This window comes from Protopterus annectens, chromosome 2.part0 (genome assembly GCF_019279795.1).
Source record: "Protopterus annectens isolate FY-2018-M chromosome 2.part0, PAN1.0, whole genome shotgun sequence".
Lineage (NCBI taxonomy): Eukaryota > Metazoa > Chordata > Ceratodontiformes > Protopteridae > Protopterus > Protopterus annectens.
In genome coordinates this window covers 999,632,742-999,776,920 of record NC_056728.1, presented here as the reverse complement: position 1 = coordinate 999,776,920, position 144,179 = coordinate 999,632,742, and positions in this window count along the sequence as shown.

Here is a 144,179-nt window from a genome sequence, read left to right as displayed (position 1 = left end):
GTTTTAACAATGGAAATGTCTAAGTAGTTAATACACTCCTTATTCCACACATAGGTAAACTTCAAAAACCCCGTGGTGGTACCAAGATAGTTAACAAATTCATTTGCACTAGTTTCATCTCCCCTCCACAAGATGAGTAGATCATCTAAAAACCTGTTGTACATCACAATCCTCCACTGGAATTTAGATGGAAAAACAAATGCCCTTTCCCATGTCAACAAAACCAAATTGGCAAACACTGGGGCACATTTCACCCCCATGGCAACACCTGAACATTGTTGGTAAACCTCACCCTCAGACTTCATAAAATTGTTTTTGAGAACAATTTCCATGAGGTCATAAATCAAATTGAGCTTCCCTTTGTCAACGCACTTACTTGCATTCAAACTATCATAAAACATTTCCAAGCCCGGTCCCTGTGGAATCACTGAAAAAAGATTCACTACATCAATGGTCAAAAAACCATAAGAATTAACATCATCCTTTACTCCCCTTAACCTTTCCAAACAATGACAAGAGTCTCTAAGAATATGAGAGACATCATTGAGAGCAGGTTTAGAGTAATAGTCAACAAAACTGGCAATCGGCTCAGTTTTGGACCCCCTAGCCGCCACAATTGGTCTAAATTTCAACTTGTCGGTCCCTTTATGAACCTTGGGGATACCAAATATACTTGGCATTGTAGGAAACTTTACAGTGAGATAGTCGTCAAGCTTCACAAATAGTCCCCTGATATAGTGCGTCCAAAAGAAATAAATCTATCTTCTGGTAAGCCCTGTTAACTTCATTCACTGAGACCCTTGTGTAAGTACTGTCATCCTCAAGAATCTCCATCATACTTGAGATGTAATCAATCGTATACATAAGTACCATTCCCCCCCCTTGTCATGCTTCATACACCTGATATGCCTAGAGGATTGCAGTTCCTTAAGAACTACCCTTTCATCCTCAGATAGGTTGTCAGGAATAACACTTTTGTTCAACAAATTCTCCTAAGATCATTTTCCAACAATTTCTCAAGAAACACAATTTCTTGGTTTGATGGCGGAATAAAGGTGCTCTTTCTATGCAACCCAACAGGAGTTTCATTGTTACCATCTTCTTTGTGTTCGTGATTAACAGCAAAATACACTTGTAAATTTAACCTCCTAGTGTATAACCTCAAGGCAATTAAAACCTGAGCAATGTCCAATCTGAAATTAGGAACAAAGTTAATGCCCTTACTAAATAGATCAAAGTACGTATCACGTAACTCAAGGTCAGTGTAGTTATATATAAAATCCCCCCGCATCTGTGTAATGTTACATTTCAACAAAACCTCACATTGCGAGCCACATTGAACTAAGGAGCTGTTTCCCTGAAACTTGAAATCAAGGGTACTATCTCCCCCAGCACTTTCCATTTTACCATCAAATAGTTCCTCACTGTTAACCACAGAATACAAAGTAGAAAACACATTGTCATTCCCTAAACAAATATTGTCACATAATTCTGTGTCACCCAAAACAACATGCTGGGTGCACGCTACCACATTCAAGCAAGTGCTAGTATTGCAGTTGTTGTTAAACAGAAAAAATGACTCCTCAACCTGAGACACATTTACACCGTTAAAATCAACGTCATTAAAAACATCAAACTGATCAACACTCCCAGCAGTGACAATCAACTATCTCACTATTACAATAATTGTAATATACAACTATCTCACTATTCTGTTCTCCCTGTGCATCAGACCATATGAGCATGTCCCTGCACTGATGGTGTGGATGACAGGGATGCGGCACAGGCATCATCATATGCACAGGGTGATAATGTTTGCCAGGGGCCTAGGCTGCACCAGTGGATGACATCATATGTGTGGGTTAGGGCCTGTAATCTACTTGGACATGTGTGGTTATTATGCATGAGGGTGTTGGTGCCCTACAGATGTTTCTGGTGTGTGCGTGTATGTGTGCACACAGTTCTGCCATGTATCTGGCCTACACAGGGGTATTGTTGACAGCTCCAGATTGTACAGACCAGGATGTACAGCTCGCTGTGTCCATCCACGGCCACGTGACCTGTGCCTGCCAGGGGTTGCATGGGCACTACCAGACAGAGGTACAGAATGGGTACTGTCTGATGACACATATCCACTGGAACCGTGTCCCCACTGGGACCGTCCAGGGCCATGTCCACATGGCCTGCTGTGTCCTGGTGTGGACAGCGCAGCACCAGCTGCACTGCTGCTGCTACCGGCACTATGGGAGCGGGCATGTGAGGTAGCTCATTCGCGTAGACCTGCACCAGGTGGTGTAGCTGGCCTACGTCCACGTGGCTTATGCTTCACTCCTACCAGATGTTCCAGCACAGCCAGCTCACATTCACGGATTGGCATGCCATGGTCAAGGATTCCAACCATGTCACCCAATCGCCTGTCCAAAACATCAGCAATCTGCTGTTGAGCATTTGCCAATGCTTGGATGTTTTCGTTTAAAGAACAGATAGCAGCCCTCTGAAGCCTCTGCCCTCCTCTGTTCTGCCATTCAGCATGTGCCTGTGCCACCATTACAGTCTGAAATGTGTCTGGTGACACCAGCTGCTGTGCTCTGTCGTACAGATGCATGTCGGCCAGGGGTCCTCCTACGAGCAGCACTGGCCATATGCTTGTGTGGCGCATCTGCGGTCAGTTCACTGACACCATGGTGTGATGACACACCTTCCGTTGCCACCACACATTCCTGTTCCAAGCTAACACACGGTAACTGTCCTTCCTCTTTGGCCACTGGTGATGGGGTATGTGTTGGCATGAGAACTGTGTGCGGGGAAGAGGGGGATATAGGTGGGATGGCAACCAAAGGCACAGATTTAGCCCCTGACAACCCTGCCTGTACCTCAAGCATATGTTCATCACTGCTAGAGTCTGTGGGGACACTAACATCAGATGGACCGCAGGAGGGCAATGCACCTACATCACCTGTGAAGGCAAACAAAGACTCTACATTACAATAGAGACACACACACACACACACACACACACAGACACACACAGACAACCATGCATGTGATATGACAGAAGGCATGCAGCATGCATGTGATACAGCAGACGGCATGCAGCTCAGACATTAACAGTGTTAGATTACATCCCTGGGTTGCACACAACAGCAAGCATGTGTCATAGCAGAAGCCATGCATATCACACAATCATGTTAGTAAGCAAGCATCCCTGTGATACACCATGTGGACCAGCACAGGTTAACAGTACACATGGCCGATGTGAGGCATATGTCCTTGACATTAACATGTAATATGACATGTAATCTGCTGATGTGTGCAGTGACATGCATACATGATTGACACAATGGTGTCCTGACATATGTACAGCTGTGTAATGGTGTCACATTGCAGTGTTGTCTGTATGCCCCACAGATAGAATGCACTTTTAGCAGATGTGTATGACCATTGAGGGTGGTATGAGGCATCTATATTGCTATACAGTGTGAAGTACAGACACAGCGCCATGCAATGGCGCTGTGTCTGTATTTCACACTGTATAGCAGATGTGTATGACCATTGAGGGTGGTATGAGGCGTCTATATTGCTATACAGTGTGAAGTACAGACACAGCGCCATTGCATGGAATCATGAGGTGTCTCTATTGCTATACAGTGTGGAATACACATACAGTGCATAGCCATGATTGCATGCATACACAATACAGACATACTGTGGATTGTGACCCACGTCGCTGAGGTGTATACACACTAAACCATGCTGTGTCATGTGTGACAGGTCACCGGACAACATACCGATGACACCCCTGCACAACTGCTAACATGTCTTAGCTGCCTGTCAACCATGTCCACACATGGCAGACTGCTCAATACACCATGTTCCACATACATTTATGTACCACACACACAAGGTGCATGGCTGACAGTGATGTCCTACAGCAGCAAGGGAAATGTATGGTATCTCTGGCCAGATGTGGTGTCTGTGTATGTATGTGGAAGCTGTACAGTTGACTACTTTCATGCTGTGACACAGTCATGATGTGCAACACATTGTATGTGGTCAAATTAAGTGACACCTCCACAAGCTGTGCACAGGCTGTTAGGATGTCCAGTGTTCCACATCTACTATACAACCATTCAACAAAGGCTATAGTTGGACTATGTGTAGACAATGTGCAACAGGGTGTACACACATACACATCACATCTACTGTGTGTTACTACATGTCTCTGGCCAACCTCCTTGGCCATCTGTGAACATGTGTTGGCCAGATGTGTGTGATAGCCGTCTATGTCACATGTCTGTGTTGTCCCATATGACATACACCCATAGATGTCAGATACTCCAGTGTCCACAGGGTTATACAGACAAAGAGTTGTATGTTTGGTATGTGGGGTATGTTTTATGGGATAGTGTGACAATGTTGCAGCCGGACCACTACATGTCTGGGACATGTCAGCTGGCACATCACAATGTCTGCATTCATTGCAGGGGCACATTCCACAATGGTGGATCATGTGGGCTGCCCATATACCAGCTCACTGTGTAGTACTGTTTGCGTACCCCACATGTGTTGTTCTGATGTATAGTACATATTCCTACATTGAACAATGCCTCCACCATTGTATGGACAGCTGTCCACACATCTAGCAATGACAGTTACTGTGGGTTCATATTGTTGTTTCATTTGGCTTTTATATATTGCACATGGGTAGCCAGTGTGATTAATGAAAGCTGCGACCTGTATATCGTGACTGGACCATACATTATGTGTACATGTGTTAACTGGCCACATGGCGAATAGATCTGTGCATTCACATGCCTGATACTTATAACTGTCTCACCTGCAACGGACTGCTGTCTCTGCGGCACACCAGAGGTACCTGTATAGGGGTGACACAGCAGTTAGATCATTATCCATGACTGTATGACAGCTACAGGGTGCACTTTGCATGTTAACACATTCGCCAGTACAATAGCATATACTATGGAGTATGCACATGTGTGCATACACAGGGTAGCATACTATAGTATGCGGCATGTGTGTAAACATACCTTGCATATGATGTTACATTACATAGTGTACAGTAACACATGCGACTAAATGGGATATAATATTTATATGTGCAGTAGTGACTTACCAGGCAACTCCAGGCTCTGTGGTTGAGAGACACCCACCTCCACGATGGCAGCTAGAGTTTGTGGATGCTGTTCTGATGGGGTCTCCATCCTGGCCAGTAGCTCCTCAGTAACTGTGAGTAGGGGCTGGGTTGGTGGCCCTCCACCTGTTCCACCTTGTTCCCTGGCGATTGCATTGGCACACTGTTTTGCATGTCGGATCAGGTCCATGCAGTGTCTGCACACCTGCTGGCAGGTGTGGTTATGGCCACCCACATCATTGACCCTCCTGCAAAGTTCCTGCCACAGGTTGTCACATTGCTGGGCATGCTGTGGCACATGACTGAACAGTACCTCATAGTTATCATGGAGGTATGGTATGAGGGCATCATCCTCCAAGCGGCTATATGCCGGCAGTCGTGATCGAGGCATTATCTGTAAGACATAATGATGGAGACATGTCACAGCATCTCAGAGATGCACAGAGATACAGATGCACATTCATGTGTATTACATTTAGTACTTATGAACAGTTGTCTTTGCAAATCATCATGACACTCACACAACTGACATGTTTGTTTCACACACATGTAACACCCGATGGGGATTGGATATTATCACCATATACGTGTGTCACCTCAATACATTGCTCATACTCCATGTGAATGCTGTCATGATGTGGGCATGTTTGTTTGCCTGTACTGGTGTTCCTAGCTATCAGCACATGTCTAGATGTGTGCACATTAATGCTGTTGACCTTGATGCTGTGTATATGTCACATATCATCACATACACTGCCTTCACGGACATGGGCAGTGACAATGCAGACATGCACACTGAAACCTTTACAAGCATGTGTTTTGCCAAATACATCTACACGGCACTGTACAACAGTTCAACATCCTGCCACATATCGCCGGTGTTGCACATGTGATACACATGAGACAATGGCTAGCCGGATGGTATTCACAGGGATGGTTATCAACTATAGCATGTACGGCCAAGATCATGTAGTAGTGTGTATGCCCTGGGCCATGTATGGGCATAGGATGTCAGGTTTACTAGCTGTATCCGACAGCCATGTTCCCGGCGACAGGTGAATCAGTGCCACATTACTGATCCAGACAGTCACTGATACATCTACCATGCGGTCATCGCACCATGTATGACAGAGATGACATGTGCAGCTTTGCTGGACAGGGTTGCATGGTATGGCAGGTGTATGTCACATGTATGGCACAGGGAGCTGTCCAGCATGTGGTGACCCTTGTACTAGGATGGTGGCTGTCCATGACGTATGTCATTCAGATCAGGATATGTATGTGTAGCATGTCCAACATCACAGTGTTGCACATGTCTTTATGCAGGGTAGGCAGCATGCTGCATAGTGGAGATGAGGATTGTGAAGGCTGGTGATGCCCATCCAAGCATGGCCAATACCCCTTAAAGGTGATATATGATCCAATATTGGTCACGTGGTGCTGAGTATGACTGCCCAATGATCTTCATGCTCATGGATGGCACCCTGTCATGACGTAGTTTGCCTCTTATGGCTACCTAATAGGCCTGGTGATGTCACTAGCTCAGGGAGGTAAACTGCACAGCACTGTCCCTTACACACAGTGTCCATAATGTTGACCACTGCCGAGGTGGTAGTTAATGGGTACAGGGTTATTAACATAGCAGTGACAATGCAATAAGCAGCTGTCAGATTGTGCACATATGTCACGCACCTCACCCACAAAGCCCATGCTGTATGTTGTCCACAACACTGAGTCAGCTATTGCTCCTAGGTCATGGCCATTCACATTTTCACATATGCTGATGCCACCCATTTGTCTGTGTGGTATGGGCTACAATGATAGGGGAGTACAACACATTAACCCTGTTTTACTGTAGCTGCCACTGGTGTGCTATGCACATGTCACTCAGACACCTTTTGTAGTGTTGCTTCTGTGAACAGGCCACTGGTAGAACAGTCCTGTGACATACAATGGTGCATGTAGTATACTGAGTGTAGGTGGAACACAGTATGGGTGATGATGTCCTCTGACCTGTCACAGGTATGCTATGCAGTGTGTATTCATTGGTACTGTCATCTACATCTGTACTGCTAACAACATCTATGTTGATTAAGGTTCATAGGCTTTCAGACCATACTCAGCAGGGTAGTAGTGCTGTGCCTCCCAATATGAGTGGTGTCTCCACTTTGTGGGTTGTGATAACTGTTAGTGTGATCCATTCCGTATTTACGCAGACTGTCATGAACCTATGTTTTACATGGCAGTGTATGTGTAGAGCCAACTGTTTTGCCATATGTGTATTATACGACCAGGGATTTGGACGGGTCACACGCAGCCGGAGTGTACCTTGTACCATCATAGTTATGGTTACAGGAGCTCTGTCATGTTCATGGATATGTGATTGTGTACCTATTGGGGGGGGGGCAGTGAGTTTAAATTATCCAACATCCTATATGTATTGCTTATTCATGCTCAGCACTTGTTCAGAACATGTACACACTTCATGAGCTACTAATTACTTTATCACTCAATCCTACTCATTTCCTACAGGTAAACACTGTTTGTCCTTACATTTCCAGCATGCTTACAGTACAACAGCTGTTGCACACACTTACCTCACATATATCTTGTGAGTAATTTTTGACTAGACAGGCATGTCCAAATGTCAATTACCAGTGTTATTGCCTGTCTAAATGATGAATGTGGGCAACATGTGGCAATATACCAATCGGCTGATGTACACAGTCAATGCTCACCTCCTAACATACGACACTACAGCCTGTGGGAGATGCACATATGTAGCCATGCTGGAGGTAATGCTCTCTCCAACCCAGACTTACCCTGACAATCATGTGGGGATGTTAAACATTTGCAGCACACCCCACTCATCACATAGTCTCAGTAGATCTCCACCACCACAGGCCACACATAGTAAGAGTACAACATTTGTGGAGCCTCACCATACTACTCTATGTAGGCAACAGAGGCAGCCCCCATTACCAAACACAACACCAATTGCTTATAGCCCACAGACTCATGTGTGCCTGTCAACTACAGCCAATAGGGTGTTATAACATACCCAACACACTAGTCATAGGTGACTCTGTAGGCGGTCACACTGATGTCCCACTCAGCAGGCCACACAAGGTGATAGTCACTGTCATCTGGCTGTCAGGTAACAGGATCCACAACATGACCTATGCACTCAGGTCACTCCTCAACAGGTACAATATGACTGTCATTCTCCACGTTAGTGTGAATGCCCTGAGATGTAACTTCCTAGACTACATGTACAGGGACATGCAATAGCTCTCTGATCTTGTAGCTCAGGCAGGTATCACCCTAGCCCTGAGAAGCATTCTGCATTAGTCCAGACTGATGACACAGTAGAACAACAGAATTATTCATGTCAACAGTTGCTTATGCTTCTGGTGTCATTCCAAGGGTATCCAGTATCTGCTTTGACTGACATGGTCGACAAACCACAATGCTTTGCCACAGATGGCCTGCAACTGTCGGCACTGGGATTGTGGGTAACATCTCAGGCTCTTTCTGCTCCTATACTGCCTGTTTTAGACACATTTCAGACACATATTCGCCACCAGAACAGGTACAGGCAAGCAAAACCTGAGGGTATTGTTACTCAATGCTTGACATCTTCATCTCAAACACACTCACCCAAGGAACTCCTTATAATGGACCACTTTGATGTCTCTGCGGTGACTGTGACCTGCTTCTAGACTCTGGAGAGCACCACTGTAATAACACAGACCACACCTTTCAGTCATGTAACCAGGACCGGAACACCCACGGCGGAGGTGTGTCCATATTTCACAGGGATGTACACACCTCCATGCTGGTTGCTTAGCACGATGCATTGGAGGCAATCCAAGTGCAACTAACTGTGGCCAGAACTGCTATACAAATTGTAGCTTGCTACGGATTCCACACCATACCCCACGGTTAACAGGCCTCATTTCTTGGTGTACTGGAAAGTAGGGTTCAAACAGGAGCCACTGATGTGACATTGACACTACCCCACACCTAACTGTGATACCTACTCATGTACCGACACATTAGGCCAACACTTTCATGGGTTAATACACTCCATTTGGCTGGATCAACCTATACACACCGCCACCAAGGCCAACAATATTGTAGACCTGGACATTACCAACATGTGTGACTGGTGTTACACACCTGGGGTATCCCCTCGTTGGTCATTTCCAAACATATGCTAATCACCCTTGTTATCCACATCCCGGCACCACACCCTTCACAGAAAACACAGTACAATATTTCTACAAAGCCAACTTCACGCTTTGTATGACAGAAGTAGTAAATGCCATGACACCCATGCAGATGGACAATATAGTTACAAACACAAAAACATTCCCAACTGCACTTCATTAGCATTTACACGACTGCATGGATCATGCTATCCCAAACAGAGCCATGATAGTACCCACCACATAATGGACACCCCTCTGGGGGTCCACCGCCATGGACATACTGCACGACAGAAGGAGACAGTTGCAAAGTAGGGTACACTCCCATGGGTGGGGTAGCTCCCTAGTCAGCCTCAGTAGGATTCTGGGATCACTTTTTACATCCTCCAACACTAGCTGCATAAACATTACTGTGACACATTCAAAGGACTACCACTAAGTGTTATGGAGGTATGTCACTACTCTCGATGGCAATACCCACACCTGCTCTGACATACAACGGTTATGCAGAAACATTACAGAACCGACTGATATTGGCAACAACCTGGCAGCTAACTTTACACCCCTCTCACACCCTAAAGGGCCCACATCTATACAGGATCAGTGCAGAGTCCCTGTGGTCACAACTACGCCGTTCAGATCTGCTCTCTCTAAAGCCTGGAACACACACTCCATGTGACCATCCAACATCCCAGGCTGTGATTTACACAAACCTCAGAATGACATGGCTCCCCACTTGGGCACCAGATTCACTAATAGCCTTGTATCATGCATTGTGGACCCTGAATGGCGCACAGCAACAGTTATCACACTCCACAGAGGTAGCGCCACAATGGACCAGAGGAACTATTGCCCTATACGCCTGACTAGACTGTTCTGCAAGGCTATTGAGAACATCATCATGGGAGTCATTCACAGAGACATTGTTGGCCTCCAAACCTTTGATACCACCCAGGTTGGAGTTGTTAGGGCCACACCATGTCCTGTGAGACAGTTACCAAAGTAGTAGATGATGGTAAGGGGGTCCACACAGCCTACCTTGCCCTCTCATTGCCTTTCAACACCGTTCACCATTCTGGTATTGTCAATATACACATCCACCTGCACAGCGACCCATACATCTTGAGATGTTATGCAAAGTGGCTCATGGACAGGACACATGCGGTGAGGGTAGTATACCACAGTTCCTACTGTACATCAGTTACACTTGGCATACCCCAGTCCTCGGTCATAGGGACCCTCATGTTCGTTATATGCTTCCCTGAGGTACAGTCTACCATAGAAAGACTTTCCATGAATAGGTTTCCAGATGACTGCAAACTTGGACCCATGATTGATTCACTAGCTAATATACACACCCTCCATACGGATATCACTGTGACGGATACCTGGTGTCGGTAACATGGCCTCAAGCAGCATGGCAAATGGTGCATAGACATCCCCTTTGGATTACAACAATCACCCTGTGACTATCACATAGGTGGTAGTCCCCTACATACATAAGACATTATAAGGGATCTTAGTACACAATTAGATAGCACCCACTCCTTTGATAACCATATTGCCAAGGGGGCGTGGATATCCTTCTACATGGCCACCCTAATCTGTAATGGTTTGTATTGGGAACAAAGGCTGCCATTGTACCTCTATACTCCTGACTTATGAAACACATTCAGGGGTACAACACCCCCTTTTGGGGTGTACCTTACGGGACAGCAATGGCTTTAAATACCACAACGTTAATGCACCAACAGTATTACTCACCTCCAAAGGATGACGTATACAGCACAACTACTGAAACCCCACCTGTAGTGATTTGCATTCTGCATACTCAGAGGTGACCTCTGCTGAACATACAAGGCCCATGTCCACACCAATATTGATGGATATGCTCCACATAAGCAACATAAGCAAAAGCCACTGAGAGCAACATGCTCTGGGATATGCGCTGGAGGGATACATTCCTGAAACAGACACTTACCATGCTGGAACATGAGTCCTATGTACATCAGGGCAGGATCCTCACTAGCACTCTTATTGAGATGCCTCAGAGGTGCCACCAGTGACAACACTGTATTAGGGCTTACAAATGGACTTGGCCTGACAGCATAGTACCTAATGAAGCTATTACATGTCCTTTGTACATGGATAATTGAGTAGCTCTTCCATTTCAATTAGCTATCATGCTGTTACACTGTCTGGTGACTACAAGACATATGTATCCTGTTACTGTGTATTGTACAGTCCAATAAACATACCTTATGTTTGCATAATATACCAGTCATGCTATGTAAAATATTTGAGTTATCTACCTACAATACTGTACTTTTCACATATTTGAAACCATATCCCATAATGCAAAGCATAATTGCACAGCAGGACCACCTTAGGCATGCAATTCACATTATATGCCCAGACATATGCCTACTGTTACAGTATATCAACATAAAATATCACCTGTTATGGCACGTACTTGTTGGACAAACCCTACCACCAACAGCGGCTGGAGTGGAATTGCTATGTTTAAAGCCCTTATGTATCATACCTTGTGGTGTCTGAGGTGTTTACCTTGTGGCCCACAGCAGTACACACAATTTCTACAAGTGTTACTATGCTCAACAAGACATCACTACATAATACCTTTTCCCACTGTCTGCATTGCGTACACTTTCATTAATACAGAACAGGCACTACACACACTAACATACTGCATGTTCTACATACCTTCTTAGCGGTCCGAGTATACGAAAATATCTGTGTTACTCCTTTCCTCTTTAAACAATTCAATGGTATGAGCATACGGTTTGAATGTATGGCAAGCCATCATTTTATACATGGATACCTGTAACATGTGGTATCCTGCCAACAATTGGTGTTCCAGAGTAGATTATTACATGCACATCAGCTGTGCAGCTACTCCATTGGCCAATTACATGGCAGCAGTGGTGTATAATTGAATACTCCACTTGGGCATTGTCCTTTTGCCCTATCTTCGAGGGAGATGGTCTGGATGTATTGTATTGTGATGAATTGCAACAGCTATTTGGAGAGACACAGATACTTTGAATTCATGTCCCCCGTGGATTGTGTGTGACGGCTAGAGTAAATAGTTCTACATGTAAGTGTAGCTGTTATCTCAACCGTCTGATACGAGACTATTGCAAACAAAACCTGTAACATTGGTGTCTGTTCCATTGTACAACAGCAACGATTTCACATGGCGCCATTACAAGTGTGTCTCTCACAAGGTATGTTAACACTTCTCCAGATGTCATTGAGTGAGTGGATGTTTGTGATGTTATTACAGTCTGTATTGCAATTGTTTCGGTGTGGGGGAGATGTAGGTGGGTGTACATAGCAGATAAAGGTTTGTGGGGACTGCATTTTTACATATTCCATATGTGTGTGGGAGCCCCTTCCCTAATTGAAGACCTGTCATTTAGTAGACTAATACTATGGTTATTGCAGGCTTATTCATTAAACCATTGTTAATTGGTTCCTATATAGCATGCAGGTGAGGTTGATCCTTCAATCCCTCCAAAATACATCGATATGTACTGAACTGTTGCTACATTAAAGCTGTCTCGTGTATTTCTCTCACAAATATTTGCACTCATTGCAGTTGTGTTGGTGACTCCAACTCTTTGGCTTGGGTTGCCACCTTTTCAATTGGCCATTATGTAGCACCTACCATGGTCTCCGGGTGGTGACTTGATATGTATGTGCATGCAGTCTATTGCACCCAGTACCTCTGGGTAGTGTGCCACATGGTGGAAGAGATGCATATTGCTGGCCAACTCCTCCTGAGTTCGGGGGAAGTATATATGCTCACTGGCATGTGGTAACCCTGGATGCTGATGCCTGTGAGATCCCCATGATATCTCCAGTTGGCCTTTGAAAGGTAACTGTGGCTAGTATACTCAGGCTTACACATACCTTCGTGTCCACTGGGATGGGTTCCCCTCTGTTGTTTCTGGCTTTCAGGCATAGCCGGCACAGCTCAACTATTTGCTGTATGATGTCCCTGTCCACCCTGTAATGCTCTACTATCTCCAGATCATGTAGCCTCTGGTAGGTTACCCTTGGTCTGAACACTCTTCTCCTCCTCCGGGGCCTGAGGTGGTTGTCAGCATCGTCCTCCGCAACACCTTCAGTCTCCAACACATGCTGATGAACCACAGCTATGGCAGCTCCCAACACATACATTGTAAAAGTTCCCCATCTGTTTACACCGATGGTGCAGTGTTTGGGAATACACAAGTGTGTGTGAGGTGCCTTCACACTTTATACTATTGTGCTTTGAACACTGATGATGTCATAGGGTGTGTATGTACATTCGGAGCTGCAGGGTATCTTGTGTTTTACCACAGATACTGCTATTGTGCTGCCTTTGGTGTTAAATTACATTTAGCTGCCATGGATTACCTCTTGCCCTTGCCTCCATTTTTCTTAATGATTCCCCTCCCATTGTCTGGCATGCATCCAGCAGCTTACTTTCTTGTGTTGTACTTTCCCGAACCAGGATTGTCTTGCAAAATGTGTTCTATTGCCAATCTACTGCAGGTTTGTTTTGCTCGGCGGTTACAGTTCTCTTTTCTTTGCAATCCGACACCTCCCCTATACTGTTCTGCAGGTTGCTGCTAGCAGCCTTGTTAGCTGGCGTCAATTGCCCACTGTGAGTTAATAGGTGTTAATTGCTCAGTTGTACTCCAATTACCCTACTGTAGCATTTCCTTATTGTCTTTCCCTAAACTTCCTTTTTGGGCTGTGGTGCGCGGCACGTGAGTCTGCTTACCGGGTTTTGGGCACGTTTTCATCCACGTACACATGCGCTTTCGGGCACCATGTGTGCTCTCAGCTGAGCAAAACTATACCTACATTCACTCCCCTGTCCTGCGGCTTTGCTTAGCAATGGGCAGCCCCGGATTTGCATTGTTCCAATGTGCTTACAGCTGCAGTGGCACACCCCACTGCTGATGTCATGTATTCCTCCAGACTACTCCTCGGTGTTGTAGCGCTGCACCGTATTGTACATCCTTAGGCTGGCAGGACGTTTGCGATTCACTATTACTTGCCTCATTTGCATGGCATTGACTACTAATTCATAGTTACCATGCCGAACACTGTCACAGGCCCATAGCAACCCTTACAGCTTGTTGTGGTGTAGCATGCATACCATTGACTATTATGGTGAAATCATGATTTGTGTTACATTGCTATTTTATGACATTTGTATATATTTTCCTTGTGTTCCCATTTGCGCACACATGCCCTACGGTTGTACTTTGCGTTACTGTGGCCATGACATTAAATGTTATTTTGTATGTGTTGTGCATCTTTTCTGATGGCATTGGCTGTATATTTAGCGATTGGCATATGTTAATTTTGTAATACACGAGTCTGGTCTGCTTCTAAGGCTCCAATGTTCTGTTTGTCTACATGTAAACCGTATTTTTTTTGGTTTACATTTCTGTAGGCTTACACTACACCTACGCCACTTCATGAATCGCTATGTACCTTCATTTGCATGCTGCAGTACTGCACATGGGGTGATTTGCATACCTACACCAGGAGCTGCGCAGATCTGGCATACGCTGAGAGTGCACGTGGAATTGGATCGTACCTGAATCACTCGGCGGCCATATTTGGCGTTATACCACCTACGCTACGCCTGTGCCTGGCGCAAGCTTCATGAATCCCAGGGAGAATCTTTGTTACACATTAAGCTAAAACTGAAAATGAAAAAAAAGTCATAAAAGATTACTGAGAATGTACAAAAAGCTTAAGACATTTTAAACTGATCCGTTCCCTACAAAACCAAATGCCCCCCATCAGGTCATCAGGTCACATGACTTAACATGACCTAGCATGCTGCTACTTCTATTCAGACACCTTTACTCTCTGTTTACAACTCGGTTGATAGCATATATGTATGTAGAAATACTTAATTTACTCTTCTGTATGCTTTTGTATATGCACTTTATCTACAGGGTAAGCATACTTTTATTTCACTAAGTTCAAGACTGTATTGTACTTTTAGCTTTATCATGCCTTTGCACTATTTCATATTGTGCTTATGTAAGATGATTTTTGCTACGTCAGTGCAACTTGGCTGGTCCTGAACCTGTTCAGTTTTGGTTAGTGCCCTATCCAGAAAAACAGATATAAAATAAGTAAACAAGCAAGCAAACAAATAACTAACTAAATAAATAAGCACTTTTTGTGCAGCACTTCAGTTAGATATACCAAATTCCTAGTTACATATAGCCAGACATATTTCAGCATACCTAAAAGATGGACAAATTATAATAATCTGTATAATTATGGCATGTACTGAAAGCCAATTTATGATGTTATTGCTTCTCTGTCAGCTGATCCCACTGGATTGCCCATATATTCCTATAACACATTTAAAGATTTAGTTGCACCATAGCTATTACATTATGTCCATCTATTTATAGCTAAGGACTGGGAATCAAACAATTATTTTATCACAGCCAGGTTAGTATTCCTCATAAAAATGGTAAGAATAAGATACCAGTAGATAAAGACCTATACCATTACTTCATGCAGATTACAAAATCAAATCATGCACAATAAATTAGCATTTTTGTGAAAAGTATTCTTTTTTGCAACAGTATCATGGTCAAACTAATTTTTTTTTACTACAGAATGGTTTTGTTCTTTGCAGAACAATAAATATGATTAATCAGATTTTGCAAGCCATTAACATTAGATATCCAAAAAGATTATATTTTTAAATTCAAAGAGCAGCTATTGGTATTTAAGAAGCTTTAAATCTCATTAACAGAGTTTATGATCAAGTTGTCTGGAATTGCCATATTTTAAAAAACTGGATGTTCGATGTTGTTTATTTCATAAAACTTATTATACTCCATATAAATAGTTTAAAAGTAGATATTTTATAAATTAGTGGTATTTGACATGATTATACCTTTCAACTGCACTTTTATTATGGCTTTGGAACCCCCTTTAGGGAAAATAAATAGAAATGCAGAATACAATGAATAACGCAAACATATTATAAATATCACCTTACATTTGACCTCCATGGCTCACAAAAACAGCAAAGTAGTAAATATTTATCTTTATGCAATCTCTTCCAACTTGTCTCCTCCCCTACTCAAAGCAATACCCTGAATAATAATAATAATAATAATAATAATAATAATAATAATAATAATAATAATAATAATAATAAGCTATTCCTAATCTTTTACAGCACAGGACTACAGACTTATAACTATAACATATAAAAAGTTCATATCATAAACCTTTTGACCATGTAAATAAGTAGGTCCTCCTCAATGAATTCCAAAATGACATAATATATAATGTCTATGACAGAGTGTATACACGTAAAGAAAACACTTGTCTTGTTTTGCAGTTTTCTTTAATCTTAAATGTCTTAAATCTTTATTTCTAAATTTCTTAAATCTTAAGAAGGCCTATCCAGACTTAAACCCTGCTCCAATGAACTTGATAACATTCCCTCCTCCTTCCTAAAGTCTGCTGCTGATGGTATAGCACCCCCAGTTAGTGTCCTTATCAATAGATCCATAAAGGAATCCTATGTCCCTTAACTCTGGCATTCTGCTTTTATTCTTCCTCTGCACAAGGGAGACAAAAAAAAAATAACCTCAAACTTCCACCGCATTGCTCTTCTCTCACCAATCTCCAAAATCCTAGAAAAATGCGTCCACCTCCAACTTATGCCTTTTCTGACCCAAAACCAACTTTGTATCCCTACCCAACATGGCTTCCACCCAGGGCATAGCACTATAACTGCACTACTCTCCTTCTTAGAAACTGTCAATCGAGCCTGAGATTCCGGACACTTAGTATCTACAGTTCTCCTAAATCTCTAAGGCATTCAATACATTTTCCCGTAAGCACCTTCTCTATCATCTCTCAAACCTAAATCTATCCCAAAACACTTTATCCTGATTCTCAAGTTACCTGTCAGATAGAGCTCAGGCTGTGAAATGGAAGAAAGCCACCTCTCCTTTCTTACCCACCCCAACCTGCGTACCACAGGGGTCCATACTCAGACCTATACTATTTAATATCTTTATCAATAATTTTCACTCTGCTATTCCTGACACCAGTCATTCTATATGCAGACGACTCAACTTTAGTGTGCTCTGCCTCTAATCTCCCTGTACTGCTAACTAAAACCCAAACTTCCTTCTTAACTACTGAGACCTGGATGCACCAAAATCACCTCTCTCTCAATGCAAACAAATCTAAAATACTACTATTCCCACCCTCAAAACCTTTCTCATATGACAAAATTTCCTTTCAAGTCCTTAGCCAAACCAACTCTCCTATCGAAGTGGTTCCCTTCGCCAAACTTCTCGGCATTACTATAGATGAACACCTCAAGTATGATATCTACATTCAACAAAATATAAAGAAAACCCACCAAAAGTTAGGAATGCTATACAGGAACAATCGCTTCCTCTCCAACTCTACTTGGCATACCCTGGCCACTACTTACCTTCTTCCTTCCCTATTGTACGGAGCCCCTCTCCTAACTAACCTGACCTCTTCCATCACATATAAACTTGAAAACCGCTATAACAAAATCTCCAAATTTGCCATCAAAGTCAAACATTCCACCAATCACTGTCTTGCCTTCCAATCTCTGAATTGGCTAGAACTCACAAATTACCTAGACTACCACCAACTTACCACTGGACACAGACTCGTATTTCACCCAACAAAATGTCCTGCTCTAACAAACATCCTTCCCCCTATACCCCTAAGAGAACTCTCAGATCTGAACATCAAAACTTAATTACTATCCACAAACCTAAACGACCTACTGGTCAATTTCTCCTTTCTTTCTCCCTAGGCAAGAAATGGAATTAATTCCCTTCCGCACTAAGGGCAACACCAAACACAGATAATTTCAAAACCCAGTTATTCACATACCTGTCCTCCAAATGGAAATGTATCTGCTTTCACACTACCTAATTCTGTTTAAGTAAATGCCCCTGGGAGGATTTCCTCCTGTGTTCCTAAGCTGTCTATAACTCCCATACCTATTTCCCAAATGATTTCAACTATGTAAATACTGTAAATAGCTTCTTACTTTAAATGAATAAATGTATGCAAACAGTTTCTTACTTTAAATGAATGAATGCATGTCTAAATGAATCTGTACTGTATAATCCATATGATCTGTCACAATGAGCTAAGTTGCTCATGCTTTGTATTGAATTCATATATTTGTAACTTGTTCTTTTAACTCTAACTTTTCTAGATTTGCATCTTTACTGTATTCTGTGTTATGTAGCTCTTCTCCCCAGGCCTCCACTGAAAATGGGCTCTCTGGGCCCAGTGGACTTCCCCAGTAATCAAACTGGAAATAAATAAATAAAGAAATAAATGAGCCTTCAACAGTACTAACCTTAACATAATAATCAGTGAGACAGAAAATATTGGTTTCTCCCCTGTACTCTGTCATGGTTCTCCAGCTATATCTTCCTTATGATCTTTGCTACCCCCTATTCAAACCATAATTCTGAATCAGACATTTTCATGTCTGGTGTTTTACAGGGTTCAGTGCTTAGCACTATTTGATTTATCTATTTTCATTTATCTATTTATTTGGGATATGACCTCCAGTATCTCCCCTCTTCAATTGTCCAACATTTTGATGACATTGTTTTACATGATGCTGGTCTTACCACTGATATCCTGCAAAACAACCTTCAAAATAACCACACCCTCCTCTGCAGCTGGCATGCTTATAACCAAATTACTTTGAATGTCTTAATAATTGCAGTTGCATTGTATGGTCCTATTTAAAAGTTGCTAAGTTTCAACTAGCTCTGATATTCCACACCCTGCAGCAACTTAATCCTTCAAGTCAGTAAATATAAATACTTCAGTCTGATTTTAGGTGCTTCCTTTTCCCAAAATGCTGCTCACTAGTTCAACACCTGCTACTCCATCTCTTACCATTTCATTTGGCCTGCACAAACTGCTGTCACCAAGAATGTTCTTATCCCAGTCTGGAATATGCTATCCCTATGATTCCCCTTGGCTCTCTCCAAAGTCTTCCTTATTCCAAACTAGTGTTAGTGCTGTTCTTCACTTTGTCCATCTGTCACCAGAACATAAGTGCCACCACGTTACTCTCCAAAAGGTAAAGTAGGTCCCACTTGTTGCTGTGGTTACATTATATTTCTTCTATCCTCACTCAGCTTTAAATTACTACATAGCAGAGGCTGACTTATATTGAGACGCATACAACCCTTTGTGACTTCTGCAGTAGGCATTTTTTACTAAAGTATCTCTGCTAACTACAATCAATTATTTATTTTATTTATTTATTTTTATTTTACATTTGTTTACCGGGAAAATATGACTGGACTAGAAAAGGCCCTTTTCAGCAAAGGCCTGGGGAGAAAAGCTCCATACAAAGAAAAAAGTTAAAAACACAATTTAAAAACAACAAAAGTTTAAAGTTGAAAACAATTTAGAAACAACAATTTAAAGTTAAAAGTGAAATTACACCTGAAATATTATAACAAAAGAGTGAAATCCAAAACAGGCACTTCAGAAAGACTTCCCACATGAACCACATTAAAAACACACTTTAATGAACAAAACTCTACCACATACATTAACGGTTTCACTGCATTTTCATCTACAGTTTTAGACTTCCTCAGATCTGTAGACTGCAGACAAAAATACGGTGAAAACGTTAATGCATTTATGTGGTAGAGGTTTGTTTAATGAAGTATGTTTTTAACCAGGTTCATGTGGGAAGTCTTTCTGAAGTGCTCATTTTGGATTTTACTAGTTTATTACGTTTGGGCACTGTTTTTCCTTGTTTTTTTTTTTTGGATTATTATAACAAAAAGAATTTTTACAACTCAGCTGTTTTAACCAAGGAAAATTTACATTATATTCAAAATAAAAGCATATGTATACAGTGATTAAGAATAAAGATCAAGATGTAGATTGTTAAGCAGTAATAGTAGTAGTCTGGATTGGCAGTATAGTAATTATCTACAAAATTCAAGAAATTCAATATCGTATATTACCACAAAAACTTTATGAACATCACAGAAAATGTATTCCTGCTTTATTAGAAAAGGTTGATGACAACTCTACTTCCCTTGACTTGACCTTCCACTTTCAACCAATAAAATGCTCATATTAAAGGAATGCGATTTTTGCATATCTGTAAATATGTGTATACATACTTCTCTTGTATGTAACAAACTGTGTATAACTAAAATGCTTATTTCCAAGAATAGCAGCCTTATTCTTATTTTATTGCATATTTTATTGAATTTATAGAATAAATAAAAATGAAAGCAATGCACATAATATAACATGAAAAATATAATCTTGAAAGTTATAATTAAAAAAAACTAAACATTCTATAACTTATTCACATGACAAATAGCACACATAAATTAAAAAGCGAGAAGTATAACTTCTAATATAACAGAACATAGTTAGCTGTAAATAAGAAATTACCCTGGTTAGTATCTAACAGTCTGCATCATAAGTGACTTCCACAGCCAGCTGTCCCATTTGTCTCCCAACAGTGGGGTGTGGATCAGTCAGGAAGGGACATCGGGTTGGTTTGAGGTTTTCTCCTTTTTTTCAGTTCCCCCCATCCCTAACACATATGCATGGTGAGAGGTAAAGGCTTGGGTGAACAGCAAATTATGTCCCCTCACTTCTGGAAAAGGCGTTCCCTCTAGCATCCCTTCGTGATTGCCACCAGGACGTTAGCACCGCTCAGTGGACCCCCCCCTTTCCCTCCTTCTGACAATAAGCAGGTTCAATCCCTTCACTCCACCCCTCCCTCTCCTCACCGGGCTCCTCCACTGCAGGAACCACTATTCAAACCACAGTCACCTAGGACACAGTCAGGAATTTGTCCCTTGTGCCACAGAGTCAGGCTGACAGCCACAGCTCTTTATAGCATCATGACATTATTTGGAGCTGGCTTCCTTAATCAAACAACTTACTTATTAACAATACACATGTGAAAAGTGGAGGAGGTAAGGAACACAATGACACTAAGATTGTTTGCATATGACACATTACAACAAACAGACCACTCACAGTTTCTCAGTTATAATGTGAAATGTCCCATATGGAAACACTGTTACTGTCCATGTATAATGCACTAAACTGAGGATACTGTTGTTTGTTTAGCATTATGAAAAATATGCAATATTCTCAATTTTCATTAACACTGCTACATCCATACCAACCTACTGTGTTATATTTACTAAAACCTTAGATGATGCTGATGTAAGCCAGCACTGACATATGGACCTTAAATTGAACAGCTTGAGAGATATCAAGTGCTTTTTATACTATTAATAATATATGTATTATTTTCTGTACTTCTGTTAAAAAAACAGACAAACAAAACATAAAGGAACGTCTTACCATTATATAAAAGTTAAGTTTGGCTGAACAAATGTGCTGCTGATACTGTATATGTCAACAGTATGGTTTCCAGGATACGAAAGGTTGTTTGTGAAATGTTACAGAAAAATATCCCCACTTTTCTTTTCTATTTTTTTGTTTTTGCACTATGCTGTATTAATGTAAATATGTTGAATATGTTGACTGTTATCACTGTAAAGAACCAGTTTTACTGAAAAACATGGTCATTTCTACTTTTTAAATAGAATTTATTGATCACAAGTTATTTATATTGGTTTACCTTTTGTTTTTAAACTTGATATAAAAATACTCAGGAAATAAAGTAAATATGGTGCTAGAGGTGTGGCATTCCAGAGCTACTGAGTGTGAATAAGTTAAAAGAGCTCTATTTTATTTCACATGTTAACATATGTGACACATTGGGCACTGTCTGCCTGACCAGAAACAAAAGCTCACTGCTGAAGGACCACTGCCACGAGAAAAGTCATTCCCCACGATTCAATAAAATATGTGTAGACTCCATGTATACCCTACATGGAATGTACCCATGTACATGGCCACAGTTCCCCCTTGGTAGCCCCCATGCATATTAATCATGGAGCGCTGCTGAGGAATAGCATAGTGACAGCGATATTGAATCCGTGTAGGCAGAAGTGTTGAGGCTGGTCAGATGTTATGTACATGGAGAAGCTCCCTGTAATGTTCCCTGCTGCAGTTGAGATGTGATATGAATTAATAGTTTGTGTTTTAAATGTCTAATTTTTGTTGAATAATTTTTCTTTTTTATTTAATGTCCATTTGTGTGGTGCAGAGCACAGCAATGCCAAGCGGTACTTACACATAGACAGCTGACACCTGCCAGACATCTAAAAATAGACGCCGGGTGTAATTAATTATTTATTTCTGCTTTTGTTTAAGCCTGTTTGCATGGCACGCCATAGTAGCTTAGTAGCATATGTGAAGGTACACTAGTTTGTATACCACCCAAGTAGCTAAATGGGTAGAGTGACTGCCTAAAGCTTCGTAGGTCCTGGATTCGAGTCTCTGGCAGACATACCATTTGTTTAATGTAATCTAAAATTTAGTTTAATTTAAAAACATAAATTTTACATTTGGAAGAGCTGTGCGATGCTAAGCACCACTTAAGCATGATTAATGGCCACTTCTGTTTGCATATGGCTAAGCTTCGCTAAAAACCTGAGTTTTCAAGATGCTCGGCTCCGCTTAGCTGGTTTGTGTGATGCTAAGCACTGCAGCACTTTTCTGAATCTTCCTGAATGATATTTTACGGGTGGGAAAACAGTCTATATTAAGGGCAATAGGCGGAAATACTGCAGAATTCGTTGGAGTCTATCTAACTGACAGTATGCCAGGTGGTGCTGGAGAGGGTGCATGCTTTTGGGGGCAGAGATAGTGTGTGCAGGAGTCCAGCATTTTTGTTGGGCTCCTGATATGCAATTATGAACCTAGGCTGCTGTAGGGTCATTACCAGGGCTCAGAATGTATGGCAGAGGCCTGGGATTAGGTGGCCAGGGATCCTTACCAGTGCTACTGGTATCCCCCACACTAGTGAGCAGTGTCATCACCACTATGATGACCTGAAGTGTAGCAAGAGGGGAACTTTGAACACCTGGGTCCAAGAGACAAGGGATAGGCATGCCCCAGACATATGTAAGTATTTTTTCCAGTATTTTACTAAAATGCAAGCGAATCTGTGCAAACCTGCTATGCATAATGGTGTGCTTCTCTCCCAACAGTTGCAGCTGTGAGGGCTCGCAACATCCAGTCCCATGCTGGGTGCCTGGCCAGGTTGCGCCATGAGTGTGGTAAGTACAGATATATTATGCTAACTGTAGTGCAATAAACAATAAAGAATAAAAACTGTACTGCAATAAAGAATAAACAATACAAACTGTAGTGCATCAAATGGGCAATTAGAAGTATAGTGCAATAAGTGAACAATAACAACTGTATTGCTGTAAACACTAAACAATACCAATAATCGTAATCAAAAAAGTGTACAGCAGAATTGTGGTGTCATAACATAATTGCACTAGAGCTCTATGCATTGTATGTGTATGGTAAGGTTGCTGCAGTCAAGTGTAAAACTGTAATAACTGTAGAATGCAAAAGTAACAGCTTAAATAATATATTGCTAAACCCATACTGTGGTTCAAGGCTGTCTCCAGGTCAGTTTCCATCACATAACTATCTTTTCCTCCCACTCCAAGAACAAAAGGTATATGGGTGAGGTAGCCCACTTTATGGGCAGATATTGTGTGTAGACTTCACAGATAATAAACGGCAGTGCCAATAAAGTGTTAAGCACCATTGCTTTTTCCTAAGTACATCTCTCTTAATATTTGCATTATGGCTGTATTCATTGCATGTCTGTTTGAATGTCACTGCAGTAAGTGTAAAACTATGATAGCTGTAGAATGCAAAACTAATGGCCTGAATAATGTATTGCTCACCTCATACTACTGTTCAAAGCTGTCTCCAGGCCAATATCAGTCATATAACTCTCTTTTCTTTCCACTCCAGGAACAAAAGGCATATGAGTGAGGTAGCCCACTTTATGGGCAGATATTGTGTGTACACTCCACAGATAATAAACAGCAGGACCATTAAACTGTTAAGCAGCATTGTGTTTTCCTAAGTAAATCTGTCTTAATATTTGCATTAGGGCTGTATTCATTTCATGTCTGTTCTAAGTTGCTGCAGTCAGTTGTTACATTATTTGCAGATGTCCTCTGTCTTCACAGCTTTTGGGTTCTACTCCCATGCCTGCCAGCTAAGGCATGGCGACTGTCTAGTCTACTTAATGCACACAAACATATTTCTCAACTGTCATGATTTTTTGTAATTTAATTACAACTGCGTAATCTGTCTGTTCCATGATTGCCACGTAAATGATTACCTGGAATGCAATATATTTTTAAATTCGTTTACAGAACACCTTGGTAGTTATGTAAGTCCCCATTATGTGAAACTGTTCTGTGTAGTTGTGTACCTGCATTTGTTACTACTTGGTCCATACTGTCCCATGCTAACAGTTTGAGAGGTGTGTACATGCTACATAAGCTATAGAAGAATTGTAGTCACTGTGCTCACAAATGACAGTGCACACCTGTAGAAGTATGTAGTAGTACACTGTGTAGTAATATTACCTGCCAAGTAACTAATGGCATGTTTCTCTCTCTCCCCACCCCTTATCTTCTTTAATGTGTTATTATGATTTAATATTAACATATTTTGCTAAACTAACAGTTTATTGGCCTTATGGTTTAATTCATACTGGCTTGCTGTTAACATACTTACTGTTATGTTACTTAATGTTGTCTTACACATAATACACCATAATATGTATTTGGATTAATCAATATTGTGTTCCATTGTGTTAATACTAACATTGGTTTGGTTATTACTAACTTTAACTTATTGTTATAACTACTTTACTACAGCGCATCAAGGTCGCCGGTTCCTCGTGATCCACCTACTTTGCCTCCACCGGCCATGGTACCAGTTCCGGGCATATCTGAACCCAGCCTGGTGGTGCCCCCTCTGCTGCCCCTGCATTACCTGTGGCGTCGGGTAGCACCACCCCATGGAATGGGGATGGGTCCCCCTCGGAGAATGGTGGTTGGAGGCAGAGTTGTCACCCCGTGATGAACTGCCTGGTTTGGTGCACAGGATCGTCTACCATGTGGTTGGACAATGCCTGCATCAGATGGAGAGCATGCTGGCCATCCTGGTGAGGCAGGCTCACTCTAAAGCCCAGGCTCCACCACTACCACCCTTGGGGCAGTGATGGAGCAGTGCCAACAGTCCCATAGGGTGGGGATGTGCGTCACGCTGCTACCTTGTGAAGGCACATTGGACTGAGATTCCACAACACCCTCCACATTCAAGGTGTTTACCCCCCCCTTGTGTCACACACCTCCCCTGCCTGCTGTCTTGTATGTCTGCAAAGCTTCCTCACCTACCCAACTTACCTATGTCCCTTCCCCAACATTCCACTCTCACCTTAAAAAAAAAAAAAAAAAAAATATATATATATATATATATATATATATATATCAATCATCTGATACATAGCTCTCCATTTCACACACGTGTCCACTGGACACACATAATTTGGTCCAATTGGCTTCATAGGTTATGTTTATAGGTCAATGTTAGGCTAACTGCCCTTATGGGCCATTTTAAGCCCAGCCAATTATCCCATGTGAGAATCAAACCCTGCACCTTGTGTCTGCAAGGTAAACACCTTAACCATTATGCCATCCTCTCACCACTTAAGAACACAACTATGATGTCCTCACTTCTCTCTATGGAGATTAGAGACCAAAGTCATCTACAAATTCTGTCAAAGTGCACAGTTGTTGCTGTACAAGAAATGGATAACTATGGTTCTTTTCTACACCCTTCCTGCGCATACCTACCTGCCTTTCACTATATTTTTCCCCCTGCTTGCACCCAATTTCACCACTTTCCTATCTCCCCATTTTTCTTTTCTTTATATATTTTTAGTACAACAATGCCCAATGTGGTAAGCTCAGCTAAAATGGAGCTATATTGATATATGTGTTTTAAATAACAAACATGTACAAAATAAACATCTCTTCCTTATTTTGAACCCAAGACCATTACACCTGAGCACCACTGCATTAACCTGGCATGCCACACAGCTGTTAAGTAAAACAGGTGGTTTAAGCAAAACATAGTAATTGCAAGTTACACTCATTAAGCGTGTTTAAGCAGAGCTGTGCATTGCACTGCGTCACACAAACTTGCTTAAAGATAAATGGAAAACTTGGGAGTCTGGTGCAAGGGTACTCCATTAGAAAGCCAAACACAGAATAATGGATGTAAGTGAGGTCTGTAATAGCAGGTAAATGTCCCCTTTTATCAGCAACATTTACAAATACACCTGCTAAGGCATTAGTGGCAATATACATGTACAAATGGGACCCTGGTGCAGAAATACATCCATATAAAGCCATGCACATAATGATGGCTGTAAAAAAAAGTACATCATAGCCTGTATGCATGTACTTATATCTTGCAAATATACCTGCTGCAACAGTGATTCAGTACTCAGTCTGTTAAATGCCTTGCAAGCAGTACATTTTGGCACACATAGTCCTGGGTTCAAATCCAGTGGTGTCTAGCATTTAAATTACATTATTGTGAAGTCAGCAATTAATGACTAACTCATGTACTCTTTATCCACACAATGCATTTCAAATGAAATGTCCACTTGTCACTGATGGAAGTCACAGGCCTGCAGATAGGAACACACTTTACATATCCCTATAGCAAAACTGTAAGTGCATAAAGTGTCATACCATGCAATAATATGCATTCACAAAGAATTTTAACTCAGGTAATGCAAATAAGGCCCACTACTATCAAAATGCACTATGCAATCCTTTCGGACTCACAGTGCAGATTAGCAGAGCTGCACAACTAACAAAAACATATGAAAACCCTGCTTTCAACAAGAACTGCCAGCATACATATTCCAAATGAGTACCAGAGTGTAACACATGACCTGACAGTTGCCCAAATGGTGGACATAATGTTATATTTATCCCCCATGTTGCTCAAGGACACAACAAACATGTAGCCTGGTACTCTGTTAATGATACCATTGCCTAATATACGTACCTTAAACACATGTCTTAATTGAAGTGGAATAGGTTCATAGGTTCATAGATTAGTACTAAGCTAACTGCCCTTGTGAGCCATTTTAAGCCTAGCCAATGATCCCTTGTGAGACTCAAACCCTGCACCTTGTGTTTGTAAGACAAACACCTTAACCATTAAGCCACCCTCCCAACCCCCATCACTCTGGCTCTGCCTCTACTACAAGGCTGACACAGCTCCCACAGTTACTATTACAGCTTGTTGTCCTCCAAAGTGTTCACACTCTCTGCCTATCCCTATTAGCTGCAGCCTGTAGCACACACATCTCTGTGTAGCAGTAGCTGCTACAGACCTACCATCTTTGATGACATAGTCTTTTCACCCCAGTAACGTCCAACACAACATATCAGAAAGGACTTTTAATCTACATGAAGGCCTTATATCTTGTACACTGGTTGTATATTACTGGCTGATGATAGTGAAAATCAGCTGTGTTGGCTGTGATTAGCATTTCAGAACCACAGATTGGTTAAGAGGCAATCACCTGCTAATGAGAAGCAAGTTAAAAGTCAGATATGCTGGCTATGGGGAACCATTCTGTATGAGACTTTCTGCACATAAAACACATGTTTGCAAAAACTTAAATATCACCACATATCAACAGGGGAATTGTGCACTACAGCAGGTATGTAACCTTTTTGTTTACAACAGGATGCAGATGTGTGAATATACTTACAGGGGATAGGGATTACAGCATCAAGCCTTTCGTAGAACTGTAATATTGATGTCATTGATCTCCATATTTGTTAAACCTACAGGGAACATACAATACAGCAAGGGTGGAATGCTTTTTGTCAATGTGGCACACTGGTCTCATGGGGCTGCCCTTTGTAGTGGTTGTAATAGCACACTGCTATTTGTTTGGCACTGTTGTTTTGACAAATTATCGGGGGGGGGGGTAACCCCTAAGGGGTCTACTTCATAACACTGAAATTTCATAATGTTGAATTTCATAACATTGAGACCAAAATATCTAAATCTCAAAACACTGAAAACCTAAAACATTGAAAACTCAGAACATTGAAAGTGTGCTTCATAGCATTGAAAACTACAATGCATATGTAAATAACATTCTCTCTACCTACACCACCACCTAACTAACACACTTTCTACTATGTTTCTGCAGGGGGGCAAGCCCCCTGCACCCCCCATGTGGGGGGGCTCTGCCCCTCCCACACACACACACCCATAAATTAAATATACCAACTCCAAAATTGCACTACAGTGGAAAAAGGTAATTAACTTTTTTCCATTGTAGTGTGATTGTAGTTGAAAGCGTGTGTTAGTGAGGTAATCAGTTGGCCTTTGCATGTGTTATGCTGTCTGTTCCAGGGTTGGTGGTATGCCAATAGTGAACTGACAAGAAAGGGATTAGTAGCACTGCTGTAGCACCACAATAAAATGTACAAAGTCCATTGACATAGATGTCAAGTCTTGCTGTAACAATCAGCCCACTGGTCTGAGCTATCATAGGTGACAATTTCACAGCTAGTCATGCATCCTGCTCTTCAACAAATTACTGGTGGATATCTGCATGACATGGCTGTGAGGCCTACTGTAGCAGACCAGCCACCTGTGGTCAATGTGTGCCCACCTGCCACATGTCCTAGGCAAGTTATACTGTACAGTTATGCACCTGAAACAAGTCTGTGTTCCCACATCATGTCACAAAACAACCAGTGTGCTGTCTAGTTGCTTGACAGCCATTGTATGCTTGAGAGGCCAACATAATGTCAGCAAAGTCAAACAAGTCCTATATGCATGCACGGGCATCCACATCTTCACTACAAGGTGTGCCTACAAACACTGTATATCAGGCTGTCAACCCCAAGGGTGTGGCAGCATGACTCTACCTTTGCAGGACCTGCTGCTGAGATGTTGGGAGTGTCCCCACCCATGTACTATTATGACAAACAAACACAATGTGTAACAAATGTGACTGCGTTTCAAACCTTGTTGTCATGGTGTCTCTAACAGCAGTTATTACATAGGGCAGTCAGCATTATGCCAATATGCACAGCTCATATCCTGCACCACCTACACCCACATCACACACATCTGCATGTGTGCAGCTCCTAACAAGACACATTGACAGAGACCTCAGAAAATCCTGCCTCTGGAGTGCAGACATAATATTGCATGCACCACTCTCTCACCGGTCAAACACCCAAGGCAAAACACAAAATCACACCTCTTAGTCAGAGGTAGTTACATTGTGGGACACATTCATGTCTGTGTCAAGTGGCTACATATGGGACAGATCACAGACAGCTGTCTGTGGGTTGACACAATAGGCCTTACCACACACTGCCGCAAATGAAGGGATATCAGTTAACATAATGTTGGCATCATAGTCCCTTGCAGGTGTGTACAACTAGGGACATATATCACCAGCCTGTATGCAGACACATGACTGTGTTTGTACAGTCTGTGGCTCTCACGGGTATATGCATACCTTCTAGCTACAGTTGACCCCCACCTGGGATGATAGCGCCATACAAATGGAAACTGATGGAAGTCAATAACTGCCTTAGCGTGTGGTGTCATTATCAGGGGATCTACCACATGTCTGCCTGGGATGCCTTCCTCAACAGACATCAATGCTTCACCAGTGATGGTGTTCATCTCTCACTGCTGATTTGGAGTAATGGTTACAGACACTGACATCCCCACAATGCATCTTAGATGCACTGTTCAAGGAAAAGCTGGCGATGAGAACACCAACTTTATACAACATCATGGTATGCTGCTACACGGTGTGTATAGCAACACTGAACCCCACTCTGTGGAATATGTCCCCACCCTGGATTATGCCAATGTGTGCAATCAAGGACAACTGTTCCAAGGCCATGGACAGCACCAGAGCCATACCAGACTACATGTCTGTCCACATCTTCACACCTTACAGTGACAGTGTTCAAGGTAACGCAGGATGCAGGTGGTATATACATACTCAATAAAGATAGATACACATCCAGATTTTGCAAAACACTCTGATTTCCTGGAGACAATGCAGGTGCCATTCAGTACTGGAAGGGCACATAATCAACCAATAGCCGACTACAGGAGCGGCTCCATGAATCCAGACACCCACTGTGAGTATTTGTATGTAAGTGTGTCTATCAAGATATATCATTACACCATGGTGTGGGTGGCATTATGTGACCACCAGCTATGTTGCTTAGTCATGCTGCAGTTCACTTGCCCAAAGGTTAGTCTATGTCCTTAACTACAATGCCCTGGAGCAGTGCTGTGACATCCCCTCAAGGGGAACCAACATATTGCATCATCCGTTTACCAATATGGGTGACCACTGCAACCCCTCAATGTGAGGTCTTTCCTGGTGGGATCTGACCACAGATCAGTGTCATTAAAACTATCAGCACTAACCCCCCCTTTGCAGACAATACAGGCATATTTCAACAAAGCCATTTATTACCTCCTGTGGGATGGTTTATATAGCTTGACTGCAGCTTCACCCCTCTGATGGGACAGCAAGTATGCAGAGCTCTACACCCATGCATTATGCCAGCAGCATTACAACTGCATGAACTCTGCTGTATCTGACAGGAACACATGCTCTTCATGGCACAGCAAACCTGCCAGGTGGACAACTGCCATTATCTGGCTGTACAATAAGAGTTGGACATTGCTGTGTGACAGTTGGGGTGAGGTACCTCCCCCCCCCAGATGAAGGCACAACCTCCTCAGCTACAACAACCACACAGTGTTGTGATGTTGTGTAGACACAATAAGTGACAAAATTAGCTACCCACACAAAGCAGAACCACAATGCACAGTGTATTTACATGTGTAACCCCAAAGGACAGGCCCAGATTGTCAGTGAACTCATACATAATGATGCCACATCGAATGGGTCTGTACCCATAGCTAACCTGTAGTCTCACATGTTCTGTGTCAACTTCTCTCCCCTGTCCACACCACGTGACACATGACATTCCTACAACCCTTCCAATAACTTCCATATTTACAACCTGCTCTGTAGATGTCTGACAGGGGGATCATGACTGTTAAATGTGGTGGACATTTCTGAGGCAGTCACCAAGGACCTGCGTATACAACCCCCTGGACTCAGCTGAGCTGTCTGACTATATCCCCCACTCAGGCATCATTTACAAAGCACCCACTTAGGCATCCATGGTACTATCATTATAGGGGCCACTTAGTGGCCCATTGATGGCACATACACTCAACATAGGGACATCTGCCTCCAAAAGGTGATCTGTAAGCAGCAGCATTCAACAGGCTCAGTCCTGGGTCCTGTACGGATGGAATCCATTTAACCATCATACAAGTGAATACTGACCGTCTGTGGCTAACAATGTTGGCTGATGTGAAAACATGGAGTCTGTGAGTTATGTCAATATCCTACAAGGGGGTACTGATGAACAAATGCCTGTTGACATAGTAATGGCCATAAACTCCATGCAAACATATATGTAGTATCATTTCCATCACTAACACCTATGTACCTGGTAAGTAGCACATCAGTTGCAACATGTGATGTACATATCCGGGGTGAAAGAACTGGGCACGCAGACCTGGCCACACAGGTTTACATCTAATGTGCCTGAGATCACCATGTGTCCCCAGTGGTATGATGGGAATCATGTGTCATAGCTGAGGGAACAATCACCTGTAACTGACATACTCATAACCTCCATGTACTCTTCCCTCAGCATGCCAATATCTGAGTGCAATTGCCATTTGGTAATGGACCATCCAAGCAGTATTGACATTTGCACACAACAGTATGGTCCCTCACAAGGGAATTTCATGTCTTCAGCATGTGTTCAATGGGGATAGTCTGAAATACATGTCATTGTAACCTGTGACTTATAGCCTACTCGGAGGTGATCTCTGCCTTGCGTATGGGGCAATGTGTGACTGTGCTTAATTGTAAATGCTGCATATCTGTAGGTGGCATAGTACATGGATTAATCACACTAAGGACATATGATGTTAATAATACATGCTGGTGGGAGAGATTTGTCTAGCAGACTTTAACCCACCTTTGAAACAGAACCCTGGCTAATGGCAAGCTGAGCACCTCAGTGCACCTCAGCACATGTCATCTGTATGACTGGCTGGGTAACCATCATTTCACCACAGGGCTTCTGCCTGTGTCCCTCTTGGACTGGGGCAATATGTGCTGATCATGTACATAAGGGTATACAGTTGTCTACAATTGTGATGGCTGTATGGCCATTACACTAGTGAAGTTCAAACATCCTATGGTTCCATAATCCAATGTAAATTGCTCTAACAGCCAAACACACAAACATGGCTACACTGAGGATAGCACCACTTCCAAGCACATGCCATCTGTATGATTGGCCGGGCAACCATCATTTCACCACAGGGCTTCCACCTGTGTCCCTCTTGGACTTGTGCAATATGTGCTGATTGTGTACATAAAGGTATACAGTTGTCTGCGATTGTGATGGCTATATGGCCATTATACTAGTGAAGTTCAAACATCCTATTGTTCCATAAGCTGATGTAAATTGCTCTAACAGCTAAACACACAAACATAGCTACACTGAGGATAGCACCACTTCCAATTACTGCTTACAGAACATGGCACACACATACTGCAAGTTGGCAGTATGTAGACTAGAACACTTAGCTATGTAATGGTACACACTATAGATCACAGTAAATGATGCATGCAACACACCTCATGTCTGACAGTACTATTGGTTTCGGACATATTATGCTTGATGATATTAGCAGGCCTAACTGTGGTCAGACATTTGGAGGGCCACATCATCTGCTACAAATAAAATTCTGCAAAATCCTACCTCTTTCTAAGTTACTGAGGTATATATGCCATGTGGACATACACACATGCACCAAGTGGCCTGGATTGAGATTAGAACCCCTACCTATCTAGTCTTACACACTATAGATCACAGTACTTATCACATGAGCCACAGCTTAAGTTGGATGCTACAATGGCAGCTGGTAGTCTTAAAGTAGATGACTTTATCAGGCCTTGTAGAAGAGGACACTCTGGAAGCCAGCAGCAACTTACAGGGCCAAAAACTGCATAACCATTGTAGTTTGATAGCCAATGAGGGTTTCTTAGTTGTTTGGCAGGGGGATAGATACACACCAAGTGGTGTACAGTGAGATTAGAACCCATACCTATCTAGTCTTGCACACTATAGATCACAGTACTTATCACATGTACCATGGCTGATGCATGTTTTATATGTGATTGAAGGGAAACTACTTGTGGATTACACAAACCAGGCTTGTGCTGAACAGAATTTGTGGCCTGCAAAGTGATATTGCTTTGTACTATTATCTGCATTTAGTATCCTAGCAGTGAGATAACTGTTATTATCCTAGCTATGTGTCTACAGTTACCAGTATGGTCATATGTGGTTGTTTGCACTTAGATGGACAAGCTTATGGGCAGGAACAATGTGCCCTGTCCATGTCTGCATAGACAACATTATACATTACACCACCTGCTCACCTGTTGCTGTCTATGTGGTGACATCCAGCAGGCACAGGTGTCTGAAGGTGAGTACATTATGTATTGTTGAGCCCTTACTTTGGATCCTTTGAGCAACATTATAGATGTGTGATAGAGCAGCTTTACTCAACAGTGTTAGGGTATGCAGAACAATGCAGACATCCACATATACATTTCTGTATATAACAGGGATGTATATGTACATGACCAAAATTCCATCATAACAGCAACAAACAAATGTAATCTGAGGATCATGTCACTGAATGCTAGAAGTCTAAAGCTCAAGATGCACTCACTTGTAGCTCTCCTCAAAATGGAGAATGTTGACATCTGTGCTGTAATGGAGACCTGGTTTAAAGAGGCAGAAATCACCCCTGTGCTCCCAGGCTACAACTCATTCCATACCTTTTGGCTCCAGAATACATCCAGAAGCTCCAAAGGCAGTGTTGTCTCCATATTCTTAAAGGATACACACACCTCTAGACTGGTAGCCCAGCATAATGTATCCAAGATACTTCAGGTACAACTAACACTGGGAAAGACAGTGATAAAAGTTATAGCTTGCAACAGAACCCCAAACATGTCCCTAGACTCTCACTCCAAGTTCCTAAGCACCCTGGAGTCTATCAAGGTCTAACCCAATGCTCTCATACTGGGTGATTTCAACTACCCTTCCATCAACTGGGAGAACTATTCAAATACCAATGTACAGACCCAACCCTTTCTGGAATTTATCAATTCCAGTGCCCTGGTCCAGCTCATTCTGACCCCCACTAGAGGAAGCAACATCCTCAACCTGGTTATCACCAACATGGGAGACCACTGCTCCACACTTATAGTCAATTCCTCCCTGGTTAACTCCAACCACAAACTGATCACCATGAAAATCTCCATCTCACCTACAACCCCTGCTAAGGTGGCCACCTTGAAAAACTTCTCTAAAGCTTACTTTGGGCTCCTAAAAACAGAGGTGGCTAACTTCTCAGCACCCATGCAAATGTAAAATAACTGCACGACTGCAGAATAATACACCAATGCACTGTACGAGCATGTACACAAATACATAAACCTTGCCATACAAAGTAGAACTAAGATGCTTTCCTCCAAAAAAAAGGAAGCCAATCTGGTGTTCCCCAGCCATCAATAAACTCTACAACAGGAGGAAGAAACTGTTGCATAAAAAAATAAAGTCACAAGACTGGAAAACCTTCCTTATCAGTCTCAACAAAAAGCTGAGATCCCTTATCAAATCCTCTAAAGCCAGCTATGAAGGCAGAATTGCGGCTGACACAAAAAACAACCACATAGCCTTCTATAGCTATATCAAAAACCTCCAAGACAATACCCAGATTTGCATTGAGTTATTGCACAATGGCACCTCCTATACTGAGCCAACTGATATAGCCAACATACTGGCCAACAGATTCAGTGACTCCCCCCCAAGGGCCCTATCACAATACAGAAGAAAGCATGGTACCCACCATTTCAGCCGCACAGGTAAAAGCTGCATTGTCCAAAGCCAAGAATACAGCATCCATGGGACCTGATAATATCCATGGCTGCATCCTACATGAGCTACAAAATTAACTGGTACCACATCTGCATGCCCTCTTCAATCACAGCCTTACCATAGGCTATGTCCCTAACAAATGGCACACTGCTATAGTCATCCCGCTCCATAAAGGGGGAGCAACTACAGACCCTGGTAACTATCGCTCCATTAGCCTGATGAGCCTGGTATGCAAAGCTATGGAGCGCATCATCATGGACCTGCTTAACAAAGATATAGGCAATCTCCAAACTCCTGACCCCATACAGTTTTGCTTTGTCAAGGGGAGATCCTGCCTGCTGAATGTGGTTGACTTCTTCGAGGCAGTCACCAAGGCTGTGGATGAGGGTAAGGCAGTGCATACAGCCTAGCTCAACCTGGCCAAGGCCTTTGATACCATTCCCCACTCAAGTATCATTGATATACTCAGCAAACTAGGCATCACTCCTTACATCACTAGGTGGGTTGCAAATTGGCTCACAGACAGGACCCACAGAGTGAAAGCTGTGGATTTCAAGTCAGACTGTCAACCAGTCATGAGTGGAGTCCCACAGGGCTCGGTCCTGGGACCTCTCCTGTTTGGCATCTACTTCTCAGAAGTCCAGGCCAACACAGAAGGACTCTGGCTGACCAAGTTCCCTGATGACTGCAAGCTATGAGTCATTATCAACTCCCCAATTGATGCAGACATCCTACAAAAGGGCCTCTCTGTGAGCAATGACTGGTGTCGGAACCATGGCCTAAAGCTTAATGCCAAAAAATGTGTTATCATCCCCTTTGGAAAAAACGAATTTCCCACAAATTACCACATTAATGGGAGCCTACTGAACACTGAAGAGGCTATACAAGATCTGGGCACCCAGGTCAACAGTCACCTCATCTTTGACCACTTCATCGCCACTGTGGACAGAAAGTCCTTCTATGTGACACACCTTATAACCAAAGGTTTCACATCCAGGAAGAAAGAGGTTATCATCCCTCTCTACTCATCCCTCATTAGACCAATCATCAAATATAATGCCCCATTTGGCATGTACCTGACCAGACACCTACAACAGCTGGAGAGGCCACAAAAGTACCTCACAAAAAAGATCCTAGGCCTTAAACACATCCTACATGGACAGACAAAAGAAACTTCAGCTGTTCTCATTCTCTTATTGTCTACTTAGAGGTGACCTCTGCTTAACTTACAAAGCCATGTCCGACCCAGCCCTACCTTTAAATGCTACACCTAAAGAAATCCCAATCCCCCCCTGCCACACACAATAGAGATCACAACCTCATTACCACAATTAACAGAACATGCTGGAGGGACAGGTTAATTTCCCAAAGACTGCCCATACTCTGGAATAAGCTTCCCATTCATGTCAAGCAGAGCACCTTGCTGGCCCTATTCAAGAGAAATCTTGGTGAGTTGATGGGTAACCAAGTTCACCCCAGGGATTACTCCAGTTGCCCTACTGGATAGGGGCACTGTGAACTAACATCAGGTGGTGTGGTGCCTGGGCAATTTTTTTGGGCTAGGCTTGTAAAGGCTTCAGGGCCATTAGCCTAGTACACACCTGTGAACCTATGAAATGTAGCTGTGTGTGTATGATATGTATATGTGTTATGTAGCTATATGGGGCTATGTAAATATAGACATATGTATACATAGGTCATTTTGATAAAGGGGTAACATGACTGCGCTCAGTTTAACTACATGTATGGGCATGTCCAGTGGTACTGTCAGTACTTATAAAGTGACTCCAAAACACAACTACCTGCACTCTAGTCTGGGATTTTATGTGTTACAGACACTGACATCTGTCCTTGTTTCTGCAGTACTGCACTTCACTCAAAATGTCCATGGCATTATCCAGCTGTCTGATGTAATTAATATGTGACAGAGGTTCATAATTTTACACCACATACAGACTGACAGTCTGTGACAACACCAACATAATAATACATCACATACAAAAGACATGGATACTTCCAGATTTGAATCATCAATGGCATCACCCATGCTAACTTCACTAGTCCACTGAGCCACACAAGCTGCCAGCCAGAGTAGTCATTCGTCATACAATCAACAGCATATATATACACATTGTTATTTTTATGTTAAGTGAGACAGACAATGTGTGATCAATCTCTATGTTAGTGTCCTGAGTTTGGCTGGACTGCTGATATACCATTGATGACCTACTGTTAAAGCAGTTATATGGGAAAACTGCTGTGTTGAGTGTGGGGGAACAATAACACATGTTCTGCTGGGATACACAGTAGTCCAACTATCATGTGACTCCCCCCCACCCCACCCCACTGTTTAACATCTCCCTTTACTGATGTAGTGCATATTCTGACCATGAAGCCTAGTGAATATTAAGGGACACAACAGTGGACTGGGTAACTGTAGCCCAATGTGGATGCTACTTGTGTGTAAATAACCCACTATATTTCCATACATAAATGCAGCAGATCCATACATACAATACCATATTATAATAATCCTTACAAGTAGTGTGTAAGTTAGGGACTTACCTTGCAAATGCAGCAGTTGACAGAACTGCAGTTCAGGGCTGACTCTGCCTGATGCAAGCAGCACACAGCCAATACATGGATAGGTACAGGTTGTGTTGGTTGGCTGGCATTAATTTTACTATATGTATGTCAGTAGGTGCAAGGTGTCAGTTCCTAAAGCCCTAGGCTGTCAATGAATGTGATATGTGCTGTCTCTTAGCCAAAGCCAGGGTCTACTGGGCACGCCTATGTCTGCCTACAGGGACATCATCAGGGGGTTCCTCCTCCGATTCCTCCTGTGACTGTGCCTGTGGTGACCTAGGCACTGGTGGGGTGCTGTGTATCTCTTCCCTTTGCTGATCCTGCTGCAACTGTTTCCACAGGATCATATTGTGTAGCATAGCACATACTGTGAACATATCTGCACATTTGGCTGGACAGTACTGCAGGGCTCCAGCAGATATACCGAGGCACTGGAACAGTGACTTCAGAAGCTGAAACACACACTCTGTGATGTTCATAGTTTGCGCATGTGCCTTGTTATGGCATTCTTCCATGGGTGGGCATGCATTTCTGATGGGTGTCATCATCCACGGTTCCAGGGCGTAGCCAGCATCCCCCAGTAAATGGCCGAGTGAGATGTCCCCCCTAGCAAACATGTGATGTGTGCCAGATATGGGAGTTGTGATAACTGCCAGGGCTGCCAGCACACACATTCTTGATAATCCCCTGGGCATTGTGCATGACTTGGCAGTTGATGGAGTGGTACCCCTTGTGGTTGACATAGATTCTACTCTCCTCACCAGGTGGTGCATTGATGTGTACATGAGTGCAATTTATGGCACCCAGTACTTCAGGGTACTGTGCTACATGGTAGAAGTGTTGCATATTGCTGGCCCTCACCTCAGTGGTGAGGGGAAAAGAAATATGCTCACTGGCATGTGGTAGCATGGCATCCAGGAACTGGTGGCGTACCCTGGATGCTGATACATGCGAGACTCCCATTATGCCCCCAGTTAGTCTTTGGAAAGTAACTGTAGCTAGTATCCTAAGGGCTACACATACCTTTGTTTCCACTGGGATGGACTCCCCTCTGTTGGCTCTGGGTCAGAGTTGAGGGCGGCAGAGCTCAGTGAGTTCTTGTAGTATGTTCCTATCCATCGTGTAGCACTCTACAATCTCCAGCTCATGTAGCTCCTAGAAGGTTACCCTGGGCCTGAACACTCTTCTCCTTCTCAGTCTGGGCCTATTGTCAGTGGCAGCAACAGCAGCACTGACTTCAGCATCTAGCACATACAGATGTAGCAGACCTGCATCAGGCCATAGCATTCTCTCAGTTAAAATTTCCAAGTCTGTACTCCAATGGTCTAGAGTACTGGGGAAAAAATCAGAATGTAGGGTGTATGCATACTTTATAGAGCTCTGCTGTAAGTGCAGAATGTGTGATTGGCTAACTATGATGCATATCACATGCCTACAATATAATTAACATAATTTATTTGACCTATCTTAGCTTCAACAAGGGTCAAAACTAATTAAAGAAAATTTTTTTCAGACATGCTCAGTGCGGTGGTGTGCCAAGCAAACGTGCACAGAAGGTAAACAAAGCTTAATGTGGACATAATTACTCCTTTCTGCTATTCAGTAACTCCACCTCATTTGCATAGGTATCCATGCTCACAGCCTGGAAACTACAAGCTTCATAGCCCAACCACGTTAGCAACAGCAGCAATGCATCATTGTAGGGACTCCACGCACAGCCCTGTAATACATTTCTGTCACATAATATTAACATAACTAGAGTATTAAAAAAATAAATTTAACTTATTTCCTTTAATTTTTCTGACACACAGGATAATAGTTTTGCTCACATGTGTATGTAGTATGACATTTCTGTCCATATATTTCCATTTTTACAACCCATTTTACCTATCTACACTTCTGTACATGGTATTTTTCCTTCTACACTACACACACCAACATGGTGTCTAAACAGATGCCGATCTGCTTGCTGGATCACTCTACCTACCGCATTTGCATGACATTCACCAGCTTATGAGGTGATTTGCATGCCATGGGAGTTTCTGTGTTACAGCATGTGTCCGCATCACTCAGCAGCACTTACTGAAAATGTTCACGCCTGTGTAAGCAGCGAGGCGCAATGCCTACATGAAAAAAAACATCTAGGCTTTATTAAATTCCCCCCATTGTAGAGTGGCACAAGTTTCTATGCTTTGATCTGTATGATATTGGGGCAGTAATCATAAATGAGGGGTGGTCTTCTCCCAGGACACCTAAAGTTGTATACCTTGTTTGCAGACATGTGGAAAAAAAGTCCTGCACTTTAAATAAAAAAATATTTTTTTGTTTTTAGAAGGAAACACCACAAAAATGCAACCCTAAACAGAATAGCAAAGGAAAAAGATGTGAGGTAATAATCAGTTCTCTGCTGAATCATGGTGTCAATTAATAGTTGCAAAAGTCAGCAGGATGGAGTACATAGTACACTGACTATGTTAAGGCTATATATTCCTTGTGAAGAATTGTGGGGAAAAACATATATTGCACCGTGTACATTTATGAGGGCCCGTACAAAGGAATATGAACTTAGCTGTAGTCCTGTTTAAGATACCCCCCCCCCCCCCGTTTTCCACTTTCATGCTGTGTGACTAAGTCACTAAACTAGTACTTTAATGTCAGCCGGTAAAGAGGCACCTGTGCCTTGTGGGCTTACCTGGGTAATAAACAAATCTCCCTGCTCCAGTTTTTTTTAATTTAATGTTGCACATTTCTTATTAGATTTTTTTCTTGTAACCTTTGTGTTTTGTTGGAAATAAACATTTTTGTGAAAAAAAATGAAATCTGAGAGAAAACATGCAATGCATAGTTACCAAAATGGGGTAGGGAAATTATGGGCTGTGACAGCAGAAGAGAACTGGAATGCCAGTCATAAAGATAAGAAGAGAAAACTATAACAAGAGGATAGAACTTAGATATACCACATTGTTTATATGTAAGTAGGTAGGTGGGTTTCAGGAAAGGACACAGAGTATTTGGGGTAGGACAGGAGACATATGGAAGGTGAATGATTCATTACAGACTTGTGGAAATACGTCTTCCTGTAGAGGGCCATGGCATGTGTTACTTGAGGAAGTAGTACAATTTGGGATGTAGCAGGAACCAATCCATGTGTGTATATAACTACTCTAGATTTACAATGCTGACTTTTTATCTCAGAAATTGTTTCTTTAAATGCAATGTTTGCTTTCTGTACTTAATGTAGCAAAACTTTGTGTCATTTTTCTTTCAGAAATTATATGTTTCAATTCAGTGTTTTTGCTAGTACTTTTGTACTTTCTGTAACAAAAGCTTTTTTTAATTTTGTTTATAATTTTTGTTTGTTTTTGGAGCTTTTCTCCCCAGGGCTCAATTGAAAATAGTTTCTTCTTGGCCCAGTGAACTATCCTGGTAAACCAAATGCAAGCAAATAAATAAATAAATGAATAAAAGGATGGGGCAATAAGAGACATAGTTTTGCTGGACATAGTTCTAATAAGGGAAGGGCAGTTGTGCAGGAATTAGCTGCAACACTTGGATGAACACTTGCGAGTCTTCTGTTGACATTATTGCATATTGCAGAGCTGCATTCATATATTACATTAAAATCATAGATATGATTTTAAAAGGTCATTTTAGAAGAGTACCTGTTTCATTATCAGGAATTAACCCGCCACATGCTGTTTATTACACCAGTAATTCTATTTTTATTTTAAATGTTTCTACCCATGTAGAAAGACAAAATTATTTTCCAAGAAATTTGTCAATATCCAGAACTCTCATTTACAGCAAAACTGACAATCATTCAAACACTTTTAAGTACATGTTGGACTATATACTGTATATGGATTAGATAAAATGGGTTATATGTTACATGTTGGTGAACTGGACCACAACTGCTCTGTCATCATCTGATTATAAAGAAATAATACAAAACAAGATCACTGCATGAGTGTACATAAATACACACAGAAGTTAGCTCAATAACATCAAAGTCAGCATACATGGAAGATAAATCATAACACCTACTTAGTCAGAATGTAAACAGACAGATACTGGGGGAGGGCAACAGATCACAGAGACAGAGCAGTAAATAGTTCAAGTGATCCAGTGAAAAATGGCACTTATCATCCTTCAAGAGAAGAATGTTATTAATTAGTAAACTTGGCTGAGGCTGGCAGATCATGCAAAACATTGAAGGACTTTTATTGTCTGCCTGTATGATGAAGGGATGGATGGATGGAGGGAGATATAGATGGATGGATAGATTGCAGTTGTAGCTCTGAGCAGTTGCAGGTTCTTGTATGCAGACTGATTAGCTACCACAGTCTCAGTTGGATGTCAGTGCCACAGTGTCTCGTGCACATACCCCAACAGCGAGAATAGGTTTCTGTGTACTTTGGCTGCTTCACAAACAGTTTATCTGACACCAATACTTCTAGATGAATTCTGATTAGTCAACAGTAGCAGGCATATAGCTGTAGGCTATCAGGGAAGCATCACATTATTGTAATGACAACTAATCATTACTCAGTTATTTTCTATTAGTTTTATTATGCTGACCATTTATAGACTGGTTGACCAGAAGCCGACAAAGTACATTTTGAAGCAAAGATGCAAAACTAAAGAGGCTGCTCTGTGGCAGCATTTTTATCTTTATATTTAATGCAAGACTGTGGACAGAGAATTGGACAGCTGTTGCTGAAAAGGTGCAAAAAATATTTTACTGGGTGTATCTTTATGGTGAACATAATGAAAAAAAATAGAGATGGCAAGTTGTCTATGGTACATTCTGTCTTTGATGGGGGCGAGATGGCTTTACAGGTTTATTTTTTATCCATACGATAATAGTTAAAATGGGTGAGCCCAAGTGAATTGACTGCCACAGAATTCTAATTCCTTGCATGCTTGTTCAGTTTTTATAGGTTGAGTCTGGGGTTTAGGCAATGAGAGAATATTTATCCTGTAGTTGCTTATATAGTAGAAGTGATTGAGTAAGGCCAGCATCCTGAGAGCTTTGTGTTAATAACTGATCTCTTAAGCTACACTTCTGAGGTCTGCTGCTTCCCAAATACCTTAGAAACAGGCATATATTTTAATTATTTTCTTTCCTCATAGTCAGTCATCAGCTCTGTGTTACTTCTCTGAAGGCCATTTTATTGAAAAGTGAGTTCTCTGTAAACATACTGATCAACTTCCTTTTCAGAGAGGCCTGTTCTTCTGTGACATAAAGGCCTGCATACCTACCATACCTGGCAAATCACGCAACTAAATTTTCAAGTCAGCTAGTTATGTAATCGGCAGACATGTCACACCTGCAAGCATAACCTTTTATACAGCTGCACCCCCCCAAGATTTAGTATAATTAATTCTGAAGTCACTGCACTGTGCAGAAAGGGAAAAACCCCAAACCCCAACATTTTTCATAGTTATCTATAACCTTTTTCACTTACTGATCCAGAACGATGTACATATTTTAATTATTTCCGGAAATTACTAGATTCTCCGGCATCCGTATGTTTTTCAATGCATCGTATCTGAGTAATGAACTAATTTAAAAGTGAACACTTATTTAACCCTCCACACAGCCAACGAAATAGCACAGCTGAGTAGGCGAGTCAGATTATCTCAAGAAGACAAGCAATCTGTTTTTTTGTAGGTGAACATTGACAATGTACCATGGTAAGTCAGTCTTCATTTTCCTGTGGCCACAGAAGTCCAACAAGAACATTCAAACAGCTAAGCATATACATTCAAACCACCAATTATATCTATTCGAACAACCAAGCATATCCATTCAAACAGCCAAGCATATCCATTCAAACCACCAAGCATATTAATTCAAACAACCAAACGTATCCATTCAAACAGCCAAACATATCCATTCAAACAAATAACCAAGCATATCCTCTGTTAGGGATTCCAGAAAAAGGATTTCTGCACAAGGACAGTATAGCTGTGGTCTTCTGTGAACATCAGATGGGCAATGTTATTGTAACATTGCCTCTACCTAAACCATGTAGTTAGTTATGGTAGTTTTATGAGCAGCCTAGATCATATTTGTATAGTCAGTATAAATATGCCACAGTGTCCTTCTTATTATGTTAATATCAGTTTATTTCCTGTAGAATATGTTGCTACCAGTAATAAAAGACATATTGATTTTTTGCACAATGGCTTCTATTAAACTATAACAGAGACAGTCCTTTTGGTGAGTGGTCTATAACTCCATAGTATTCTAATCAACATATATACATAACTTATGTTAAGTGTAATTCCTAGCATCTATATTTTCTGTGAGGCTTACCATTCACATGGATTGCTTCGAAGTTGTGTCTTATCTCACCCAAAGTCCAAACCTTGTTAATTGCCCTTAATCAAAATAATATCTAGGTTTTTATATATTGTGCAAAATCTTTAATTGGACTACAAAAACAAGACTGATTCTAATTTATAATTAACTTTGCTTAAAAGCAATGTGATTTAAGCTTGGCAAATGCCTATATTATTCAAGACGATGTCATTATTTGTAAATGTTTACTGCCTGAGGAGGGATGTTAAACATCTGCCATAACAAGACTTTTAATGTTTTATGTGATCTCTACTTGGACTTGTCTCCTTAAAGTTTAAAATGATTGGTACATTCTGTGATTAGTTAAATGTAGCACATTTGTCTTGAGTTAATATGAGACCTGAAATGGCTAAAGGGGATTACAATTATACTTTCAGTATCCAGTGTTTGTTAAAATGGTTGTTACAAAATTATAAATACTGAGTTATAATTTGCAATTTCCTTTTTGAAAGAAGTAGTAGGAATTTTGGAAAATTACTTATTAAGGGATTTTTTTCCAGCTGAAAAACTAGCTTTTTATTATTACATTTGTTAATTTCTCTCTCAGTTCCTTCACAGTTTTGCTTCTCCAGAACAGAAGTAGAATCATGAATCTGGAAATCAATGACTGAAATGAGCAACTGCAACGGTACACATGGACATTTAAGGGATTATTCAGTACAAAGGCCTACTAATGCATATATGCAGCTCAGTGAGACCCAGGGACTGTGATAGGTACGGAAAGCCACAATTCAATTTTCTTTTGCATATTCCCCCCCCAGTGCCTGATGACCATCGGCCCTCCCATGACCCGATTGGGTCTTTTTTTTTTTCTAGCGGGCAAGAACAGTAATGGTATTTAACTTATCTCTGTTCCCCAGTGCCCTGCTTGACAGACTGATATGCACAGGATCGCAAAACACTGTCCCTATGACTTATCTGCACTCTCATGCATAAATCATATGAATGAGCAGACAGCTTGGTGCATGGACATGTCAAAGCCCTTACCATTGCATGCTGCAACATCCACCTCTGTCAGTCATGCAGTGGGTTGGGGTAACAACTCCCTCCCTCTCTTAATCATACTCAGGACGTCGTCAACCATTCAGTCCCACTGTCTTCATTAGGCTGCAGTGCCAGTGTCAAAAGTCATTGCTGAGTTGTCTCACAGATTTAACTTTCTCTGTCATAGATCCAGCTAGAAATCCACAGTATTTCATACAATTACCAAGGTGCACTCGACTGGTTATGCAAATAGTGAAATATGTTATGCGGAGCATCCCAATACATTCATACTTCTTAGCCTCCAAGCATTAAAAATCATAACACTGACTTTGAAAATCACAGCAGAGGGTCACTACATAGAAGGTTTTTACATACTATAACCTATATAGTTAGTGGTAGGGAGTCTTTGTAGAAGTTTAATTTATTTATTTAATATAGTATGCGCCCATAAAGAGGTCTGAGTTCATGAAGAACATGAGTAAATCTATGAGGAGTGAGGCTAAATTTGAGGGCCAAAATCATAAGAGTACGCATAAATCACAGCAGTTGAAAGGCATGATTGTAATCCTTAACTATCTTTAATGACTGCATGATTAGATGTACTGATAGAAAATTATGTAAAGAAATCCTGATGCAATGACATGTCAGTGTGCAGACTGGTCTGCTGCTGTCAGGAATCATCTGTACAGTCTAACTCTTTTCCTACTCCAGCACCCAACACCTTTTATAGTAATAATCAAAGACTCCATCACTAGTCCTGTTTATTTGAAAATTTAGCCCAGTTCGTACAGTGTCAGTTCTAGAACCCAGCTCCATTCTTTTGCAAATAATGCCCTCCTTTCTACATATTTTTGAGTATTTTACTGGATCGTACTTAGTTATTTAAGTTAACGATTTCACAACTAATCTAGTGGCACCTGCCAGTCCACTTAGCCATACATTAGTAACCTTCTTCCATCCTGCTTATACCCCACAGCTTTCTTCACATTTCAGTGGTCAGCAGCTAAGCAAATTCATCTGTAGCATACATTTTAGTTTTTACATTTCTACTGCTAGAAACCTCTTCAGTATTAGCAGAACAGAACTTATGTGTCATGAAATACTACAGGGAGTAAACACAATGCCTGATGTTGGTTGGGACTGAATGCCCTATGCTGATCACCTCAAGGCCATGTTTCTTTACTCAGCATCATACAGACTTCTGAGAATTGATCTTTGCCTGGTGTACAAGGCCTCCCTGGAGTGCAAAGAAATATGCTGAGAATAAAATTAGAACAGTACAATAACAAGAAACTACTAAAAAACAAAAAAGTACCGAAACTAACACCGCTGAAGGTAAAACAAGGAACTTTAATGTACACAAAAGAGAGTAAGTGCTTTCACAGAGTGCTCTCACTGCTTCATCAGACTGTTCTCAACTAGTAACAAAAGCACTTAAACAGCATAAGTTAATCAGTCAATTAAGACACTAATCAAAGCAAGAATTATCTAAAAGGAAAAAAGTCACAACTAGAACCCTGAAACAGTCCCTGGACCCTATTTTGATGAACCTTTTGCACATCAGCAAATTAAACAGCATCAAAACTACTGTTTTAAAAGACCTAGATTTTGCCTGAGATGTAAATAGGACATGTTGAATTATCTGATATGTTTCTCATGGAATTCCAGTTCTCTGGAATGGGCTTCCCATCATCATCATCATCTTCTTTCGGCTGTTCCCGTTAGGGGTCACCACACCAGATCACCTGTTTCCATTTCTTCCTGTCCTCTGCATCTTGCTCTGTCACACCAACCACCTGCATGTCCTCTCTCACCACATCCATAAACCTTATCTTAGGCCTTCCTCTTTTCCTGTTACCTGGTAGCTTCATCCTTAGCATCTTTTTCCCAATATACTCAGCATCCCTCCACAGTACATGTCCAAACCAATGTAATCGTGCCTCTCTGGCTTTGTCTCCAAACCTTCCAACCTGGGCTGACCCTCTAATATACTTATTCCTAATCCTGTCCACCCTCGTCACACCCAGTGAAATCTTAACATCTTTAATTCTGCCACATCCAGCTCAAACTCCTGCCTTTTTGTCAATGCCACGGTCTCCAACCCATATAACATAGCTGGTCTCACTACCCTCTTGTAGACCTTCCCTTATACTCTTACAGGTACTCGTCTGTCACAAGTCACTCCTGACACTCTTCTCCACCCACTCCATCCTGCCTGTACTCTCTTCTTCACCTCTCTTCCACACTCACTGTTACTCTGAACTATTGACCCCAAGTATTTAAACTCATCCACCTTCGCCACCTCTACTCCTTGAATCCTCACCATTCCTCTATCCTCCCTCTCATTCACACACATATATTCTGTCTTAGTCCTGCTGACCTTCATTCCTCTTCTCTCTAGAGCATATCTCCGTCTCTCCAGGGTCTCCTCCACCTGTTCCCTACTCTCACTACAGATCACAATGTCATCTGCAAACATCATAGTCCATGGGGACTCCTGTCTGATCTCGTCTGTCAACCTGTCCATCACCATTGCAAATAAGAAAGGGCTCAGAGCTGATCCTTGATGTAACCCCACCTCCACCTTAAACGCATCCGTCACTCCCACCGCAGACCTCACCTCTGTCACACTACCCTTGTACATATCCTGTACCACTCTTACATACTTCTCTGACACTCCTGACTTCCTCATACAATACCACAACTCCTCTCTTGGCACCCTGTCATATGCTTTCTCTAAGTCTACAAAAACACAATACAACTCCTTCTGACATTCTCTGTACTTCTCCATCAACACTCTCAGAGCAAAGATCGCATCTGTAGTGCTCTTTCCTGGCATGAAACCATACTGCTGATCACTAATCATCACCTCCCTTCTTAACCTTGCTTCCACTACTCTTTCCCATAACTTCATGCTGTGACTGATCAATTTTATCCCTCTGTAGTTACTACAGCTCTGCACATCACCCTTGGGCTTCCCATACATGTGAAAAAGAGTTACTTTCTAACCCTATTTAAGAGTAACTTGGACCAATGGATGGTCTGGCACCCATGTCTCTGATGAACAAAGGCAGTCAATAAATCACCCCTATATAAATCAAATGTGTGGGTTACATTTGGGTTGCATGGCTAGGCTTATAAGGGCAAGAGGTTATTGGCCTAGTAAACAACTATGAACCTGTAATAAATAGCCTACTAAAATTACAAGCTGATCAGAGTTCTTCGGATTACCTTGCAATACTCACTTTTTTATGCTACTAGTTAAAACTCTTTTAAATCTATCTACAAAAGTAGGATTTTTTTTCTGTACATGTTAAATTTGCCACTTACTGGTGGCAGAGAAAGGAGGTTTACAGAACTTCAGGCAAGGTACATTGATATTTAATAATCATACGATTGGTCTGTTCAATCAGCATACACATTTTTGAATATTCAATTACTTTCCTGTTCAAGTGGGAAAGGGCAGAATTGGGCAGAATTTTTTTAAATTACTTAAAAAGTTAATAGATGGAGTGTTTTTTTTTTCATGCACAAGCATTTCCTTCATGAAAGGAAGCATCATACCTGTCTGACCTTATCAAGTAACTAACAATCTACTCTGAAGAAATAAGTGCAACTGGTCTGGTCATACTTATTTTTGTTTGCATATGCTGGATTTACAATGGATACACTGATTTGGCCATCCAATCAGCATGCATGTTTTTGAATACAAATAAGCTTTTATTGTATAATAACTTTTATAGCCCATCCTTGTGCTACAACACATTTTCTTCATAAACTGAGTGGAAGAGGCTTAGTAAAACAAATAGGTTTTTCATTTGAAGGACTAAAGTAAACCGAACCTCCTGAAAATAAAATAATATACATTTCTTTGTTTTATTAAAAGTATTAAACCATGACTACATAGTAGTAAAAGCCACATTATAGTATTAACCATGTTATACACTCATGGACTGAATCCATTTAACTATTTAGTCTGTATTGACTGTTATACACTCAAGGACTGAATCCATTTAACTATTTAGTCTGTATTAACTATGTTATACACTCATGGACTGAATCCATTTAACTATTTAGTCTTTGGTTTTCTGGTTAAATCAAACTCACAATTATGGGTAACATTAACAAGAACAGAACATGTCAGAGTTTTAAATCTGCAGAAATACATGTCATCTTTCATTAATATTCACCACGGTGTTCATCTGCTTCTATAGCTTATTCATCAGTTGAATTCATAATCTTTTGACAAGACATCACAATCTGTTGTTTGCTGTTAGTGACTACGTTATTAGAAGTTCTTCAAAAAAGTCAGCTGAACTCATCTTGAACCAAGATTTTATTTTGATGAACACATCAGTAATATGTAATAAGAAAGAGTTATATATACTTCCATAGTTTCATCGATATTCCAAGGCTATTGAGTATTATAATCATCTACATATTGCCAGTACCCCCTCTCTCTTTTCCCAGCTGCAACGTCCTTCTCCAGGAGGGTCATACCAGTCAATCCCAGAATAAAAGTGTAAAAACCAATCCAGTCATCTTGGTCATATTTAAAGGATAATAGTAATTTGCACTGCTTAACATGCAATAAATGTTTACTCTAGAGGTTAAGGAAGTGATGGGTTTTAAACCTGTCCCACCATCATGTTTTATTAATCTTTTGGTGAAGATATAGTTTTCTGCTTCTAGAACTGGTGGAGTCATTGGACTTATGGAGATACAGTACAATCAGGTCTCTAATGACATGGCAAGTGAGACAGAGATCTCACATCAAAAGTCTATAAGACACTGAATAAAGGGATACAGCTTCCAGGCTCTTCTGATAGCTCAGGGACTTTAGAACTGTGATCTTCTTGATTAAGAACCTTTGGGGTCTTCCTAATTGTTTGAAATGTTTAATTGAGATGCATCCTGAAGGGGGCACCATACTAAATAACTGGTCTGATCAATGCTTTATACTTTGGCAAATAGCTGCATATTTCCTGACTACCATTGCCATGTGATCGTCAAAAGAGAGAATTATAGATCCAAGCTTCTATGTCCCTGACTATATTTTCATTTTGTAGGAGTATGCATGATGAGGGGAAGGGAGTGGCTTTCTATCTAAAGTTATGATACTAGCTTTTAGCACTAAGGTTTTGCCTATTTTTTTCTTATACTAAGAGTTTACTAGCAAGAGTTCATTCAAAGGGCTTGGGTGTTGGAGCATGACTTAAAAATAACCCTCAGTTTACAGTCATATTCAGCCTTTGTTAAACCAGAGGTCTTGGCTCTCTGCTTGGATATCTAAGGTGTAAAGGTAAAAAAGGAGAGGTCTCAGCCCCATGCTCTGAGGAACATTGCTGATCACGTTTATATTTTCTGATGAGGTCTTTCAACTTGCACTGTTTGAGTCCTGTATTTCAGCCAGTTTGCTATTCATCTTATCACATATGGGTCAGTTTTTAAAGCACTTAGCTTCTGTATGATGTCAGCATGGGAAATGGAGTTAGAGGCACTGGCCAGGTCAAGATATGTTGCATGTAAAACATAGTCACTTTCTACAGCTGCCAAAACCTTTCAGAAAAGTTTCCAAGATTCGGTATACAGGGTCTACCCTCACAAAGCCAAAAGAATTGGAGGGTCAAGTCTAGCAATATTCTAAACCTACTGGGGCATAGCGATGAAGCTTTCCAGAAGGTGTAAGCTACTTCATAAAGGTTTTTATAACTTTTAATTATTGCTTCTGAGATGTTGCATATGAGCATAATCACTGAATCCCCTAAATATGATACAGTTTGCAGCAGGTTTTTGCAGGTAAACCCTTATAGATATGTATGCTTTACTTCTCATATCCAAGTATCAGTATTTAACCACTTGAAAAACAGTATTTCTTTCTTCCACAAAGAAAATATTAATTATATGGATAAACCTGACCTTTTATTGGCAGTACGTAAGAGTTCTTTGCTATGGTACCTGCTGTTTTGCTGGAAAAAAAGGCTATTTTCAGGTGGAGAACATGTGCTTTCCCTACCTAACAAATTAAAAAGAAAAGTATAATCCATCTAGGCACACAAGAATAATTTCTCTAGGAGTATCATACTCACATGCTTTAATCTGTTGGCGATTACAGAGACTGACAACTATGGCAACATCCCTAGACCAAAGAAATCAACAAACAACCTGTTTCTTTGTCTGTTCTAGCAGAAATAAAATTTTAAATCCATTTCTCAGTAGATTAATAACCCATCTTGTAGAAGTAGACACTTAAGGTCTACTTTGCTGAGCTGAAGGCTGTGAATTAGTTCCTTGTTGGAACTCTCCATACCTTCTTCTTGGTGCAAAATGGACAAACAGAGTGTCCTAAGGGAAAAAGGACATGGAGAAAGAATGTGTGGTGAGCAGGTAAAGTAAGGAAATTTTTCCATCAGGAGGTTTACTTCTAGGTAAAGTGCATGGCTGAAATGCCAAGGGGTAAGGAGAATTCTGAAAAGTACACTATAGATAGCAACAAAGTGAGTAAGGAAGGTAACCCGGAGAGCAAGGTTAGTGAGGAATACAGGAATAGGTGAAGGCTGAAGGGAGAAGCTGTAAGAAGAGATGGCAGGAAGAGAGTACACAGAATGCTGCTGTTGAAAGAAAAGACAACCAGGCATGACTACATCAAGGATACAATTCATGGCAGTGAAAAGGTGGCCTTCAGTGAACAAACCCATTTTTGCAGGCTAGTACATAGAGAAATTGACTCTAGCAGTCTCATTAAAAGTGCATAGTCATCACAAACAAAGTAACAACATTTTAATAAATTTGTGCAGAAAGAGGTTTTAGTGCTAAAAGCAGCATAAATGAACTTTCTACCAGCTGTCACCCTCCCCATGCTAATAAACATTTGCTGCGTTAGTTGAGTGCTGTCCTTCTTTGCTGTCCAGAGAACATCAAATTGTGTACATAGCAAGCAGCACTGTGTCCCAGCTGCCATCTTAACTCCTGAATTTAACCTGGTGAGTGGAGATGGTCTCTGCAGGATCTGAGTGTGGTGGGAATCCTGTGTGGTGCAGCACGGAGACTAAGATCCTTCTGCACCTGTTCTAACTGCACTTCTGGGATTATCTGCTGAAAGACAACTATCGAACTGTCCTATATAAGGCTTGTCAGTATAGTGATCTGAAGAGGAGCCATCCAGACCGACTCTTAATAGGAAGAAGAGGTCAGAGAGACACAGTCATCTTAACACACCAAGATTTATTTATTTTTTGATGAGTTGTTTTGCACAGTAAGACTAAAAGTAAAGATACATACTCTTTCTGCTGTCTTGAATGAGCTGTGCTCATTAATGTATTTTTTATTGTTATTGTTGTGTATGTTTTCCACCATAGGACGAAAGTTCACAAAACAGACTTGCCTACCAGAGGAGGCAAACCAGACTTTCCAGGCAGCACCTAAGTTTATTGTACTGTTGCCAAAACTGCATCTGTGGACAGACTGCTTAATACAGCACTGACAAGCTTAGCTTTCCATTTTAAGACCTATCCATACCATATTCTTTGGTGCTTGTAAAACTGCTATTTCTTTAATACAAATAGATTTGCACATACATTTTAAATAAACATAATACATGTTGCATATGTGCTGCTGTCTGTGACTTTGTCAGGTATTGTTGCCATGCGTTTCACAAAAATGTACTGCAGCCGTGTACCACTGAAGTGACATATGTCATTTTATCTTTGCAGTACAACAACATTAAGTAACTGAGAACTGCCGATAAGTATTGCTAGATTTATGCATGTTATTTTGGGAGGAAATCGGAAGAAGCTGAAAATTGAGAAAGAAGAGAAATTAGTAGAACAGGTGACCAATCTCAAGTATCTAGGAGGGGTGGTTGAGGAGAAGGGAAATCTAAATGAGGAGGTCAAAGCTAGACTGGGGGGGTGCATCCAATTGTCACAGAGAGTGGCAGAGGTAGTGCGTGCCAGAAGAATACCAAAAAACTGAATAGTAATGTGTACAAAGCAGTGGAGTGGCCAGTACTGCTGTATAGTACAGACACCTGGACAGTGAAGGCAGAGCAGTTGATGAAACAGTTGAGGAAGGTAGAGGTGATGGAGGTGAACTGCCTGAGATGGGTGGTAGGATGTATACTGTGGGACTGACAAAGAAACAAGCACATCAGACCAGAAGCTTGTGTAGCTCCAATTACAGAGAAGGTCAAAGACAACAGATTACAGAGGTTTTGGCACATATGTGGAAAAGCAGAAGACAATCTGGTGAAGATAATTTGGTATAGAAAAGAAGAAAGCAGGAGGTAATGAAGGTATCCAGCAAAGAGATGGATGGATTGTGTGACAGATGACCTGCAACAGTCAGGCACGACTGTCGAAGATGGTAGGAGAGTGGCACTGAATAGAGAAAGATAGCGGTACTTGATGGAACACCCTGACCTCATATAGAATAATGGGAAAAAGGGGTCGATGATGAGGGTGAGGATTTGTGCCACTGTCCTAGCTCATGCCACACATCTGTGTATTTGCCATACTATCATACCATGCATGCCAACTCCACATATGTTTACATCAGTGATTGTTTTATTTGGGCAGTTTGATTATTTCTTCCTTGTTCACTTTCCATCTCATGCACACTGATTTCCATCATTAGTGTGCCACTGTCCCATACACTAGTGACAATGACACTGCCATTCATACCCTCTGTTCCTAGTCTTATCATAGGTGTTCCCTAACTATTGATATAAACATTGCTTTGCTGAACTGCTTTTTTTCCTTCCAGTGACTATCTTAACATGTAGCACATCATACCGACCATTGCTGGTTGTCTCTTGTTCTCTTTCTCTGTCATTCTCTTCTATTAATTATGTTACTTTGCTGTTTTGTTTCATTCCATTTATTTTCCTACAGGATTAGCCACGGATTTGGAGTGGTATGATAGCAGCCCACATGTACTAGATCGATCACTGCTGCAACTACTGGGTTCACAGCAGTCCCTGGGCCAGCCTGTCTGCAAGGTGATGAAGATCATCTTGAGGAAGGTGACCTGGAGGACTCACTAGTAGCCTCTGGTGCTGATTTGCTAAAGGGTGGCATAGTTTCACACGTGGAAGTGACACTGCGGGGGTCTCCTGGGTCACTTGCAGGATTTGTGGCAACTGCACAGGACTGGTGGACCAGATCCTATCTGAAGCCTGGTTAATCTAACATTGTGGTTAAACTGGAAATGTTGTTGGAAGCATTTGAGATTTTGACATAGCAGTAACATTTTTCAAACACAGAGGTTATACCATTACGTTTTTGGAAGGAAACAAAACTAATATAATATTTAAAGAAGAACCTGGCCTGTGACTGAAAATGGTCCAATGGGATCAGTGCTCTACGCCAGTTAACAAATTCTATAAACTCATCCATCCATCAACAACCCTTTCTTCCTATTTTTGTGCATGGGATTGGGGTGTCACTTAACAGTGACAATCATCTAGAGACAAGGGTCACACCACTGGGTGACGAGCCCAGGCACATAAATTGTATAAAAACATAATGCTACTTAAAACTGGATAAGGACAGTAACTCAGTTACATCAGTGGCATCTCTAGTAGTCAGTTCAACTTGAACATAGTTTTACTGTTTACTTTACAATACATTGTGGGCAACAAAGCCAAGCATGTCATTTTATCAAAGCACTGGTATATTAATTTACGGGGTGCAAAAGTTCAAAAGACCACAGTTAATATTCACAGATTGGATTGGAGAGAACAAGATATTTCATATAAACTTTTAAATAAAAATGGCAATAACAAAAGAAATGGGCACAAGTGTTTGTAGGAAATGAATTCACACGTTTGCTCACTGGAAACTGACTTCTAAACTAAATACATTATATATATATGCAGTAATTAAGGTAAAATATCATACTCTCAATTGTGACAATAAGAAAGCCGAGCACATAGCTAAATGTATATGTAATGCGTTCTGCACAAGCAAAATACTGATGTGCTTTCAAACTCAGAGCAATGAGCATTCATATAGCATTAATAGTGCAAAGATAATGGTGAAACAAACTGCACACAATAAGACACCGAACACAACTTATGCAAAGCCAAGAATGTAAGTGTGCTGTATGTGAATCCATCTTAATATTTTCATTTCTGGGAATTATTATTATATAAGATTTGTGTCATAACAATGGGGAAGCCTCGTACAGCAGCTATGTCAAGTGTCATTGACATATCATGAAACATAATTTATTTATAACTATGAGCTTCTTGCAGACATTTTTATCTTTTATCATTTTATAGATGATATTTTTATTTTACTTACAGGTAAACTTTTGTAGTAAATACTAAAAAAGGAGCACCAAGGTTGCGAGCCCACAGTAATATTTAATGAATATAAAATAATAAAACAATATTGTTAAGCGCTTTCATCAACAAGTATGACGTCTTCAAAACAAAGAAATGTTCAAAAATCAAGTTTAAATACACCATATCAATCAGTCATTGGTTCTAGTCCAACCAATACTGGCAGCAAGAAATCTCTGCTCCTTGGTGCTCCTTTTTTATTATTTAGTTTTATTCAGAGCACTATTTGCACTACTTATTTGGATTTTGTTTTATTTTGTGGTGCTTGTTGCTATGGGGTCCCCAGAATCATTTAGTCTTTCTCCCATTCTGGATTCTTGTCAATCGGACATCATATCTTTGAAAAAAGATGTGGCAGAACTAAAGGGAGAATTGACTAGGCTTATTGAATTGTTCACCAGCCTAGACAAAAATATTTGGATTGTATTTTAATTTCGGATGGCCATAAAAGGGGTGATGGTATTACTGATGATAATACAGTTGTAGCTGATATTCACACATCACCTTGCCGCTTTAAGAAAGTGGGTGACGTCATTGCAGCGGCACAAATTCACAATGGAGATGTAGGAAGGCATTCTCCATACAACTCTAACAGCTATGGCGAAGTGGGAGATGTGCAGGAACTTTCTCGCTCTAAAAACTGCTTTAGAAGTAACTGTGTGGTTCAATTTGAAGGCAACATTGAACCAGCTTCTGCCGAGCATTTCCACATGAAGAAACCAAGTCATAATAAAGTTACACCAACAGGCACTGTTAATGCTAACTTGAATGGTAAACTTATTAAAAGTACTGTATCAAACACAAGAGACAAGTTTATTGAGGGAAAAGAACAAGCAAAATTAAATACAAACAAGTGTTTATCTTGTGCCTCTAAAGAAAATACAACACCAAAGAATAAAAATGGACATTTTGGTAATTTATTTCAAAAGCATTTTACTTTTTCTGTTTCTAGCTCTAAACGAAGTAATGGAGCCCTGTTTAACAGGGAAACTGGACAGCGTCAAAATTAATCATTGAGAGATATGATTTATAATTTTGAGAAAAAACTATTTAAGTTTAAAATGTGCCAGATGGAAATATGCTATCTAAATGAATGTATAAAAAAACAACTGATCCCACAGGAATTGAGAGTGTTTAAATTCCCTTATGGAATTTATTATGATACTGATACCATCAAAGCATTTACTGACATGTTTAACAAGTGGGGGCTAGAATTATTAGTTAAAACAGTCTCTATTTATGAGACAATGGAAGAAAGGCTTTGTGATGAAGTAAATGTGTTACATGATATTATCATTACTGATTTATTATTCACGCAGTACGAGAAATTGTATTCTAAGATTATTAACAGGGTGGATCAGAAATGTGACAATATTTTTAAAAAGAAAGTGAAGAAATTAGATAGAGACAGTAGGCAGTATAGACAACACAAGGTGTATCCTACAGATAAATTATTCTTTCATGATGGACAACCAGGCCTTACTACGCATGTAACAATGGAAAAGGTTGACAAAACTATTCCTACTTCCAATTTTAACTTTGAATTAGAAAGTGACAATTATAGGGAGGAATATGCAGATTATTCAGTTCATTTTCAGGATTTTCCACTTCCAAGAAGCTCAGAGAGAATAGCAAACTGCAGACAAGGGATATACAAAACCTACAGCAAGGTAACACAGCAGTACAATGGCCACCCCAGGTGGTAGGTTTTACAGATTCTATACAGGATAAAAATAATATTCTATACACATTAGATGGTTTTAATATATATAATTATTCTGAAGTTTCTATCACAAAAGAATTTTTTTCTTTATTTTCTAAAGGGTTTAAATTTGTTCCAACTAGAATACCTGACATAGCTACAGTGATGGTTGACTTACAGTTATATCTGAGAAAATTCAATTTAAATATTATGTTCTCTGATAAAACCAACAGAGCTGAATTTAAAGATATTCCCTAGAAGAGTAGCATATTTAATCCTCCTTTACACCCACTTGTTACTGCTTATGAAAAGCTGGTTAAGGAAGATTTATACAAAACATGGGGAGAGAAGAAGAGATTATTTCCCAATCTAAATTTTGAAGAAAGGAACCTTTTAAAGACCTTAAAAGAAGATAAGAGAACATGAATTATGACACCTGATAAAGGTGGTGGGGTAATACTATATAATTCAGAGGATTATACAAATGCTATGCAAAACATTTAATTCAATGTAGACAATTATTCTTTATGTTCCAAAAATGAAATACATCTCATATCATAGACTAGACAGTTATTATTATGAATACTTAATGGACCAGAGAATATCGAAAGATGATTATGATTTTCTTTTGATTAAGCACCCTAAAATCCCGGTCCTTTTTGGAATACCTAAAATACATAAGAACCTTGAAAATCCACCTTTTAGGCCTAGTGTAGCAGCTGCAGGTTCTAAAACACATAATTTAGTAGTGTATGTTGATACAAAATTAAAACATATTGTGAATAAATTCCCTCATCTATTAAAGGATTCTTGGGATTTTTTAGGACATATTAAGAAGGATTTATGGGCTCCTGATTGCTTTTTTCTAACTATAGATGTTCAGGACCTTTTTTCATGTATTCCTAAAACAGAAGGTTTGTCCTTGTTCGAGGAGATGCTTTTTACTTATTCATCTTTGATTGCAGATGAAGTCCTGCTTATATGTGAACTTATGAGTCTTATATTAGAAAATAATTATATACATTTTGAAGGGGAATATTTTCAACAGCTTAGAGGGGTTGTCATGGGAGCTGCCTGCACTCCCTTGTATGCAAATTTGGTTCTCCTGGGTTGGGAAATCAAACATGTTTTTCAAAGTGAATTATTTTTATCCAACGTTATATATTACGGTAGATTTTTGGATGATATCTTTATCTTGTGGAATGGAGGTTCTGAGCAGATACCTAAGTTTATCCAGTATTTGAATAAAACTACAGAATATCTGAAATTTACTTTTCACTTTGATAAACAAGAGATTAACTATTTGGACACTAAAATAATCAAAGCTCAGGATGGATATATTTCCAAAATCTACCGTAAAAACACTTTTTGTAATAGCTATTTGCATTACAATAGTCATCACCCAATTTATCAGAAAAAAAGTATTATTAAGGGCCAAGCGATAAGAATAGGCGGGATGGCATCTATGAAGAATGATGTGATAACAGAGTTCCAACACTTAAGGGATATGTTTTTAGAGAGAGGCTATCCTGGACATTTTATTGACCCTATACTTATTGATGTTCTAAAAAAAATGGGATGATATTTACAAGCCTTTATTAGGTACTGGTGGAGATTGTACCAACAATATAGTAAATGATAAGAAAGACCAGTACCAACCTAATTTCCAACAGGCTTGTGTAATACAATATAGTCCTTTGTATTCACAGATCAAGGGAATATTGATAAAGAACTGGAATATTTTTAAAACCAATAGTAAGATATTTCAAATTTTGGGTGATAAACCTATATTTTCCACCAAAGTAGGACCTAATATAAAATCACTATTGGAGAGGGGCAATGCCTCCAAGAACATGCAGGAGAACAGGGGTGGAACTAAGCCTTGTGGTAGGTGCTCCTACTGTTCCTATGTATTGCAAGATAGCTCTATTGTCATTGACATTCAAAATAAAAGTTGTGGGTTCTTAAAAAGTGACAACTGCTGCTCTAGCAGATTGGTATACATAGTTAGGTGTGGCACCTGTACTTCGTTTTATGTAGGGAAGACAGAGAGAATGTTTAAGACCAGGATATATGAACATCTTTATAATATCAAAAATAAGAAGGATACTAATGCCTTATACAGGCATAGCATATCATGTACTAACTTCTCATGTTTTAAGTTTGCCATTCTCGAATTTGTAACTGTTGAGGTGAGAGGTGGAGATTGGCAAAATGTGCTACACAAAAAGGAGCTTTTTGGGCAGTTAAGATTAGCCGCTGATTATCCACCAGGTTTAAATGAGCATATTACAATAATGCCTATTCTCAAGGAAAAGGCAGATTTAGTTTAACAACATTAATATTGTTGCAGCAATTTTAAAAGTATAAATAATTACACAGTGATATACACATCTCTTATGTTATGAGTTGGTTAATGTAATTTATTGTATTATATTATAATTTTGTGGTCAATGGGACTTTTGAACTCAATGCTTTAACTTTAACCGTGTTAAAAATGTTTTAGTTTCAAATATTTATATATTCATGAGCAGAGATTTCTTGCTGCCAGTATTGGTTGGACTAGAACCAATGACTGATTGATATGGTGTATTTAAACTTGATTTTTGAACATTTCTTTGTTCTGAAGAAGTCATACTTGTTGATGAAAGCGCTTAACAATATTGTTTTATTATTTTATATTCATTAAATATTACTGTGGGCTCGCAACCTTGGTGCTCCTTTTTTATTATTTAGTTTTATTCAGAGCACTATTTGGACTACTTATTTGGATAAAATTTTGTAGTAACATAACTCCAGTGCTTGCATGAATATAACTTCTAATAATTTACATTTTACATGCCAGGTTAATTACACCAATATTAACTTCTTGGATGTGGCAATTGTATTTTTTTTTTTACATCAAGGCAGAACTGAGCCTGATGGCTCCTCTGTATCCACCAAGCCAGTCCCAACACTCCATGGTCATGGGGCCCAGGGACCCCTAGACAGATGACAGCCCTCCCAGCCCTGTCATTCTTGCCCAGGATTTCCCAATGAGCTCACTGTTTCCGGCCAGAGCTGGACAGTAGGGAGCAGACTAGCTATGCTGCTTCAGTGGGGTGGCCTACCCTCTCAACTGGTGTTGCGCCACCTTTCCTGCAACAGCTCTTCCCTGCTCCACGATAACTGCCTTCCAAGAAGAAGTATGCCTTTACACTCTGAATTTCCATCAGCTCACAGGGTGAATGCAAATGGTGGCATGGGTGCAGCAAACTCAAGTTCCACAAGGTACAAATATAGTGCTCCTCCTGCCAGGCGTCACCCAGGTGCTGTTTTTTTTCTTGATATGTAATATGGCATACCTCTCAACTGTACAGATTTTTGCAGAATGTCCAGAATTTCTGGTTCATATTTTTGGTCTGTTCCTCATAAAATTTGTGGTTTTCTGGCAAATCACTGAGATGATCTGAGGACTGAAGTAACTAAATATTGACATACATTTGAGTTTCAGACTTCAAATTCTTCAGAAAATATATGTTAGAACAAACCCTATTACTCTAGCAACTTTCTAAGTTTATAAGAGCAATATTTAAAATATGTCCCTATTTTTGGGCTTTTGTCCCCCTGTTTTTGTTGGGCTTTGTCCAGATTTCTTGCACTAAGAGGTTTCAAGGTATGAATATGGTTGAGACCATATGAAATGTCAAAGTTTGAGAATTGACATCTTTTCCCCACTGTAGTGCAATCTCGGAGTTGGTATATATATATATATATATATATATATATATATATATATATATATATATATATATAAAATGCAGGAGGAGTGAGGGGTGGGGGCTTGTCTCCTGCAAAAGCAGAAATTGTTCTTGTTTTCCATTGTTCAACTTCACAGAAAGTTCATCATATAGTGACTTTCTGTTAAGTCTGTCTTCTGAAGTAGATACATACATATATATATATATATATATATATATATATAAAAAATGGGTATAACTATATATATATGTATATATATATATATATATATATATATATATATATATATATGTACATACATACACACAAATATATATATATATATATATATATATATATATATATACATATACATGTGTGTGAGCATATATACAGACATACATATGTGTATGTATATTTGTGTGTGTATGTATATATATATATATATATATATATAGGTTTCCTTCAGCAGCTCAACATACTGAAATCTTGAATTTCAGTATTTCGAGCACAAGAAGCCGAATCCACAGAAAAGCAAAAGTTCAGAAGCGCGCAATTCAAAACCTCGAATAACAGAAGTTTTGAATTTTGCGCTTCTAAACTTCCGCTGTGGTCATGTCTTCAGGTAAGTATGTGTGTTAAGGGGTTTGGGTAGGGGCTGTGGTGTGTGTCAGTGTGTTTTGTTGCTGTTATGTGTGTGTGTGCGAGGAGAATGTAGCTTGTGTGGTGGTGTTTTGTGTGTGTTTGTATGTAGTGCGACCTCGGAGTGAGAATATTTAAGTGGGGGGGTGCAGGGGGGCACCTTTAATGAGAAGTACTACCTGCAGACCTCTGACGTAGCTATGGGCACTTCATGTTCCAACAGCTACACCAACCTGGTCATGTCAAGTTGGGAGGATGATGTGATGTACAACTCTGATTATTATAGATCATATGTGCCCTTCTATAGATGATTAGTAGATGACCTGTTTTTGTTGTGGAGAGGTGCTTTATTACAACAACACCGATTTGTTGAAGGTTTGAATACAAGCAGCAGCTTTTTGAAATTTACATTCAAATACTCAGAGGTGAAAATAGAGTTCTTGGATATTTTGTTAGTTAAGAATGCAAATAATAGCATTGTGACTAAACTTTGCAGAAAGGAATGCTATAGACCTACATATGTACATCGTAATAGTATGCACCCTGGTCATGGTTTTTGTAATGTCTTGAAAGGACAGAATCTGAGGATAAGTCGCCTACACAGTAATGACCAACATTTTGAAGTAGGACTAGATCAGATATATGCTGACTTTACCTCTAGAGGGTACCATGATGATGAGTTACAGTATGCACAACAAAACACTAGAAAGTGTAGGCTAACCAGAGGGAAGCCGTATTTTTCTCAACTTCTAACATCACAACCTGTGGACAACAAGGCTAAGGATTTAGTTCCATTTTTTCAGCCTTGCATTCTCACATGATGAAAAGAACATTAGGGAGATTATACTTAGACACTGGCCCATTTTAGGAACCAACACAGAGATTTCCAGGGTGGTGGGTGATAGATCTAGATTTGGTTACAAAAATAAAAAATATATACGGCAAAAATTGTGTTTTCCCAATGCAATTCTGTAAAGAAGACTGAGAATGTAGCACCACATACTGCCAAGTGTAATAGTTGCTGTTTTTGCAACTATATTGATGTATCAGGGAGATATATACATCCTATGATGTCTTTTACACATTTTCCAGTGGCAGACTGCAACACTAAAGATTTAGTTTACTTAGCACATTGTATAACCTGCAAAAGCATCTCTGTTGGCAAGACTAACAGATGTTTCAGGAAGAGGATATGAGATCATTTCTGTTGCACACGGAGGGGTCTGAATTACAGTGCAGTAGCGAAGCATGTGAACACATTTGGTGATGGACATGATTTCAGATTTTTAGTGTTAGAAGTGTTAAACCTTGATGTTAGAATGGGTGATTTGGTTAATAAAACGTACCAAGCAGAGATTAAGTGGATCTTAAGGCTAGGGGCCCATTGTTCCCCTGGCCTAAATGAACATGTCTCAATACACCCTGCACTGAGAGCTAGACCTCTAAATAACAGATAACCTCTTTCTGTCTAGTCTTTGGTATCTTAGACTAAATTATCTGTTGTGTTTAGCTATAAATTTGCTGCATTTGAGTGTTAACTATAATGTACAGTGAATTTTATTCTGATGTGAGTCTATACATTATTTAGTTATCATAGATTAAGCTATACACATTGTTTCCATTGTTATTTGAAGAATATTTCGTCTCTAGAAACATGACAGATATATACATATACACAGAGATAGTCTTTAGTCATTTCATTCATAGTTTTACATTATACACATGTTTTTAATATTACAATTATTTTTAACACTATAGACATTACAGCTTTTACATATATTAAGTTTTATATGTTTTGCATATGTTTGGTGTGCACACATATGCACTTGCGTTTTTAACTTGTTTTTATCTTGGCTTAAAGCATATTATTTCCAGGTTGACTTTAAGATGTTGTTGTTGCTCCTTCGGGTTTTCCCAGTTAGGGGTCACCGCAGTGGAACTCCGGTCCGCTAATGATTGACAGTAGATTTTCACGGTGCCGAGGTACAGCTCGAAGCCCAACCTTCAACGAAGGCACGCCCATTCATGCATGTCTTTTGAACGCCACTCAACCACGGGGAGGACATGCAGACTCCACACAGAAGGCGCTCCAGCCGAGTATCGAACGGGAGAACCTCTTGCTGTGAGGTGACAACGCTATCGCTGCACTACCGCGGCTAGGTTGACTTTAAGAAATGCTGGTGATTAATTATTAGTTCTAAGTACCTAGCAACCTGAAAATGCCTCTTTCATTGATTGGATGCACTATTGAATTTGAACTATAAGCAGCTAGTGTTTTACTCTGCTTTTTAATCTGAAGAAGCTATATGCGAAAGTGCTCATCTGTGTTTTATTCTTTACATTAAACTATGATTTGGATCTACCTCTGCTGTGTACCACTGGTTTACTTCTTGACTTTGTTTTTACACACCAGTGGTTCTTTTTTCCCCAACATTATTTGCTTTTGGATTTATACAATTTGTTAACTGAGGTAGTATATTGATCCCACTGGATTAATTTTAGTCTCAACACAGAATGTGAAAACACATCAAGTGGAAAATTTCTGTGTAATTTATACAGCAAAAGAGCACATTAAAAACAAAGGTATAATTAATCTTAGGGGTTGCCACAGTGGAAGAAGAGGCAGAGGAGGGAATGCATAGTTTGAGAGCTGTGTCCAGGGGAAGGACAGAGCATCCACTTTCCAAGCTTTGTTGTGATGATCCCTGGTGCAAAATGTTGGAAGAAGGTGATTGGTTGGAGATGAGAAGAGATCCACCTGCCGAGTGCCCCAACGCTGAATGATGCGATAGAAGATGAGAATCAGGAACTCTATAATACCTGTCAGGCTTTCTGGGAGCAGGAGGAACAGAATTAGGAGTCAAAGAATTCTCCATGAAAACATCATCAACAGCTTCCAAAACTGGAGGTATAGCCAAAGGCTTATGCAGTGGCAAATCCAAGAATTCCCTAATCTGTTTCTTAGACTAAGGGTAGTCCTGACTTTCCCATTTGAAATGCTCCCTAAGAGTATTCAGAGTATCTCCAAAAGAAAAATCTTTTGGAGGGGAGGCAGAAGGGATGGAGTCTTCTGCAACAGAATCCTCAAAACCAGAAAAACGTGGAGCGTTTCCCTCTTCATCAGCAGAGTTGCTGGAAACCTCAGAGTCTGAAGCAGAGAAAGCTTCTGGAGACAATTCCCTAATCCTTTTAGAAGGAGGTGGCTGAGAGCCTTTGATAAGGGTCAAGAGATCACTAGCCATTTTAACCATCTGAGCCTGAGGCATTTGAGGGGAGGCCGACTCCTGCTTAGGAGTAGATTTTTGGCTGGATGACCTGCTAGAAAGCTGGAGGGACGCGAGAGGCCTAGCCACCGTAGAAGTCTGAATTAAGGTTGCCGGTCTGGATCTGGTCTCCGGTTGGAGAAAAGAGGCCTCAGAAGCTGGCACCTGCTTAGCAGCTCTGGATCCATCAGAGACGGTGACTGGCAGAGGGTCAGAAGACGAAGTGGAAGCCTGCGGTATGGAGGGATTAGAAAAGGTCTCCACAGATGCCTGCTGCTAAACATCAGCAGACTGCAGGGGCAAAGAAAGCACCTCACTGACTATCGCTGGGCCGAGAACCAACTTAACAGGGACGTCAGTGGCCAATTTGACCCTAAGCCTGTGGTGGTCCTTATCCTTGCGCTTCTTAGGAACATCTGAAGTCGGAAGACCAGAAGACGCCATACCGACGAACTTAGGCAAAACTCCAAATTGCTTGAACAAGATCCTAACTCTATGGTGTATGGTACACAGGTTGAAAAAAGCACAGAGGACACAATTAGGGACGTCGTGCTCAAGGCCAAAACAAGTAATACAATAGGAGTGAAAATCACAGTGCGGAATCTGTTTTCCACAGGCAAGACAGTTATTAACTTTCTCTGACATTCGTTAAAGCAATAAAAGAGAGTCCCCAAATGGGTACTGGTCTAAGGATGTCTTCAACTAATCAGTCAGAATACAAAAAGAAGGTACTCGGCCACCCGGTACTCATGCAAAATGCTTCTGCTTTGGGCTCCGTGGCAAAAAAGACTGAGGAAATGGTGTCGGCTGCCTTATTTTGCACCTGATGTCCTGACATCAGGCCTAAACAGAAGGCAGCTGAAGTCATGTACCAAGGACTTTGGTATTCTGGCCGACTGTGGGCTACCGGGAGCCGGATAACCCATTTTGTAAGGACTGCAACAGTGAAACATGATGAACATCTAGCTATGTACTATGTGGATTTTAAGGATCTGTTAAGTAGTTGGTAACTCACTAGATAGGTCCATGACAAGTCGAAGTTTACTGGATTTTTTATAATAAGAAGTGAGTGATTAGCTATACCAATTTTTTTAATCCATGAATATAATGCTTGTGTTGAGTGCTTTGTTAATTTTACTTACAGTAGACTATGGTCGATAGTCCTGCCTGTTTTGAAGAAATGGCCACAATTACTAGCCAAACTAGGAGTTGGGAATATACATTTATTTTCAAATACATTGGCAAATTTTGAGGAAACAGGTCTCTGGTGCTTTGATTTTGCAGACAAGAGAGATAAGAACCATTTTTTATTCTTTAGGAAAAAATGCATTAGGTTAAAAACTGGCTATTTATATGACATATGGGAGGGGCTATGTGTATACAAAGTTGCAACAATGAGTTATGTAAGCTATCTTACCCTAGATTTGTGTGGTGGGATATGGTTGTGAGGCACTTGATTACTTTATAGTAACTGCTCTAAAATAGAAGGGGGAACACAGGGGGATCTAGAAATTGTAACAGGCTGTGAGTTAAAGATTGCTGGGGGTGAAGTGCTAATATGAATTAAGTAGGATGCAAAGACTGATGCTACATGTATAGGATCATACACTGGGTCAAGTGTATCTTGGAGGGTGCCTGCCTTTTGCTCTTCTAATATTTACCTACCTGTTAGCAAGGTTATGTCCTACTCAAATCCCATGCCTTATGTTGTAAAGCTTGTTTGTTTGCACAGTATGATTTTTTAGGGAACAGGATGAATTAACAATTACCTATTAGTCAAATATTGCTAAGTTGAAACTGAAAAAAAAATAGCTGTTGTTTTGGCAAAAATGTTTAACTGATGATTATTAACCTTTTCTACAAGGTTAGTAACCACAGACATAGAAATAATAAGTAGCTGGTGCAAAGAGCAAAGCTTCTTGCATGTGGTATTTTGGTGGTTTTGCCTCATGTTAATTTCACTATGTAATGGCACTAAAACGATGTGGCAGTCAGTCTGAACCAAATGGAGTTTGACTAGTCAGTCATTGTTAAGACAACTTATATCTAGTGGTCAATTGTTTAAATGCTTTGATACACATTTCCTAAGCAAAATAAAATTGCTATGATTTTTGGGAAGACAGATTCTTTCACAAAGACTATGATTATCTATCTGTTCCATACACTAGTTTGTCTGGTGTTAGCCATTGCTTAGACCTGTCCTATACCTTCTTTAAGGACTAGAAAGAAAGCATAAGCGATAACATAATATTATTTAGTATTTAAAGTACTATATTAGAGTCAAATTTTAAAACGGGGTCAGTTTAGTATGACTAGAAAGTGACTCCCTGCCCATATCTTTTTTTCCATACATATCTAGCCTTCATTCTCATTTGATCCCATTAAATAACCAACTTAATTCCCTTCTCCACCCCATCTTCTTATTTTCCACTCAGGCTTTCCCTTGCTGCAAACAAATGTTTCTGCTGCAGAACCCTATAAGTAAAGTGTACTCTATCTCTACCTTTCTGCCTTCCTTCAAGAGCTTCTTCCCAATCCTAATCCTTCCTCTCATTCATGTTATGACACCAAACATACAGGCACAGAGATTCCTGGATTTTGTAAACACAAATTCCCTGGACCAGACTGTCAATATACCAACCAGGGGTGCAACAATACTGGATCTGTTCTTCACTAATAAGAGTGCTGAACACCCCCTAGTCTAATGTCTTCTCTGGTAAGTTTAGACCACAGAATAGTCTTTCGTGAAGTAAAAATAAAACCTGGAACCTCAGCAAAACCTGGAATACTCAGGGATTACTTTAAGGCTAACTTCCTACTATTAAGTGATAACCTGGCAAAATTTCAAGCCCCCATAAAACATGAGAACACTGCTATCCATGCAGAACTATTCACAGAAACCCTATACAAGCATGTTAGTAGCTGTACAGAGGCAGCTGTACCCACCTGGAAGAAGTACAGAACTAACTAAAAAAAACAAAAAAACAAGCGGCCCTGGTAGAATCACATCATCAATTGGCTGTATAACAAAAGGAAGATAATGATGGCAAATATTAGGAGGTGCAGCACCTAGCAGGATAAAAGCAACCTCATCAAAATAAACAAACAACTCCAAGGACAAATAAAATCTACCAACGCCAAATTTGAGGTATATTTGGCCTCCCAGGCCAAGAACAACCACAAGGCATTCTTTAGCAACCTCAAAGGCAATGCACAATTGTGTGCAAAGCTCATTGTAAATGGAGCCAATTATACTGAGTCAGAAAATATAGCAAACCTACTGGAGCCATGGAGTAAAATTAAGTGCCAAGAAATGTATAATAGTATCCTTCAGGAAGTCATCCACCCATGGTAACTATCATACTGATAACACACCCCTAAGAGCTGACCCAATAGTCAGAGGCTTCAGGAGACATACAGACAGTAATCTAGCCTTTGACCATCATGTGTCTACAGTAAAGAAGAAATCATTCTGTGTTGTGTAACTTTTAAACAAAGGTATGACATCTAGGTCCAGGGAAGTCATTGTTCCACTGTATTAGATATTCATCAGACCTATCATAGAGTACAATACCCCCTTAACCTAATCATGTGTATTTAATAATTGGAACATACATAGGGGTTCCGCACTGAAAGAATACAGAGCTTAAATAGCATGTCCTATGCAGACCACCTCAAGGCCCTATCCCTGTATTCTGTCTCCTACAGGCTCTGGAGGGGAGATCGATATCTGACATACAAGCACTGTCAGAACTCACTCTGATGGACCTCCTGCATATCCGCAAAACAAAAAGCACCAGAATTACCTGTTCTAAAGACTTAACCTTACCTGTGATATAAATAGGACTTGCTGGAGGGATAGGTATGTATCTCAGAGACTGCCCCTTCTCTGGAGCAGACTCCCCATCCATGTGAATCAAAGTTCCTCCTAACCAAATTCAAGTGTAACTTGGACAACTGGATGGGGAACAGGAAATTCATCCCTAGCCTGGTACCTATGTCTCTAATGAACACAGCCTGTTCATCTCCCAGGCCCCTGTTTGTAAATGTTTCACCTCCCAAAGCCCTGCTTACACTTATCAAGGGTACAAACACTTGTCAGAGATTTGGGATGCATGGCTAGGCTTAAAATGGAACTTGTGATTGTTATCCTTGTTAACACCTGTGAATCTATGAACCTGTAAAATAACACACAAGAGACAATATGAGGTCTAAACTTTATGATTTCCATATTGCAAACTGAATTTTCTGGAACTTATATGTACCACATGATATGCTAATTACTCTAGCAAGTACATAAGCATTTAAAGGTACATAGTCCATTATAACACTCTGCACTCATGAGTATCTCTTTGCTTTTGAAGTTTTTTTTTTATCCCCAGGTTTTGATGGAAACACTTTCATAAAATACAATGTCTTGGGCAACTTCATTATTTTAACAGCATTTATTCTTCCTCTTGATGTCTTTGCATCCTTCTCCCATCTTTCCACAGGTGTTTTTTCCACCTCCATTTTCCTATATTTTTCTACATTATCCCCTCATGTTCCATATGTATCTATCCTAAATATTTTTTCACTACCTTGACAGCCTCATCGCCCATTCCTCACCCTCATTAAATGTGTTTAATTCATATTACACATTAACAATGCCTCTCCTTTCTCTTACGGGTCAGCAGTAGAAATTTGTTTGGGTTCTATCTTCGTGAATAAACAAATACATTTCCTCTAGATTCTTATTTCTCAAATTCCCCTATGTCATTTTAAAGTGTGTGTGTGTGTGTGTGTGTGTGTGTGTGTGTGTGTGTGTGTGTGTGTGTGTGTGTGTGTGTGTGTGTGTGTGTGTGTGTGTGTGTGTGTGTGTGTGTGTGTTTGTGTGTGTGTGTGATAGAGAGAGAGGAGACTGCTGTGCTCTGTTTGGGGATTTTCTATATCCACTATTGGGGAATTGTACAGTTGTTATACATAAGTGAGAAGGTGTAGTGATAAAGCCCCCTACATGTGGGCAGAGAAAGATTTGGCCTCCTGCAAAAACAATGCTTTTGAGTAGCTCAGATGTCTTTCAGGAGGATGTGCTCAATTAGTTGTAACTGAACATTTCTTTTTCATTTATCTGTGTCTCATTTAATCACAGGGGAAACTTTTTCTTCAAACCTCTTAAATTACCTCACCTCTCCATTTAACCCTTCCTGATTTTCTACTAAAAACACATAGTCATTTGAAAAAAAATGAAGTGTGTAGAAATCTCACTTTTTTCTTCTTAACTTGCAAACATTCCTACTGTAACTTCTATCACCACTGAAAATGATCTTGATGGTGATAGACAGCCCTGCTTCATGTTTCACCACAGTTTTACTTCACTCAATTTACTCAATTAACATTCACCTCCGGCCTTAAGCCCTTTAGGAACCGCTATACCAACCACTTTATTTTTCACATTTCCCTAGCTCTGCTATAACTATACCAGAAAATCACACTGTAAAATATAAAAAGTCTTCTTAATAATACAAACACCCTTTCACCTCCTTTAACCCCTTCTTTTCCATTTCTCTTGCTCAGGCAGGTTCAGTAGCTGCCAGTTAATCACAAACCCTCTCGCTTCCATGAACACTATGGGCAGGATTCACAAAGCCTCCATATAAGAGTTAGCAAGTGTTACACGGAGGCTGCAGTTAAACGGGGTGATGTCAGCATGCCATGCATATTCATGAGGGCATGCTGAATCACACCCTAGGCTAACACAGTCCATGTAGCAATGTAGGGGGTGTGTCCGCATGGCGAGTCCTGCAAAGGGACACGCCCCCAGAAGAATCACAGTCCCGAAAGGAAACTCCCACGAGTGAGTCTGTGGAAATGTCAAGAAACACAACAGCACACATGCCCCCACAGATTATTAACCCAACTGAAATGTAAAACGTAAAAATGAACAGTTTAATTTTTTTTTATAATTTAAAAAATGTTTGCCCGTAATTGCGCTCATTTGAGCGGGTGTGCCCTTCGCTCAGCCACAGTTAGCAGTCATTGAAAAAGCATATAAGATCTAAATATGCAAAATAAGCCAAGTAGCAATAGTGTAGCAGTAGAGACGTCGGCCAAAGAGGAGGTAGGCACGGTTCGAGCCCCAACAACATCATTTTTTATTTTTAGTGAAATAAGCACGAAACAATCCCCTGACATATATGTATATATATATATATATATATATATATATATATATATATATATATATATATAATTATAATTTAAGTAAAATGTAATGAAATGGGCCATGTTTTTATGAAGAAATCTGACACAATAAAAAAAAAATATTTGAGAATTGCCCATAGCTGAGCAGTGCTCTAACAAGCTGAATATGTTTGCCCGTAGGTGACCAGTGGTTTAACAGGTGTAATATGAGTGCCCGGAGTTGAGCAGCGCTTTAACACACTGAAACTGTGTGCCCATAGTTGCGCAACATTTCTCACAGCGTAATATGCGTGCTCATAGCCAAATAATGCGTTAACCAGCATAACCCGTTTGCGCGGAGCTGCGCAGTGCACCAACCGGCTTACCGGTGGGCAACGTTGAGCAACCTGTATCAAAGTTGCCTTTAAACAGACACACCGCCTAGCCTGTCTAGACAGTAGTAAAATAATAAAAAAAAAGCAATGCCCAGGCTCGAACCCAGGATACCGTGCATCATAGTCAAAGTACTGAACCACTAAGCCATGACAGCTGTACTGAAAAATGCAGTATTAGCATATATATAGGAATGAATGGAAATAGAAGCATGACAAAGCAGGTTTTGTGAAGCTGATACAATTCCAAAATGGCCAATCACAGATAAGTGTGGGAAAAATGGCATATATAAGCCCCATAGGCGGGAATACACAGCATAACTGATTGTGGAACCTATTTGCAGTCAGGATGGCAGGTGTAGGAGAGGGTAGTCACCTCCAAGCACAGAGGTGGGGTGTTGAGGAGTCCAAATACATGGTTTGGTTCCTAGTCCACGATCATGAGGCTCAACTCATGCAGGGCCAGGTTCTGTGGGATGCGTATAAGGCAGAGGCATGGAACCAGTTGGCACATGATCTCACCAGTGCCACAGGCATACCAAGGACTGGTGAACAGGTCCGTCACCACCATGCGGATCTGAAGAGACGAAAGCAGGACCAACTGAACTGTTGGATCCAGGAGGCCCGGCAAATGCCCAACGTCCCACTACTGAGTAAGTATCCATGTAATTATGTATGTAAGGAATTATCCTAGCTGATATTATGGAGATGTATGTTCCAATATTACTTCATTTATATTACAGCTGCAGGTGTGTGTTCTGCGAATCGGCGAGCCTATGGTGATAGTCTGGAGCGGTTACGCCACCAGGCAGGTTAGTAATTATATTTCTGTAATTGTTATACAATATAATTGAGACAGCTTGTAAAAGAGTTCAGTGTAGTTACATATTAATACAGTTCAAATAACACTAGAAGAAAGATTCTGCTAGTACTGTATGAATAGATAAGTGATGCAGCCTGTAATCCAGAAATAAAAATTAAACAAGTCTGAAATAGTGATTTCCCACCTGTATTGTAATATCAGATAACCTGCTGCAGCCTGAAAATCAGTGGTAAACAAGCTAAAGACAATAGACATGTGTGAAATACATCCCCTTTGAAAATCTGCCATATGAAACAAGTGTGTCTGTTGGAAAGTATTGTTGTAATCAAGTATGACATGTTAATAATGCCTAGAATAAAGTACCATCTTGAACTGTAAAAATAAAACAAGTGAGAGTGTGAGAGTGTGAGAAAGAGGTATGAATCGACCAAGAAAGCTGTTATAACTTCTGAATAAAGTATACTGCAGTCAGTACATAATGAAATGAATGAGACAGCCACAACCAAACAGTGAAATGTTTGAAATAAAGTACTGAAGCTGGAATGTGTCTGTCCCACAATTTGGATATGTTGCTGTACCCTTGCAATATGGAGATAGTATGGTTGTATGAAATAATGAACATCCACAGTTGTCTAGAGCCATATAAATGAAATGTAGCAGGATGCTGTACCTGAACATAGCCAGATGTGAACGTGTATGAATAAAAATGCAATGTATATTAATGTAGCAGTAACAGTCCCATCACCAACATTCCTAAGGTTACATATAGGAAACTGTACTAAGACCTGTAGGGTATATATATCTGCAGCTACTAGAGATGTACAGCATATGTATAGGTAGTTGAAGTTGTTAATGAAATATTTCTTCACCCTACCCTATATTCACAAATAATACCATTCCACAACAAACTGGGTATGTGTATTCACAATTAATTCCTATAGACATTTGTCCTGTTGGTTCAAACATATTTGCACGCATGTTGCTGCATGTGCCCTGTTCACATATCCAAACCTGATGGCCTGTTGCCATCAATCAACCCTGCATGCTGTTGGATTGTGTACTGTTGTTCAAAATATGCATGTGTTATGCTTGCTGTTCAGTGTTTGGAATTCATGGGTGTTTGGTTAATGGGACTACTGATGCATGCTGTTACAACTAATTTTGAATGGTATTGTTTGTTACTAACCCAAAATGTCATAAAATATTTGTAAACATAGGACAACAGGGAAGGCGGGTTCCAGCGGACCCACCTCTCCCACCTCAGCTGGCGAGTGCACCTGGCACTAGTGCCCAGGCCGGAACATCCTCTGGTGGCCCTGTGCCACCTTCGGGTGGAAGCACTGCAGGGGATGGGGCTCATCCACCCTCTGCAAGCGTGGCCGGAGGAGACCATCCACTCACCCTCCAAAGTGTCCAGTCTGTGGTGCGTAGCGAGATCAGGCATTCTGTGCTTGAACCCCTATGCCAGCTTGAGGCTCAGGTGGTGCAACTCATGGGTGTGCCTGCTGCCCATCCTACACAACCCCCCAGCACAGCCCCGTCTTGGGCTGTGAAGGCACAGTGGCAACTGACAATGGGTGGGGATCTCAGTTCCACTGTTGCCATTTGTGGGCTCATGGGCTCGCGATATCCAAACATCCATCCTCGTCAATTGTGTTTCCCCCCCATATGTGTCATACTCTGCCCCTGTATGCATCTTGTTTGTCTTGTCTGTTAACCTCCCCGACCTACCTCCCCAAATATACCTACTTCCTGTACCTCACATTTCACTCTCACCTGAAAAAAAATAAAAAAAGGGCACTTTGTTCCCGCAAAAAAATTACGCCCCATACATAGCTGCCCATTTTGCAGACATGTTTGCTGGACATGTAAACTGGTAATTACAATTGGCTGTACAACATATTTTGTTGTCCTCACCCCTCTCTCAGGGGTGGAAGGTTTCAAATTTTACGCCAAATTACAGACATATGCACAGCTGTTGCTGATAAAGAAATGGGCAGCTATGGGCCTTTCCTATATCCTTCCTGCAAATCCCGAGCTTGTTTTCCTACTGTCCTACCCTCTTTGTGCCCCCTTTTTCACCACTTTCCTATCTCCCCATTTTCTTTTCTTTCAAAGAAATTAGCAGGGGTGTGCACGAGAGTAAGCACTTTTAAACAGTAGTAAGCGGGTGTGCGCTTGTGTGTGCTTAGCTAAGCATGTGTGTGCAAAGCTAAGCGACAGTGCGCATGGGTGAGCTCCACGCAAACCAGCGCTAACCCGCTTACAACTGCTTAAAAGTGCCTTAGTCACTCTGAATGACAAGGCCTGTAGTCTGCTCAGCAGCAAAATAAAATTCCTCTGCCAGTCTCGAACCCAGGACCTTGGAAACACTAGTCTGCATGACTTACCACTAAGCCATGACTGATATACAAGAACTTTGTGCTGAAAGCAATATATCATGAAATAGTAGGACTGAATGTAACAGGAATATAGGAAGGCTATTACACAAAGCTTTTCTTGTATCTTTACTGGCAATTTTTGTGGATTTGTATAACATTAGTGTGAGAAGCTAGTAGGTAATAATGTGACAGTAGCATCTTGCAAACCACACACACACACTATCAGAGCAGGATAAACACTGCCATATTTGAACAGGTAAGAGGCCAGACCTCAAATGTGACTGATTTACAGGGAAGTCCCTGATTTGTAAACAAATGTTAACTGTGCCCCACTGACTCCCTGTGAAATGTACTAACAGTAGGCAGAAAGGTGTTTTATCTCACGTAATGGTAACTGTCAATTACTGAAAGTATGCACTACTTGCATGTCAGAAATGGTGTAGTAATACATATGCTCAAAATACCCCACAGTCACAACTGCAGAATATCTGAAATATATCACGGCTGTATCCCACTGATATGAACCATTCCCTGAGGCTGATAAAAGATACACCTGAGAGTATCTGAGGCCTGCAAGTGTCACAAACTCACAGGCATATCATTCTGTCTGCTGTCACACACTCTGTGAATAGCTGTAGAATTGCTTCCACAAGCACACCCTCATGTAGGAGTACAACCCAGAAATATCAAAGGATGTAGCCAGCTAATAAAATAAGGACAGTATAGCAGTTTACAAGCGCTGCATGTGCCTGCTATCCATAACTGTTAGTACAAAGTACAAGGCCCCACTACTGCTCAGCAGCAAAATAAAATACCCTTGTAGGTGTCAAGCACCACACCTTGGCCAGACCAGACTGCATGCAGTACCACCAAACCACAACAAACATATAAGGAATTGCTGCTGAAAGAAATATAGCAAGCATTACAAGGAGTGAATGTAAATGGAAAATAGGAAAGCCATAGCAACACATTCCAGTAAAGACACCTAGCAGGCATTCAAGGAGTGAATGTAAAGGCCAAATAGTGAAGCCATAGCAACAAATTGCAAGAGCCACTGCTGTATACCAGTTACTCCACAAGTCCCACAGGAAAGCACATACTCCCATTTAAACAGTATTAGTATTATTAGGTGTCAGTTAACATACACACTGAGAAGAATAAACTGGAGGAAGCAATAGTCAGGTGTCAGTACAACATGAATTTCAGTGCCTACAACACAGCCTGAAATATGAGAGACATACCAACCTTTACACTCACACAACAGTGTCCACAGCATACCAGCATGGTCCCCACCTTGAAAATCTGAAAAGGGCTATGCCTACCTAACCTAACATTTTATAGCACTGTCCTGAAATCACAGTGTGAACTGCAATTACCACACAGCAGGCTGCATGCAATTAGTAAATGCTGGCTAACAATTGGTGCAGAGGCCATCACATGCACACATGCATATACCTACAAAAGCAGCCTGTACTCCCAGTCCACACATGCAATACTTTCATTGCAACATCTGGAGAGAGAGACAGAGAGAGAGAAAAAAAAAACAGAAAAACAGAAAAAGAGACACAGAGACAGCCACCGAAAATAAAACAATACAAAACAGCAAGCTAACCAGCAGCAAGCCATCACAAACAGCAGTGACAAACAAAGGTAATGTAAACTAATAATCTAATAGTCTATATACTGTGAACCCTCCATATGTGTTAGTAGTCTGTATCTATATATATATGAAAATGTGCATAGGGCAGGAGACATACTGCAACTGTTAGTGAAGGCTGGATATACATATGTATGTGAAGGGTGCTATGTGCACATATCAATGTAGGTTGTAGTGCAAGGTACAATGTAGGTTGTACAGTAATGGATGTTTAGCAGTATGTTAGTGTGTGTATTTGTATGTGTAAATAAAAAGATATATATATATATATATATATATATATATATATATATATATTATATGTATATGTAGGTATATTTATATATGTATCTATATATAATATGCATATATGTATACATAGATAGATAGGGATGTAGAAATAGATAGACATATATAGATAGACAGATAGAATATGTATATACATATATATGTAATAGACACATACATATATAGATATATATAGATACATACACATATACAGACAGATATGAATGTCTACAGATATGTATGTATATGAATATCTCTCTCTCTCTCTCTATATATATATATATATATATATATATATGTATATATATATACTGAGAGAGGCACATGTGTGCAGATGTATTGCAACAGGTGCCTGGTGACAAAGGCATGGACTGAACACCAGTGTGGATACTGAAGTACCATACCCCATTCCAAAACACTTACACCACTAATCACCACATATGTGGTTGCCTGCCTACTACTGGATGTGTCAGGAGGGAACATGGGAAACAAGTGTACAATAGCCTCCCCTGTGATATTCACAGTGGCACACCAGTCTTTTAATACCTGTACATGGTACGTGTCTGCAGAAATGGTGTGTCAGCTAGTGAAATGTAGGTCACTGTACCCCTCTACACCTCACAATGTCCTACACGGTATGTACCTCCCATGACAACTACAGAAAGGGAGAAGGACACAGTCATACCTAACAAACAGTGATAATGCCCTCAAACACATTACCTATGCAGAGTGACTGACAAAACCACAGATAGAGTGCCCCCTCAAACTACCTACAAAGAGGTTACCACTGCTGGATATACATAGTTAAGTTACACCCATAACAGTTGTCCAACAACCATGGTAACACCTCACAACATCCCCAGCCTAAATTACCTATGTCTGTCATCCTTGGCACCACAGTAAAGAACACATGGTGGAGGTACAGGTTCCTACCCACAAATAAGCCATACCCTGGAGTAAACCACCCAGCATTAAGAAGCAAGGCTCTCCATTAGTAGATGTCAGACATACCCCTGTTGAATGTTATGCAAATAGGTAATATGCCATATGAGTCACCCTGTGTAACTGTTTGACAGGACCAAGTAGAATCACATTACATGTGTCCCAAGGGGCAGGGTAGCATAAAAGTATGCTGCTGTAGGCCCAGGGCCAATAGCATACTACCTGCCTATGACACAATGCACACACACATGTACTCATTGCAATACCAACTATGTGAGGTGGACTGAGTGTGCCAATGACTGTGTGTAAGGTCTATAATGGTGTGATTGCTCAGCATGACTTTGTGTCTGTTATGGTAGTGTGTGTCCTTGGTTTGAGTCCAGAGAAAGATGTGTCAGGTATTGGGATACAAACATACTACATTGCCATATGTTGTGCTGTGGTTCCCTGTATGTGACTGTGGCGCAGGTATGGTTATGGCAACAAGGACTACAATGCATTACCAGTGAAATTTGTACTGTGCATTGCATGCATTGCATGGGTTGACAATGTTCCCCATACATTACCTTGATATAAACCCCCAGTGTGAGGCTGTGCATTGGACCTCAAACAGTGTGCCGACTGCTGGAGTATACTTGTTTGGTGTATGGAGTGTGCCAGGCACTGTCACACAGTTGTTGGCTGAGCACTGATATGTGGTCATTTACATGTGTATCCCCCAATAGACAGACAGATGCTATATATGGCAGTTCAGTGATATCACTACAGTAGAGTATTATGTGTGCCATATCACTTGCTCACATATTTTTCTTTTCCTTCCAGGGCAATGGTGCACCAGTGCAACCCCGCATACTCTGCTGCAGAGGAAGAGGAGATACACCAGAGCCTGGTGCGGGATTTTGCCACACTCTTTTCCCGCACCAGCCAGAACCAGCAGGAGAGGGCTGCACTGTGACAAGACCTTGTCCGTCAGGTACATGACATAGGCATGCATAACCGGACATATGAGCAGGTATGCCATCACTGCAGTGATTTAATTAGAAATGTCCGTCAGCGTGCGTCTGATATCCACAGGCAACAGCTTGCCAGAGGTGGTGGTGTGGCTATATACCCCCCCCTCACCAGACTGGAGGGGCTCCTCCTAAGTGTTGTGGCTCCAGCCCAACAACAACAACATCTGCACACATGTGTAATGATGGAGGCTGGAGCCACCCAGCATGAGGACTTGGAGCATGCAGGTAACATGCCATATCTATAGTTGACTGTTCTCTACACTGGTAGTTTATGCATGTGTGAGGTGTGTACTGTGTTTGTAGCTGTTATCCTGGTAATTATTGTGCAAGAGTGATATTCTCAATATCGGCAGTAGACCTGTGAAAGCCAACTGTTGTACTACTGAACTGTATCATACTCACAGTATCAATGGCACAGTTGTGCCCACTGACAATAAATGTCTTATTTGTGCAGGTCCCTCTGGTGTAACAGCAAGGCAGCCAATCCATGCTGGTGAGTGTGTAATAACAATCCTTTAATACTAATGATAATTATAGTAATAATACCCTCAAATGGTATTGCTATGTGTTTGATTGCAGGTGTGTTTGTGTCTGTGTGTTTGTATCTCATGTACTGAGGAGTGTGCATGTGTGCATGTGCCCATGTGTGCATGTGTGCATGTGCCCATGTGTGCATGTGTGCATGTGCCCATGTGTGCATGTGCCCATGTGTGCATGTGCGCATGTGCCCATGTGTGCATGTGCCCATGTGTGCATGTGTGCATGTGCCCATGTGTGCATGTGTACATGTGTCCATGTGTGCATGTGCCCATGTGTGCATGTGTGCATGTGCCCGTGTGCATCTGTGGTAACATTGTGTACACATTGTAAACTGTGTTTCCTGTCTTCCTCTCACAGGTTCTGGTGTTGCTCTGGTGGTGTGCAGCAGGGAACCTGAATCCGCTGCTGGGGATAGTGATAATGATGATACCTGTGTAATGGCACTGGGAGGTGTGCCAGGGTCCGTTGTTGGTCAGCCAATCGACAGTACACAGCTGTCAACCCCATCAATGCACACAGTCATCCTGCCAATACATCCATTGTCACCAATATCCCTAGATGATGGACAGCATACAGTGGGCATTGACCAGGGTAATGTGGTATCAGTGGCACATGCATCCCCTCACAGCAGCCATGGCCAGAGTCCTGACATGGTACCACACAGGCAGATGTCCAGGGGTTCTCGTGGGAGCATCCGTGGTCGTACTTCCCCTGTCAGACGTGCCCACAAGAGGTCTTTCAAACTCAGCTATGTTCCAGGCTGTTGTAATGCAGGCACAGTCACGTATGGAATGGTACACCAGACAGGGTCTGAGGGAGCTAAGAGCACATCGCACTGCTATGAATGACACTATGCATGTCATTGCGGCTGCCATCCGTAATTTCACCGAGGTCATTGACAGACGTTGGGGGGACACATTAGATCTGTTCCACAACTACATGTCCATGAGCCAGGGCAACGCAGGACAGTTGAGGCGTCAACGTGGACATATGCCAGCAACAGCAGCAGCTGGCAGTCATCGCGGACAACAACAAACCCGTGGCTGCTCCCATAGTGCCAGTACCAGCCCCAGCAATGCTGGGTCTGTGCTGTCATCAGACCACCCTAGGAGACCACGTGCACATGGCTCTGGACAGTCCCAGCAGGGACATGTCTCCAGTCATCAACCAACTGCTTCTGATGACAGTACCCAGTCTGGCTTAGTACCTGATACTGTCCGTATCACCCCTGCCAGGCACAGGTACCGTGTCCGTGGCCAGAGACAGTGATCTGTATGACCTGGCAGGTACAGTCAGTGGCTGTCCACAAACACACGTATATGGCAGCCATGAGGTGGAACTGTGTGCATGCATACACACATGCATAATGCTAACACCTAGGGCTAACACATACACGCACACACCGCATCAACATTGCCCCATCTTGTACGGTTGTCCCTCACTAACACACACACACATACATGTCGATTGGTTGTATCAGTGGCAGACTCAGGCATACCAAGTACACACCCTGTGCATATGATGAAACTGTGACACCTCCTGCAATCTGTAACATCGATGCAGGAACCGGTTAACATGGTACTGATGCACAGGTTGACTACATAGAAGTGTAGTAATATTATCATGTTGTCAACTGTACAGTGTAATGATATCATTGTGGGTATATCCCAACATACCTGATGCATTAACAGTATAATTGTCATTGTATTATTTGGTACACCCCTATTAATTACCATAGTGTAATGTCTGCACATCTTTGCATTCTGGTGGTAAGGCTGTAAACAGAAGGCCACCTACATAGGTAGCACAGGGGATAAGAAAATGGAAGTAATGATACTCAATGATGGACATGTAAACCGCAAGATGCATGCAGTACAACCTCTACTCTGCATGGAGAATGTTGATATCTGTGCAGTAATAGACAACAGGTTCAAGACTCCCAAGAGCACCCTAACACTACCAGGTTACACCTCATACCATGCTTGACAGCCCCAAAACACACAACTAATTATGACAGGAGGTGAGTCTCATTAAATGTCAGGGATACTGTGGTGGCAGGACAGGTAGCATACATCCTACTAAGTTGGGAACTGCTGATTGAGGGCTCAGTGTCTGTTATTCTAAATGTGTATTAGTTCTGGTTTAAGTACTTGGGCTTCAGGCCAGTTATTTTACATTATGAAGGTTCATGGTCTGCACTCTTGTGGGAGGAGAGGCTGGACTCTGCCCATCTGAGCTGGAAATTTCTGGCTAAAGGCTTATATTGCCTGCATATTTGAACTGTTTCTTACTGAAATTGGTACACCTTGTTTGCTGTAGCATAGACTAGATCCAGGCCTGCTGAATGTAGCTTTGTTTGTATGCTTGTTTGCTTGTTATTTCCCTGAAACACTAATTCCACCTGAAACGCAGCTTTACAGCACCTCTGTGGATCCCTAGTGACATCTGCATTGCTTACTGAACGTATTTCCTTGTTTCACTTGACAGAAAGTTACTGTTTGTCATTTTTGCAATTAAGTTACCTGTAACACATTGCATTTGAGTTACCTGGCACTTGCTCACTAAAACATTTATATATGCCAGAACTAACAAATTAAAAGCACTACACCCTCACAAACTCAACTTAAGTACCTTATTCCCCATTGGTCCTTTTTGTTGTTAATTATAAAGGAATTCCTAATACTATTCTAGCATGTCCAAAGGTCAGTTGTCAATCTCCTCTCCGGTCCAGCTGGTGAATCTGGGAATCTAGAGGCAATGTTACAACTGCCTCATGTACACAGACAACACTCTCCTCCCCCCAACAAATTCCAACACATGTGAGAGATGCAACCATATAGCCAAATTGCAGGCTAAGCTCTCTCAACTCAGTACTGGCGAAACCTGTCAGGAGGAGAAGGAAACCACAGTCACTACAATTCCAGTCTCACATAGACCTACCACAACAGCAATCCAAACACATAAACACACGAATACATACTCGGAGTCTCTAAATAAAATTCTGCCTAAGCAGCAGACACCTCCAAAGCAGACACACAAGTAACTGCTACCCCAGAACAGAACACGTGCAACACATAGCTCACAAAGCCAGTGTGCTAAACAGTCACAGCCCGTAAGGCTAAACAACACACCTGATACACTTGTAATAGGTGCCTCTATCATCAGGTACACTGACGTCCCGCTCACCAGGCTGAACAAGGAGAAGGTCACGGTGAGATGCCTGTCAGACGCTATGATCCGCACATAACACAAGCACACAGATCACTCCAAGGCATGTACAAATATGACTCAGTCAGTGTCCATGCCAGTGTGAATGACCTGAGACATACCTCCCTGGACTACATGATAAGAGACATAGAGGAGCTCTCTGAGCATGTGGCCCAGACTGGTATGACCCTGACCTTGAGTAGCATCTTACCCTCACCAAGAATGATGCCACAATATGTAGACAAGATGATCAATTTCAACAATTGGCTTAAGTTTCGGTGTCATTCAAAGGGGATCCAATGCCTGTCAGCCTGGGATGACATGCTTGACAAGCCACGATGCTTTGCTAGGGACGGCTTGCACCTGTCACCCATGGGCTTTTGGATATTGGCAAAGGCTCTTGCTACCCCCATAGTGCCTTTTTTAGGCAAGGCTCAAAAGACAAAACCACCTCCATAGGTATCACAAGGGATAGGAAACTAATAGTAATGCTACTCAATGCCAGCAGTGTAAACCTCAAGATGCATGCACTGGAAACTGTCCTTAGCATGGAGAACATCAATATCTGTGCAGTAACAGAATCCTGGTTCAAGGCTCCCAAAAGCACCCCAGCACTGCCAGGTTATACCTCATACCATGCTTGTCGGCCCCAAAACTTGCACTGAAACAGAACAGGAGGGGGAGTATCAATATTCATCAAAGATACACACACCTCCAGGTTGGTGGCACAGCATGAAGCATCAGAGACTATCCATGTGCAACTAACAGTGGGTAAAACTGCCTTCCAGTTCATAGCCTGGCACACACCACCCTCCCAAACCCAGGAACCCCACTTTGCCTTCCTGAGAACACTGGAAATATGAAGGTCTCTCCAAACACCATTATATTGGTGGACTGCAACTACCCAAACATAGACTGGGAGCATTACTCTAGCTCCAACACCCTAGCTCAAAGGTTCCTAGCATTTATACACTCAATGCTATGGAACAACTTGTTACCACTCCCACAAGAGGGGGAAACATACAGGACCTGTTCATCACCAACATGGGGACTATATGCTCCAGACCAGAAGTGTACCCCTCACTGGTAAGATCAGACCATATACTAATCTGACTGGATATTCACATTCCCAACCCCACCCCCTGCCCACAAAACCACAGTGTAAAACTTCTCTACAGCAAATTCCACACCCCTCAAAACTGAGGTGGAATCCTTCAAAGCCCCCGGGCCTGTGGAAAATACAGCCCAAACCACAGAATCCTTTATAAATGCATTCTATGAACACCTTCAGGAATGCATGGATCATGCAATCCCAAATAAATACATGACCCAATCCTACAAAGGCAGATGTCCTGTCTGGTGGACCACAGCCATAAGCAAACTATACAATAGAAGGAGGAAGCTACTACATGATAGAGAAAAACCCCAAAAAGGGGAGGCATCTCTGTTCAGTGTTAGCAAAATACTACAGGCACTCATAAAATCGTCTAAGGACAGCTTTGAGAGATGAAATGCACAGGACAATAAGGATAATCACAAGGCTTTCTTCAGTTATGTTAGGAACCTGGGTGGGAATTCCCAGATATGCTCAGAATTAGTCCAAAATGACAAAAGACTACACCAAACCCACAGACATTGCCAACATCCTAGCTGACAGGTTCAGCACAAACTTCTCCCCCCCCTCCCCACCAGAAGGGCAAATATCTATCCCAGCAGAGTGCTGCCCCCCTGACATCTCAGATGCTCAGGTTAAGAGCCACCCTCTCCAAAGCAAATAACACAGCATCAATGGGACCAGACGGTGTCCCGGGCTGCATCCTACATGAACTCCAAGATGAGCTAAACCCAAACATAAAACTACTGTTCAATCTCAGTCTTACCACAGGTTATGTACCCAAAGAGAGGCGTACAGCAACAGTGGTCCCTCTCCACAAAGGTGGTGCTGCAATGGATCCTGGAAACTATCACCCCATAAGCCTGACTAGCTTGGTCTGCAAAGCTATGGAAAGGATCATCATGGACCTCATTCATAAAGATATTATGGACCTACAGACACTGGATCCTACCCAGTGTGACTTTAAGGGCAGATCCTGCCTCTTACACCTGGTTGATTTATTTGAAACAGTCACCAAGGCCATTGACAAGGGGAAGGTGGTCCACACAGCCTACCTGGACCTCGCAAAAGCCTGCGATACAATACTCCACTTGGGCATTATAGATAAGCACACCAGCTTAAATATACACCCCTATGTCACTAGATAGGTTGCAAACTGGCTCAAGGACAGAACCCACATGGTTAGAATTGCTGGAGCCATGTCAGACTCCAAACCAGTTACAAGTGGTGTCCCACAAGGCTCAGTCCTGGGACCTCTCCTGTTCGGTATATATGTCTCGGAGGTACATGCTGACATGGAAAGACTGTGGCTGACCAAGTTCGCGGATAACCGCAAACTGGGCACTATAATTGACTCTCCAGCCAACACAACCATCCTCCAAAAGGGCTTCATAGAAACAGACAACTGGTGTCAGAGCCATGGCCACAAGCTAAATGCCACAATGTGTATAGTCATCCCCTTTAGCAAAAACAAAGTGGCCACAAATGACCACATAGGTGGTAATCCATTACATACAGAAGAAGTAATTAGGGACATGGGGACCGAAGTTGATAGCAATCTCTCATTTGATGACCACGTGGCCAAAGTGGTTAGAAAAACATTTTATATAGCCCACCTAATCATGACAGGATTCACATCTAGATCAGGGGAGGTCATTGTGCCTCTTTACTCATCCCTCATCAGGACCATAATTGAGTTCAATGCCCCTTTTGGGATTTAACTTATCAGACACCTGCAGCAACTGGAAAGACCACAAAAGTACCTCACCAAGAGGATCAAAGGGCTCAAACAGATGCCATATGCTGCTCAGTTAACATAACTCCATACTCAGTGTCATACGGCCTGCTCAGAGGCGATCTGTCCCAGACGTATAATGCCATGTCCAACACGGAAGTAATGGACATGCTGCACCTCAGAAAATCAAACTCCCATCGAGCTTTGCGCTCGAGAGACTTGAACCTCAGCACTGACATCAATAGGACATCCTGGAGGGACAGATTCTTAACCCAGAGGCTACCTTCACTCTGGAATAAAATCCCAGTCCAGGTTAGGCAGAGTCCCTCATTGACTCTCTTCAAGAGGAATCATGATGAGTGGATGGGGGATTGTAGGTGTACCCTGGGTATCACTTCTGTGTCAGTGTTAGACAGAGGCACAGTATACTAACCTCAGAAAAGGGCATAGCAACATTAATCTAAAATGGGTGGCAAAAGCCAAACACACTCTGGCTTGGCTTATAAATGCCCTAGGGCAGATAGCCTAGTATGAACCTATGAACCTATATCCACACCCCCAGGTTGTTGCCACAGTGTGACGCATCACAAACTATCCACATGCAACTAACAGCGGGTTAAACTGACTTCCAGTTCATAGCCTGCTACGGACCACCCTCCTAAACCCAGGTAACCCACTTGGCCTACTTAAGAATACATGAATATCTGCAGGTGTCTCCAAACAACAATATATTGGGAAACTTATTTACCTACACATAGACTGGGAGCATTACTGTAGCTCCAACACCCTAGGTGTAAGGTTCTTAGAATCCATACACTCAATTGCTATGGAACAACTTGTTGCCACTCCCACAAGAGGGGAGAACATGCTGCACCTGTTCATCACCAACATGTGGACTATATGCTCCAGACCAGAAGTGTATCCCTCGCTGGTAAGATGACACCATAGACTACTCTCACTGTACATTCACATACCAAATGCAGCCCCTGCACAGAAAACCACAGTCATAAAGTTGTGTAATGCAAATTCCATGTATTCACATGAGGCAGGCTTCAGACATGGGAACTATTTAAGGTCACAGGTACATATGTCTATGTGGCACACACATACCTCATGCGTGCATTGACATTACTGATATAATCTATGTCATACAATATTAAGAGCAACACCCAACACACATGGACAAACTGTGTGACAAAAACACACATGGCATTTGTAGGATTCAAACCCCTATTGAACAATGTTATGACACTTGAGAGAGACACATTAGCAGAGTGTGCTATTTGCATTACTGGAAGGTTTCTCTTCTCCTGCTGTACTTATAGGGTGCTGACATCATCAGTGTTTAGAAAGAGGAATGTGCATCATGTAGTGTGTTCTTCTAGTTGCAAAAAGGGACATTTCTTTTACACACACTAACCCCTCTCATCCAAACACACTGAGCATTTGCAGGATTCAAACCCCTACCTAACTATGCTATGACACTTGAGAGAAATGCAGCAGCAGAGCACGCTATTTACATTATTGAGAAGGTTTCCTTCTCCTGCTGTACTTATAGGGTGCTGACATCATCAGTGTTTAGAAAGAGGAATGTGCATCATGTAGTGTGTTCTAGTTGCCAAAAGGGACATTTCTTTCACACAGAATTGCACCCACACTAGTCCCTCTCACACAAACACTGAGCATTTGCAGGATCCAAACCCCTACCTAACTATGTTATAACACTTGAAAAAGATGCATTAGTAGAGCGCACTATTTGCATTACCGGGAGGTTTGCCTTCTCCTGCTGTACTTATAGGGTGCTGACATCATCAGTGTTTAGAAAGAGGAATGTGCATCATGTAGTGTGTTCTTCTAATTGCCAAAAGGGACATTTCTTTCACACAGAATTGAATACACACTAACCCCCCTCACCCAAATACACACTCAGCATTTGCAGGATTCAAACCCCTACCTAACTATATTATGACACTTGCGAGAGAAGTATTAGCGGAGCGCTATTCAAATTACCTGATCTCTGTTTTTCTCCTGCAGTATTTATAGGGTGCTGACATAATTATTTATATAGAAGTATGTACATCTATTACTATCTGTCAGTTAGGGGGATAGCATATATATGCATTAACAGCCACCTACTTCAGGGTCAGATATGCACATCAGCACTGCCAGGTTATGTTTTATACCATGCTTTGTGACCACAGGACCTGTAACACACAACACAACCAGTTCAGACCACCCCTCCCATATCCAGGACACACACTTTGCTTCCCTGGGAACAGTGTAGGATATGAAGGTGTTTACATACACCATTACAGTGGTTAACGTCAGGTACAGGTATATTGTGTGCGGGAACTACTCAGGCCTCAATAACATCACCCTACAGCCACTACAATTTGTGAATCCATGTGCTATGGCAGGACCACTCACCACAACCACAAGGGGGAATACATATTGGACCTGACCATCTGCAACATGGGGACTCTATGTTCCACACCAGAGGTAGACCACCATTGTTAATATCTGACCATACCCAACTTTCCCTGGACATCCATATCCCATCCCCACCCCCAGGCAAGGAAGTCACTGCAAACAAAGCATTTATCAAAAGCAGACTTTGCACTTGTGAAGACTGGGGTGGAAGACTTCAAAGGACCCATGCTGGGGGATTATACAGGCCACTCTGCATAATCCTTGACAATTGCATTCTATGAGCATCTGGAAGGTTTGCATTGATCATGCTATCCCAAATAAACACATGACTCCTCCACAACAGGAGACCTGTCTGGTGTACACCAGCCATATATAAGCTGTACAACAGAAGGAGGGAGCTAATACATTACAGAGCAATATCCCTCAGAGGGAGGATGTCTCTGAACAGTATTGGCATGACACTTCAATCCCTCAAACTCATCACATCAAAGTGTTGACAGTGAAATTGTCCAGACATTGCAGATAAGGCTCCCCTCAGTCTGTAATTGATGCCCAATTACTGTTATAAGTCCTTGCCAACCCTCTTCCAGCAAACACCAGCCACATGGATGTGACATTGCAAATTCAACCCCTGGGATCTCCACTGTGTCCCTGCTTGATGGAGGCACAGCACACTAGCCTTAAATGGTGCCTTCTGTTACCTGCGTTACAGAGGCACAGTAGCCTACTGTACTGGGGAGGCAGATGCCAAGCACACTCTGGCTAAGCTTGTATTTCCTAGGGCAAACAGCCTAGTATTGACCTCTACACCCATATGTTTAATTTTCAGATGCACAATATTTGTTGCTGATGAACTGTTTGCAGGTCTTTATTGCCATAGCTTTCCCTGTTTCTATGAACAACTTGTGTATCTGTGGAAGATGTTTGAATATGAGAGGGATCCACTATTTAACTTATGTCTCTGTAGTCATTTAACTGTGTGCACTGGGCAGATTGCTGTATTGTGGTTGGTTCCTGGATTAACACATACAAATACTAGATATGTGTGGCCAACTGCTAAACTGAGACATGGCCTAAGTGTGTGAGCATGCCCAATTCAGGCTTTCAATGGCTTGTTGCCTGACATATGTCTCATAAAAGTGTGCAAGCATGCCCAGTGTGAACTTTCCATATGTTGAAATCTGCAGTCCACCACATTTGTGGTTGTGTGTGAACTTCAACAATATTTCACATTTACAGTTGTGTGTTGGGAGCCATGTTAGGTACTTACTGCCCAACTGCTTTGTGTCTGAACCCAACAGGAATTTTACTGTGCCAGCAGGGTTTCCATGGGATAGTTTGCATACAGTTGTCAACATCCTTTCATACTGACCAAACACTGTAATATCGTATAGTGTACTGGTTCAGTACTTTCACTGTGGTGGACAGTATCCTGGGTTTCAGTCCTATCACTGCTTTACATATTCATAGTGAGCACACCAGACTGGTTAAGGGCCAGTTGTGCACGTATGACCATGTTGCATTTTGTTAGGATATGGACTACTTAAACCAGGCTTGTCCAACATTGGTAATGTATTCCACAACTTGGGTGGACATTGACAAACACTAGCGATGTGCCCTAGGCCATTTCTACTGCTAGACAGAGTGTGTTTGTCCTTCAACACACATTGTAACTGGATTTTGACATGACATATTTCAAGGTTAGTATACTGTGCCTCTGTCTACCCATGACATAATGATACCCAGGGTAAACCTACCATCTCCCATCCACTCATCAAGATTCCTGTTGAGGAGAGTCAATGAGGGACTCTCTGGCTAACCTGTACTGGGAGTTTACTCAAGAGTGGAGGGAGCTTCTGGGTTATGGATCAATCACTACAGCATGTCCTATGTATGTCAGTGCTGGGGTTCAGGTCTCTCATGTGCATAGCTCACTGGCATTCAGATTGTACAAGGTGCAGCATGTTCATTGATTCCAGCTTGGACATGGCTTTATACATCAGGCACAGATTGCCTTTGGGCAGGCAGTATGGCACTGTGTGGAGCTGCAGTTTGTTTAATCAGGCAACATATGGCATCTGTTCGAGCTCTTTGATCCTCTTGGTGAGGTAATTTTGAGGTCTTTCCAGTTGCTGGAGGTGTCTGCTGAGGTACATCCCACAGGGGCCATTGTACTCAATTGTGAGGCTGATGAAGGATGACTGAAGAGGCACAATGACCTCCCCTGAGTTAGATCTGACTACCTTCATGATTAGGTGGGTATATGGTATGTTTCTGTAACCACTACAGCCACATGGTTGTCAAATGCAAGATATCTATCAAATTGTGTCCCCAGGTCTCTTATTGCTTCTAAAGTACTTAATGGGTTAACACCTATGTGGTAATTGGTGGGCACTTACTGTTTATCCACAGGGGATGACTATACACTTTTCTGCAATTAGCTTGATGACATGGCTCTGGCACCAGTTGTCTGTTTCTATGTGTCCCTTTTGTAGGATGCTTGTGTCAGCTGGAGGGTCAGATATGGTGCCCAGTTTGTAGTCCTCTGCAAACTTGTTCAGACACAGTCCTTCCATGTTGGCCTGTACCTATGGAAAATATATACCAAACAAGGGAGGTCCCAGGACTGAGCCTTGTGGGATGCCAGTTGTAGCTGGTTTGTAGTCTGACATGGCTGCAGCATTTCTGATCATGTCAGTTGTGTCCTTGGGCTGGTTTGCAACCCATCTACTGACATAGGGGTTTATATTTAAGCTGGTGAGCTTATCTATAATGAATACGTGGGGTATTGTATGGAAGGCTTTTGCAAGGTCCTGATAGGCTGTGTGGACCACATTCCCCTCATCAGTGGCCTTGATGACTGTTTCAAATGAGTCAAACATGTTTAAGGGGCAGGATCTGCCCTTAAGAAAGCCACGCTGGGTAGGGTCCAGTGTCTGTAGGTCCCCAATATCTTTATTTCTGAGGTCCATGATGATCCTTTCCATAGCTTTGCAGACCAAGCTTGTCAGATTCTGGGGTGATAGTTTGCAGTATCCATTCAGGCACCACCTTTGTGGAGAGGGACCACTGTTGCTGTATACTGCTCTTTGGGTACATATCTTGTGGTAAGGCTGAAATTGAGCATTCCATTCTTCTTGGTGTTCATGTTGGACACAGCCCAGGACACCATCTCGTACCATTGATGCTGTGTGTTTTGCTTTGAAGATGCTGGCTGTTACCTCAGCATCTGCAATGTCAGGGGGCCAGCACTCTGCTGGAATAGATACTTGGTATTTTGGGGGGGGGGAGTTTGCACTGAACCTGTCAGGTTGGATGTTGGCAATGTGTGTAGGTTTGGTGTATTGTTTGTTATATTTGGTAATTCAGAGCATATCTGTGAATTCCCAACAAGGTTCCTGCCATCAGTTCAGAAAGCCTTGTGATTATCCTTAGTGTCTTGTACAATTTGTATCTTCATAGGTTCATAGGCTGATACTAGGCTATCTGCCCTAGGGAATTTATAAGCCTAGCCAGAGTGTGTGTGGCTTTCACCACCCCTTGCTATGTGAATATTATGCCCATTTAGGGTTTACTTTACTGTGCCTCTGTGTAGACATGACACAGTGAAGACCCCCAGTGTAAATCTATGATCTCCCATCCACTTGGCAAGATTCCTGTTGAAGAGAGTCAGTGAGGGGCTCTGCCTAACATGGAGTGGGATTCTGTTCCAGAGGTTAGGGAGCCTCTGGGTTATGCATCTGTCCCTCCAGCACATCCTATTTATTTATGTGTTGAGGTTGACATCTCTCACTCTCGCGGCTCTGATGGATTTGAATTTTCTGAGGTGGAGCATGTCCATCAATTCTGTATTGGACATGGCCTTGTACATCAGGCATACATCGCCTCTGAGTATGCAGTATGTGACTGCATACAGCTGGGGTGTCGTCAGCCAGGCAGCATACGACAAATGTTTGAGACCCTTTATCCTCTTGCTGAGGTACTTTTGAGGTCTTTCTAACTGCTGCAGGTGTCGGGTAAGGTACATCCCAAATGGGGCATTGTACTTAATTATGGGCCTGATAAGAGAAGAGTATAGGGGCACAATGACCTCTCTTGATGTAGATGTGAATCCTTTCATAATAAGGTGGCCAATATAGAAGGTCTTCCTAGCCATGTTGGCAATGTGAGTGTCACATGAGAGGTTACTGTCCACTTGTGTCCCTAGGTCCCTGATTACTTCTTCCATACGTAATGGATTACCACCTATGTGGTAATTTGTGAGTACCTTGTTTGGTATTTGGAGAGACAGTCATACTCTCCAGTGTCTTCAGGAAGGCTGAGTGGGGTTCCTGGGTTTGAGAGGGTGGTCTGTAGCATGCTACAAACTGTACAGCAGTTTTGCCTATGGTTAGTTGCACATGGATGGTCCCTGATGCTTCGTGCATTGTCAGTAACTTGGACGTGTGGGTATCTTTGCTCAATATGGATACTCCCCCTCCTTTTGTGGTTTGGTCCAGGTTTTGGGGCCGAAAAGCATGATATGAAGTATAACCTGGTAGTGCTGAGGTGCTCTCAGGAGCCTTGATGCAGGTTTCCATCACTGCACAGACATCAATATTCTCCATACTGGCGAGGGCCTCGAGAGCGTGCATCTTGAGGTTTAGACTTCTGGCATTGAGCAGCATTACCCTTATGTTTTTTCCACTTATGTTTTCTAGGGAGGTGGGTTTGTCTTTTCAGCCTTGCCTACAAAAGGCACTATGGAGGTGGCAAGAGCCTTAGCCAATATCCAGATGCCCAGGGGTGACAGGTGCAAGCCATCCCTGGAAAAGCAGCGTGACTTGTGAAGCATGACATCCCAAGCAGACAGACATTGGATCCACTTGGAATGACACCAGTAATTGAACCAATTGTTAAAGCTGATCATTCTGTGTTTGTACTGTGGCATCATTCTTGGTGAGGGTAGGATGCTGCTCAGGGTCAGAGTCATACTGGCCTGGCCTACATAATCGGAGAGCTCCTCTATGTCTCTTTTCATGTAGTCCAGGGAGGTACGTCTCATGTCATTCACACCAGCATGGACAATGACTGAGTCATATTTGTACTTGCTTTGGAGTGACCTGCATGCTTGTGTTATGTGGTGGATTGTAGCAGCCTACAGGCAGCTTACTGTACCCTTTTCCTTGTTCAGTCTGGTGGGCGGGACATCAGTGTAACTGACTATGGAGTCACCTATTACAAGTGTATCAGGCATGTTGTTTGTCCTTACGGGCTGTGACTGTTTGGCACACCGACTTTGTGTACTATGTGTTGCATGTGCTATGTTTGGGGGAAGCGGTTGCTTGGGTGTCTGCTTTGGAGGCCTCTGTTGATTTTGTGGTTTTTAATTAGAGCCTCCGGGAATGTTTTTGTGTGTTTATGTCTTTGGTTTGCAGTTGTGATAGGTCTATGTGAGACTGGGTTTGTGGTGTGTGTGGTTACCTTCTCCTCCTGACTAGTTTAGACAGTATTGAGTTGAGAGAGCTCAGCCTCCAGTTTGGATAAATGGTTGCATCTTTCACATATATTTGTATTTTTTGGGGGGAGGAGGGCGTTGTCTGTGTACATGGGGAAGGTGTAACATTGCCCAAGATTCACAGATTCAACTTGTTGTAGCTGGCCTTAGTGGATTTTATGAGTGGCCATATTTTATTGCCATAATACTGATCAGAGATTACTTCCCCTTTTGGGTTTGCTCAATCATGTAGTAGCTTCCTCATTCTCTTGCGTGGTTTAGTAATGGCTGGGGTCCACCATGCCAGATGCCTGCGTGTATGGTATTGGGCCTTGGTTTTATTTGGGATTGCATAATCCATACATTCCTGACAGTGTACTTATAAAGGGTTCTGAGGTGTGGCCCATATTTTCCACAGGCACAGGGCCTTTAATGGATTCCACATCAGTTTGGAGGAGTGCAACATTTCCTTTACACATGTTTTTCACTGTGGTTTTCTGGCCAGGGACTGTGGTCAAGATGTGAATATCCAGTGTGATTACTCTATGGTCTGATCTTACCAGTGAGGGATACACTTCTCATCTGGCCATAGAGTACCCATGTTGCTGATTATCACATCCAGTATGCTTACCCCTCTTGTGGGAGTGGTACGTTGTTCCTGAGCATTTTGGTTTATGGATTCTAGGAACCTTTGGCCTAGGGTGTTGGAGCTGGAATAATGCTCCCAGTCTATGTTTGAGTATTTTCAGTCACCCAATATAATGTTGTTTGGAGAGCTTGATATTTCCATTTGTTCCAACGTAGGCCAAGTGCAGTTCCTGGCATTAGGAGGGTAGTCTGTTGCAGGCTACAAAATGTGAGGCAGTCTTAGCCACTGTTACTTGACCATGGATTGTCTATGCTGCTTCTTGTTGTGGTACTGACATGGGGGTGTGGTTATCCTTGACAATTATTGCTAGTCACCCTCCTTTTGTAGTTTGTTCCATGTTTTGGGGCTGTAAAGCATGGTATGAGGTGTAACCTGGTAGTGTTAGGGTGCTCTTGTAAGCCTTAACCCAGTTTTCTGTTACAGGACAGATATCAACATTCTCCATGCTGAGGGGAGTTTAGACTGCATGCATCTTGCAGTTTAGACTTCTGGCATTGGGTAGCATTACATCTAGGTTCTTATACCTTCTGATACCAATGGAGGTGGGTTTGTGTTTTGAGCCTTAACTATTCAAGGCACAGTGGGGGTGACAACAGCCTTTGCAAGTATCTTAAAGGACTGATAGGTGCACACCATCCCTAGCAGGTGGAGCATCGTGTCTTGCTCAGCATGTCATCCCAGGCTGACACGCATTGGATCCCCTTTGACTAACAGCAATACTTAAGACAATTATTGTAATTGATCATCTCGTCTTCATATTGTGGCATCATGCTTGGTGAGGGTAGGATGTTAGTCAGGGTCATCAAGTTTGCATATACTACATGGTGTTACATTGCTTAATACATGGCAATCATGCCTCAGGTGGTGCTGCAGGGATATCTATGTTGGATGCACATACTACACTCCCTGTACATGTTTGATAGCAGGTTGTGTCAACTTAGGCATCCCTTTTACTATATGTGTGAGTCAGAGAGAGGTATCATTTCCAGGGTTTCTACTGAGCCAGTGTATGTGCTATGCGTTGCCACTTTGCCAAGGCCAAGGCATACTGGGCACGCCTCTTTCTGCCTACTGGGCAGGCTCAGGTTGTTCCTCCTCTGAGTCATGCTCTGCCTGTGATTGGCTTGGCAATGGTGGGGGGCTGTTTGGCCCAGCCCTATGCTGGTCCTGCTGCAGCTGTTTTAGCAGAATCATATTATGTAGCATAGCACATACCATGACAATTTGGGTACATGTAGTTGGTGAGTACTGCAAGGCTCCACCAGATGTGTCCAGGCACCAGAACCGTGACTTGAGCAGCCCAAACACACACTCGATTACATTTCGTGTTTGTGCGTGTGCCTCATTATGGCGTTCTTGTTCAGGTGTGTGTGCATTTCTGATGGGTGTCATCAGCCACGGCTCCAGTGCATAGCCAGCATCCTTCACTAAGTGACCATGTGGGATGTCCCCATTGGCAAATGTCTGGTACAGCTGCGTCAAATGCCAGATATGGGAATCATGGTAGCATCCAGGGCAGCCGGCACACATATTCATTATTATGCCCTGGGCATCACACATGACCTGGCAGTTGATGGAGGAGAAGCCCTTGTGGTTAATGTAGGCCCTACCCCGCTCACCGGCTGGTGCTTTGATGCATATATGCGTGCAGTCTATTACACCCACTACCTCAGGGTATTCCGCTCTTTGCTGGAAGAGACGCATATTGCTGGCCAATACCTCATGGGAATTGGGGAAATGTACATGATCACCGACATGTGCTGACATGGCATCCAGGAACTGGTGCAGTACCCTGGATGCTGATGCCTGTGATATCCCCATCATATAACCAGTTGGTCTCTGGAAGGTACCTGTTGCTAGTATTCTTAGGCCAACACATACCTTGGTTTCCACTGGGATGGGTTCCCCTCTGTTGGTTCTGTGTATGAAGCGTGGCCTGCACAGCTCAACAATTTGCTGCAGGAGGTCTCTGTCCACTCTATAGTGCTTCACTATCTCCAGCTTATGTAAGCCCTGGTAGGTGACCCTGGGCCTGTACACTCTTCTCCGTCTCCTCACTGTGGGTTGTCCAGCAGCATTTGCATAGTCACCACCCTCAGCAAGTTGCATATGTCTCCTTATAACAGCTATGGCAGCCCCTAGCATTTTTGGTCTGAGTGAAGTTTTTTCAGTTTTCACTTCTAATAGCTTACTCCTCTGTTGCAGTGTCTCTTGAGAGAAACATTCTGCACTGTTGTTTGAAGAGTTTTAAGTGCTGGGCTGGGCTACTGTTCTGCCTGTGTAATTGCCTTCTTCTGATTGTTTTCACCTGCTAGCTCTGCCAGGAATCCCTGCTAGCTTCCTACTATTTCCCATGCTTCCTTTTTCCCTTCTGTTTTCTCAGGGGGGAGCGATGCGCATACCAGCGAAAACACACTCACAGTGGCTACACGCGTGCACACATGCTTAGACGGACTAGGATCTGCTTATTCAGGTTAAAACATGCGCACATCAGCGCAAACAAGCTTACAGGTGTTTAAACAGGCTCCTACATGCATATTCTGCCTTAAACATGTGCACTCATGCTTACACATGCGCACTCTAGCTTACTCATGCCTGCCAGCGCGCACACACGCGCATGCACGCCCTGCAAGAAACTTTGGTGTTATCCATAGTGTACACCTTCCAATTCTTGGCTTTCCCATGCCTACTTGTTGACACTCCTCTTTCCATGATGTGTGACTGACAGCTTTCACATGCCACTGTGCTCCAATGAGCTGCATTCCTTTCATACACCCCCCCTGTGATGTCACCTATCTCCTACTCTGTTACCCCCCTTATCCTACTCCTACACTGCACAGAATGTGCTCATTTCCTATGTAACAGTACGATTCACTATCCTACCACTCATTTACATAGGATTGCCTACTAATGCTTAGTTACATGTCTTACACTCCGCTTCCCCCCTTAGCAACCTCTACTTGGTGGCCATGTTGTTTTAGCCTGCTATTCCCTTCCATTGTAAATTCATGCTTTGCATAAACCCACATTTGTGGGTTTAATTTTTTTATTTTTCTGTTTTTTTATAGCGCAGCCCATTTGCGCGGCGCTGTGCTATGTTTAAACATTGGCGATCGCCGAAAAAAAAAACATTTTTATTTTATGTTTGCATCAGGGTGCATTGCCAGTGGCCACATATTTGGCCATTGGCATGCTGCCTGGGACATTTGCAACCTTTATTTGGAGCTGACAAGGCTCCATTGTGTTATTTGCAGAACGGTACTCAGTTATCAACTGAGTACATTTCTGCAGATAACAAGGCTCTTACATGGGCAGGTTTCTGCTTCCTGGATTGCAAAATTACCTCATTTGCATACCTTTCAGCTGCAAGTGAGGTAATTAGCATATCCACACCCTGTCCATGTAAGAGCCGTTTTAGGTGCTCTCTTACACGCACATTCAGGTGGTTCTTGGATCACGATGGCTGCATGGAGTCTTACACTACTCTTAGAGTCCGTGCAAGCCATCGTGAATCCTGCCGTATGTCTGCTATTCTTGGCATCTCTTTCTCCACTCGTGTAGCTACTGTCCTTGACAAAATATTTTGTCTCCCTTTGTCATTTAAAGGAGAATCACAGCCCCAGACTGAAAAAAGTATGTTTATTTCATCATGTCTTGATGTTTCCTACACTTAACACCACTTTTGGATGCTATATGCATTTTTTTATATTTTTAAAGGCAATTCCAGCATCTACCCACATGGGGTCCAGCATCTTGATTTTTAGTCTACCTCTAAGTATCCCACAATGCAATGTTTGGCTTTAATATATTATATCACAGTCCCTAAGCTCCTGTCAATGCATTGACTTTACATGTGTTTTCACATATACCCTGCTTTTTTTTTAGTCATCCATGTTTAATTACTATTTCTTGCTTTTCAGTAACTACTTAAAAGACAAAAAGGGATAATCATACAGAAGAGTATTCTCAGTGTCTGTTACTTCTTTTTCTTTCTAAAGTGGCCTCGTTTCATTCTTTTGTTATGCCTGAGTTATAGTCTTTAAACTCATCTCTCCTCCCCTAAACACCCCCATTTGTATCTGTCAAGTGGCAAAGGTAATTTGAACTGTTTGCTGCTGTGATTGATAGCTCACAGCATGAGACAAAGTTCATGTACTGTTGCCTGTACTATCCACCTACTTACAGTGGGACACTTATTTTTGTTGCACCATAGCCTCTTTCTATCCTTAACTTTTAATCCTTACTACCAACTAATAGTAACACATTGTTTGGCAAACCTTCTAACTTCATTTTTCAGGGAATCCTGAGAAAGCAAAATTCTTAAATAATTGTGTCACAAAGGCCATAAAAATAAAACATTTTGTTTTATATAGCACTGTGATGCACTTAAAATAAGGCTTGTTGCATTAACTTACATTTTCTAAACAACAGTAATGCAAGTGTAAACTATCACATTATTGACTTAACAGTAATCACCATTGATTACCTGAGAAGTTATAAGTACAGGTCAAAAGTAAGATTAAAAAAATCATGAGCATTCTACAAAATCAATGACATTTGAGGTGCATGGTCTTGATCCATTTACCTGTTATTGTACTGTTGCCTGTATTTGCTCCCTGCAATTTGTCTGTTATACTTCTAATACTTTTGTATATACTGATTGTCATATTTAATTATCATTTTTTTTACATCACTGGTGTTTCCTCATGCTTTATTGTATCCTATGTATTCTACCACCAACTGTATGTATATAAGCTTTTTTTTTAATTTCGTTTTTATTAGTGTTTTATTTGATGTTATTTAGCTCTGTGGCACATTTCTCCCCAGGCCTCCATTAAAAATAGGAATGTATTACCCATTCAGACATTCCCGGTAAACAAATTTCAATAAGTAAATAAATAATAATAAATTCTGTGTGATATGTTTTGCTATTTTAAGTGAAATAAATTGTTTCTGTGGATTAGGCTCTAATGTATGTGTTTTGGATTTCGTTGTGTGCTACTTGTGATTCATTTTGGTAACTGAGAAATACTGACTGATGATAAAACTATATAAAGTAAAACTGGTTTCCCTCATAGAAATGGCATGTATGTGATTTGGTAAAACTGCTTTTCTCATAGTAACAGCATATATTGGTAAAACTGTCTCTTATACTGACGCTATGATATTTATAGGAAGAGCATAAAAAATACAGAGCTTGCAAATGCAGGAAGAAATAACAAGAATGTGCTTGCATGACATTGCATTTCTAAATTATTAGCTTAACAGAATGTGCTTGTATAAAACAAAAATATGATATATTTTTAGAATAAGATGTGATTCATTGGCTTAACAGAATGTGTTTGTGTGGAACAAAAATATGTTTTGTAACAAATGACATTAACAATATAAGCTTGTTGAAATATACTAAACAGTAGAATGTACACAGATATTTAATCTAAAGGGAAATGGCTAACAGCAGAAACAGTTACAACTGTCTTATCAATGAAAGAACATTTTGGTGTGCTGAGAACTAGCTTTCCCTGGATGAGCATGGCTAACACTGCAGAAAAAGTTACAGACTATCCTATCAATGAAAGAACATTTGGCCTTCTTAGAACTTTTTCTATGGATTGAGATAATGTTGCAGGCAAAGAAGACTTCAATACAGGAAAATAATGTTTTCATCAAGGACAATGTTTTGAAACTATAAGACTTTTCTGGTGGACATTTTTGATAATCTGAATCAGAGAAGTAAATAGTGTGGGAAGAAATAGCCAGGGAATTGTTATGGCTAGGCTTGTAAAGGCCCTAGGGCCGATAGCCTAGCACCAACCTATGAACCTATGAGCTGTGGAAGTGCAGTGTACCTGACAGTATTATGTGTGTTATAAAGAAAATGTTATAATCTCACAGTAGTGCTTGGTTGACTGGTTTCAATAAATCTGTCATTATATGAATATACAGCTGTACAGTTTTGTTAGTGTGGACCTGCCTGCTGTTAATTTCAGTTTAACAACTGAGCCTAGACTGCATTCTCATTTAACAAGTAAACTGCCTGTTGTTAAAATCTATGTCATGTTTGTTTGCATAAAAGAAGACTCAGCAGAAAAACAGTGGAGACTACATACCAGTAAAGCATCTGATGACAATGGTCCTACACTTACAGCTGATCTATACATTCATGATGGCTCTAAAGCTGTTTGACATCTGAAAAGTCTGATGCAATACCCATTATCTTCTGGTCAAAATGTTGTCATGAAGACTGTGGTTGTCATTAAGATACAACAAAGCCAAATCCAGAGACTTGTGCTATTTCTGTACTTAGAACACCAAGGTTATGACCTCATAGGCCCTCTACAAGAGCAGGAATAATTAGTACTAGAGAATGCTCAGTTCCACACTGATTAAGGACTTTCTCTGAGCAAGGCCAAAGAGGACTTATTCTAGTTTATGATGTTGCCTTGTAACCACATTCACTGGAGTGGCCATAGAAGGGATGCCTCTGGGGATGTTCTGGATAGGACCCAGGAGTAAAACAAGGAAGTGTAGGACCTCCAGGATGTGTTTTGACAGCAAAGTTTTAGTCACCATTGCAAACATCCTGGTGAAGGCTCTATGCACTAAAAAAAGCCTAAATAACAATCCTTTGTACTGGAAGAGATGCCCTCCTACAGCAAACTGCAATAGTCTCCTGTGTGTGCCCTGAATGCTGATGTGCCAAACGGCATCCATCATTTCCAGTGACACTGTCCTCTTTCCCTTTCTCTCCTCTCAATGTCCTCAAATGAGGCCAAGATCAAGTTGGGCTTAGGCCTTCAGTAGTAAATAATGAACATATCCCCCAAGGAATTCAGGGAGCCAGTTGGACACCAGTTTTAGATTGATGAAATTCAGGCTTAAATTTAGTCTCAGAGTACTTTAATAAGATATTCCAGTATATACATGGGGCTGTGTGAAAGCACCCCCCCCAACTTGTTTGCATGCAATGATTTTTCAACCATCACCACCACTATGATAGAGACTATCAACTTTTCACATATTTGGTATCAAGTAGCTAGGCTGAATATCTGGGAGTTATGATGGGACCCCATTTTATAGAAGGAAAAATTTGCTCACAAAAAACACAAAAACTGACAGACCAAAGAAGAGAAAAAAAAAGATGACACAGTGGACTATTGAGGATAAGAAAGACATTATGCATTGTTACTATTATGCAAGAAGCCCAAAATTTCCAGATAAAAGGTATTCGAAAAGATTAACAGAGAAATTAGAGGAAAGAAAAATACTTGCACGAGAAAAATTTTCAAAAGCTTCAAATGCAAATTTGTGTTCATTAATACAACAGATTCATAAAAAAACATTATATAGACCAAGAAAACTAAGGGATTTGTGAAACATATACAAAAAAAGAAACATGGAAATGGGAAAGAGAGAGATCTGATATGCTATAATAGCTATGCAAAGGAGAAAGCCAAACTAATCAGTCCAAAAACATGGCTCTAAAGATATTTGAAGAGAAATACAGGCAAAGGCACACAGATATGGAAAATTTCACAATACAAAAATAAGATCATAAAAGGTGAATGTAGAACAGAAGATTAGTAAAGCAGAAGTTAAACAAATGGAAGCTGAAATTATGGAATACCTGAGAAGTGAATGATTTAGTGTAGAAAGTCTAAAACAGGTCATGTCACAGCATGATGGAACAATAAGTTCCCAAAATAAGGAGAAACAGGAGTGGGAGACATTTGAAGAAGAAAGATGGACATGGGAAAGAAAAAGAGATTTAATATGGTGCAATATTTATACAAAGAAGAAAGCAAGACTAATCAATACAAAAAAGCAGCACCAATGAAATTTGACGAGAAATACAGACAAAGGCACCCAGATATGGAAAATTTTATAATATAAAAAAAATAAGAAAACAAAGGTGGAAAGTAGAAAAGGGGATTAGTGATGGAGAAGATAAAGAAATGGAAATTAAAGTTATCGATTAACTGTGAAGTGAAGAATTTTGTGTAGTAAATACAAATGAGGTAATGTCAAAGCATGATAGAAGAGTGAGTTCCTGAATTAAAGAAAAACAGGTGGAACGGGAAGCATCTGATCAGTTGCCACACAAAGATACTCTGGAGCCTTCTGTATGAAACCAGTACAAAAGTTCAGTTAGAGTTGCACAGCAAGGGAAGGAACAGGAAACAGTGGCAACTCTGTCGCAGTCAATCTCACTGGGTAATAGGCCAGTGAGTTACCATATGAAGGAGCAATGGATGATGCAGAATGCAGGCAAAGAGAATATGTCACAGGAAGATGTTCTGGAACTTTCTGTAGAATGCCTGCAGGAAACGGAGAACAAAGAATGTGACCTCAGTTTAGAAGAAAATGATCTAAATGAATAGTTGCTTGATTTAACAGAGATGGATATACATGTTAAGATTGATGAAAGAAATACATTACAGAAAGTCATTAACACCCAAAATGTTAGACGTCTGAAAAACCAAATGAAAACAGTAGCCAAGACTATTAACTATTAACAGAAATTCATGTGACACAGCAGAAGTAAATAGGATATATTATTTTGCAGCTAATGTAATAATAGGTAAAGTCTTACTACAAAATACAGGGCAGTAAGGGAAAGAAAAGGAAGAAATCAAATGCCATCATGGAAGAACAAACTATAAATTAATTAAGACAAGAAGTGTCACTGTTAGAAGAGTATAGACGAGGAAACAGATCAATAAAAATACTTGGATAGACAGACATGATAAAAGCAACACTTATTAGAACAGCCCAGAATCTATCGTACACTCTTGCAAATAAGAAACTAAAGATATCAGTGCAGGCAGAAAAAATGTAGAAGATATGCAGATAAATATAAAGGAAATGTACAAAATAAGCAATTCATCGATGATACAAAAATGTTTTACAGAGAACTGGGAAACAAAGCAAAATTAATAGAAATATCACCAAAAAAGAAAGAAAGAACGAAATGGACACATTTTGGAGAAATATCTATGAAGATCTTGTGGAATATAATAAAGATGCTGAATGGAGAGCAGTAGTAAAAGGAACAGTAAGGTTCATGTGTACAGGATATGAAATGAGATGTAGTAACAGCCAGAGAAATTGAAACAACATTAAGAAAAGCTCCGAAATGGAAAACTCTCAGCCCAGATGCAGTACCTAACTTCTCTCTAAAAGTATTAACATCTTTACACAAAGATTTAGCCCTGAGTAAGAACTACTTATATGCACACTCCAGACAGACACAGTCCTGGTTAACAACAGAAAAAAAAATGATACTCCTTCTTAAGAGTGAACTTGCAAGCTATCCTAAAAAACTATAGACCAAAACTTGCCTTCTGATGATGTATAAACTATACACTGGAACGGATGCTGACAGAGTTTATAGTCATTTAGAAGAAAACACAATCATGTCAATAGAACAAACGGGTAACAAAATAAAGTTATATGGAGCAAATGATCATTTGTTGTTAAATAAAGTCATAATGGAGAATTGCAAAAAGGGGAGGAATCTAAGTATGAAAAGGATAGATTACAAAAAAGCATTTGACAGTATCCTACATTCATGGATAAAGGATTCCTTACAGATATATGATACACACTGCATTTAATCAATTACATTACAGTGACAAAGAAACAGTGGCAAACCACTTTCCAGCTAAGTCATGATAAAGGACAAAGTATTACCCCAAGGATAAAAATCCAAAGGGGGATAGGGTGACTGTTACCGTAGTTCTTTTGTCTTGCTCTTAACCCATTAAGCTGTTTACTTAACAGATTAGGTCATGGTTACAATTTGGTTACTAGAAAATAACAAAGTGTAAAGACTTCTCATCTTCTTTTTTGTAGATGACTTAAAATTGTATAGTTCATCATCTAAGGAGCAGAAAACACAACTAGAAGTGACCAAAACTCTCTAAGATTATATAAGAATGGTATTTGGTCTTGATAAATATACAAAAATAACATTTAAAGCAGGAAAGCTGCAGTACTAAGAAAATACCAGTCTGGGAGAGGAACGTGATATGATGGAACCTGAAGGGAGTGTATAAATATTTGGGAATGGACAAAGAATTGACAATAAAACATGAACAAATGTGAGCAAAACTCAGTAAAGAATTATTTAGAAGACTAAAATTAATACTGAAAACAGCCCTGACATTGAGGAACAAAGTCCAAGCTATAAACCAATATTCTCTTCCTGTTCTAACTTACAGTTTTGGGGTGACTGATTGGCCCCAAAAAGTATCAGATCAGTTGGACTGAAAAACAAGAAACATGCTTCACATTTATCAAATGATGTATACATCAAATCAGTGTATACCAAGATTATATATTCCTCATTCTGATGAAGGTATAGTCCTCCTAGAAATTGATTACAGTTATAGATCTGCAGTTGTAGGACTGTATACATAACTGCTGACTTAATCAGATCTAAACATAGTTACAGTTTCGAAACATGAACAGAACAAGTCTAAGACGACTTCCTTGCTTAGTTTAGCAGAAGCATATTAGTGTCAAGTGGGAATGGAAACCAAACCAGAAGTAGACAAAAATCAGACAGCATCTGAATGTGCCAAAAAAACAAAAGAAAGAATATAGAGAGAAGGATGAGATGAGAATGCAAGACATGTAGAAAAAGCTTAAATATAACTGCAAGTACAGAAAACTCCTGGAACAAGCTCGTGTCAGTCAGAATCTGACTCAGGAATGGTTAAGGAGAAGTTAAGGAAAAGATGAAAAGTTAATATTAGCAGCTCAGGAGTAGCTGAGAAGCATTGGAAACAGGAGCCACAAAGCATTATAGAATGATGAAATTTTTATCACATTAGATCAGCATTACAACAGTTCAAAAAATAGATGTGAGAAAATCAGATGCAGTAGTCCATGAAAAGTAGCATTGATCATTGAAATTGCTAGACTCCGTGATTAAGTGTCTTACAGAGAGATACAAAGTCATAAAATACCAGGATTTGCACGTAGAAATGAATGAAACATGGAAGAATACCTAGACAGTACCAATAGTAGTAGTAGGAGCAATAGGTCTAATAAAAAATTTACAGTCATATTTGGATATGCTACATTTACATGTAACTCCATATGAACTGCAGAGGGAATCAATTCAGGGCACATTGCAGGTGCTGCAAACAGCACTTTTGACTAACATTAAAGGCTGAAGTAATACTAATTTCACAAACTTTAATCATATTTTGATTTAGAAATGGGGTCCATTCCCATCATGGAATTAGAAACCCAAAAGGCTTGCAGAAATTAAACCAGGATAGACTATCAACTTTTCAAATAGCTGGTATCAAGTAATTAGGCTGAATATCTGGCATTTGTGACATTTTTTGTCTTGGCTGATAATTTCATTTTATTTATTCATTGATATATTTATTTATTTATTCATGCATGTATGTATGTGTATGTTTTGCTGACTGAGTTAGTCCCACTAGACCTATTGGGGCAGTATTCATGTTGACCAAGGGAAATTTTGCCAAGCCACTGAGAAAGAGGTAGATTGCTATTGCAGAATAATATCTGAATCACTTGTGATGGTATGAACAATCTTAAAAAGAAGATATTTTTGTATAAATTATCTTGGTTGAAAAGAAATATTTTTTAGAAATATGGATTGATGTGCAACTAAAATGCCCTATTCTTTTTGATAAGTACTGTGGGATAATTTGCATCCACCTAAACTACCACTAACTCAGGCAGATGGGGCCACAGTGCAGTGACAATTTATACTCTGAACACTAGCTGTGCAAGAAATGTGGTGCAGAGGTAAATCTGCAGTATTTTTCACTGCACAGTTAGTTTTCATCAGATAATTACTACAGTAAACTCAAAGTTAATCAGAACACAAGCAACCAGAAAAAAAAAAATTGAAGAAATACAGTACAATTTTCATGTGTTGCAATCCCCTTCCCCCGCAGAAATATACCTTATTTAGAGTCTTAAAAAGAAAGACAGAATAAATTCCCTCTCCTCCCAACCTAAGAACAAGTCGAACCAAGCAAATCATATAGGGTACAGTATTTTAGTAGTAACTCTCAAGCAACCAAAAACTAGTTATCTGGCATCTACCAATCCCCATGAGTGCAAGTTAACTGAGAGTTTACTGTAATTTGCCCATTTGTAAGTCATTTGCCATAACATAATACAAATATACAAAAACTGAACTTGCTGCGCATACCAAACTACTAGATGTAATCATAGATAAAAACATTAAAGCTGGCCACCGTATAAAACTAGTAGTAAAAAACAACCTCCCTTTATAGGGTCAGACCATATCTAAAAGACTCTGAAAGAAAACATATTGCATCAGTCTATCTACTAACACATATTCCTCTATGCTGCACCCATTTCACTAACTTGCAGTCCACCCAGTCAACTAAACTTGAGTAATGCTATAACAAAGTGGCCAAATTTGCAGCAAATCTAACCCATAAAACACATGACTGTCTGGCCCTGAATCAATTAAACCGGACAGAACTATCACACTACCTAACCTACACACAACTAGCAAATACCAGCAAGCTTATTCACAAACCTGGAAAAGATGTTCATCTCTAAATTGCATTGTCACACAATACTACACAAACAGAATCTTAATCCCACAGACACACATTCATTTGTCATAAGCAAATTAAAAAAATGTAGCAGGAGACTTACTTTCCTCAAGTTATGTTTCTAAAAATGGAACACTATCCCCATCACCCTGAGAGAACTAAACAACCTAAACATTGTTAAACTGCAAAATATCAAAAACTCCAAGTACAGAGCCACGCTTGAAGGTAATGGAAGCAACACACTTTATTCACAAGGATAACTGGTAAGCCCTTTCGCAACCTCACAGGATTGCTCCTTCAGACCATATGATAAAAACCCACACCCTCCTAAAATATGTGACTGCAAAGAAAAAATGTCCAATCCCATCAACAAATCAATTAAAGCCTCTTAATCAAAAAAGTAATCAACTTAAAAAAACAGTGCTGTAAAACCAGAGCAAAGATGCATGTAAAAAATAAATACATACATGAAAAATAAACAATAATATATATATATATATATATATATATATATATATATAAAACATGCACAAAAATATATATACACAAAAAAATAAATAAATATATACAAAGCCTACAGCATATCAGTCATTACTTCCTTAACCTACTGTTTTTAAGAACAGGTCTCAAGGAAACATAATCATTGAGACCTGGTGGTCTGTGAGCTGCCAGGAGTAAAATTGTTAAATTGCAACTGAAGCACTACCTTATGGACACGTGACTCTGCTCTTGCTCTGCCCTAAGCTAAACCATATTTTTATCTGTCTCAGCTGCTGCCAGTAGCACTCTACCATTTTTTTTCAAAACCAAACTGTTAAAGGCTGATACCTCTGCCTTATACATGCCATTATGTATTATTAACTGTTGTCTATATAACTTTTGCCTCCTTCAAATATTTTTCTGTTTTGTACTATTTCAAAGTTTTTCCTTTCTGTTATGATAACTGTAATGAATTGTTTTATAGTATCTTCATAATCTTTGTTTTTAAATTTCAATCCACTGTGTAATTTCTATTTTGTATGTGTTGAATTTGTGCTGAATTTATCTTATATTTGTACTTGGAGCTTTTTTTCCTGTGCCTCAACTAAAAAGTTTTTCCCCCATACATAGGTGGACTATCACAGAAGCAAATGGGAATGAAATAAAATAAATTGTTTTGGGAGGATGTAAGCTGCAGCTGGGATAGGTGGACTATCACAGAAGCAAATGGGAATGAAATTAAATAAATTGTTTTGGGAGGATGTAAGCTGCAGCTGGGTAATCAAACAGTTAACGTCCCATAAAACAGCTGATCATAATCATGTTAATGACAGATATTTTGATTCCTGTATGGGCTATGCATTAAAGCTTCCTCTTTGTTCAGTGGCTTGTGTTAGAGAGGATAAATGCAGCTTTGATGGGAGGAGAGGCAATGCTTTTATCTTAGAGGCACAGCTATTCCCTTTTCCCTCCCCCTGCATAAACAATGAAACCCTTATGTAATTCATACTGTTTGCAAGCATAATGCTATTGCCCCAGCAAAAAGGACAGGATGATGTCTTTGTCTCATGGAAAAAAAGAACGATTCATAGCAGAAATAAGCCGCAGGCTTTAGTCTTAAGCTTACCTCCGCCCCAGCTGACAGGTACACTACAGACAACTACAGACACCATCTGGAGAAGAGAAGACTCAAGGGGAAAAGAAACTGCAGGGGAGACAGAATCTTTCTTGAAGGAAACAACCCGGAGAAAATAAAGCCAGATTTGATTATCAAAGTTCAGAAAGTAACCTGGCATACAGTGGTCACATGTATACATTTATGGTGTGTGTGTGTGTGTGTGTGTGTGTGTGTGTGTGTGTGTGTGTGTGTGTGTGTGTGTGTGTGTGTGTGAGTGTATGTGTGTGCGTGCGCCTGTGAATCCACAAGCACATGTGCATATGTCACAAATTTAAAAACAAAGTGGTACTGTATCTATTCTTATATGCTACATGTTTAAATTATGAATAAAGACATCTCTAACTCACATTATAATACTATAATATTACAATATTGAATCATAAAATGTCTCCAGTGGAATGAAGACTGACACTACTTTATTACACCATTTGTGTAATATGAACATCTGCCAGGAGTTAGATTTACTAGTAGTGCTTTATGAACCAAATGAAATGGTCATACATATGTCTTTTCACACATTTTCTTTTGTACTCTGCTTCTAGCTGACATCAGATTACTTGATACAGGCATATGTCATATGTTTTGGAAGAGGACAAAGCAAATCCATTAAATGCCAGCTGCAATAATCATAAAGAATCACCATCCTCATCACCTATGAAGTACAAAACTTGAAAGTCAAGTCCGCCAGAAACAAAAGATAATGTTTTAGAAAAAGGAAACATGCTCAGTGTTCTATGGGAAGAATATGAAATAAATGCTGGTCAGGAATTTTCAAACGTGGTTGTGAGAATAGATTAAAGGATACAATGTAAGTGCCATTACAATGTGTTAAACACATTTTGGATAATTATATGCTTAGAGCTTATTGAAATTAGCAAGGATAGGTTAGATTGCATTCCATCCAGGTGCTATTAATGGTCTACAGTGTCTCCCTTGGTGATTTCTGTTGTGTGTGCTACCCTGAATTTGGAAAGCATGACTGGAAGGGATCATAGCCTGAACTGAATCCAAGGGGTGGGGCAGGGTCTATTTTGCCTTCTTTTTAGAGTCAAAGCTTGCTGCCTGAATTGCTGAGGTTCTCCCCAACAAGTGTGATTTATCAGGCCAGGACTTCTCCCACTTTTTTAAATTTCTAGATGCAACAATGATAGCCCCCACAATACTTATAATTGTTAAAAACAGTATCTAGATATTTACTTATTTCATGCTTACAATAAGAGACACTTGATGCCCACAGCCTTCACTTTTGAAATATTAGTCCACGGATAACTTCTGTTGGAATACAGTCCTCAGTGAAACTACGCAATAAGTTGAAATAAAACAATGACCCCACACTACCTCACATCATGGGATTACAATGCAATAGTGTATATGCATATTTTAAATTTCCATAAAATATTGAATACATTTGTTTTTCAAAGGAAATCTATCTGCTGTGGCACATGCAGTCACTACAGAGGTCTAGAAAGAGGCCTGTATAATAGGCAGGGGTTTGAATCTATGTGGGTTGAGGGTTATCATATACACAATGTACAGGGCTTGAATCTTACCTCTGAGATGTCAAATTTGGCTCGGCTTTAAAAGGCCCACTAGGGTAGATAGCCTATTATTAAACTATTAACCTATGAACATCACTTATACTGCAACTTGTGTAGAAGCTGTAAATACAGTTGCAGTTTTATGTTGTCAGGTTATCATCCAATATTATAGATTTATTGTTTAATCCCATCCTGTTTTGAACTTGTTTGTGTTTCCTCACCGGGAGACCTTTCTTCCAGAGATTTTTTTTCCGGTTTCAGTACTAGTGCCTAAAAACATATATAATGAATGACTAACTCAAAACAATCAGTTTCATCTTTCAAGAAAAGGAATTTAAGGTTGTGAATGAATTCACTGCTCTGTAACTATGAAATTATAGGTTGTCAGATGTGTCTCTATAACTGCAAGCTGTAAATTTAAAAAGTGGGAAATTTAAAAAACATGTGGTTGGTTCTGTAAAATTGGCTAAATATATTCTGCTAACTGCAATAAAGAGATATTATGTATACCAGCAGACATTTTTGTACCCATGTGGTGGCACTGCTTGAGGACTGAAGACCTCCCTTTTGGAGTTTTTTTTTTTTTTTTTTGATTTAGTTTGTCCAAAAGCAGTGGGGCCATCTGTTGTCAGCTAGTTTTCCTCATCTACTTCTGGGTCTCACACATTTGGTTTACTCCCCTCTCACCCTGATTAAGGTCAGCAGTCATCCCCATAGTGGTGAGTAAGTTTATCTTGAAGCAGGTTTTTAAAGGTAAAAAGATCCTTTTATGCAATTTCATTTGTGCTGCTCAGTTTTTTTTTTTTTTTTTTTTTTTACAAATTAAAACTATGTTTAACTAGCATGTTGGCATATACATGTGGACATAATGTGGAGTGCAACACCTACCTTCCCATGCAATGGAATGTCTTGCCAGCACTGTATATTTCTAATATGTTCCATCACTAATCCTTTGACCAAACCAGGGACCATGACACCAAGAATACTCAGCAAATTCAGGCACCCTCCTTCCTCAGAGATGTGTGCAGGAATAAGACCTGTCATTTCCTTCCCATTCCTTGCCTGCTTTAACAGCATCTGGGCAATAATTTTAACCTGAGATATCTATCCTATAGTCAGGGATCTATCCCCTTCTATGCCACAAGCTAAATGAGAAATGTACATACATAAGTTATGCATTATCTCTTACAAGAAAAACGTCTCACTCCAACACAGCATGCCTTCCGTCCCAGGCATAGAACAACCACAGCTCTAGTATCATTAATCAACACCTTAGCCTTTGCTAAAGATGATCACAAACTCATATCCTGTCTATTCCTTGACCTTTCTAAGGCTTTTGACACTGTCTCACACACTACTACTTAGTAAACTTGTAGACCTAACCTTCTCCCTCAATACAGTTGCATGGTTCTCTAGCTATCTCTCAGATAGGCTGCAATCAGTATGATGGGGACTCAGTGCTATCTACCCCTCTCTCAGTAAGAACTAGTGTTCCCCAAGGTTCCATTCTTGGACCTCTAATCTTTAATATCTTCACCAACTCACTAATTTCCTCTTGTCCTCAATCTAACATTGTCCAATATGCAGATGACTCTATAGTCATAACTATTGGTAATTCCCTCTTAGAACTACTAACAAATACCCAGACATCTTTCAGCTCAGTAGAGACATGGCTCACTAATAATCAGCTCATCCTCAACCCTAAGAAAACAAAATTACTACTCTTTCTACCTAAATCTGCAAACCACATTAAATTTTCCTTCTCCATAAGGTCCCTAAACAATACTCCTATAGAAGTCGAAACTAGCATAGGTTCATAAGTTCATAGGTTGGTACTAGGCTATCAGCCCTAAGGCCTATACAAGCCTAGCCATAATAATTCCTTGGCTGTTTCTTCCCACACTATTTACTTCCCTGGACCCCTGTCTAGCAGGGCGACTGACGTGATCCCCGGGGTGAATTTCCTTTCTCCCAGCACAAAATACTCCGGCATTACCATTGACGACCAACTAAAATTCAATCTTCACATTAACAATTGTATAAAAAAAAAACACCTAAAGCTAGGACTACTGTACAGGAACAACAAATTCCTAACTACTGAAGCTAGGATTTCTCTTACCCATGCCTACCTTCTACCATCCTTAACTTATTGTCAGATATTCACAAATCTGAACTCCTCCCTACTTACCAAATTAGAATCAACCTACCACAAAATAACTAGATTTGCAGCTCAAGAAACATATAAATCTCACCACTCCCTCTGAATACCTGAACTTGCCAGAACGACCTCACCTGTTCCTACAATCTCAACTCCAAATCATACACTCCATCCTATATCAGCCTGATTTCTGCCTAAGTCTATCTTCTCTCATCTCTCACTACTCCCCTACCAGACTTCTCTGAAGCTCAACCCAAGACATACTAAAAATCCATAAACCCAAATCCAACACAGGGTGCAACTTATACAGCTACCATCCTTCTAGTGCATGGAACAAACTACCACTAGAAATAAGGTCCATGACTCACCCCAAACAATTTTAGCTAGCAACCAAAGACCACTCTAAAAAACACTGATCCTGCCATTGTACTCACCCTCCGTGATTATTACCTGCTTAATACAGAGAGAACATTTGATAAGGCCTTCTGTTCCTCCTTTTTCCCTTTCAAAAAGTAAAACAAAACTTTTTTTTTTTTCTCTTTCGCCTGAACCTTCTTGTGTTCTGACTGTCCTTCTCAAACATTTTGGAAATATACAGTATATTTCAGAGCATTTGTTATAACTGTATTTGCTATAACTGATTTAAGTATTTTTTTCTGGCTTTGATTATTTACTGCTTAGCGACTGCATTTTAGCCTGTTTATACAGCTCTGCATTCTATTTAAGCTGTTTTTGTGTTGATTAACTGTTTTGCACTTTAAAAAGTTAGTTGTTGCTTAATTTTACCTGTAGGCTAACACACTCAAGTGCGCTAGCCGCTTAAAAGCATTTATAGCATTTACTGTCTGTTTTTCCTCTGTTTTCTGCAAAAAAAAAAAAAAAAAAAAAAAAAAAATAATCTTGTTTTCCCGCCTTACTGAACTAGAATAGTCCAGTCTTCAGAGTTTGCTGATCTCTGGGCTTTGTCTTGGTTCCTGTGCTATTCCATATCCTTATTTGGATAAAAGGAAGCGTCTTTGTTCACCAGTGGGAGTGGGGAGCACTGAGCGGCCTGTTTGTCCCTAGAGGAGTGGTTCCAGCCAGAAACTTGTAGTCTATTGGCCATTTTGGGTCAATTCCTAGCTCTTTTCAGCCCCCTGTAATAAAGCCGCTTTAGCGCACTTTTTCGCTTGTATTCAACTCAGCACAGCTCCTCGTGGTGTCCTGCAGAGTTCTACAAGCAGCAGAGAGCAAAAGAGTGACTTTTTCCTGATTTAAGTATTTTTTCTGGCTTTTGATTATTTACTGCTTAGCGACTGCTTTTCACCTGTTTATACAGCTCTGCATTCTATTTAAACTGTTTTTCTGTTGTTTATCTGTTTTGCTCTTTTAAATAAGTTATTTGCTGCTTAATTTTACCTGTAGCCTAACACACTCAAGTCGCTAGCCGTTTAAAAGCATTTATAGCATTTACTGTCTGTTTTTCTTCTGTTTTCTGCAAAAAGAAAAAACAAAAAAAAAATCTTGTTTTCCCGCCTTACTGAACTAGAATAGTCCAGTCTTCAGAGATTGCTGACCTCTGGGCTTTGTCTTGGTTCCTGTGCTATTCCATATCCTTATTTGGATAAAAGGAAGCGTCTTTGTTCACCAGTGGGAGTGGGGAGCACTGAGCGGCCTGTTTGTCCCTAGAGGAGTGGTTCCAGCCAGAAACTTGTAGTCTATTGGCCATTTTGGGTCAATTCCTAGCTCTTTTCAGCCCCCTGTAATAAAGCCCGCTTTAGCGCGCTTTTTCGCTTGTATTCAACTCAGCACAGCACCTCGTGGTGTCCTGCAGAGTTCTACAAGCAGCAGAGAGCAAAAGAGTGACTTTTTCCTGATTTAAGTATTTTTTTCTGGCTTTTTGATTATTTACTGCTTAGCGACTGCATTTTCGCCTGTTTATACAGCTCTGCATTCTATTTAAACTGTTTTTGTGTTGATTAACTGTTTTGCACTTTTAAAAAAAAGTTATTTGTTGCTTAATTTTACCTGTAGGCTAACACACTCAAGTGCACTAGCCGTTTAAAAGCATTTATAGCATTTACTGTCTGTTTTTCCTCTGTTTTCTGCAAAAAAAAAATCTTGTTTTCCCGCCTTACTGAACTAGAATAGTCCAGTCTTCAGAGTTTGCTGATCTCTGGGCTTTGGCTTGGTTCCTGTGCTATTCAATATCCTTATTTGGATAAAGGGAAACTTCTTTGTTCACCAGTGGGAGTGGGGAGCACTGAGCAGCCTATTTGTCCCTAGAGCAGTGGTTCCAGCCAGAAACTTGTAGTCTATTGGCCATTTTGGGTCAATTCCTAGCTCTTTTCAACCCCCTGCTATAAAGCCCGCTTTAGCACGCTTTTGCATGATTTAGCGCGGAGTTGCCCATAGAGCACCATCGGGCAGCGCCGGTTAAACAAGGTTAAACTATTTCTGGCTCCGTAAAGTCTGCTCTTCAATTTTTCCCTTAGAACTTCTCTACTTGCAATCTAAACAGTCTATTCTCTATCTCAAAAGCTCAGCACTTGCTCCTAAAGCATTTTTATATAGGTAAAGTACTTGTATACTAAACAAAGTACTACATTAGCCTAGAATCCCCTTGAGTACCCATTTCCCTATAGGTCCCTTCTGACTCAGTTACACAGCAAACTTTTTCACTTTTTCTAGCATGTCGAAGGGTCAGTTGCTAGCGTCCTCTCCTGTTCAGCTGGTGAATCTGGGCATCTTGAGGCAATGTTACAATTGCCTCATGTACACAGACAACCCACTCCTTCTCCCACAAAACACAAATACATGTGAGAGATGCAACTATATAGCCAAACTGGAGGCTGAGCTCTCTCAACTCAGGACTGGCAAGACCAGACAGGAGGAGAAGGAAACCACGCACACCACAAACCCAGTTTCACATAGAACTATCACAACTGCAAAACAAACACATAAACACACAAAGACATACTCGGAGGCACTGATCAAAAATCTACCAAAACTACAGAGGCCTCCAAAGCAGACACCCAAGCAACTGCCACCTCAAGACATAAGACATGCAACACATAGTTCTCAAAGTCAGTGTGCTAAACAGTCACAGCCCTTAAGGCCAAACACAATGCCAGACACACTTGTTATAGGTGACTCCATAGTCAGACACACTGGCGTCCCACTCACCAGACTGAACAAGGAAAAGATCACAGTAAGCTGCCTGTCAGGCGCTAGAATCCGCCACATAACACAAGCACTCAGGTCACTCCACAGCAAGTACAAGTATGACTCAGTCATTGTCCATGCCGGTGTGAACGACCTGAGACGTACCTCCCTGGACTACATGAAAAGAGACATAGAGGAGCTCTCAGATTATGTAGCCCAGGCCGGTATGACCCTGACCCTGAGCAGTATCCTACCCTCACCAAGAATGATGCCACAATACAGAGACAAAATGATCAGCTTTAATAATTGGCTTAATTACTGGTGTCATTCTAAGGGGATCCAATGTCTGTCTGCCTGGGATGACATGCTTGACAAGCCACGCTGCTTCACAAGGGACGGCTTGCACCTGTCACCCTTGGGCTTCCGGATATTGGCAAAGGCTCTTGCCACCCCCATAGTGCCTTTTTAGGCAAGGCTCAAATGATCAACCTACCGCCCTAGAAAACAAAAATGGAAAAAAGCTAAGAGTAATACTGCTCAATGCCAGAAGTCTAAACCTCAAGATGCACGCCCTCGAAGCCCTCCTCAGTATGGAGACCATCGATGTCTGTGCTGTGACTGAAACCTGGTTCAAGACTCCTGAGAGCACCCCAGCACTATCAGGTTATACCTCATATCATGCATTCCGGCCCCAAAATCCGGACCGAACCACAAAAGGAGGGGGAGTATCCATATTCATAAAGGATACCCACACCTCCAGGTTAGTGGCAACGCACGAAGCATCGGAGACCATCCAGGTGCAATTAACCATAGGTAAAACTGCCCCACAGTTTGTAACATGCTACAGACCACCTTCTCAAACTCAGGAAACCCACACAGCCTTCCTGAAGACACTGGAGAGTATGAATGTCTCTCCAAACACCATCATATTGGGTGACTTCAACTACCCAAACATAGACTGGGAACATTACTCAAGCCCCAACACCCTAGCCCAAAGGTTCCTTGAGTTCATAAACTCAAATGCTATGGAACAACTAGTCACCATTCCCACAAGAGGAGAAAATATACTAGACCTGATCATCACAAACATGGGGACAAAATGCTCCACACCGGAAGTATATCCCTCATTGGTGAGATCAGACCATAAATTAATCTCACTGGAGATCCACATCCCACCCCCACCCCAGCAATAGACCACAGTGAAGAACTTCTCAAAAGCAAACTTCACACTTCTTAAGACTGGAGTGGTATCCTTCAAGGCCCCCGAGCCAGTGGAAACCACAACCCATGCTGCTGAAACCCTTACAAATGCCTTCTACGAGCACCTCCAGGAATGTATGGATCAAGCAATCCCTAATAAAATCAAGACCCTTTCCACCAAAGGCAGGCACCCGGTCTGGTGGACTCCAGCCATAAACAAACTCTACAACAAGAGGAGAAAGTTACTACATGACAGAGCAAAATCCCTAAATGGGAAGGCATCTCTGATCAATACTAGCAAAAACTACGATCACTCATAAAATCATCCAAGGCCAACTTTGAGAGAAAAATCGCTAATGACACAAAAGACAATCATAAAGCCTTCTTTAGCTATGTTAGAAACCTGGGTGGAAACTCCCAGATATGCTCAGAATTAGTCCAAAATGATAAAAATCACTGAACCCACAGACATTGCCAACATACTGGCAGACAGGTTCAGTGCAAATTTCTCCCTCCCTCCCCCAAAAGGAGAAATATCTATCCCACCAGAGTCTAGCCTCCCAAACATCTCAGATGCCCAGGTGAGAGCTGCTCTCTCTAAAGCAAAAACACAGCATCAATGGGACCGGACGGTGTCCCCAGCTGTGTGCTACAAACTCAATGAGGAACTAAACCCACACATAAGGCTGCTGTTTAATCTTAGCCTTACTACAGGATACGTACCCAAAGAATGGCGTCGGCAACTGTGGTCCCACTCCACAAAGGCGGTGCTTCTACGGACCCTGGAAATTACTGCCCCATAAGCTTGACGAGCCTTGTCTGCAAAGCTATGGAGAGGATCATAATGGAACTCATAAATAAAGACATTGGGGACCTACAGAAACTGGATCCTACCCAATTTGGCTTTGTCAAGGGCAGATCCTGCCTCTTGAACTTGGTCGACTTTTTCAAAACAGTCACTAAGGCCATTGATGAGGGTAAGGCAGTTCACACAGCCTACCTTGACCTAGCAAAAGCGTTCGACACAATACCCCACTCGGGCATCATAGAAAAGCTCACCAGCTTAGATGTAAATCCATATGTCACAAGATGGGTTGCAAACTGGCTCAAGGACAGAACACACAGGGTTAGAGTTGCTGGTGCCATGTCAGACTCTAAGCCGGTCATGAGCGGTGTCCCACAGGGCTCAGTCCTGGGCCCCCTCTTGTTCGGCATTTATTTTTCTGAAGTGCAGGCAAACATAGGGGGATTGTGGCTGACAGAATTTGCAGATGACTGCAAACTGGGCACCATAATTGACACTCCATCAGACACAGACATCCTCCAGAAAGGTCTCATAGAAATGGATAACTGGTGCCAGAGCCATGGCCTTAAGCTAAATGCCAAAAATGTATAGTCATACCCTTTGGGAAAAACAAGGTAACCCCTAATTACCACACAGGTGGTAATCCATTAAACATGGAAGAAGTTATCAGGGACCTGGGGACCCAAGTTGACAGTAACCTCTCTTTTGACACTCACATTGCCAAAGTGGTTAGGAAGACCTTCTACATTGCCCACCTGATCATGAAGGGATTCACATCCAGATCAGGAGAGGTCATTGTACCCCTGTACTCTTCACTTATCAGACCAATGATTGAGTACAACGCCCCATTTGGAATGTACCTTACCCGACACCTGCAGCAGTTGGAAAGACCCCAAAAGTTCCTCACCAAAAGGATAAAGGGGCTCAAACATATGTCATACGATGCCCGACTGAAGAAACTCCAGCTCTATTCAGTCGCATACCGTCTGCTCAGAGGTGATCTGTGCCTGACATACAAGGCCATGTCCAACCCGAATTAATGGACATGCTCCACCTCAAAAAATCCAAATCCACCAGAGCCACGAGAGCAAGAGACTTAAACCTCAACACGGATATAAATAGGACGTGCTGGAGGGACAGATTCATCACCCAGAGACTCCCTACACTATGGAACAGAATCCCAGTCCATGTGAGGCAGAGCCCCTCACTGACTCTGTTCAAGAGAAATCTTGACGAGTGGATGGGAGATCGTAGGTTTACCCCAGGAATCATCTCTGTATCACTGCTGGACAGAGGTACAGCAAACTAATGGGTATAGTATTCTCATCCTAAGGGGTGGTGAAAGCCACACACACTCTGGCTAGGCTTTTAAATGCCCTAGGGCAGATAGCCTAGTATGAACCTATGAACCTTTATAGTACAGTCAAACTAACGTACTAAAACTTACCATTAACTAATTCATCCTATGCTTCCTATGCAACCTCCAAAGCCTCTTCTATACTCCGCTCCCTGAAATTCTTATGTAACCTTTTAAATTTCTGCTACTCTGCATAGAAAACCTTATATTTACTCAACTCTCTTTTTAAACCAAACCATACAACTTATTATATTTTAACATTCTCCTTTGTTTATAATACTGTTTTATCTGTCAACAATATACATGTGTGTAGCTTACATATTTTAACTACAAAAATTCTCTTTTGCTATTTTTATTTAAATGCACCTGTATTGCTATTTTTATTGCACTGTGCATCTTTGGAGCTTTTCTCCCCGGGCCTCTGTTGAAAAAGGGCAATAGCTCAGCCAGACACTCCTGGTCAACAAATGTAAAATATATAAATAAATAAAATGCTTACAGCTACTACTACTACTCCCATATCCAAATTTTTGTAATCTCCTTTCTGGCTGTATGTCATCCCTATAGCCCTAAACAAACACACCTCTCCCTTTAAAATGTTCAATGATTTATTCCCTGCCTGTTTTCATAATGTAATACATTTTTATCTTTTTAGATATTCAGTGATTTACACGCTGGTTTTCAAAAGGTTTGTTACTTAGTTAGTGCTTCAGGATTGTGCACACCATCAAGTAACTTATTTAGCATGTTAGCCACATCTGTGTTGCCCTGCTAAAGCTGGTAGTAAGTTTGAATTTTGTACTGAGTTGCCATGTAGCACACTCATAGCTACAATAGATACTCTTTTGCGAGCACACTGAATGTCAGTACTACTTTTTATTATATACTGCTGCAGTAATAATATTATAATATTAAACATGTATACAGCTGTAGCACATGGGCAAATACTTTTACTTGCTTTAGAGCCTCTGTTTTCTCGTATAATAGGTAATGACCACTACTGCCCTTATACACCTAGACATGCTACCTAAATATGACCCACAAATTTGATTCATATGGGGAATCATTTACAAACTACCTCTCTCCATCAAAGACATAGGTGCCAGAGCAAGGGTGACTCTCCGATTATCCATCCATTGCTCCAAGTGGTGCTTAAATAGGGATATGGAGGAATTCTGCTTCACATGGATGGGGAGCCTTCTCCACAGAATGGGAATTCTCTGAGAAACAAATCTGTCTCTCTAACATGCCCTATTTATGTTGCAAGCAAATTTTAGGTATTTTAATTTAGTAGTTCCGATGTTGTTTGTTTTGTGGATGTGCAAAAGGTTTATCTCTACTAGATCCAAAGCAGTCTTAATTCCCTTAACTCATATCTTATCAGAAGCATTAATGAATATATAATGTGCCTTTTGGTATGTATTTTTTCTAAACATATCAACTTGAGAGTCCTAAGAGAATCATAACTAAAAGATCAGTGGCCTCAAAAATCTTAGTTAACAGGACAGACTAGTAGCCTTCTCTCTCTTCTCAGTCGCTTATACATTCTTTTTTGGAGACCTGTGTTTAGCCTTTCCAGTCATGAAAGATCTAACAATCTTTGACCTCCTATGAACAAGAGGTACTTCCAATAACTAAACCTTTATCAGCAGATAAGTAAGAATTGTCAGTGTGTTAGATTAATATCCTAATGTAGCTCTTACCTCTGGAGCAGACTTCCACTACCTGTCAGGCAGAGTAATAACCTGACACCTACATGGTAAACCTAAATAATTGTAGGGCTAGCCTCAAATTCGCCTCTGGTCTATTTTTTTTTGCCTGCTTGGGGCTGGGAGGAATATCTCAACAGGGGTTCTTAGCCAGACTTGTAATGGTGAGCAGACTGATAGCCTAGTACGTATCTATGAACCTATACACTTATCAAGATTAGCCTACTAAAATGATGTAGTGTTAAGATTACATCACATACAATTTCATTAACATCCAGGTGTAATTTTTATTAATTTCATTAACATCCAGATATAATTTTTATTATCTAGGAAAGACCTACTGATAAAACTGTCAGTTCTTTTAGACATTCTGAAAGTTTGGATCTAATTACTTAACTGGCTCAAAGTCACATTTTGCACTTTTCTATATGAACTCCATTTTGTGTAAATCTTCTTCGCAGTTGAAAATACATACACATGCATTTCAGTCTCACAATAAATCTGGAGAAAAAAAACTACCAGACCATAATTGGACTGCCACACTGTCTTTGAAGTTTTAGAAATTGCTTTGCATATCTTCTCACAGATGTTGGTACTACAACTTCGCTCTACAAGTTGTTCACTTGTTAGATAAAAAAATCTTCACAACCTTTTCTCAGTTTTCATCTTAAACACATCTCTACCACATAGATCTTGTATATCAGAAAAATCTTTCAAACAATTTTAATCCCTACAAATAAATGTTCATACCTAGAAGCCTTTAATGTTAATCAAAAAGACAGCAATAATCAAATAACAGTTAAACTGTATAATAAAACATCATAATGTAAGAAGATAGTACATCATATCCAGTCATAAGACCTAAGACTGCTTCTAATGCCCATATTACAGGCAAACATTGCCTGCTCTGTTATGTAAGGTAACTATATTGCTGGGTTTTCATTTCATTTCCCCAGATACCACCAAACCTTAAATATTACCTTAGGTAAATGAAATCCTTAAATATGTCCACCCATTTTACATGTGCTTCTTACAACTTCTTTGTAAGCACTTGTATAAATGAAATGAATGCTACATTTCCTTATAAGTACCTAAAAAAACTCCTAAGATCAAATATCATAACTGCAGCTCTCCTTAGCACAAATCCTTTGAAATAAGATCTGTTTTGGTTCATCCTGTTGAAAGATAATTAAAAATTATTCAGTTCTATAACTGCAGTTTTAACTAGGTGCCATCATAGTTCTCAAACCCCCAAAACACATCAGGCAACACACTAAAATGTATTATATATATAAAACTACATACCAAATTATCAAGATACCGATACCTCTCCGATACCAAATGTTTTCATTAATCTGATTGACAGTTTCATCTGTTGTAACTATTAATGAACACAGTCTTGATCATTATAAGTTGGAGCATTGTTGGGATACATTCCCTAAACAGCATACTGGAAGTCAAGTATCTGTCCCCTTCAAATTTCCAATACAGGAAACGACTTCATTACTAGAGGAATCAAACCAGTTGTTTCTAACAAAGCACCCAAGTCCACATTAGAATGAAGTTGAACCAACTTGTAAACTTTTGCAGTCTATTCCATAGACTTAACCATCCCCATGAATATATGGGCTATACCATAAGTGGATGTCTGCCCTCTTGCCAAACCATCCAAGGTGGCAATGTTTCCTATAGATACATAGTACAATAGGTCATACTTTCTCCAAAAACAGAATCACATGACAAAAAAAAAAAAAAAAAAATCATTTGATGTGAATGTGTTTCAGTCTAACATAATCACCTTGGTATTTCCAAACATATTATGCAATTCTATGTCTCAGATTTCTAGTTAAGAACATTCCTCACCAGCATTGCATAATCACAGCGTAATGTCTTTGAACAAAATGAACACCTCTATATTTCAATGATCTGATTATCAACATCTGATCTCCATCCATACAAAATCATAGTATAATGTTATTGACCAGTAGCAATCACTGCATCAATAAAGACTACATTTTTCAGATTGCCAGTAAATCCCAATACATCATGCAAACAGGTACCGGGCCCTCCCCTAACCACTTGCAAATCACACTCACTGCTTAAAAATGACCTCACATAGCTAACATAATTCAATCAAACATTAAAAAACATAGATAGCTTTTCTAAAACAAAGTCGATGCAACAGATGATTTCACTATTTATGCAGTTTTCATCTACTGTTTAATAAAAAAATCTACATAGCACCATGCAATGTAGATATGTCTTCTATCATCAAGTAAAGTTAGACTGGAAATAAATCTAACATTATAAAAGCAGATGTAACATTTCTGTACTAGAAGTCTCATTTCTAAAAATCATTATAACTTTACAACATTGTTGCCTCACAGCAAGAGGTTCTCCAGTTCGATTCTCGTCTGGAGTGCCTTCTGTGTGGAGTTTGCATGCCCTCCCCGCGGTCGCGTGGCCTCTGAAAGACATGCGTGAATGGGCGTGCCTTCGCTGAAGGGAGGGTGTCGGGCTGGCAACTCGGCACCATAAAAATCAACTGCCAGTCATTAGCAGACCAGAGTTCCACTGTGGTGACCCCTAGCCGGGAAAAAACAAAAAGACAAACAACAACAACAAACATTATAACTTTACAAAAACTTTACACAGAATTTTCTACTTCAGTAATTTTCTACTTCAGTACAGAAAATAACATTCAACATAGCACCTCAAAATACAAACAATTACACCTTGAGTTAGAATATTTCAAATGCAGTCACAGTCATCCAACAAAGCCGTTGATAACTACAAAATTACTGAGATTCATCCATAATGTAGCAGGAACAATCTGAGTATTCATCCTCTATCTCAATGTCTTGTAAAGCTGTCTCACAGAGTCCATGTTCATGTTTTATATCCTTGGAAACACTGTGAGTCCTTATCACAAAAACATTTAACTCCAGCAGGAAAAAGATCTTCAAAAAACTAACTACATTACATTAAAATTAAGTACGTTAGTCTGCAGGCTTGGAAAGCTTTGTGCTCATTGTTTTGTTGTGCAGGTGGAGTGATCATCATTAAAAAAATGCTTTTCCTTTTCCTATGTAACAAACTTTGCTAGTCTGCTAAATTTGTGACAGAATTTGCTCCTTGATACACAAAGATTTAAGCTGCACCAAAATGTTTTGAAATAATCCATCAGTAAGTCCTGGCAATGACAAGGATACTCTATTATCCCAGTCGAGTTAATAAAGTTCGCTTAGCAACCAGACCTTTCCACTGTTCTCGCTTTCATGTACACTGCACAGTCCAATCATTCTTCTCTTTCTATGACCCTAGTTAGACACAAATTCTTATGTCTCACATTATTTTCCATGTCTACTATGAAGTAAACACTAACTTTACTTGAAAATTATTAAATTGGTCTTTTAACTTTGAAGTAAACACTAACTTTACCTGGTAATTATTAACCTGTTCTTGAATTGCATTGCTGTTCTGTTGCAGCAAAAAATAGCTTCTGCTTGATCATAAAATACCACAGCCACTTAAGCATTGTTCATATCCATTCTAGTCATACATTTTGACAATTTATTGTTCATCCTTTGTAGTTCAAATAAACCTAGTTCTAATGACACCTGCGCTACCATGGTGAAGGCAGTTGTATTCACTCTGTCCTCTGCACTGATAGTCTCCATCCTTGTACCTACCTGGTAAGCTTGACATACTCAAAATCCTAAATATTTTCATAACTATTTATTACATGTTACTCTGTGTTTAACTTCACAACTTCAACTTACTCTCAAATATACTTTAAATTCGTTCTGCAAAAAAAGAGCAGTATTGTTGTCAGTGTACTAAGTACAGAGCAGTTGAAGATGCCATTCCTCATCATGAAGCAGTATGAGATTTCCCCCACACTGTGTACTTTATGAAGATGTGAAACCTAGAGCAAAGGTAAATAGTCATTTGCATCATAAATCTTTAATTTACTGTGCTTCACTATCAGGTAAGTAAAGATTAAAATGTCTTTTGGATACAATACGGGCAATAAGTTTATTTCATTACTGTTGTTACACTGGGATTAATCTTTATGAATAAAATATGCTTTCCAGACTACTAACATATGAATACTGGGATGGAATAAACAGTACCTTTGTAAAATTTGGTTGGAAGTCTAACACAGAGAAACAGGATTATAACTGCTAATGAGTTTAATCCTTTTAATGCTGTAGCTTAAGGTTTCAGTCCACTCAGTCTCTGAATGTGGAATTGTCACAAGAGTAGTGGCCCTAGGACAGCCCTGACAAGGTATACTTAAACATAATTACTCTTATCGTTCTTCTTTATGCCTTTTACCTGTCCTCCTTACCCGGTGACTATCTAACCTTTGTTGAATGACCTAGTTATTCCCATTATCAGCATGAGCCAATCACAGACTGGCTGTCATTCAATCAGCCACAAGGATATTTCCTGGCGATATCATTTAATTCCACCCGCTGGAAGCTGATTCATACTTACAGATGCAGCTAACCTGCAATAACGTCACCCAGTGCATGTGCATGCTTTTGCACATGCACAAAATAAATGTTACTACATGTGCATGGTGTGCCAAAGTCAAATTTATGTCCAGTGCCCATATATCACCTCCTATACACCTCTCTCTTGTGTATGCAGACCACCTCTCGCTCGCTTTCTTTAGGATGGGTGGACCAGTATCACTTGCTCATGCCCACCCTCCACACCCCTTCCCCCAGCAGCTAGGTCACTAATTAGTTCTCGGTTATCTAGGTTACAGGCATTGCTTTATCTGTCTGTGCAATGTAGCTGATACATTTTCAGCCTTACGTGGATAACAGATGAAAGAAAAATAGTACGCACTGCCAGCTTTTTTACATAATCGAATGCTTTTCAGCTGTTTTTCAGAGTTGTAATAAACCTGTATATGATGACACTTCTTCAAGTGTATTGTGTAACTTGTTAAAGCTGATGTAGTGATTTCACTGAAATTATAGGTAAGGTCATAATATTAATAGTCATATTGTTTTCGTGTGTACATTTGCAGAACTGCTATTGTTTACTTACCCTGAAACTCATCAAAATTGTTCAAATTTTTCAACATTTTGTTTTAATTCGATATATATTTTGACCAACTTTCCCACAGGTTGGTGACTGTTGTTTCCAAGACAGTATCTGCCATCTCTGGTCTTGTAACCATAGTAACCTGCAAGTGACAAACTCTTGATCCCTAAGTGGTGTAAACCCTCCAGGCATTTCACAGGGACTAGGAAACAGAGACCTCACAAGTGCTGGGATATGGCAAAACAAATACTGTCTTATGACTGCAGCACCAGGGTGGCAGAGAGATTTAGGACCCCTGAAGCACAGTGTAAGGAAAATTCATGTTAACATCTGTTTTGGTTATATGCTTCACTAAAACTGTTTTATTGTTTCATAGTTTAGAATAAGTGTGTAAAGGCCATTCAGAATGCAAATTCCAGATGTATTAGGTAAACTAGTGGTTCCACCAATGTATCCAATGAATATTTAAACTGCTTCATTGAATTTCTTGGTCTAATTCTCAAAGTCAACTTATTCCACAATTTCACCATTGATTAAGTAAAGAATCTAGTTCTTAGCTTAGTTTTACATTTATCAAATGTAAATGTTGCTTGTCCTCCCCTTGAAATGACTGAAGGCTGGAGACAATCCAGGTTATAAATTATCCCCAATTCCTTATCATGTAAGATCTTGAAGGCCAAACAAAGGCCAAAAACAGTGTGTAATCCATCTAAAGCTCACTGAATATAGTTCTAAATATTCAAGCTCATTTTCATATGACAATTCATTACATACTTTATTCTTTGAGAGTAATATAGAATTAAATAGGTCTTGGATGGTGTAGTAAGCAACTAGATCTGCACAAATCCCCCCACAGACACACACATTGTTCCTCATCCTCTCCTATAGGAAAGTTAAAATTAGTAGCATTGTGGGTCACATGTTTATCATACCGGCAGAGTTTAATAGCCTTATGACTGCTACCTTTCATTATAATCTGTGATTCTTCTTGGAAAAGCTAAAAATAATGAACTACATATTTTCTATTGATCTTCAGAGATTCATAATGACAGTGAGCAGTGAATGGCTGCCATGAAGTATTGTCAATCCTGACCCCTCTCCAAAAGCAGGTAATCTGTCCTTGGATTAGTAGCAGAGTAATTTTTATTTGCCAGAATCAAATAGGGGCTTCCAGTTAAATGGCAATGGTTATGTGAAAAAGGACACCAGTTTCAAATGTTTTGTACTAGTGTCACACCAAATAACAACTCAAAATAAAAATGTTACATGCACATGTTGGATTGTGCAAAACTACAGAAAAAGGAAGTATCCAGGCAAAACTGCCAGATTCCCTATGAGAAGAGTGAAAGTCATCCTAATCAGCGTGTTGCTCTCAAGCTATTTATTTATTTATTTACTGCATTTGTTGACCAGGAATGTCTGACTGGGCAAAAAGTTATCTTGTCAGCAGAGGTCCGGGAAGAAAAGCTCCAAGTATTAAAGATTTATACATAGTGTAGAAAAAAAAAAACAGCACTATGTACAAGTTTATACATAGTCTGTAGAATAAAGACAGACATGGTTTATACAGAGGCTGTAAAACAGAGACATCCTGTAAAAGTGTAGACACGGTTTGTACATAGTCTGTAGAAGGCAGACATCTTTTAAAAGTGAACAGGTGGTTTACACACGGTCTATAGAAGAGAGACATCTTGTAAAAGTATAAATGTGCTTTACACAAGGTCTTTCAAAGAGAGACACCATGGAAAAGTATAGATGTGGTTTAAACATGGTCTGTTGGAGAGAGACACCTTTTAAAAGTGTACACATGGCACACGTGTGATCTATTGAAGAGACACAGGTTATAAAAGTATACATGGTTTACACATGATCTGTTGAAGAGAGACACCTTGTAAAAGTGTAGATGTGGTTTACATGTGGATTGTCAAAGAGAGACATCTTTTAATAGTGCATCATGGTTTAAATATGGTCTGTTGAAGAGAAACATCTTGTAAAAGTGCAGATGTGGTTTACATATGTTTTGTTGAAGTGAGATGTATTGTAGAAGTGTACATTTGGTTTATATATGTTTTGCTGAAGAGAGATGTATTGTAAAAGGGTAGACATGGTTTACACATGGTCTGTAGAAGAGAGACATCTTCCAAAAGTGTAGACATGGTTGTACATAGTCTGGGGAAGAGAGACATCTTGTAAAAGTAAAGATGTAGTTTATACATGGTCTGTAGAACCACCCAGTTAACAGGCAGAACACCTGCAAACAGGGTGTCTGTAAAAGGGCAAAGGTCAAAAACAATACATTGTTGCAAATTTTGTTTTTCATCACTCAGCTTCATTTAGCCACATTGAGGGGCGGCTAGGTTCCCCAACACCTGCAGACAGGGAGGACTCAGACAACTAATTATTGAAACTGGATACATTCAATTAATTCTGTTGGGGCACCTTGCAAACATGCTAAGTGGCATGGCTTGGTGGTTAACACGCAAACCTTAAGAATGATTAGGAAATTAGGGAATGTCATGTAACTAGCATGTGGCAACAGGTGTAAGTGTAGGGCTGGAGATGGTCCTGGGTTCTAGAACAGGGTCTGCCACCTATTTTTACGGTTTTGACAGTGCAGTTTATAGCAATGAACTGAAAAATAGACAAGTGTTATTTCAACATTCTTGTGGCAACAGGTCTAAGTGTAGGACTGCCATACACATGGTCCTGGGTTCTGATACATGATATTCCATACACTTCTACTGTTCTTCCACTTCCCATTATATTCACTCTCACTTATAACACTTTAGATAGTGGAGCTGATATGAATTACATCTATGAGGGATGAGACACCATTATTGTGTTTTTAGATGTATGACTGAGGATACATTGTCTACTATATTTCTGTAAGTATAATTTTGCTATCTGGACTTGCAATAAGCTTATCAGGTCTCAAATATACATGTCTAACAGCAGAAAGTTTCATCTGCATTTATGTATAATTCCTGACTATGTCTGAACAGTACTTCTTCTGTGGCAAAGATGGAAATTCAACACTGTGGAAGAAAATGTTTTGTCCCTTATGTATAGGTTTGAATCCCACAGTGTAACAATCAATTTTTCTCTGTGTATAAAGGCAAAAACAAATGTGTCAGGTCATTGCATTTCTGCCCCCAGTGCATGTCTGCAACAGTTACCTTTCAAATTCCAATATAAATTTCCAGACTACATTAGTAGATACCTCTCAAACTAAGGCCAAGTGTCAGATTAACCTTCCAATTTCAAAATTTGCTTTCCTCCTTGGTTGGCACTGTTGCTCTGCACTTAACATTGCGCAAACATGGTTGGCATCACTGCTCAGGTTTGCTCACTACCAGTAAATGTGACAACTGGAATTGGTGGTAAAGCATCAGTTTCCATTGATCTAGTTCAGCTGGTAGGCATGGCTGGCATTAGAGAGGAAGGTGCCAAGTTTACGGCACAGAGCTGGGGTGTTAAGGAGTCCAGCATATTTATTGCACTCCTGGTGAAGCACCACAGCCAAAGGCTTCTGCAAGAGGACTATTCTAGCTCCCAGTACAAGTCTGAGGCATGGAATAGTGTGGCCCAGGCTGTATCCAGTGGCATTGGCATTCCACACACTGCAGAGCAGTCTAGGCATCAGTTTAATGACCTACACAGACAAAAAATGAATACCCTCAACTGTTGGCTGAATGAGTTTGACTATGGACATCCCACAGCTGTGTAAGTATGATAATAAGAGAGTACTTGTAAGACTTAGAAAGCTAAATATAGGCAAGACTGGTATATATAATGCTTTTCTGTTCTTTCCCCAGCTATCAGTGAATGTGAGTTCAATAGGCAGACTCATGTTGCTCGAATGGAGAGACTGAGGGAAGCAAGTGGTATGTATGCAGCATAAGAGAAATGTTATTGTAGCTTTAAAAGTTAAAGATAGCTTTTTGGGTCTTTTATGCAGTTGTATCAAATTGAGCATGCATATCCCAACTGTAAAGGCAAGTATGCATGCATTAGTCTGAAGCACAAACCAATTGGAGGAGTCAAATATTAGACTGTAGTCAGTGGCTGTGAGTTCACATACTATGATTCACAACTATACAATACTGTTATTTCTTTAATAATATTTACATTAAATAAAAAAAAAACACAAATGCCCTGCTATAAACTGTAATCTGTGTAACTAGAACATGCATATGTGCTATGTATGCACATTTCAAGGATTCCTTTCAGCAGTCTGTAGTATAGTTTGCATCTGTTAGGATGTATACTTAAATGTAATACTTCAGATAAAAGAGTTGTATAATTGTGTTAATGCATTTTATGCCATATATGATGGTACTAATGTTATCTCTTTTTTCCTCTCACCCCAACCCTTATCTCTCTCTTTTTATTTTCTATTATGTATCACCAATATGTCTCCATGTCATCCATATGTACTACATCACTAAATGCTACACAGCACAGTGAGGTAAGCCAGTCCCACTGGATCAGCCTGCCCCTGCTCTACTGGATCCAGCACCAATGCCCAGCACATATGAGAGCCAACCAAGCAGCAATGCTTCTGCTGCCCCTGCACTACCTGTGTGCTCAGGTAGTACTGCCTGGAGGCTGGTGCTGTGGTACCCTCCAGAAGTAGTAGCAGAGGTGGTGATTTCATCACCCACCATGAGATATCAAGGTTGGTGTGTAGGGTAGTGCACTGCACCACTGGTGTACAGCTACGCTGGATGGAGAGGCTGCTCTTCCTCATAGTCCATAGCAGGAGAAGACTCCAGCCACCAGCAGAGTAAGGGGACAGTGATGACAGTCCAGTGGGGTGAGGACTTGATTCACATGGTCTCCAAGCTTGACAGCATGAGCCTGTGTTGTCCCCTCCCTCGTCCCAATCATGGTGTCCCCCAACCTTTTGTCTCCCTCACCGTCCCTGTCTCTTGTCTTGTTTGTTTACATTTGCTTCCTCACCCACCCAATGTACCTGACCCAGAAAAACCTACATCCCTTACCCAGAAGTCCTCTCCAACTGAATTGAAAAAACAAATGGGCACCTGTCCCACAAAACAAAAAAAAAAACAAAAACAAAAAAAAAATCATCTTATACATAGCTCTCCATTTTGAACATGTGTCTTCTTGACACACTTGATTTGGTCCAATTGGCTATACAACATGATTATGTTGTTGTCACCCCTCTCTCTGGAGGTGACAGCCCAAATTCAGCTAATATTCTGCACATATGTTCATTTTTACTCTTGAAGAAATGAATAGCTATCGTTATTTCCTACCTCTCTCCTGCACATTCCTCTATTGCTTTCCTTTTGTTCTTCTACCTGCTTGCTCCCCATTTCACCAATGATCTATCCACCCCATTTTAATACCTATAATCTAGTCAAAAAACAATCACAGACAGCACACATAATTAGTAGAAAAAGCAATGCAGCCCTTCATGTTTTGGCCTTTGTTTGCGCAGAGTTTGGCATTGCATTGCAATGCCAAAGGACAATGAGCGGTGGTACAATGCCGCGGTTACCTCCTTGGAATGCTGCTTAACCCCACTGTGCTATGCCAACACACAGTAACACATGCACTATAAACAAGTGTAATTTCATTATTACTGTTTATTTAAAAGTCTTAAATATACTTGGATTTGAACCCAGTATCATTTGGCTCAAAAAGAAATGTGTCAATGCATTTACACCTGCTGCCACAGAGTCAGTTAAGCAGCAGGTGTGTTTCATACACTCAGTACTAACTCTCAGACTTTTAGCAATGAGGTTTGTATTTGCGCAGTGCTTAACTATGTGCAACAGTGAAAGTAAAGGAAATGTGTATCTTACATGCGCAAACACTTTACAAAAGTGGTGTGCAAAACCGCTGCTCGCTTTCCTATGGAAAACTAAATATTATGTATTATTGCTGTTAACTGTCCATTTCCTGTTTATGATATGAAATTACTTGTGGAAACATAACAAAACTGAAGGCCTTATCTAACAATATGTCACATATTTACAATACAGCCATGTGTTGCCTCCCCCCAAGCAATGCAACCCCGGTGTCTCAGTACTTTTTTCACAAATATATCAACTGCACTATATAAATTAATATGTTGTGTGATATGCAATGCACATCAGTAACATGCAGAACTAGAACTATTGACTCATAAGGCTAAACATCCTTATCTGCAAAGCTATGGAAATAATCATCATGGATCTTATCCACAGGGACACTGGTGACCTTTCAGCACACTTGACCCGATCCATTTTGGTTTTGTCAAGGGTAGATTTTGCTTATTAAACCTAGTGGACTTCTTTGATAATGACCGCAAAGACCTGGATGAGGAATGACAGGACATACCTATGTTGATTTATCCAAGGCATTTGTTACTATCCCCATTCAGGTATCATAGAGAAAGTCTCCTGTCTGGGGATTAACCCATACATTACTAGATGGATAGCCAACTTGCTCACTGATAAAATGCACACTGTCAAAGTTGGGGAATGCATCTCCACCACTAGACCACTTAGCAGTGGAATACCACAAATATCTGTACTGGGCCCTCAACTGTTTGGAAACAACTTCTCTGAAGTCAAGCCAAAGGTATATATCCTGTGGCTTACCAAGTTTTCAGATGACTGTCAACTGGGCACACTCTATATAGACTCCCCCAATGATGTTAACATATTACAGAAACGGTTGACAGACAAATGATTGCTGCAAAACTCAGGGACTGAAACGTAAAGCAAAAATTGCCTTATTGTCCCCTTTGGCAATGAAGTACTCCTGCTAATTATGATATACATAGCACCCCTGTAAGCTCAAACACAGTATTGCAAGACTTAGGAACACATGTTGATAGCAAGCTACACTTCAATCACTGTGTGTCCATAGTGGTGAGACACACACTCTACATTGCTCACCTCATAAATAAGAGCATCACATCCAAGACCAATGAGGTCATAGCTCCACTGTTCTCGACCTTTATCACACTACTAATTGAGTACAATGCTCCTTTCTGTCTGTACCTCACCAGACACCTGCAGCAAATGGAAAAAACACAGAGAATCCAAAGCCTCCAAAACATGATATACATGGAAAGACTGAAAGATTGGTCACTGTATTCAGTATCATGCAGGCTGCTGAGAGATGACCTATGCTGGATATTTGCAAATCAAATGGGACAAGAATAACTTGCTCCAGGGATCTTAACCTAATCCGTGACATAAACAGAACATGCTGGGGAAACAGATACATCTCCCAGCCATTGCCACTCCTCTGTAATAGGCTCCCACTGCATGTGAAGCAGTGCTCCTCAATGACCCTATTCAAGTGCAACCTTGACAACAGGATAGGTGATTGTAAATTCATCCTTGGGTGGCACCTATGTCCCTCATGGACAGGGGCATTCAGTGCTGAGCACAAAATGGCTGTGCTAACCACCTAACTATGCTCAAAAAAGCTACTTGTGCTTTTACATAGCTAGGCTTATAAACACCCTAGGGTCATTAGCCTAGTAACCTCTTATGAACCTATGAATATATGAACCTATGCAGACCTCCCAACATAATCTCACCAACATGGCCTGCTGTCATCCTCTATAAGTTGTCCTGCACCCATGTAAAGGTCAGACTTGTGCCATGGAGCTAGCATAAAGTACTGAGTTCTGTAGTCTGTGTACTGAGATAGGTAGGGGCTCTGTTCCCACTGCATTCAACTGCATGTATGTATGTCTAGCCAGAAGAGCAGAGGTGTGTATCCTACATTTACCACTCCAATCACATGGATTGACAGTATTTTGATACTTGCACATGACTACACATCCATTTCATGCAGGCCTCACAACATCTTCTCTCCAACATGGCCTGCTGATGTCATCCACTATAAGGTGTCCTGCAGCCTTATAAAAGCCAGTCTTGTGCAGTGGCTCTAGCGTAAAGTACTGAATTCTGTAGTCTGTGTACTTAGATAGGTAGTAGTTCTATTCTCACTGCAGTCAACTGGGGTGCGTGTGTGTGTGTGTTTACTTGCTTGACATTACAGACAGCCTTTTACACCAGCATTTGGAACACTGTTATTGCCATATTCTCCTCCCCAGAGGCTGCTGATGTCATCAGCTATAAAGTGTTGTCTGAGACACTCCAAATCAAACTTGAGCTGTAGTGCTTGCTTTAAATACAGAGTTCTGTAGTCTGTGTACTTATATAGGTAGGGATTCTATTCTCACTGCAGTCAACTGATATGTGTGCGCATATGTGCACTTGCTTGACATTAGTGAGAGCCTTTTACATCAACATGTGGGACACTTTTATTGCCATATTCTTCTCACCAGACACTGCTGATGTCATCAGCTATATCTGATTTGTGGAAGTGCACTATTCCCACTATGGCAGGGTCATAGACTGGCCTGGAGGCCAGGCAAAAGTCACTTCATCCAATACAATATATATTACAACGACATGGATTTCAGTCTATCCACATGCATCATGGCATGGTTTGTAGACATTGTGTTTTCTTGGTAACCCCTGTAGTCTCTCCAGCTGCTGCATGTATCTGGTGAAGTACATTCAAAAGACAGCATCATACTTTTTAATTTCTGCAACTTTTGGGGGTTTCTAATACCATGACAGGAATGGACTTCATTCCTATGTCAAAGTATGATTAAAGTTCATGAAATTAGTATTGTTTCAATCTTTGATGTCAGCCAGAAGTGCTCTTCGCAGCACCCACTATGTGCCCAGTAATGACTCCTTCTGCAATTCATATGGAGTTACATGTATTGGTAACATATTGTAGATTCCTTTTTGCTCCTACTACTATTGGAATTGGCTAGGTATTTTTCTTCCATGTTGCCCTCGTTTCTGCCTGCAAATCCTGCTATTTTATAACTTTGTCTATCTCTGCACGCAAGGCACTGTAGTCAATAAGTGTAACAATTTCAAGAATCAGTGCTACTTTTGCTTCTTTTTATCGACCACTATATCTGGTTTTCTCGTACCTATCTTCTGAACGGTTGGTAATGGATGATCACATGTGATGTAGACTTCATCATTTTCTATGATTCTTTGTGGGTCATGTTTCCAGTGTTTTTCAGCTACTTCAGTATTATAATGTTTGCACAATCCCCAGTGTAACAGTCTTGCCACATTATTATGCCTTTCAGTATACAGTCCTTCTGCCATTAGTATGTCACAACCAGCAACAAGGTGTGCAACTGTTTCCAGTTCTGTTTTACAAAACCTACATCTGTCTGTTTCTCCCACATGTTCAATGGACTTTGTAAACCAATGTGTAAATATTCCATTATCTTGGGCCGCCAATATTAACTTTTCACCTTTTGGTTTGAATTTGCCTCTCCTTAACCATTCTTGCATTCAGTCCTGTTCAACACGAGGTTGTCCTAGGAGTTTTCTATACTTACAACTGTATTTATGCATTTTCCACATTTTTTTGCCTTCTCATCTGATCCTTCACCTTATATTCTTTCTTTTTGGCACATTCAGTTGCCATCTGATTTTTGTCTACTTCTGGTTTGATTTCCATTTCTGATTGATGCCAATACACTTCTGCCAGACTAAGAAGGGAAGTCATCATAGATTTATTCTCCTCATGTTTCAAAACTTTCACTATGATTGGGTCTTGTGATGTCAGCAGATATGTATGCAGTCCCACAATTGCAGATCTATACATGCAATCAATTTCAAGGAGGTGCATACCTCCTTCGGAATAGGGAATATGTAATCTTGGTATGCACTGATTTTTATAAATCATTTGATGAGCATGAAGCCTCCTTCTTGTTTTCCTGTCTAATCTATCCAGAACCTTTCAAGGCCAGTCAATCACTCCAAAACTGTAAGTTAGGACAGGAAGTGCAAATTGGTTTATAGATTGAACTTTGTTCCTAGATGTCAATGCTGTTTTCAGGATTAATTTAAGCCATCTAAAATATTCTTTACTGAATTTTATTTGCATTTGTTCTTGTTTTATTGTTGATCCTTCATCAGTTCCCAAATATTTATACACTCCCTCTTGTTCAAGTTGTTTTATATCACATTCTTGTTCCAAACTGATGTTTTCTTGGTGCTGCAGCTTTCCTGCTTTAAAAGTTGCTTTTGCACATTTATTAAGACCAAATGACATTCTTATATCATCTGAAAAAGTTTTGACTACTCGCAGTTGTGCTTTCAGTTCCTCATCTGATGAGCTATACAGTTTTAAATCATCAACAAAGAGAAGATTAGAAGTCTTTATATTTTTTTGCTTTCTGGGAGCCAAATTATAGCCATGACCTAATCTGTTAAGCAGACAGCTTAATGGGTTAAGGGAAAGGCAAAAGAGCAGCGGTGACAAAGAGTCACTCTGAAATATTCCCCCTTTTGATTTTTATCCCTGGAATAATAATTTGTCCTTTATCAGGGTTTAACTGAAAAGTGGTTTGCCACTGTTTCATGGTCACTGTGATGTAGTTTATCAGTTTACAATGTATCTTATACATTTTAAGCACTCTTTTATCCATGAATGTGGGATACTGTCAAATGCTTTTTTGTAGTCTGTCCATGCCATACTTAGATTATTCCCCTTTTTACAGTTCTCCACTATGACTTTATTTACCAATAAATGATCCTTTGTTCCATATGACTTTCTTTTATTACCCTTTTGTTCTATTGCCATAATTGAGTTTTCTTCTAAATGACTATAAACTCTGTCAGCATCAATTCCTTTGTATAGTTAATACGTCGTCGGAAGGCAAGCTATTAGTCTATAATTTTTAGGGTAGCTTGCAGGTTCACTCTTAAGTAGGAGCATTGTTTTTCCTATTGCTAGCCAGGCTGGTGTCTGTTCTGGGTATGCATATAAATAGTTCTTACTCATGGCTAAATCTTTGTGCAAAGATGTTAATACTTTTAATCAGAAGATAGGTACTGCATCTGGGCCTGGGGTTTCCAATTAGAAGCTTTTCTTAATTTTGTTTCAATCTCTCTGGCTGTTACATCATCCCATTTCATATCATGTACATTTGAACTTCTTATTCTTTTTTTTTACTTCTTCTATCCATTTTGCATGTTTTGTTATGTTCCACAGGATCTTAATAAATACTTCTCCAAAACACATCTATTTCTTCTTTTTTGGTAGTATTTCAATTCTTCTTACCTTGTTTCCCATTCTCTATAAAACTTTTTTGGGTCATCAATAAATTGCTTATTTTGTACTTTTCCTTTATATTTGTCTATGTTGTTCCCTTTTTTTTTTGTGTAATTTTTGATATTTTAGTTATTATTTTTTATGATAATATGATATAAATCCGGATCCATATTATGCACATTGCTTATATTTTATTATGAGTATTTTGTTGATCTGTTCCCTCTTCTATACTCTTCTAACAGTGACACTTCTTGTCTTAACTGCTTTATAGTTTTCTCTATTAGATACTTCCATGATGGTATTTGATTTTTTCCCATCCTTTCTCTTAATTTGTTTTTGTGGTAGGACTTTATCTGTTATTACTTTGGCTGCACAGTAATGCATCCCATTTACTTCTGTTATATCGCAAGAATCTTTATGGACAGTCCTAATTACTGTCCTCATTTGTTTTATCAAACTTCTAACTTTTGGGGTTTTATTGACCTTCTGCAGTTTATTTCTTTCATTGATCTTAATATGTCTATCCATCTCTATTAAATCAAGTAACTCTTCTCTTAGATTATTTACTTCTAAACTGATGCAGGCAATCTATAGAAATCTTCATATGTCAACTGATTAGATGGTTTTTAATTTGGGTGTCCATTGCTCTATCCTGTTGTATTGTTATTTGAGTTTTACCTGGCAGCTCCATTCTTAGCATCCTTTTCCCAATATACCCAGCATCCCTCCTCAACACATGTCCAAACCAACGCAATCTCGCCTCTCTTGCTTTGTCTCCAAACTGTCCAACCTGAGCTGACCCTCTAATATACTGATTCCTAATCCTGTCCATCCTAGTCACACCCAGTGCAAATCTTAACATCTTTAACTCTGCCACATCCAGCTTTGACTCCTGCCTTTTCGACAATGCTACAGTCTCCAAGCCATATAACATAGCTGGTCTCATTACCTTCTTGTAGACCTTCCCTTTCACTCTTATTGGTACCCGTCTGTCACAAAAAACTCCTGACACTCTTCTCCACCCATTCCACCCTGCCTGTACTCTCTTCTTCACCTCTCTTCCACACTCACCATTACTCTGAACTGTTGATCCCAAGTACTTAAATTCATCCACCTTTACCAACTCTACTCCCTGCATCCTCACCATTCCTCTACCTTCCCTCTCATTTACACACATATATTCTGTTTTAGCCCTGCTGACCTTCATTCCTCTCCTCTCTAAAGCATATCTTCACCTCTCCAGGGTCTCCTCAACCTGGTCCCTACTCTCACTACATATCACAATGTCATCTGCAACATCATAGTCCACGGGGCCTCCTGTCTAAACTCATCTGTCAACCTGTCCATCACCACTGCAAATAAGAAAGGGCTCAGAGCTGATCCTTGATGTAAACCCACCTCCACCTTAAACGTATCTGTCACTCCCACCGCAGTCCTCACCAATGTCACACTACCCTTGTACATATCCTGTACCACTCTTACATACTTCTCTGCCACTCCCAACTTCCTCATACAATACCACAACTCCTCTCTAGGCATCCTGTCATATGCTTTCTCTAAGTCCACAAAGACACAATGCAACTCCTTCTGACCTTCTCTGTATTTCTCCAACAACACTCTCAGAGCAAATATTGCATCTGTAGTGCTCTTTCCTGGCATGAAACCATACTGCTGATCACTAATCATCACCTCCCTTCTTAACCTAGCTTCCACTACTCTTTCCCATAACTTCAAGCTGTGACTGATCAGTTTTATCCCTCTGTAGTTACTGCAGCTCTGCACATCACCCTTATTCTTAAAGATAGGTACCAAAACACTTTTTCTCCACTCCTCAGGCATCCTCTGACTTTCCAAAATTTCATTAAACAATCTGGTTAAAAATTCCACTGCCATTTCTCTTAAGCACCTCCATGCTTCCACTGGTATGTCATCTGGGCCAACAGCCTTTCCATTCTTCATCCTCTTCATAGCTGTCCTTACTTCCTCCTTGCTAATCTGCTTCACTTCCTGATTCACTATCCCCACATCATCCAACCTTCTGTCTCTCTCATTCTCTTCATTCATCAGCCCTTCAAAGTACTCTTTCCATCTACTCAACACACTCTCCTCACTTGTGAGTACGTTTCCCTCACTATCCTTTATCACCCTTACCTGCTGCAAGTCTTTCCCAGCTCTGTCCCTCTGTCTAGCCAATCGGTACAGGTCCTTTTCTCCCTCTTTAGTGTCCAATCTCTCATACAACTCTCTATATGCCTTATCCTTAGCCTTCGCCACCTCTCTCTTTGCCATGCGCCTCATCTCCTTATACTCATGTCTACTTTCTTCATCTCTTTGACAATCCCACTTCTTCTTTGCCAGCCTCTTCCTCTGTATACTCTCCTGTACTTCCTCATTCCACCACCATGTCTCCTTGAACTCTTTCCTCTGTCCAGATGTCACACCAAACACCTTCCTAGCCGTCTCCCTTACTAGCTCTGCTGTAGTTACCCAGCTATTTGGTAACTCTTCATTGCCTCCCAGTGCCTGTCTTAACTCTTCCCTGAACTCCACCTCACAATCAACCTTTTTTAACTTCTACCATTTAATCCTTGGCACTGCTTTCACACTCCTCCTCCGCTTCTTGATCACCAACATCATCCTGCAGACCACCATTCTATGCTGCTTAACTACACTTTCCCCAGTCACCACTTTACAGTCTCCAATCTCCTTCAGACTGGCCCTCCTACATAGGATATAATCCACCTGTGTGCATCTTCCTCCACTCTTGTATGTCACCCTGTGCTCCTTCCTCTTCTTAAAATACGTATTCACCACAGCCATGTCCATCCTTTTCGCAAAATCCACAATCATCTGACCTTCTGCATTCCTCTCCTTAACACCATACCTACCCATCACTTCCTCATCCCCTCTGTTCACTTCACCAACATGCCCATTGAAGTCCGCTTCAATCACTAGTCTCTCACCGTTGGGTACAGTCATCACCACTTCATCCAACTCGCTCCAAAATGTTTCTTTCTCATCCATCGCACACCCAACTTGTGGAGCATATGCACTAACAACATTCATCATTACACCATCAATTTCAAGCTTCATAAACATCACTCTATCAGACACTCTCGTCACCTCCAAAACATTCTTGGCATACTGTTCCATTAGGATAACTCCTACCCCATTTCTTCTGCCATCCACACCATGATAGAACAATTTGAACCCGTCTCCTATACACTTGGCCTTACTTCCCTTCCATCTGGTCTCTTGCACGCCCAATATATCAACCTTCCTTCTCTCCATCATATCAGCTAGCTCTCTCCCTATACCAGTCATACTGCCAACATTCAAAGTTCCTACCCTCAGTACTACACTCCTAACATTCCTCCTCTCTTCCTGCCTTTGGGCATGCCTTCCCCCTCTTCTTCTTCTTCGGCCAACAGTAGCCCAATTTCCGCCAGCACCCTGTTGGCTAACAGTACTGGTGGCAGTCGTTGTTAACCCGGGCCTCGACCGATCCGGTATGTAATTATGAAAAGTTCTCCGCATCAGTAATTTTTGGCAGAGGTTTTACGCCAGATGCCCTTCCTGATGCAACCCTCCCCATTTATCCGGGCTTGGGACCGGCACAAAGAAATGCACTGGCTTGTGCATCCCCAGTGGCTGGGTTATTGTTTTTCACTGATCTGTTGTATTAATTAATACAAATTTTTATTTGAAGCTTCTGACAGTTTTTCTTGTGGAAGTATTTTTCTTTCCTCTAATTTCTATCTTAATCTTTTCGTATATCTTTTGTTTGGAAAATTTGGGCTTCTTGCATAATAGTAACAATACATAATTCCTTTCTTATCCTCAACAGTCCACTCTATTGTCTGTATAGCTCTGTTTGGACTATCAGTTTTTGTGGTTTTGTGGACTGCTACTTCCTTCTACAATAGGGGGCCATCCTTCTGCTGTGCCTGGCCTAGCCCCATTGTAGGAATGTTTCTGTGTCTTGAGGATTCTACCCTGTCATTTTTACCATTCCTGGTGCCAGTGTACCTACCAGGATTGGGCACTTTTTTATCCTAGGCTTGTGCTTCCAGCTTTCTTCTTTATTTTTTAACCTACTTCTGTCCATAATATATGTTACATAAAATACAGTCCATATACCAGTGTCATCTTGGTGAGATTTTGTAAAAACAGGGTCCACCTTGTGATGGTGCTCACCAAGACTTGAGGATGAGTCAGTATGCACTGTCATACCCTCATCCAGGCCTGTCACTCAGAATCAATGGGCTGCGACAACATCACAGATCACCTATCACGTGAATTTTGTCACATACACCTTCCTGACATGGTTGAATACACACTTCAACACATCCTCCACACAGACTATGTTCCTGTAGAAGGGCATACATTGACATTCATCTGAGTTGGTGGGGGGGGCAGCACCCACTGCATGCATGTATAGACACATCCTGACTCTTCTCATTCTTCTTATTTATGAGGTAGACCAACATGTCATCATGAACCTTTTCTAAATAGACACTGTTGATATCCTGGCTGGGTGCAACAGATCTGTGCGATTTGTTAATGCTACATCATATCTGTTACATCTGTTAGGTGTCCTCAAAGAGGTTTTCGAGGATATGCATAATGACAATGCTATCATCCTTTTGAACTTGACAAGCCTCAAGGCATTTGACCCAAATCCACACCGTCACCGAGGTATTCACTCAACACTGTCAGATGTGGCACCTATATCACCAAATAGATAGACCACCATATCACATACGTGGGATCTAAATATGTTGACATGTGTGAAGTGGCCTATATCACAGCTCCAGTGATCAGGTCCATACATCATGGCTGTCTACTAGGCTCTTTCCTGTCCATTATTTAAGTGACGGACATCACAGATGACATACACATCTATCCAAACAGCTATTTGAAGAACTACAGATTGTGGGCCATCATTGACTCCAAATGTGATATAAGTATAATACAGACACTATCAACACATACCAGAGATTGCTGCCACAGCCATGACACCACCTGCAATGACACGAAAGCATGGGGGGAGTTATGTCAGGAAAACAAACACACAACCTAAATATAATGTAGACATCACACTGTATAATCAGATGACTAGGTATGTGACCTGTGTCCTGGGGTAGATGGTAAGTGGAATGTCCACTGGCATGTGAACACACTGCTGACTACTCCCTTGTATGTAACACAACCACTGAATATATAAAGGACATCTACATTAAAGGCCATAATACCTCCATAGTTCACAGCCTTCATCACACCAATAACTGAGTACAATGCACCCTTCTTCATGTACCTCCCCACACATCTTCCAGTGATGTGTAATTAAAGTGTACCACCTTTGTCACAGTGAGCTGTCACACATCTTATTGGCCATCCCTGGGTATTCTTTTTGTGGCATAAACATTACTATCTGATGGAGCGGAACCCCCATCAAGTTGTTACACCAGATGCATGTGTGATACCTGTTATGGTGAAGCATACAAGACTTATATAGCTGTTTGACAATGTTAAAAGCATGGGTAACATTCGTGACAGTGTGGATTGTGCTCTCTCTCTCTCTCTATATATATATATATATATATATATATATATATATATATGCCATGCACAGCAGTCATCTAGCCTGTATTGATCATAATGTTGCATACAGGTATAGCAGTGTTCCTCCTAACACCTCCAGCAGATGTCACTGCACCAGGACAGTGTGCATGATTACCATCATAGAAGGTGGACATGTCATAATAGTTTTACAAGTGTGTTTGTGCAGAATCAGCTCTGATCACTCTAAATCACATATGTTATGCCAGATAGATGGGGTTACTGGTGGTATTATTTTGACATTGTCCATGATTGTGCTTGCTTCTTCTAATGTTGTCCATGAGACATTACCTGTGTCCCACTTGCTGGAGACCTCTGCTGAGATTACACTCATATTCAGGCAAATCAGTTTGCAAAGCTTCACAATATGCACCCTACCGCACTTGTATGTAACATTCCTGATAGATGTCCTTTGCATTGTTCATGTAAGGATGCTTATCTCACACAGACATCTTCACCACTGTTATGTCACCGTCTGTGACAGTCACATAATACACATTTTCAGTGTGCAGTCTCCTACTGTATCATATTGATATGTGATTGGTGTTGTTGCTATACTGACATACTCTTGCCAGCTGTACATTAGGTTGTCTCACTTGTCCACTTTCCCTGTGTTTATTCCTGCAATTCATCTTTGTGTCCCAATTTACACAACTTCAGTACAGAATGCCAGGAATAGGGTTTTGCAATATTATGCTCTGTTTACACTGTCCTGTACTGTATTTGGACCATATACTCAACTATCATACTTGTCAACTATACAGATTTTCATAGAATGTCCAGTTTTTGCCTTATATATCTTTCGGTGTGCTCCTTATCAAAGTTGTGGTTTTCTGCCATATCACTGGGATGATCTCAGGACTGATGTGACTCAATAATTGCATATGTTTGAGTTTCAGACTTCAAATTCTTCAGAAAATGTATCTTCACACAAAGCAGATTTTTAAAGAGCAAATATGTTAAATCTGTCCTTATTTCTGGGTCATTGTCCCCCCCATCATGTTGGCCTTTGTCTAGAAGTCTTGCAGTAAGAGATTGAGAGCTATAAAAACTATTATCTGTTAAGCCCTGGTGATTATTGTGGCATTCCCCACAAAACCATGGACCTTCAGTGCTCTGACTTAAACAGGACTGCTATGTGTGTTCGCTCGCAGGGTTTCCTGGCTGGCAACACTGTTGCCAGCCATGAAACCTCACTTATTTACATTTAAACAAGGTGCATGGCATGAATATGCAATGAGCGGTGCTGCTCGCCGAGCATCACAGCGCACACTAAACTCCATGTAAGATTTACACGAAGCCTACACGGACTTTACTGAATCTCTGCAATGGTCTGTCAAAGTGAGCCACCTTGTATAAATATAGCGGTGGTTTACAGATGGTCTGTTGAAGACTGACATCTTGTAAAAGTGTAGATGTGGTTTGTTTACAGTTTGTTGAACAGAGATGTCTTGTAAAAATGTAGATGTGGTTTATACATGGTCTGTCAAAGTGAGACACCTTGCAAACATGTAGGGGTGGTTTATACATGGTCTGTCGAAGAGCAACATCTTGTAAACGTGTAGACATGGTTTGTTCATAGTCTGTAGAAAAGAGACATCTTGTAAAAGTGTTGACATGGTTTACACATGGTCTGTCAAAGACAGACATCTTGTAAAAGTGAAGATGGGGTTTGTCCTTGGTCTGTCAAAGACAGACATCTTCCAAAAGTGTAGACGTGGTTTACAGATGGTCTATTGAAGAGATATGTCTTGTAAAAGTGTAGATGTGGTTTACACATGGTCTGTGAATAAGAAATATCTGGTAAAAGTATAGACATGGTTTATACATGATCTGTAAAAGAGATACATAGTCTGTAGAAAAGATACATCTTGTAAATGTGTAGACTTGGTTTATACATGGTCTGTAGAATAGAGACATCTTGTAAAAGTTTAGATGTGGTTTACACATGGTCTATAGAAGAAAGACATCTTCTTAGAGTGTAGACATGGGTTATATATGGTCTGTCAAAGACAGACATCTTGTAAAACTGAAGATGTGGTTTATACATGCTCTGTAGAACAGTGACATCTTGTAAGAGTATAGATGTGGTTTACACATGGTCTGTGAAAGACACACACCCTGTAAAAGTGTAGACATAGTTTCAACATGGTCTGTCAAATTGAGACACCTTGTAAAAATGTAGAGGTAGTTAACATGTGAAGAAATATCTTGTAAAAGTCTATACATGGTGTAGACATGGTTTTTAGATAGTCTGTGGAAGAGGACATC